General features: G+C 42.9%; 1 protein-coding gene across 3 annotated transcripts; it reads left to right on the top strand.

Annotated features, from left to right (window-relative positions):
* Positions 1 to 30,467: 30,467 nt before the first annotated feature.
* Positions 30,468 to 134,396, top strand: nedd9 (neural precursor cell expressed, developmentally down-regulated 9). Of its 3 annotated transcripts, XM_063069955.1 has the most exons (8): positions 30,468 to 30,632; positions 67,897 to 68,012; positions 82,026 to 82,478; positions 119,950 to 120,042; positions 125,562 to 125,678; positions 128,290 to 129,543; positions 130,272 to 130,361; positions 132,401 to 134,396. In XM_063069955.1, exons 2-8 carry the CDS (start codon positions 67,947 to 67,949, stop codon positions 132,908 to 132,910), a joined length of 2,583 nt encoding a protein of 860 aa, XP_062926025.1. In that variant the 5' UTR covers positions 30,468 to 30,632; positions 67,897 to 67,946; the 3' UTR covers positions 132,911 to 134,396. The 3 variants fall into 3 exon arrangements, with proteins under 3 accessions (XP_062926025.1, XP_062926027.1, XP_062926026.1); XM_063069957.1 differs by lacking the exon at positions 125,562 to 125,678; XM_063069956.1 differs by lacking the exon at positions 67,897 to 68,012 and having other exon boundaries at positions 132,401 to 134,395.
* The last annotated feature ends 9,783 nt before the right edge of the window (positions 134,397 to 144,179 follow it).

Genomic DNA, 144,179 nt, shown 5'->3' with positions numbered 1-144,179 from the left:
ACACATCAAAGTTGCTGGTGAACGCAGCAGGACTGACAAAGGGTCTCGGCCTGAAACGTTGACTGTACCTCTTCCTAGAGATGCTGCCTGGCCTGCTGCGTTCACCAGCAACTTTGACGTGTGTTGCTTGAATTTCCAGCATTTGCAGAATTCCTGGTGTTTTTGTTATTGGGAGAATGGTCAGACTGATTCAAGCTGACAGGAAGGCAACAGTAACTCAAATAACCACACATAACAACAGTGGTGTGCAGAAGAGCATTTCTGAACACACACTTCATACCTAATAATCATATCTTATTAAGAATTATTATAGCTAATAATAATACCCTAATTAGGTATTGGGTACCTAATAATGTGGCCACTGAATGTACATAGATTACAGTACACGTTCCCCAACCCATCTGTCCCTCCCCATATCTAAGTGTACTAACCTGAGCAGGAATATTGTTCTTCTAGAAGCTTTATGGTATAAATTCAATCCAGAATCGTTGGGGGATGGGAGCCGAACTGAAGAGACTGGGGAAGAGGAGGTTGGCTCACAAATAAAGAACGCTTGTAGACAGTGCAAGAGGGAGGATAGGCAGGTGATAGAGAAGGGACGCGCTCAGACCAAAGGTTTGAGATGCGTCTATTTTAATGCAAGGAGTGTTGTGAACAAAACGGATGAGCTTAGAGCGTAGATCAGTACTTGGAGATATGATGTGGTGACCATTACAGAGACTTGGATGGCTCAGGGACAGGAATGGTTACTTCAAGTGCTGGGTTTTAGATGTTTCAGAATGGATAGGGAGGGAGGCAAAAGAGGTGGGGGCATGGCACTTTTGATCAGAGATAGTGTCACGGCTGCAGAAAAGGTGGACGTCATGGAAGGATTGTCTACAGAGTCTCTGTGGGTGGAGATTAGGAACAGGAAGGGGTCAATAACTTTACTGGGTGTTTTTTTATAGGCCGTCCAATAGTAACAGGGATATCGAGGAGCAGATAGGGAAACAGATCCTGGAAAGGTGTAACAAAAACAGAGTTGTCATGATGGGAGATTTTAATTTCCTAAATATCAATTAGCATCTCCCTAGAGCAAGGTGTTTAGATGGAGTAGAGTTTGTTAGGTATGTTCAGGAAGGTTTCTTGACACAATATGAAGATAAGCCTACAACAGGAGAGGCTGTACTTGATTTGGTATTGGGAAATGAACCTGGTCAGGTGTCAGGTCTCTCAGTGGGAGAGCATTTTGGAGATAGTGATCATAATTCTATCTCCTTTAGAATAGTATTGGAGAGAGATAGGAACAGACAAGTTAGAAAAGCGCTTAATTGGAGTAAGGGGAATTATGAGGCTATCAGGCAGGAAATTGGAAGCATAAATTGGAAACAGATTTTCTCAGGAAAAAGTACAGAAGAAATGTGGCAAATGTTCAGGGGATATTTGTGTGGAGTTCTGCATAGGTACGTTCCAATGAGACAGGGAAGTTATGGTAGGGTGCAGGAACTGTGGTGTACAAAGGCTGTAATAAATCTAGTCAAGAAGAAAAAAAAAGCTTACAAAAGGCTCAGAGAGCTCGGTAATGTTAGAGATCTAGGAGATTATAAGGCTAATAGGAAGGAGCTTAAGAAAGAAATTAGGAAAGCCAAAAGGGGCCATGAGAAGCTCTTCATGGGCAGGATTAAGGAAAACCCCAAGTATGTGAAGAGCAAGAGGATAAGACGTGAAAGATTAGGACCTATCAAGTGTGACGGTGGGAAAGTATGTATGGAACCGGAGGAAATAGCAGAGGTACTTAATGAATACTTTACTTCAGTGTTCACTATGGAAAAGGATCTTGGTGATTGCAGTAATGACTTGCAGCAGACTGAAAAGCTTGAGCATGTAGATATTAAGAAAGAGGATGTGCTGGAGCTTTTGGAAAGCATCAAGTTGGATAAGTCACCGGGACCGGATGAGATGTACCCCAGGCTACTGTAGGAGGCAAGGGAGGAGATTGCTGAGCCTCTGGTGATGATCTTTTCATCAACAGTGGGGTTGGGAGAGGTTCTGGAGGATTGGAGGGTTGTGGATGTTGTTCCTTCATTCAAGAAAGGGAGTAGAGATAGCCCAGGAAATTATAGACCAGTGAGTCTTACCTCAGTGGTTGGTAAGTTGATGGAGAAGATCCTGAGAGGCAGGATTTATGAACAGTTGAAGAGATATAATATGATTAGAAATACTCAGCATGGCTTTGTCAAGGGCAGGTCATGCCTTATGAGCCTGATTGAATTTTTTAAGGATATGACTAAACTGATGTGTTTAGGAAGGAAGAGCAGTAGATGTAGTGTATATGAATTTCAGCAAGGTAGTTGATAAGGTACCCCATGCAAGGCTTATTGAGAAAGTAAGGAAGCATGGGATCCAAGGGGACATTGCTTTGTGGATCCAGAACTGGCTTGCCCACAGAAGGCAAAGAGTGGTTGTAGACGGGTCATATTCTGCATGGTAGTCAATCACCAGTGGAGTGCTTCAGGGATCTGTTCTGGAACCCTTGTTCTTCGTGATTTTTATAAATGACCTGGATGTGGAAGTGGAGGGATGAGTTAGTAAGTTTGCTGATGACACAAAGGTTGGAGGTGTTGTGAATAGTGTAGAGGGCTGTCAGAGGTTACAGTGGGACATGGATAGGATGCAAAACTGGGCTGAGAAGTGGCAGATGGAGTTCAACCCAGATAAGTGTGAAGTGGTTCATTTTGGTAGGTCAAATATGATGGCAGAATATAGTATTAATGGTAAGGCTCTTAGCAGTGTGGAGGCTCAGAGGGATCTTGGGATCTGAGTTCATAGGATGCTCAAAGCAGCTGCGCAGGTTGACTCTGTGCTTAAGAAGGCATAGGGTGTATTGACCTTCATCAATCGTGGAATTGAATTTAGGAGCCGAGAGGTAAAGTTGCAGCTATATAGGACCCTGGTCAGACCCCACTTGGAGTACTGTGCTCAGTTCTGGTCACCTCACTACAGGAAGGATGTGGAAGCCATAGAAATTGTGCAGAGGAGATTTACAAGGATGTTGCCTGGATTGGGGAGCATGCCTTATGAGAATAGGTTGAGTGAACTCGGCCTTTTCTCCTTAGAGCGACAGAGGATGAGAGGTGACCTGATAGAGGTGATGAGAGGCATTGAACATGTGGATAGTCGGAGGCTTTTTCCCAGGGCTGAAATGGTTGCCACAAGAGGACACAGGTTTAGGGTGCTGGGGAGTAGGTACAGAGGTGATGTCAGGGGTAAGTATTTTACTCAGAGTGGTGAGTCCGTGGAACGGGCTGCCAGCAACGGTGGTGGAGGCAGGTATGATAGGGTCTTTTAAGAGACTTTTGGATAGGTACATGGAGCTTAGAAAAATAGAGGGCTATAGGTAAGCCTAGTAATTTTTAAGGTAGGGACATGTTCGGCACAACTTCGTGGGCCGAAGGGCCTGTATTGTGCTGTAGGATTTCTATGTTTCTGTTTCTATAAATTCTCTGAACTGACTGTGGCGATCACATCAGCTCCCCATAAGCAGCAGAGCACTATAATAGTGAAATTCTGACAGAAATTTCAAGTATTAACCCCAGTAGTCCAGCTAACCCTTGAAAATTCAATGAAATGTAATGTTTTCCTTTCATAGACATGATGCTGATTGTCAAAGATCACGGCTGAGATCAGTAAAGTGATGATTCCACAGGGAGTCTGAGAGGAACAGTTGTCAGGAACATGATTACAATGGACAAAAGTGAAAGTGAGATGTAGTTTTACTGCTGTAAGGACCCAGAGTAATGCTAGAGAAGGAAATGCCATTCACCAGAGCAGGAAAAGGTTCAGGTTCAAGTACAAGTTTAATTATCATTCGACCATACACGAAAACTCATGAATACAGCCAGCATTCCTCTGGGTTCAAGATGCAAAGCACTGTACCAACAGCCATACACAGCACACGGCACATACAGCACATTTAAGACAGCAGTAAACATACAGTCACACACACAAATATATATATAGCCCAAGTCTCTGAGTGACATATCCTGATATCCTGTAAATTGATGGTGCATGGGTAATGAGAAGAAGACAAATCTTAGACTGGAAAATAAATGAAATAGAAACAGATAGGTCTGGAGCACTCCAAAGACGCTGTTTATGTGATCAGTGGGAAATGGAAGGGGCGCTGATCCCTAGAAAAGGGGCTTACAATTCTCTTTAAGCAATGCATTGCATGGACGAAATCTACATTATACTATCAGTTTCATACATGTACAGAGGTGCATTGTATGAATCACAGTTTGTGTGTGGAATTCTGCATGTGGATTGCGATAATTCTGAAGGTTTCTCGTTATAAGAGGATGATTAAGTAGGTCACAGTAAATATGGAGATGGTGATGGAGATCTTTACCTAAATCTCATCAGTTCCATCAATTATTTGTTTATGGAGAGATAAGAATCAGAATCAGGTTTATTATCACCGGCATGCGCCATAAAATTGTTAACTTAGCAACAGCAGTTCAATGCAATACATAATATAGAAGAATAAAAATTAATGAATGAGTAAATAAATAAATATGCAATGTACGTATGTTGAATGGATTAAGACACCTTGGGTGCTCATGATGCAAGTTCCCAATCTGCCTCTACAGATACCGCCTGACCTGCTGACTTCCTCCAGTAGTTTGTTGTTTGCTGTGAATATTTATGGAAATGGGTGTTTATAGGTTGCAGCTTGTACCTAGATATAGTATAAAGGGACATTTACAGAAGAAAGGACTGTCTGAAGACAGAACTGTTGTAACTTTTGGTAGATAATGCTACATTCAAAGTTAAAGTCAAAGTCAATTTGTGCGTGGAGCTATTTTTATTCATTTTATCCCTGCCTATGGATCAGGGCATGATAAATGTTACACTGGTGTGACATTATGAGAAGGCTCACTATCTACGAAAGTAAAATCTAAAATTTAATCAAAATATTTCATAAAATATGCGAAGTTTATTGTCTTGAACATGGAAACAGGTGAAGAGTAAAACATGGTGAAGGTATTGGCAAAACTATGGCTTCTTGTCATGTTTGAAAGAAGGTCATCTGATGAAGACATTTTTGAAGCATTTTGTGCATATAAAGGCAAGCAGTTGGGATTTATGGACTAGGTGAGTGATGAAACTCCAGTGAATAAAAACTTTTGAGAGCTGAATTAGATGAATGGCTGAAAATTGACAAGGTTGATCTTGTTTCATACTGATGAAGTCATAAGAAATTTGGCCAATAACCAATAACCATGAATAACAAGGAACTGGAGCAAACCTAAAGTTGAAGGAAAGCCAAGGTAAAAGTTTCTTAGAAAATTGCTGCTGAAAGATTTAAACACATCTTGAAACTTGATGAGCAACAAAACTGTGTTTATCATCAAACTAATGCAGTCACACATTCTTCCTTTATGCAGGAGAGAAGGAAAACGTGCAAGCAAATAAACATAAGGGATCTATTCAAGACTGGTAAGCCTAAATCTCCTTGGCTTACAACTTGAACTCACAAAATTCCTTTTGAACCTGATGAAAAGCCATTAGAGTATCCAGCACATAGTGAATGTATTGCACTACAATTCGAGATCATGTGATTTTAGTTTAAGTGGTAGCCTAATCCATGCTGAGTTATGTATAAATGTCTATGCATAGCCTACGTAAAATTGTTTTGTCTAAATGGAAATAAGCTTAAACAGTGAATTTTATTTCAAGTGTAATAAAAAATTAGTATCAAAATAAATTTTAGTTTATTTATGTTCACATAAACACTAGCAGTATCATCCTCTTAGCAGTGAAGGATCAGTAGTGGAAAGGGTGAACAGTTTCAAGTTCCTGAGTGTCAACATCCCTAAAGATCTATTTAGGGCTCAACATATTGATGCAATTACGAAGAAGGCAGGACAGCGACTATATTTCATCAGGAGTTTGAGGAAATTTGGTATGTCACCAGAGATTCCAGCAAATTTCTGCAGATGTACTGTGAAGAGCATTCTAACTGGCTGCATCACTGTGGTGGCACCAGAGATTTTTCTTGCTGGTGCTACAGTGGGGCTGCATTATTCAGTGATGGTGCTGAGGAATGTGCTGTATGGTAATATGTATTCGCAAGGTCAGATGCTTGATGTTCAAAAGTCAGTTTCAAGCATTATGTGCCTACTATAAATGCCTCTGTTGATTCACAAGCAACAGCATTTGATAGATCTAATATAGAAGTAAACTGTGACAGTGTCAACAGCATCGGAGACAACCCGGGCTACACCGAGCATAAACAAACAAACCAACAGAGCATCCGACACACAGCGCACAACGTGAATCACGCACCAATCCCGCAATCAGCGTCAAATGTGTGCTTTCCAACTGAAAAACACAACACTAACCCACAATGTCCACTGCTATTTGCATTACATAGACAGACAATGCCAAAAGATACACTGTTATTAAAGTCAAATAAGGCAAACAACAGATACAAGGTTTTACCAGGAGTTGGACAAATTGTACTCTGACCATGCAATACCTCAATTAATTTGGCTACTGAATTTAAAACAAAAATCAACAGAATCACCACTTGGAAGTCTAAGCAAAACCAGTAGGCTTAATAGCAGTAAATGTAATATTTTAGGATTTGCAGGAAACATAAGAACTATGGGGTAAACAACAGGAATTCTGCAGATGCTGGAAATTCAAGCAACACACATCAAAGTTGCTGGTGAACGCAGCAGGCCAGGCAGCATCTATAGGAAGAGGTGCGGTCGACGTTTCAGGCCGAGACCCTTCGTCAGGACTAACTGAAGGAAGAGTGAGTAAGGGATTTGAAAGTTGGAGGGGGGGGGAGATCCAAAGTGATAGGAGAAGACAGGAGGGGGAGGGATAGAGCCAAGAGCTGGACAGGTGATAGGCAAAAGGGGATACGAGAGGATCATGGGACAGGAGGTCCGGGAAGAAAGACGGTGGGGGGGGGACCCAGAGGATGGGCAAGAGGTATATTCAGAGGGACAGAGGGAGAAAAAGGAGAGTGAGAGAAAGAATGTGTGCATAAAAATAAGTAACAGATGGAGTAAGAGGGGGAGGTGGGGCATTAGTGGAAGTTAGAGAAGTCGATGTTCATGCCATCAGGTTGGAGGTTACCCAGACGGAATATAAGGTGTTGTTCCTCCAACCTGAGTGTGGCTTCATCTTTACAGTAGAGGAGGCCGTGCAGCCTCCGGGTCCAACATATTATTCTCCGTAACTTCCGCCACCTCCAACTGGATCCCACCACTAAGCACATCTTTCCCTCTCCCCCTCTCTCTGCATTCCACAGGGATCGCTCCCTACGCAACTCCCTTGTCCATTCGTCCCCCCCCCATCCCTCTCCACTGATCTCCCTCCTGGCACTTATCCGTGTAAGCGGAACAAGTGCTACACATGCCCTTACACTTCCTCCCTTACCACCATTCAGGGCCCCAAACAGTCCTTCTAGGTGAGGCAACACTTCACCTGTGAGTCGACTGGGGTGATATACTGCGTCCAGTGCTCCCGATGTGGCCTTTTATATATTGGCGAGACCCGACGCAGACTGGGAGACCGCTTTGCTGAACATCTACGCTCTGTCCGCCAGAGAAAGCAGGATCTCCCAGTGGCCACACACTTTAATTCCACATCCCATTCCCATTCTGACATGTCTATCCATGGCCTCCTCTACTGTAAAGATGAAGCCACACTCAGGTTGGAGGAACAACACCTTATATTCCGTCTGGGTAGCCTCCAACCTGATGGCATGAACATCGACTTCTCTAACTTCCACTAATGCCCCACCTCCCCCTCTTACTCCATCTGTTACTTATTTTTATGCACACATTCTTTCTCTCACTCTCCTTTTTCTCCCTCTGTCCCTCTGAATATACCTCTTGCCCATCCTCTGGGTCACCCCCCCCCGTCTTTCTTCCCGGACCTCCTGTCCCATGATCCTCTCGTATCCCCTTTTGCCAATCACCTGTCCAGCTCTTGGCTCTATCCCTCCCCCTCCTGTCTTCTCCTATCATTTTGGATCTCCCCCTCCCCCTCCAACTTTCAAATCCCTTACTCACTCTTCCTTCAGTTAGTCCTGACGAAGGGTCTCGGCCTGAAACGTCGACTGCACCTCTTCCTACAGATGCTGCCTGGCCTGCTGCGTTCACCAGGACTATGGGGTATCCACCACAAAATAATAATAGTGATCAGCATTAGTCTTGGCTCATATTTTTAAAAAACCAACTGCACTCACCATTGATGTTTTCAGAGAAGCACAATCTGTCTGTTGTGATTGGTGGTGAAAGCATCAATGATTTTCTGGATGTCAAGTGCTTTGGTCCTCAAGTGTTGGTTTATGGCCAACAGGGCCAAGTTGCTGTTCCGAGCATCGCCACTGCTATTCCTTAGGTAGTTTTTGAGGCGTCTGAGGCAAGAGAAACTCCGCTCGCATGAGACAGGTGTCACAGGTAGAGTCAGTGCTATGCAGATCTGTTTGTATAAATCTATAAATGCATCACAGTAGGGTCTCATTAGAGCTAGAAATTCCACTGCGTCATTCACTGTCTGTCCTTGCTTTTGTTTTGTTTCCAGCAGACGCTGAACCTGATGTAGCCCTACAGTCAGGTTCACTTCAGTCACTCCATAGTATTGGGCCATTGGCCAAAGACAATTCTTGTCTAGGAAGAACTTGTGTTTGGGATTCAGTGCTGAGACTCCAGTCAGAACACCCCCAGCCTCAGTTGAGAACCATCTTTTCATTTCAGTAAGAAGTCTGTCTATAACCGGATAGAAACAGCGCTTGCGAAGGTCATCAGAGGATGTGACAGGTGTGCGTTCAGTTTGGACTTAACAACAAAATCATGTAGGCGGTGGGGTGGCTGGGCCTGTCTCCTTTCATGTGGTCTGCTCTGTATACCAGCCTTGACACACAGGTCCCTAGCTCTTGCCTGAAGTTCACTCCATGATTCCTCTCCCCATTTTGCTGAGAGTGCATCAATAACAGGCTGAGCCAGGTTCACAGTGGATGGAAGCTCCAAACTGGGAGATTGTAGTTGGTCAGACATGAACTTGGTGACTCGGAATAAATCCTCAAACAGAGTGAGAAGTTATGCAAACTGCTCGTCAATCAGTCCATTTACAGCTCTGGCCTCCGTTTTCCTCCGTGCATTTGTTTGACACATAATATCCTGTAGTGTAGCTAGAATGGCAGGGAGTGATCTCCTTATAGACCACAAAGCTGTATACTGCCATGCCCAGCGTGTATCTCACAATTTCTTTAACTCCACGGGCTGTGCAGTTGATTCCAGTTCTCTCTGTTTCTTCATGGAAAGATCGTGGGCAACAGAGTTTGAAAAGAAATTATAAAGCAGCTGCACAGTTTCAAAAAAACTCACCCGCTTGTTGTACATTGTTCACAACATCCACTAAAACAAGGTTAAGTCTGTGAGCATGGCAGTGTATATATAATGCCTGCGGGACCTCTTTCCTGAACCTCTCTTGTACCCTGTTATTGTACCCGGACATCACTGCCACACTGTCAGAACACTGACCTATACACTCAGCCTTATCAATAACACACTGGGCGAGTGTCTGTTCAATGCTCTTAAGAAGCGACTCTGCATCCAACCCTTCTGCTGGAGTGAAGTACAAGAATTCTTCAAGCTCTGTTTCGTTATTCAAATACCGCACCACCACTGATATTTGCTGCTTTTTACTCAAGTCTTTACTTTCATCCACCATGATGGCAAAATGTCCAGCCTCCTTCATTTCTGCACTTATCTGACATCTGACCATATCTGTGTGACGAAGGCTTGTCACTGATTACAGGCAGCATATGGCACACTTAGTAAAACACTCATCCCCAGCAGTAATAGTGACTGGGTCTGAAACAGAGCTGCTCCATGGAGCTGTCTCATATAGAGGCAGCAGCAACCTGCACAGGTGTGCTGATGGTGGAGGATACCATCTTTAATTGGATAATTGAGTTAATTAGCTTTTGGTTGGTCTAGGGGGAGGGGCTTAGCAGTTATAAGCCTCAGGTTACCAAGGCTTTGGGGTTCTGGATGCCAACTGCTGTAAAACAAGATACAGACAGACAGGCTTTGGGGTTAGTTTTCTTTTGTGTTTAGTCTGAGGGTAGCTATATGTATTGTTTTTTTCCAGTTTTTGTCTTGTTTTGAGATAAATAAAAGCACCTCAATCTAGTTTTGTGACTCAAGCCATCTTGTTATTTTTCTTAAACAATTGACCCACAGTTTTTTGTGACATATGGTGGCAGTGGTGGGATTTGCCTGTTCTGTATGATCTCCTAAGAAGGGGGTAAAAGTTTCTGTAATGCTTGTGAACCTGTGTCAGAACTGAAAATGCATGTCTCAGACAAAAACCCAAGCTCAATCTGGGATACAACCTTTGCCAGACTTGTGTGGTAGTCTGTGCAATGCTGGAACCAAAGGGCCTAAAGAGACACGTGGGCAATGGTGGTTAGAGAAACATTTATCTTGTGAAATGCCTGAAAATGCTGTGTCAGATGTTAAGTGGGAAGTGCCAGAAAACATCATGTTACAACAGTCTGATCCTTTGTTAAAGTCTGTTAACTAAGGTCTTAACCTCTGCTAATTACACCGCCCAGGTAGGTGGTTCAGTGTACGTCCTTCACAATGGCATCCTTTATCAGGGAGAGGAGCCAGGCAACAGGAGGTTAGTGGTGCCAAGTAGTTGCAGGTCACTTGTACTACACCTTGCACATACCATTCCCTGGGCAGGACACTTGGGGCACCATAAGACATATCTCAGGCTGGCCTTCTCGGTTCTTTTAGCCTTCAATGTACACTGATGTGCAGATGTATTGCAAAACTTGCCTAGAGTGTCAAAAAAACAGTACTGTCTGTAAATCAGACCGAGCACCCCACCAATCCATGCCAGTGATTACCACCGCATTTAAGCTGATTGCAATGGACATTGTGGGGCCCCTGGCAAAAAGCTCAGCAGGATATCAGTACATTATTGTTGTATGTGATTATGCCACACGATTCCCTGAAGCTTTTCCTCTCCGGTCGGTAACCACTCCAAAACTGATCAGTCCTCTTGTCCAGCTCTTTTCTCGTGTAGGCATCCCGGAGGAAATCCTGACCGACCAGGGAACCAACTTTACATCTCGCCTGATGAGCCAGCTACATAAGGAGTTGGGCATAACTGCTATCAGGACATCTCCTTATCACCCAAAGACAGATGGCTTGGTGGAGAGGTTTAACCAAACACTCAAGGGGATGCTCAGAAAGTTTGTATCTGATGCAGGGAAGGATTGGGATAAGTGGTTACCCTTTCTGCTCTTTGCCTACAGGGAATTGCCTCAGGTATCTACCAGATTCTCCCCTTTCGAGCTGCTCTATGGTTGGCCAGTCCAGGGGCCCCTGGATCTGCTGAAACAGAACTGGGAGGAGAAGGTGGCAGCTAATCCTGTAGCGGGGCAAGGTGTTGTACAATATGCCCTCCAAATGAGGGACTGGTTGGAGCGGTACCGAGAGGAGACCAGACTCCACTTCCTGGAGGCCCAGAAGACTCGGAAGCGGTGGTATGACCAGCAGGCATGCCAACATGAGTTCAAACCAGATCAAAAGGTCTTGTTGCTCCTGCCCTCCTTATCCAGCAAGCTGCTGGCCAAGTGGCAGGGACCTTTTGAGGTTATAAGGAGAATGGGGCCTACAACATATGAGATCCTGCATCCGGAGAAGGGGAAACAAGCAAACTTACCATGTGAACCTCTTGAAAGCCTGGGAGGAAAGAAGCAGCCCTCTTTCCATCACCTCACTACTGGCACGCTGGGTGATTGAGGAAGATGACTCTGAAGGTGTAGTGGAGGCCTGGAAACAGCCTGCCAAGGTGGATCTCTCTCACCTGGATGCTAAGAAGCCAGTTGAATTGCAAGTCATATTCAACACCTTCCCTCAGTTGTTCACACAGAAACCAGGCCATACAGATGTGTTGCAGCATGCCATTCCAGTCAAACCAGGTCAGTACAGTACGGCAGGCAGGTTACGGAGTAACAGAATGTCTGGTGAAGACGTTGAAGGAGGAGATCCGCTTGAGGTTGGAACTGGGAGTCATCGAACCATCTGAAAGTGAGTGGAATAGCCCTATTGTCATTGTGCTGAAGAAGGATGGAACTCTTTGTATTTGCATTGACTTTAGGAAACTGGATGCCATCTCATTTTTCAATGCCTACCAAATGCCCCAGATTGAGGACCTGCTGGAGAGGATTGGGAGAGCCAACTACATCACCACCTTTGACCTCTGCAAGGGGTATTGGCAGGTCCCCCTGGAGAGCCAGTCCCGGCCCCTCACTGCATTCAGGACCCCTCTAGGCCTCTAAGTTCACGGTGATGCCCTTTGGCTTGCATGGTGCCCCAGCCACATTCCAGAGGCTTATGGACGGAGTGCTGCAAGGTTGTGAGGACTGCGGCGCTGCCTATTTGGATGATGTGGTCATTTTTAGCCTGACTTGGGAGGAACATCTGGAGCACCTTCGTCGAGTCCTAGGTGAAATCAATGTGGCAGGGCTTACACTCAAGCTGCAGAAATGTGAATGGGCCAGGCAGGAAACCCAGTACCTGGGGTATCAGTTGGGGAGAGGAGAAGTCCGGCCTCAGGTGGATAAAGTTGAGGCCATTCTGAACGGCCCTGTACCAAGACCCAGGTCCGGTCTTTTCTTGGCCTAGTGGGCTGGTACCAACGGTTCATCCCTCATTTTTCAACCCTGTCAGCCCCATTGACCAACCTCACCTGCAAGTTGGCCCGTAATCCTGTGGGATGGAGTGAGGAGTGTAAAAGTGCTTTCCAGGGCCTGAAGGAGAAATTATGCTCTTCCCCTGTGTTGCAGAGTCCTGACTTTGAACGCTGCTTCCTGGTGCAGGTGGATGCCTCAGGTGTAGGCATCGGGGCAGTACTGGCTCAGGAAGAGCCAGGTGAGGAACGTCCTGTGTTATATCTCAGCAGGAAACTTCTGCCCTGTGAAATCCGATACTCCACAATCGAGAAGAAGTGTCTAACAATCAAGTGGGTGTCGGACAGCCTCAGGTAATACCTTCTTGGGAGGGAGTTTGACCTCCAGACGGACCACAGAGCCCTGATCTGGATCCAGACAATGAAGGATCAGAATGCCAGGGTGACTAGGTGGTACCTGGAACTTCAACCTTTCAGGTTCTATGTGCGGCACAAAGCAGGCAAGGAGAACATCACAGCGGACTTCCTGTCAAGACTGCCAAACATTGTCACTGCAGGAGAGGAGGGTGGTAATGTGACGAAGGCTCGTCACTGACTACGGATGGCACATGGTGCACTTGGTAAAACACTCATCCCCAGCAGTAATAGTGACTGGGTCTGAACCAGAGCTGCTGCATGGGGCTGTCTCATATAGAGGCAGCAGCAACCTGCACAGGTGTGCTGATGGTGGAGGATACCATCTTTAATTGGATCATTGAGTTAATTAGCTTTTGGTTGGTCTGGGGGGAGGGGCTTAGCAGTTATAAGCCTCAGGTTACCAAGGCTCTGGGGTTTTTTAGCGTTTTTAGGGGGTACAAGGGTTTTTTAGCGTTTTTAGGGGGTACAGGGGTTTTTTATAGAATATGACGAATAAACAGGAATAGGATACTAGGATGATCAAAGATGGGAGGGTGAAGTGTGTGTGTGTGTGTGTGTGCGCGCGCGCACGATTGGGTGAGGAGATTTAGAACGTATCTCTAGTGCACATTCTGGAGCAGAGGGTGACGGTAATGCACCATTAAGCTGGATGCCAACCGCCGTAAAACAAGATACAGACAGACAGGCTCTGGGGTTAGTTTTCTTTTGTGTTTAGTCTGAGGGTAGCTATATATATTGCTTTTTTCCAGTTTTTATCTTGTTTTGAGGTAAATAAAAGCACCTCAATCTAGTTTTGCAACTCAAGCCATCTTGTAATTTTTCTTAAACAATTGACCTACAGTTTTTTTGTGACATTCTGCCATAATACCCATAATTTCACTTTGGATATCGTGATGGGTGTTTTTTGCATTTCCAGGTTTGTCCTCTGTTTTTTTTAGCTACAGTCTTATCAAACTGCCCAATTACACTGAGCAACTCAACAGTTTCCCCTATTGCCAGATCCATCATCCTCCCAGTGTCTCGCTGGGCAATGCCTTGGCACGCAGTAGAGCATAGAGACTCAACCACTGCTCTCATATACTCACGATTTTCTTGGACAATCTTTGCATGTCCTTTATCAAGCATGTCACTTTCAATTAAGACAGGCTCAGGCTGAGACACCACTGATTCCTCTGGGTGAGGTCGTTTTCTGACTAAAAATTGATACATTTTTCATGCCGGCCAAAATAATGCATGTGCCAGGCCCACGTTAGCTTGTAAAAGCACAATGTGTGTGTGTGTGTATGTGGCATCCGTTAGTCTCTCGAGACCATGGATCTGTGCCTGGATGTATACTAATAATCTCTTGCATGAGTGAGAGTGAGTGACATCATCACCTTAGGTGATCTCAGATCAGCTTAACTGATCTGAGGACAGCAACGGCAAGACATTGACAACGAACGAATAAGCAGAAGTTTAGAGTGGATCTGATCTCAGATCAGCAGAGAGTTTATAACTTTATTGCTGCGTGGGTACTATGGTAATTGTGGGTGCTGTTTCACTAGAACAACTGGAGAAACAAGCTGTATTCAAAACTATACAGAGAAAGCAAAGCAGCTGCAATTTGTATGTCAAATTTCAGTTAATTTCTTGGTGGTGCTATTGTAATTTCTGCTGGTGCTATAGCACCAGCAAGCACCACCTCAGCGCTGCTCCTGTTGCATCATCATCTGGTATGGAGGGGCCACTGCACAGGATTGGAAAGAGCTACAGAGGGTTGCAAACTCAGCCAGCTCCATCATGGGCACTAACCTCCCCAGTATCAAGGACGTCTTCAAAAGGCAATGTCTCAGAAAGGTGGTGTCCATCATTAAGGATCCCCATCACTCAGGACTTGACCTCTTGCCATCAAGAAGAAGGTATAAGATGTACAGGAGTCTGAAGACATACATGCAATGTTTCTTCCCCTCCACCATCAGATTCCTGAGCAGACAATGAACTAAGTCATGAACACTACCTCAATATTTTGCTCTCTTTTTTCACCAGTCACTTAATTTATATATTTTTTTCTTATTGTAAGTTATAGCTTTTTTCTCTATTGCAATATAATGCGCCTCAAACAACAAATTTCATAACATACTGTATGCCAATGATATTAAACTTGATTCTGATTGGAACATTTTCATGTGATGGGATGTACAGTCCGTCATTTGATTAATTTTGCTGTTTCTACATTAATATGTTGAACCTTAAAATGTAGGATTGCAATGTAAAATTTGTTATTCAAACAGATGACATATACAGTAGTTTAGCAAATTTTAAAAAGATTTTTGCAAAGAATAATGACATACAGTTGATTTGAGATTCTGTCTGACTGAGTATATTTTATGTAGAAGTTTGCATAGACTTCAAATGGTCCCAAATGGGAGGCTAAGAAATAAAAGGCAAATCAGCAAAATGGATCCAAAATTGGTTGGAAGTAGGAGACAGAGAGTGAGAGTAGAGGGTTACTTTTGAGATTGAAAATCTGCTTCTGATATACATTAATGACTTAGTTGTAAATGTAGGCGGTATCATTAGTAAATTTTTCAAATGACATGAATATTGGTAGTGTTGTTAGAGAGGGGAGATGGTAGTTTTAGGATGCTGAATGATAGTGACCAGCTGGTAAATTGGGTAGGACAGTGGCAGATGGCATTTAATCCTGATAAGTGCAGATGATGCACTCGAGGGGTCTAATCAGGGTTGGACATACACTATGAACGAATGGAAGGGTGTAAAGTGGTATTGAGGGACCAAGGGGCCTTGTTGTATAATTCCAGAGATGCCTGAAGATGGCAGCATAGGTAGATAGGGTACTGAAAAAAGACAGCAAAATACATGCCTTCATTAGTCTGATTTTTAAAATCATAATAGCAGAGAGGCCTACTAGGTACAACTTTAATAGTTCGGTTAAGTCACAGCTGGATTATTATGTGCAGATCTGTTCACCCCACTATAGGAAGGACATGATTGCATTGAAGAGGGTGTAGAGGAGATTTATCAGGATGCTAGCTTAGCTTAGTGCCATGCAGCTCAGAAACCAGCCCATCAGTCCAACATATCCATGTTGACTATCATGTACCTACCTATACTAATCCCACATTGCCTTGGTGATTCAAGTTCTTGTTCAGAAACTTCTTAGATGATGTGGGGTAATTACGTCAAGCATCTTCACAGGGAATGCATTCTACAATTCAACCACATTCTGGGCGAAATAATTCTTCCTCAGATCATTGCGCGCATCTACATGGAGCACTGTCACAAGAAAGCAGCATCCATCATCAAGGACCACCCCACTATTCAGTCCATGCTCTCTTCTTGCTGCTGCCATCAGGAAAGAGGTACAGGAGTTTTAGGACACAAATCACCAGGTTCAGGAACGGTTATTACCCCTCAACTTTCAGGCTCTTGAACCAGAGGGGATAACTTCACTCAACTTCACTCATCTTAACACTGAACTATCCCCACAACCAATTTCAAGGACTCTCCTCCTCATGTTCTCAATATTTATTGTTTATTTATTTATTATAATTATCATTTTTTTCTTTTGTATTTATACAGTTTGTTGTCTTTTGCGCATTGTTTGTTTGTCCATCTTGTTGTGTGGACTAGAAATGGAACCACCAAGATTAGTTTGATGAAAATGACGAGAACATCACCGAGATCTTGTGGGAAAAGCAGAAAGCATTTATTGCATGGCAGAATGACTTGTCCTGTTTTTTGAAATGCGATCAGCTTAAGCACCTCCAGAGACAAGCACAGAGTGCACGATGCATGGAAGAAGTTCAGTGCTACACTGACACAAAAAAACTGGAAGATGTTCTGCAGGGCTATCAAATAATCTATGGACAGCGCAAATCAAATCACATGCCCATCTTATCAACAGATGGTAAAAGCCTGCATAAGGCTAGGAGTAACACCAACGAGAGATGGAGAGAATATTTTAGTAACCTATTCAACAGGTCGGGTACTGTAAATCAAACCGGGCTTGATCAGATCCCCCAGAAGCCTGTTATCAACACCCTTGACCTCCCTCCTACCCTGGATGAATTTACGAAAGCCATTTCTCAGACAAACTCTGGTAAGGCCCCAGGGAGGGATAGAACTCCTAATGAGCTCTTTAAGTCAGAAGACCCCCTAGTAGTCACAGTGTTCCACGACATCCTGACAAGCATATGGGAGGAAGAAGACATGCCTGAGGACTTTAGGTATGCCATGACTGTTCCACTGTTCAAGAGCGAGGGTAGCAGAGCTCACTGCAGCAACTACCTGAGCATATCTCTCCTGTCTGTCAGGGAGGGGGGAGATCTTAGCTCACATTATTCTCTACCACTTAATTGCCAACATATCAAAGGTGAATCTTCCTGAGGCACAATGTGGTTTTCGCCTAGGCTGTAGTACTATGGACATGGTTTTCACCGTTTGTCAGGTTCAAGAGAAGTGTACTGGAAAGAATTTGCAACTCCTTGCCTTCTTCGATACAGTCGACAGGGAGTCCTTATGGCGAGTGCTGCCAAAACTTGGGTGCCTGTGCAGATTCGTCATCCCCGTCCATCTCTTTTACAATAACATGAGTGGCCTTGTTCTGTTGAATGGGGAGACTTCGATGCAATTCAGTATTTTAAGTGGAGTGAAGAGAGGGTCCATACTGATGCATGCACTTTGTCATCTGTTCCTCACATCTGTACTACACCGTGCATTCAGTACCGTACAACGTGGGATATGTATAAGGTACACGATGGACAGATCACTTTTTGATTTGCATTACCTGAGGGCTGTGCAAAAATGTTCAGTAATCTCATTTGAGAAGCCCTTTACGCTGATGATTGTCCCCTTACGGCCCACACAGAAGCCGATCTTCAGCTGCTTGTTAACAGAAGCCACTCATCTATTCAGCCTCACCATCAGCCTACAAAAGACGGAAGTCCTGTTTTAACTCGGTCCAATGTCTGCGGCACCCACCCCGTCCATCTGCGTTGAAGGTGCACAGCTTAGAACAATGGAGGAATTCAGATACCTCAGAAGTGTTACTTCTAGTGATGGCTCCCTAGACAAAGGAATCAGTGCTAGGATTTGCAAGGTCAGTCAAGCCCTCCGGTACTTGCATTCACGTGTACTAAGCCAGCATAACATGCAAAAAGCCACGAAACTCAAGGTGTACAAAGCGGTCGTCCTTAGTCTATTATATCATCCTTAGCCGAGATGGCCTGTTTCCGTGCTGTAATTGTTATATGGTTATATGGCTGTGAAACCTAGACCATATACAGAAGGCACCTTAAAATGCTGGAAGCCTTCCATACACATAGCCTGAAATGAATCCTGGGCATCCATTGGCAGGACCATGTCACTAACCTGGAAGTCCTTGAAAGAGCAGAGAGTAGAAGCATAGAAGCAATGATCCCACAAGACCAGCTTCACTGGACAGGGCATGTTATACACATGGAGGATTTCAGTATTCCCAAACAATTCCTATACAGAGAGGTGGAGACCTCGTAAAAGGTTCAAGGACTGTGTGAAAGCCAGCCTCACGCATACTGACATTGTAACTAAGTACCTTGAGTGGAGTGCTCAGGACCGGACTGGATGGTGTGCCCTCATAGGACAAGTGTCCAACAACTCTGAGAATAGTCACCGTGCAGATTCGATTGCTGCTCGAGGCAGAGGGGAAAAATGGCTACATCTTTGCTCCAAGAGTGGCCGGACGGTTTACCTGCCCTCACTTTCAATGCCTTTCTGGAATCAGACTGCTGAGTCACCTCAGAATGCACACCTGTTGAGCTGCACAGACAAACGTCGGTGTCGGAAACGTTGTGTTTCGTTGTGTTTACTATGAATGCTCACAAGAAAATGAATCCCAGGGTTGTAGATGGTGATTTTGATAAAAGCTTAATTTTTAACTTTGAACTTTAAACCCCTTGCTCCTCACTTTAAACATATGCTTCAGATATTTTGGTCTCAGACACCTCTAACATGGAGAAACATTTCTTACTAACTTCCAACATCAAAGCTTCATATAATTTTGTACTCCACTATCAGACCCCTCTGCTTCCTCTTCAAGAAAGAAAAAACCAGCCTATCCAGTATCTCCTCATAACTAAAAAAATTCCATCCCAGAGGAGATTCTTCCTGATGAATTCTCTCTGCAGCCTCGCCAGTGAAATCATGTTCTTCTTCTTCTAGGAAGCAATCAGAAGTGCATACAATACTCCAGCCTGTGATGAAATGTTTAGGTTATGAGGGGAGACTGCATAAGCAAGCATTCTCACAACATTTAAGAAGCATCAGGACAAGCACTTGAATTGCTATGATGTGGAAAGCTGTGGACCAAGTCCCGGTGAATGGAATCAGTAAAGATCATCTGCAGAGACATTATGAGCTGAAAGCAAAAATCTCAATCAAATTAGTAAGGCAAGATCACCACAGCGCAAAGCCATGTATGACTATACTTATACATACTCCTTCCAAAAGTCCAAATCCTATCCTTTAGGATTCTCTCCAATAATTTCCTGAAGTAAAGCTCACTGACCTGTTGTTACTGAGTTTATCCCTGCTACCCTTCAGTCTTCATCAGCTAACAATGATGCAAAACTCTCCATCAGGGCCCCAGCTTTCTCCTCCCTTGCTTCCTATCGCAAACTGGTAGAAACTATCTGGCTCTTTGGATTTATCAATTCTTGTGCATCTCATGACATCTACACTTCTTCCAACCCCTTTCCTACTACTTAATCACTTCTGGCTCTTCATCATGGCCCCAAACACCCCCTAATGATTACTCAGCCCCCAATCTACCTAATCCAGCCTTTGCCCTAGTTCCATTTCCAATTCCTGGAAACTAATTCTCTGTCGGTATCCAAGAGATGCCAAAGATTGCAGATGTTGTAATACAGAGCAGAAAATAATCTGCGAGAGGAACTCTGCAGATCAAGTAGCATCCATTAGAGACAAGGAATTGTCAATGTTTTATGTAAAAAGACTGCATCAGCACTTATTTGTTTGTTGACTGTTCCCCCAATATCCCCTTGTACCATTCCCTATCAACCAATTCTCATCTTCGATCGAGTATTGACCTTCCAGCCTGACTCTTTCTCTGTCCCTACCTGGTAGCCATTCCTTACTTAACTCACTTGTTAATCTCTAGCAACACATTGCATGTCCATCCATGCCCCAAACCACAACACCACCCCCCAGCCCACCTTCCGTTCCTACAAACATTCTCCCCTCCCCCTGACCTGGCCCTAGACAGGGTCCTACAGTGACTGCATACTAAGAGACGGCCTTCCACTGTGAAAGGTTTATGGTGCATTGCAAACATGTTAGGCCTCAGGAAGGTATTTAAATAAAATCTTCATTGGCCATTAATGTATCATCACAGGAACTACTTAAGTTGTAAGCCAAGCTCCAGTTTCAGAACCACATTCGTAATAAAGCCTGACTCCAGCCTACTGGTTATACTTCCACATCAAATTCAGGGATGCAGGATTTAAACTCTCCACACAGTTGCAGCACTGAATTCTGTATCGGCAGCTGGTAGATTTTATATATTTGATGAGTGTGGGTAAAGGTAAACATCCTAGTTTCTTAACCTGTAAAACTATCCCACCACAAAACAAGAACCAACCCGATACTGAGGTTCTTCTTGCCACAGAGGAGTGTTCACACCTGCCAGACCGAAAACCAAGCACTGAATTCTTCCAATAGCTCACAATATTCTCCAAAGGGAGTTTGCAAAGTTATGAAAACAACAGCTCTGGTATGCCTGTGTGGAGAATGTACACAGGCTCAAGATTCAAAACACTGAGTTTCAATCCCTGAAGAGTTACTACCGTTCATGAAAAGCTGTCAGGCATCAGGCTGTTGTGTGCATTCCTGTGCACTTGCCTCAGCATGCCACAGATTCCTACTGCCATCTGCAATGAACCAGACTGCTGCTTTTAGCCAAGCCTCTTCTTGGCAGACGTATGCATGAGATTTAAGTAAACTTCATTCTGTTCATAATAATCAGTGGTGGTGCAGGCAGAGTTTCAAACAAGGGCATTTTTTTTTTGCCTCCAAGTTTTCTGGATCATGTTGCCTCACATTCATATGCTGTCCAGAAATCCAGGGCATCTTCTTATCTCTCTTTTTAAGATCATTTAATATTTTTGCAAATCAGTCCTTCCTTCTGTTGGAAATTTTTGAGGTGGGACCAGTCTCCTGAAAATTCCTGTGGTAATTAAAAATTAACAGGAGCACGTCATTGTCATTAAGGAATTGTAGCAGTTTGTAACACTAAAAAGGTTGACTGAGGCAGAGAGAGACATTGGGGAAATGATGAGGGGGAGTAGGAAATATTTAAAATGAATCAATCTTCTCTGCCCTAATCACTCACCTTCTCCTTACTCTGACCCCTGCCCATCACATATATAAAGTAATGTAACACCCTGGTATACAGAGAAATCCTTACTACCCTGATCCAAAAGCTGCTGCCTCTATATGTTGTCACATACTGTAAAAACACCTGGAAAATGACAGCAAAAGCCCTGAGGTTTCTCTCTTTCCCTTTAGTTAGACATGCATATTTCCTTTGATCTTGTTGTTGCATTTGTCAAGACATTCAGTGGGAGTGCAGATCTAATGTCAACATACTATTTACCTTCCAAACAATGTCTTCTATTGTATACTCCTGTGTTCCTTGTGCATCATTCGTACTATTTTGTATCAATTTAAAAGTTATTCCACTTATTTGTTATTTTCAGCAAAGCAAATAAGCTCACAGGTTCCCAGCCTTTCTAGTCTTCATATACATCCTTTTTGTACCTCAGGATCCAAGCTATCAGGTCCAATTTATTTTCAAGAGAAAATCTACAGATGCTGGAAATCTGAGCAACCTGTCCTGCCGAAGGGTCTTGGCCCAAAACGTTGACTGTATTCTTTTCCATTGATGCTGCCTGGTCTGCTGAGTTCCATAGAATCATAGAACCATAGAACACTACAGCACAGAAAACAGGCCATTCGGCCCTTCTGGTCTGTGCTGAAACATTATTCCGCTAGTCCCACTGACCTGCACCCAGTCCATAACCCTCCAGACCTCTCCCATCCATGTACCTATTCTTAAAACTTAGGTGTGAGCCCGCATTTATCACGTCAGATGGCAGCTCGTTCCACACTCCCACCACTCTCTGAGTGAAGTTTCCCCTAATGTTCCCCCTAAACCTTTCCCCTTTCACGCTAAAGCCATGTCCTCTCGTATTTATCCTCTTGTTCCTCCAGCATTCTGTGTATGTTGCTCCAAATTATTTTATTAGCTTTCAGTAGTCTTAATTTCTCCAACACATTCTCTTTAAGTTTTTAACTCTCATTAAACTTATGTTTAGTGCACTGTATTTATTGTAGTAAAAAATACTTTACACTTTATACTTTATTGTCGCCAAACAATTGATACTAGAACGTACAGTCATCACAGAGATATTTGATTCTGCGCTTCATACTCCCTGGATTACAAATATTAAATATTAAAGATATTAAAGATAGTTAAAATTAGTAAATACTAAAACTTTAAATTATAAATCATAAATAGAAAATAGAAAAATGGGCAGTAAGGTAGTGCAAAAAAAAACGAGAGGCAGGTCTGGATATTTGGAGGGTATGGCTCAGATCCGGGTCAGGATCCATTCAGCAGTCTTATCACAGTTGGAAAGAAGCTGTTCCCAGATCTGGCCATACGAGTCTTCAAGCTCCTGAACCTTCTTCCAGAGGGAAGAAGGACGAAAAGTCTGTTGGCTGGGTGGGTCGTGACCTTGATTATTCTGGCAGCACTGCTCCGACAGCGTGCGGTGTAAAGTGAGCCCAAGGACGGAAGATTGGTTTGTGTGATGTGCTGCGTCATGTTCACGATCTTCTGCAGCTTCTTTCAGTCTTGGACCGGACAACTTCCATACCAGGTTGTGATGCACCCTAGAAGAATGCTTTCTACGGTGCACCTATAAAAATTAGTGAGGGTTTTAGGGGACAGACCAAATTTCTTTGGTTTTCTCAGGAAGTAAAGGTGCTGGTGGGCCTTCTTGGCAGTGAACTTTGCTTGGTTGTACCAAATCAGGTCATTTGTGATATTGAATATAATGTTTTGATATAAATATGTTTAATAGTTCTGTCATATGGCCTCACCTCTGTATCTAAAGGACCCACATTTCAGTTAGCTACTTTCTTCCTTTGTGTACAGGCATGGAAGCACTTAAAAATAGTTTAAATATTTCTTACTCGTTGACTCTTGAATTCTTCAGTTTCTTTTTTTTTAGTTCAATCCACTTTTAAAACACTCCCATCCTCAGGGTATTGATATAGGGTTATTTTGTGAAAAAAATATGTAAGCAGCTGCTTTTAATCTAATTCTATTATTAACCCTTCAGTTTCCCACATTCAGACCTCTTTTTACAAAACATTTGCATAGTTGCGAAAGGCGAAAATCTCCAGATAGATTTTTACAGGTGGAGATATAATAGATAAAATGTTAGAACATAGAAACATAGAAACATAGAAAATAGGTGCAGGAGAAGGCCATTCGGCCCTTCGAGCCTGCACCGCCATTTATTATGATCATGGCTGATCATCCAACTCAGAACCCCGCCCCAGCCTTCCCTCCATACCCCCTGATCCCTTTAGCCACAAGGGCCATATCTAACTCCCTCTTAAATATAGCCAATGAACTGGCCTCAACTGTTTCCTGTGGCAGAGAATTCCACAGATTCACCACTCTCTGTGTGAAGAAGTTTTTCCTAATCTTGGTCCTAAAAGGCTCCCCCTTGATCCTCAAACTGTGACCCCTCGTTCTGGACTTCCCCAACATCGGGAACAATCTTCCTGCATCTAGCCTGTCCAATCCCTTTAGGATTTTATATGTTTCAATAAGATCCCCCCTCAATCTTCTAAATTCCAGAGAGTACAAGCCTAGTTGATCCAGTCTTTCATCATATGAAAGTCCTGCCATCCCAGGAACCAATCTGGTGAACCTTCCTTGTACTCCCTCTATGGCAAAGATGTCTTTCCTCAGATTAGGGGACCAAAACTGCACACAATACTCCAGGTGTGGTCTCACCAAGGCCTTGTACAACTGCAGTAGTACCTCCCTGCTCCTGTACTCGAATCCTCTCGCTATAAGTGCCAGCATACCATTCGTCTTTTTCACCGCCTACTGTACCTGCATGCCCACTTTCAATGACTGGTGTATAATGACACCCAGGTCTCGTTGCACCTCCCCTTTTCCTAATCGGCCACCATTCAGATAATAATCTGTTTTCCTCTTTTTGCCACCAAAGTGGATAACTTCACATTTATCCACATTAAATTGCATCTGCCATGAATTTGCCCACTCACCCAACCTATCCAAGTCACCCTGCATCCTCTTAGCATCCTCCTCACAGCTAACACTGCCGCCCAGCTTCATGTCATCCGCAAACTTGGAGATGCTGCATTTAATTCCCTCATCCAAGTCATTAATATATATTGTAAACAACTGGGGTCCCAGCACTGAGCCTTGCAGTACCCCACTAGTCACCGCCTGCCATTCTGAAAAGGTCCCGTTTATTCCCACTCTTTGCTTCCTGTCTGCCAACCAATGCTCTATCCACATCAATACCTTACCCCCAATACCGTGTGCTTTAAGTTTGCACACTAATCTCCTGTGTGAGACCTTGTCAAAAGCCTTTTGAAAATCCAAATATACCACATCCACTGGTTCTCCCCTATCCACCCTACTAGTTACATCCTCAAAAAATTCAGTGAGATTCGTCAGACATGATTTTCCTTTCACAAATCCATGCTGACTTTGTCCGATGATTTCACCGCTTTCCAAATGTGCTGTTATCACATCTTTGATAACTGACTCTAGCAGTTTCCCCACCACCGATGTTAGGCTAACCAGTCTATAATTCCCTGGTTTCTCTCTCCCTCCTTTTTTAAAAAGGGGGTTACATTAGCCACCCTCCAATCCTCAGGAACTAGTCCAGAATCTAAAGAGTTTTGAAAAATTATCACTAATGCATCCAGTATTTCTTGGGCTATTTCCTTAAGCACTCTGGGATGCAGACCATCTGGCCCTGGGGATTTATCCGCCTTTAATCCCTTCAATTTACCTAACACCACTTCCCTACTAACATGTATTTCCCTCAGTTCCTCCATCTCACTGGACCCTCTGTCCCCTACTATTTCCGGAAGATTAGTTATGTCCTCCTTAGTGAAGACAGAACCAAAGTCATTATTCAATTGGTCTGCCATGTCCTTGCTCCCCATAATCAATTCACCTGTTTCTGTCTGTAGGGGACCTACATTTGTCTTAACCAATCTTTTTCTTTTCACATATCTATAAAAGATTTTACAGTCAGTTTTTATGTTCCGTGCCAGTTTTCTCTCATAATCTTTTTCCCCCTTCCTAATTAAGCCCTTTGTCCTCCTCTGCTGAACTCTGAATTTCTCCCAGTCCTCAGGTGAGCCACTTTTTCTGGCTAATTTGTATGCATCTTCTTTGGAATTGATACTATCCCTAATTTCCCTTGTCAGCCACGGGTGCACTACCTTCCTTGATTTATTCTTTTGCCAAACTGGGATGAACAATTGTTGTAGTTCATCCATGCGATCTTTAAATGCTTGCCATTGCATATCCACCGTCAACCCTTTAAGTGTCAATTGCCAGTCTGTCTTTGCTAATTCACGTCTCATACCTTCAAAGTTACCCTTCTTTAAGTTCGGAACCTTTGTTTCTGAATTAACTATGTCACTCTCCATCTTAATGAAGAATTCCACCATATTATGGTCACCCTTACCCAAGGGGCCTCTCACAACAAGATTGCTAGTTAACCCTTCCTCATTGCTCAATACTCAGTCTAGAATAGCCTGCTCTCTAGTTGGTTCCTCGACATGTTGGTTCAGAGAACTATCCCGCATACATTCCAAGAAATCCTCTTCCTCAGCACCCTTACCAATTTGGTTCACCCAATCTACATGTAGATTGAAGTCACCCATTATAACTGCAGTTCCTTTATCGCACACATTTCTAATTTCCTGTTTAATACCATCCCCAACCTCACTACTACTGTTAGGTGGCCTGTACACAACTCCCACCAGCGTTTTCTGCCCCTTAGCGTTATGCAGCATACCAACTGTTACTAGATTAACCATAAGAAAAGGTTTAAGTTTAATTTAACCTCACAAACATTCACTAGTGGGTGAATATTGTCTTTTTTGTCATAAGCCATTTTAGCTCATTAATGTTTTAATCCATTAATATTTCAGAACAGAAATATTGGTTGGGACTACAACCACAAGTTAGGGTGAAAAGTGAGTAGTTTAAGGGGAACATGAGGAGAAACTTCTTCAGTTAGAGGGTTGTGAGAGCGTGGAACAAGCTGCCAACACAAGAAGTGGATGTGAGCTTGATTTCAACATTAAAGAGATGGAAAGTAGAGATATGGGGGTGCTGTGGGCCCAGTGCAAGTCGATGGGAGTAGGCATATTAAATGGTTTCGGCATGGCCTAGATAAGCCAAAGGGCCTGTTTCTGTGCTGTACTTCTCTATGACTATATGACTGTAAATCATGAATTACTCCCTAGTTAGGAGATAAGGCATTTAGGAATGAGATGAAAACAAATTTCTCCAGAATGTTGTACCCGTGACATTATCCACTACAGGAAGCTGTAGAGAGCATCATCAAATACATTTAAGGAGGAGGTACATAGATTTCTAGACAAAAAGCATCAAGGTGAGAGAATGGGAATTTGAGCATTGAGACTGAGAAATGCTATTGTATTAAATGGCAGAGCGGCTCAATTGGACAATGGCTACTCTTATTCTCTTGGTTTCTACTTATAATGAGCAATCATTCATCCCACTAGAATTAATCTTGATAGCAGTGTGGGCTAGACAAAAAAAGGCAACAATATTTCACATACTCCTCCAAGCATGGCTCGAAATTGCGAATGTGGGAGAGATTAGTTTAAAGTGTTAAGTTGTAATGATAGTGAATATATTTGTGTTCCATCCCCTCACCTGAGGGGTGATCTAATTCAGGCATTTAAAATGATTAAAGCACTTGATTGCGTGAGTATAGAGGAACCATTTTTTTTTCAGGTGCAGGGACTAAGAATAAAAGAGCAAAAACACTTAGATCACTTAGGAGAAAAATCAGAAGCGCTTCTTCACACAAAGATTAGTATAAGACTGGAATTCACTCCTTAAAAGGCTGTGGATATTAGAGTAACAGATATTTTTAAGATCAAATTTGATAATAAGTTAAGGGCATCTATCCACAGCCATTAGCCATGACTTAAGAATGACTGAACAGATTCACATGAATGAACTGTCTGCTCCTGTTCCCGTGTTGAAATGCTGTTTAAACATTGTGGATATAATTACTCATAATCACCAGTTTAATGGTGCAGGTTCTAAATATCTTGGAATGTCTTGATCAGATAATAAAAGTACAGATATTCATCCATTCATCTGGCTCTGTGTCTTTTCTAAAACTTAGGTTCTGAATGCTATTTGCTTTAGTCTTTGCACAGCTTTTCCCTCTGCACATTAGGTGTTTGACGGTCTTTTTTTGAATGCGTTTTGGGGTTCCTTTGTTTTGTGGCTGCCTGTGAGGAGACAAATCTCAAGACTGTATAATGTATACATGCTTTGATAATAAATGTACTTTGAACCATCATATAAGCACATGCAATTTATTTTGTGGTCAATAAGTTAACACAGTGCTAATGTTTGTGCACTGCTGTCTGTCTGTCTGTTCCAATAGGGGTCTCCTCCACCCCACAGACATAAACACCTCTTTGGACTGGTCCATTTAGATAATTATAGCACAATAGGATTAATAACATAGTAATAAATGAACAACTCTTGTTGCTAACTCTGCCATCTTTGTTGCACAGTATTGTCACACAGTAATATGCTTTTTGGTGTTTGTGACATATTGTTATTGAACTTTGCTTCATAGAAAAAGCATGAGCATTGGGCACTGGAAATCTCATGCTGCAGATAATGTTCTTAAACCCCTTCTGCACCTGAAGAAAATGCTCAGTCTGATTCAAGGAAAATAGGATATATATATCAAGAAAATATGATCCTCTCCCTGTAAGAGGGTAAAATAGGATCTTATATACTTCACGAGACTGAGGGTCACAGAGTCATACAAGACTTTATCTACACGAAAATCTCCAGCACCCACTTACACTAATCCTAAACATGAGAAAATCGACAGATGCTGGAAATCCAAAACAACACACACAAAATGATGGAGGAACTCAGCAAACCAAGCAGCATCTATGGAAAAGAGTAAACTGTTGATGTTTCAAGCCAAGACCCTTCTTCAGGACTTTCAGACTAAGAACCCAATGAAGGGTCTCGACCTGATACACCGACTGTTTACTCTTTTCTATAGTTACTGCCTGGCCTGATGAGCTCCTCCAGCATTTGGTGTGTGTTATATTAATCCTAGTTTGAGGTCACAGTTTGAGGATAAAGGGGAAACCTTTTAGGACCGAGATTAGGAAAAACTTCTTCACACAGAGAGTGGTGAATCTGTGGAATTCTCTGCCACAGGAAACAGTTAAGGCCAGTTCATTGGCTATATTTAAGAGGGAGTTAGATATGGCCCTTGTGGCTAAAGGGATCAGGGGGTATGGAGGGAAGGCTGGTGCAGGGTTCTGAGTTGGATGATCAGCCACGATCATACTGAATTGTAGAGCAGGCTTGAAGGGCCGAATGGCCTACTCCTGCACCTATTTTCTATGTTTCTATGTTTACACTATTTCCAATTCATTCTCCCCATATTCCCATCAATTCACCCCAGATTTGACCACCTTTCTACATACTGTGAGCAGGGGACAATATACAAGCACTAATTAACCTACCCTTTAGGTTGTGGGAAGAAACACAGGTGGTCACAGAGAAAATATGCAACTTTCACTCAGATATCACTGGAGCTGAGAGACAGCAGTTGCCTAGCTGTGCCTCTGTATCACCTCTAGAAGAAGTCTTATTCAGTGAGCAGCATCTCTAGTGAGGACCCCTGTGGTCCACAGGAACTCAACTCAGTGGGTCAACACATGCAATACGGAGAGGGATTTATACTCCTGATCTTTCTACAGTGACCCTCATCCCCATTCATACAAAAGTTAAGTGAAGCCAGTTAACACCTGATTGCCCTTATCTTGCTCAAAAGAGAGACACTGTAATTCAAATTTGTCATTTGGGAGAAGAGCTAGAGAAGGATTGTGTTTTAAGCACTCATAACTGAGGGTGTGAATATCTTCTGAATGATAGAGGGCATAGTGGTGAAGAGGCCAAGAATAATTAAGGTGTATAAAATCCCGAGGAGCATTAATATGGTGAATGCACAATGTTTTTCCCAGGGTTGAGGATTCAAGAATTAAAGGTCGAAGGTGAGAGATTTTAAAGGAACTTGAGGAGCAACTTTTTCACCCCGAGTGTGGTCAGTATGTAGAATGAGCTGCCAGAGGAAGTGGCTTAGGCAATTACATTAACAACATTTAAAAGGTACTTGGACAGGTACATTGACAAGAAAAGTTTCGAGCAACATGGGCCTGACACGATCAAGTGGGATTGACTTAGAGGGCCAGCACAGACCAGTTGGGCCAAAGGACTGGTTTCCATGCTTTCTGAATCTATAATCAGGCTGAGCTGAAGTGTGATGGTCTGTGCATGTGTTTGCAATCTTAGAAAACTATAATGTAACTATAAATTATGATGACGTTGGTTTGTAGAGCCTGGTGTGTGTGTATATGTGAGGGACAGTTTGAGTTGATGTCTGCAAAAGCCCTGTCTTGTCAGAAAACTGCCGCTTATCCCCCTGGTGCCTGGAATCTGAATGTCATATTGCTTTGAATTCACACCGAACAAAAGAAAAACTGAATGAAAGAAGAAGATGTCAGCGGGAGATGTCAATAGAAGAGACTGTAAACAGAAAAGGTTTTGTTTCTTAGCCTATTTCATGTGGGGGGCATGAGGTGAAGGGCTTTGAAATGAATCCATTTTAGAGGAGGGTCTTAATGGTTGCTAGGTCACAGGAATAGGATTTCCAGGACTTGCTTTTGTGATCCTGTATTTTATATTATTATTGATGTCTGTCTAATCTGACAAAGAATTCCTTCACTCCAAGCTTGAAACAGGATGTTTCTTTCACAATGTTCTTGTTAAAAGATTTTTTTCAGTTTGAAGCACCACCTTTTGCCTGTGCAATCTGAGGTTGTATTTACCCATGAGCCAATGAAAAGGCAGTGTGTAAATGGGTTGAGCTTTGTGTCAGTGTAACAGGCGATGAGACAGGGTGAGAGGCGAGCTGTGTAAAAACCACGTCCACAGCAGTTTAGCTGTGCATTGAATAGACTGCCCTCTGATTTACCAATGACCCGGTTGTGATCACAACGCCGAATGTGTCCTGCAATCCAAGTGCTGGTTTGACATCTGGGAAGATCCCAAAATGAAGCGAAAGGTAAGATGGATTTTGTTGTACTTTCTTTGCAGACTTGCTGTTTTTATCGAAAGCTGCAGTGCTTGCAAGGAAACTGGCTGATTGAAAGTTCCAACTGCAGGAGCTTGATGACAGTTCGCCGAGCCACCCGAGAAGGCTTCGCTCAGACCGCTTAAATGCTAGTTCTGTACACTTTGAGATGCGTCTGCCGTTGCCTAATCGTGCGAAGAGTTGATGGGCTCGGAGCCCGTCATTGAATTTTATTTCAGACCCAATGCACAGGGATGCGTAATGTCGACTTTGTGTAACTTCCTCCATTACATATGTATTTAAGGGAAGTCTTGTGTAGAAACTTAGACCAACTAAACCATGCGTGTTCTATGTGGAATAGAGAGTTGTGAGGGTTTAGATTTAGCGGATGCACTTCGGCGTATTTCTTCTCCAGTTGGCTAAATCATTATTTTTTTGTTCTTGCCTTTCCCCGCAGACTGAGCGGGACTCACGCTGTTACTTGGATTTCACCTCGCCGTTGAGGTGCCCCAGAACAGTCTAGTTCTGACGGAACCTCAGATTCGGGCAACCAACCTCCACCCCTCCTCCTCTGCGTTTCTAAAGACCATCTCTCTGGACCTTTTCTGTGCTAAACTCTATCACCGCTTCTTCCTCGCTGGTGGCCCGTCATATATACTTCGTCATCTAACTACAGACTGAGTTTCCCCGCTCACTTTAACCATCATTTCAAATCCACTGGTGCTTATGTTTGGATATTCAGATGATGCGTGCAGTGGCTGCCCCGTCAATATCTCGAGGGCTCTTAGTGCCCTCAGAAGTCATCTACTTGTGTAGTTAACTATATTTTGGGAATTACCCCCTGCAATCCTGTCTCAAATAAAATGTACCCCTCAAAAATAATTTTCATTGCTGTCAAATTCCATTCTACAACAGCTCTCTCGACCAGAATACAGCGGAGCCAGAGACCTTTGAAATGGGTTCAAAGTGTTAAGTTAGTTTGTGCCTAAATGTAAAATAAAATATGTAGAGAATGGATGTGAATTCCATAGGGGTGGTACATTAGCACATTTTCTCTGAGGAACATCCATTTAAAATGTAAATAATCTACGGAAATGTAGAACTGAGGTAGGGAGTGGGAAGAGTTGGTATCAATTGATTGCTGAGTAATGATCTATATGGTGCTTATTCCACCTCATTCCATCCACACTCCCCCTCCTTCACCCTACTCTGTATTTTGGCTGGAGGACAGACCAGACATTACTCAGTCAAGGTCAAGAGCAGATTTAAAAAGTTTAAAGGCTTCCCAGATGTTGCAATTCTGAGCTATGCTGCCCACACAAGTTTAGGTTCTATGCTAAACTGATGTCAGTCTGCATTGAAGCTTGTCATAATATTCTCATGCCAAAGTCCTCACACTAGCTCACAGTGCCTTATTGTCTTTCAATGGAGGTAAAACCAAATATTCATTGTCTCCTTAAATAAGTTTCTAAGTTCTGCTGAAGTTTGAGAAGCTGTGTTGATAAGGCTGGAGAGGGAAATAATTGCAGTAAAGATGCAGAGATAAGAGCAGGGATCAGTGAGTTGAGATATATCCATTCAGCTGAGTTCATGTCAATGGATGTATGCCTATAGTGTAAAAATCTTGTGAATTCAGCACTTTATCCCACTCATCTTTGGCTCTGCCTGAAACCACACACGTGGCAAAAAGTAAAAACATTCTGCCTGTGTGTCTTGCATTAGGAATTTGTTCACAGTATAATGACAGCCATTTAACTCCTCATTTGGGCGCTGGCCAGTTACGGAGGCTATCACACTTAATTTATATTACTCTATTTTTTCAGTTGGCATGTGGGCAGAGAATTTTTTTTCTGTCACTAAATTATGCATAGAAAAGCACCAGCAAACAATCACAGTTTTATCCAAGTTATATTTATTAGAACTAGAAGACAGTCATGTTTAATAAACAACAATTTTATTGATTTTTGAGTGGTTTTTAAAATAGCATTCCAATCTGAAATAAAAAGTGACATATGCTCTTTTATTCCTGAAAGGTTTGGAGTAGATGGAATGCATCTTATTTAAAGTGAGTCTATCTTTTGCATGTGAGCTCATCCAGACTGAACCAAGTTAGTTGTAGAATTGCAGAAAAGTTTGTGCAGCACAGTTAGCAGATGATCTCAATTTCCAGTTGGACAGAAATTTATTCCCCATTGTTTCAGTTCTCTATTTTTTTAAAAACTTGGGTTTTCCTTGTCCCTTCTGCAATCACTTTCAATGGGGATGTTCTGACTGCCCTTCATAAACTTCAGATTCTTGTTGTATGGACACCTGAGCTATCAGAAGAGAGGCTGGAGCTTTCTACACCCCTGCACAGGAAGCTGAGAGGCTTATAAAATCATGAGGAGTATTGATGAAGTGGATGGTCAGGATATTTTTTTCCAGGGTAGGAGCCTCTAAACCTGGAGGGCATAACATGAGAGGGGAAAGATTTAATGGGGGCCTCAGGGAAAACCTTTTCACAGAGAGAGAGGTGGGTATATAGAAAGAACTGCTATAGGAAGCAGTAGAGGGATGGAAAATTTCAATGTCTGACGGACATGGATTGGAAAAGTTAGAGGGATACTGACCAACTGCAGCTGTGAGACTAGCTCAGGTAGACAACTTGGTCGGCATGGATGAGCCATTTGGGCTGAAGGATTTATTTCCATGCTGTATCACTCTATGACTCTGCCCTATCCCATGTAAGATCACACCTACCTATCCCTGAGCAAACTCAGCTATGCCGTGGCACTCTGTGATTACACTGCACTTTGCTGCATTGCCCCCCGCCAACCCCGCAACTTCCATTTGATACTGACCCTGTGTCTGGGTTGTGCTGCACCCCATTAATACAAGCTTGGCATTTTTGCCACTCCAACTGTCCCACCTCCCAGATTCCAAGCAACTTCATCTGTCTTTGGCCATGGCTTAGCAACCACCCCCTAAACTTTTTTAGGTCTTTATTCTTTGGAGCGTAGAAGGTTGAGGGGGGACTTGATAGAGGTGTTTAAAATTATGAGGGGGATAAATAGAGTTCACGTGGATAGGCTTTTTCCATTGAGAGTGGGGAAGATTCAAACAAGAGGACATGAGTTGAGAGTTAAAGGGCAAAATTTTATGGGTAACATGAGGGGGAACTTCGTTACTCAGAGAGTGATGGCTGTGTGGAATGAGCTTCCAGCAGAAGTGGTTGAGGCAGGTTTGATGTTGTCGTTTAAAGTTAAATTGGATAGATATATGGACAGGAAAGGAATGGAAGGTTATGGACCGAGTGCAGGTCAGTGGGACTAGGTGAGAGTAAGAGTTCGGCACGGACTAGAAGGGCCGAGATGGCCTGTTTCCGTGCTGTAATTATTATATGGTTATAAACTCTCTGCTTTTCTGTGTGTCCCAAGTACTTCTTCCTCCTTAACTCCATGTCAAAACCCTCCTGAGAGGTGGGACATAGAGATGTTGTATTAGAGTTAGACCAATCCATGTGAATCGTATTGCCCCTCAGCACTAATCCTATTTGCCCTATTTGAGTTGATGTGGAGGGGATGCTTCCATTATGGTGTTCATCCCAAGGAGGTGGTCTCCTAGGTGCCAAGATTTAACCTCGGCCTCTGTGCATGCAGTAGCAAGTCTTAAACAATACTTTCCTTGTGCCAACTTCCAACAGTCTAAATGACTGATTCCAACCATGAAGTGGAGTTTAGCATTAATTATCAGTTTTGTCAGACCTCCTTGGCCTCAAGGGCAAGTTACAACCTGTGCTTGATCAAACACTGCTATTCCTAGTGCTATATATATTAAACATTATTTTACAATAGACCCTGGTGAACAAACTCCCACCCCTCGGTCTAAATACACCACTGTGCAACTGGATGTTGGACTTCCTAACCAACGGATCTAAGATAATCGGGATGTACAACTGCTTCTCCTTCCCCAGCATCCCCAACACAAGTGCCCACCAGGGCCATGTGCTGAGCCCATCGGTGTACATTCTGTTCATACATGACTGCACAGCCAAATATCTGAGTAATCACATTGTCAAATTGGTGGGACTGATCACCAACAATGATTAGATAGCCTACAGAGAGGAGGTGGAAAACTTGAGGCCTGGTGCCAGGTAAATAACCTCTTCCTCACTATCAATAGACAAAGGAGATGGTTGTTGATTTTAGGAGAACTCACATCACTCACACACGCCTTTATGTTGGCAGCACAGCAGTGGAAACAGCAGGCAGTTTCAAACTCCTAAGAGTACACAACCTCTCAGGGTCTCAAAACACATCCTGCACAGTCTGAAAAACTCACCAATGCCTCCATTTTCTGAAGGGGGGTGCAGGACTATGCACATCCATACTCACATCATTCTACAGAAGCACAGTAGAGAGCATCCTAATAACCTGCATCTCTGCAGGGTACAGAAACTGTGCTGCCCCAGACAGGAAGGCTCTACAGCGAGTTGTCAAAACTGCCCAATGCATCACCGGCACCAGCCTATGCACCATCAAGGACACACAGTATATGCAGAAAGGTGGCAGAAAAGGGCCAGCAACATCATGAAGGATCCCACCCACCCCGTTCATGGACTGTTTGTCCCACTCCCATCCGGGAGGAGGCTATGCAGCATTCATGGCAGGACCTTTCCCCAAGCAGAAAGGCTGATCAACACAACACCTCCAGCTACTAACCCACCCTTCCGTGACCCCACCCACCACTACTTTATCATTTCCTGTCAGTTACCTTATGTGTAGACTCTCCTGTGCCTATCTTCTCTTTATGGATATATAATCAAACTATGTATAAAAGCTATCTTATCTGTTTGTATTTATTGTGTTTTTTAATTATCATTATTATGTTTTTATCTTATTGTGTCTTTTTTGTTCTACATTGGATCCTAAGTAACAGTTATTTTGATCTCCTTTGCGCTTGATTACCAGAAATGACATTAAACAATCTTGAATCTTGACTGTTTTCATTTGTATCTGTTACTGAGTTGGTCAAACATATTCTAAGGCTCAGCATTTGATAATGTAGCTCATATCCTCATCAAAGCACAAATGACAAAATTGCAAGTTTTTGCACGTTTTCCATACCAGACAGTCAAAGGTCAGCTATTCCAAGGCCTTTATCTCTGTATTTGATAACTGAGCCTTGAAAATGTTCTGAACATTTCTTTCCTTGAAAATGTTCTTAATGTTTCTTTTGCAGTCTGGGCCACTTGTCTGTGCTTGCGTGTTCAGTCTTCGTTAGGTTGTCCTGGTTGGGTTTTATGATGCTTTGCTACATTGGCAGATCATCCCAAACCAGAATGTGAAGATCTGTTGGTATCAGTAATGTGAGACATCCATGAATATGCATCGATTCCACTCACCGTTTCATCACTTCCACTTCCCCTCAATCCGTGCTGTCCTCGCAGAGCTGTAGCCACAATAATAGATCAAGACTGAAGTACACATAGTATAGGGAGCTGCTCACAGGGTGAGTGCTCGTTGAGTGGCACCAGTTTTCTCTTGAGGAAGTACCTGCTTCTGCTTCCAGCTTTCATTAATAAGCTCTAGGACTCCCACTATGGGGAAGCTTTTCATGTTCTTCTCAGTGGCCCCATGTGTCAGCATTCTAGCAGGCTACAAACCAATGCCCAGCTGTGCATGAACAGTAACATAATGCTCCTGGTCGAGATGTACTTTTGGCCTTACTAACATTAGATGTGACCGGCTCTAGCAAGTGTGATCACTATTTTGTCTGAGTCAATAACAGACCCTGAATTTTATTACAGGAGTACTTGTGTCCAGTTTGCATTACTACCATCAGGAAGGAGCTACAGGAGCCTGAAGAACTATACTCCGCATTTTAAGAGTTTCTCCTTGCTCTCCACCGTCAGATTTCTGTACGGTCTATGAACACTATCCTGTCATTCATTTTTTGCACTTTTTTGTAACTTTTATACAATTGAATGATCTTTGACTGAAGATGCCTTTGTTTGAAGTGAAAATAGTCACTTATCGTTTTCCTTACTTTCTCCTTGTTCTCCCCAAATACATGCCTTGTTAATAAGCTCCATTTAATTTTGGAATAAATTTATTTGCAAGAGTGAGCAATTTTTGAAAAGTAGTCTTCATCCAAATGCTGTAACTAAGCATGGTTTGAGATTGAAAGTATTGGTTGGTGTTAGTGATATGTCCGAGTTATTGTGTTAGTTCAGGGAGTTGTGCCTCCATCTGAGGTGTGTGCGAGTGACATAAATGGGTTGGGATACTGCAGTCATTACAAGCAACTATAATTACATCTGCCTCAGAGATTACATCTTTGAGCTTGCTTTTATATGGATCCCTCTTAAAGTAACCACAAATTTTAATTCAATTGTGCTAGCCTCCTGAAAATCAAGGTGGGAATATGCCAGACTCCCTAGCAGCAGTGTCAGCAAATACAGGCAAACTAAAACAATGCAGTCATTCACCAGCAATTGACTTATTTCTACAGCTAATGTTATTTAATTTTCAGGTGATGCGCGGTAACTATAGAAAAGCAATTGCTTGTCTGATGCCTTTTGCCATTTGACTTCTTTTTGCCAGCTTCTGAGATAAAATAAGGTAATTGAGGTGTGACCTGGTTCCAGTGAAGAAAATTAAAATGAAGAAATGAGATTGCACTCTATCGCTGTACAATAGTTAGCAGCTGCTTGCCCTCTGTTCAGTAGCCCTGAAGATCTTGTATGAAGGCAATTAGAGCAGATAAACGGTTCCTGCACTATAGAATCAAGGTCACCCCAAGCCTGTGTTTCAAGGTTCAAGTATATTTATTATCAAAGAATGTATAAATTGTGCAACCTTGAGATTTGCTTGCTCACAGGTAGCCACAAAGCAAGAAACCTGAAAGAACCCAATTTAAAAAAAATAAAAATAAAAGACCAACACTAGATGTGCAAGAGAAAGGGAAAAAAAATGCAAGCCATGCAAACAATTGAAGTCAACAACAGCATTCCTAACCAAAAATAAGTCCTCGGATCCAAACGTCTGGAGTAGGCCCAAAGCCTTACTTATCGGTTCATCATATTAGCCTAGACCACTGCCCAGCGACTTGCTTCAGGCCCAGCTCTTAACCGCACTCACTGAGGCATACAGAATGGTGCACCTTGCACTCTGCATCTGCAAGGCAAGGATCCTCTTCCATCCTGCCTCCACTGTATAACCTAATAATAAAAGTTCACAAGCACATCATGGAGAAAGTGAACTCCTTACTTATCTTAAGTGATGTCCCTCATTAAAGATACACACCGATGATGAAATTCACAGTTCATGGTCTACTGAGGAAAAGTGTTTGAAGATTCTTCATTATGCGGTGTATCGTCTGACATGGGCACCAGTGCTGCTTTCCACCATAGTGAACCTATGTTTGTCTTCTTTCCCAGTCCACCTGTATTTAAAAGATACCTGGATAGGTACAAGGATAGGAAGACTTTAGAGGAATATAGACCAAAAGCAGTCAAGTGGGACTAGCTTAGATAGGCATCTTGGTTAGCATAGATATGTTTGGCAGAAGGGCCTGTTTCCATACTGTATGACTCTATAATTCCCGGAAATTAGGTCTTAGATATACTCAGTCAACTACTTTTGGTAGATCACTGACAAGCTGATCACCAAACACCTGAGATAGAACCTGTATTCCAAACTGTGCCATAGGACGTATTCATCACATCAATGGATGGAAAGATCTAAGGAGTTCTCAAAGCATTCCTGGGAGGGTGGGGAGAAGAAAATATGACAACCCCAGTACCCCAGGAAATCCCAGCCCACAGCTGCTCAAGTTGGAGAAGAAGCATTTGGGATGGCATTGAGAATCTCAAGCCCAATGCATTAGGAGCACACTGAAACACTGCTAAAACGGTAGAAGGAGCCCACATCCTCCCAAACTAGTCAACCACTTGCCCAATCAATTACTACTTTGAAAGAGTCTGTATTTTCCCACTAGCTGCATCAGTCACTTCACAACCATGGATTCAGAATGGGAACTCCTTGATCCCAAGGAACTGGCTGTGAAGAAGGGGCAGAGTAATACTTGTAGCACGCATGGTCAAAGGTATACATTTTATTTGCCTTCCCTTTGTACTGCTTATGTTTGGAATTCATTTATGGATAGGGCAACACAGTAGCAGTAGCTTTACAGTACAGGTGACCTGGGTTCAATTCTCGCCAGTGCCTGTAAGGAGTTTGTCTGTTCTCCCTGTGACTGTGTGCGTTTCGTCCAAGCTGCTCTGGTTTCCTCCCACTGTCCAAAGATGTACTGGTTGGGAGTTTGATTGGTCATTATAAATTGTCCTATGATTAGGCTAGGATTAAATTGGGGGATTGCTGTTCCGCATGGCTCAGAGGGTCAGAAGGGCCTGCTCCGCACTGTACCTCAGTAAATAAATAACATAGAAAACGAAGTTTTTCCACTGTGTCTTGGTAGATGTGGCAATAATAAGCCAATCAACAATGTAATAATCTCAGACATATGTAAGCATTAGCCAGCATATTCTAGGAAGGGTTCGCCCGACGTGATATGTAGGGAACTGCATCTGAGCTTATGTTGATTTTAACTGAAACTTCTGTTTTATGTTTGATTATTCTCTCTTTCATTATTCGCAGGCTTTCAAAATTGATTTAAACTATCTACTAATCTATATTTGAAGAAAAAAAAGAATATTTCCACTGTTTGACATTAAAACCTTGTGGCATTTAACACCATACGAAAACAAATTAACCACAGCTCACTTAAGCTGAGTTCAGCCAAGAATCTGCCTATCAGTGTGTGCAGAGGTAGGAGGTAGTGGTGGAGAAGCATCACACAACAAAACAAGAGCAGGAGTAGCCCGCCGGCTCACTCCTCAAACCTGCCCAGTCATTCAGCATGATCATGGGTGATGTATGCTGGCTTAACCTCCTCTTCTGCTTCAGTTTCCTGTAATCCTTGGTTCCTCAATCCTTCAAATACTTATCTACCCTTAACATAAATATATTTATTTACCTGACCTCCCCATCCTCAGGAGCAGAGAATTTCTGCAATTCATTACCCACTACATCAGAGGTTCCCAACCTTTTATATGTCATGGATCATTATCATTAAGCAAGGGGTCCATAGATCCAAGGTTGGGAACCCCTGATGTAAGTGGAGAACACAGTGAATGGGAAGACCATTCTGCACAGAGAATAGCAGATGTCTGGAACTCGCTGCCAGAGGAACTGGTACAAGGAAATGCCTTTGAAAGCATGTTTCAAATGCATTTCAACAGGCATGTGGACAAACAGGGAATGAAGGGGTATGGACCATTTGCAGGCAGGTGTAAATGTGGTCGGCACTGTCAACATGGCCAAAGTGACTGTTCCTCTGCATACTGTTCTATGTTATGGGGTGTGTTATCAAACAACTCGACTTTAAAATGCATAATTCCCTAAAACTGGGCAACATAAGTAGACAGGATGTCGAAAAAGGCGTATTGGTATGCTATGAGACATCATGTTACAATTGTAAAAATCACTGGTTAAACTGCACTTTGAGTATTGCGTGCAGTTCTTGTCATTATGAGAAGTGTCATCTTGTCAACTATGGGAAGAATGTGATTAAACTGGAGAGGGTGCAGAAAAGATGCTGCCAGGACTGGAAGAGTTGAGCTGTAAGGAAAGATTGGACAGGCTGGGACTGTTTTTCTTGGAGCAGTGGAGCTTGTGGGCTGGCCTTGCAGCAGTCTGTACAATTAATTGGAGCATGCTATAGATACAGTAGATAGTCACAGTCTTTTTTCAGCGAGAGGAAATCCCAAGGGCGTAAGTTAAAGGTGAGAGGGGAACAAGTTAAAGGAGATCTGAGGGGCATTTTTTTTCCACTCAGAGAGTGGTGAATGTATGGATCAAACTGCCAGAAGAAGTAGGGTGGGTGCAATTACAATGTTTAAAAGAGATTTGGATAGGAAAGGTTTGCAGTGATGTGGGCCATGTGCAGATTAATGGATTTAGCAAAAATGGACATAGTCAAGTTGGTTAAAATGGTTGTTTACATACTGTACAATTATGAATCTCTCAAAGAAACCTCAACACAACCTCAATTTTGAATGGTCATTCCCTTGTGCATTCATTTTGAAACAGATTATTTATAGATGTTTTTTTTCTTGCATTACGGAAAATCTTGAGTGCTGTTCAGTATTTACTGGAGTGCCTGGGTACTTGTTTAGTGACGTAGGCTGTTGATTTTTCATGAAGTAATTCAATGTAAATTACTATTTCAGTATGTTTGTTAATTCACAATGAGTCAGGATAGAGCCCATCAGAGCAGTGAGCTGGATCAGGAAGATGCTTGCCACATGACTAGTAGTTTTTTAAATGTGTGCTCTTGTGCTTTATCAACCAGGGAAAAATAAAACTGTGGTTATAAATATGCTCCTGCACAGATCATTCAACTCTTGGGTCTTTAGTGCTTCCAAAATAGAGCAATGCAGTCAAGTTCTCTAAACCATAGTATTCCTTTACATCCCTCCTGGTACACCTCTAGTCTTGGTAATCAGACTCCTGTTCACAGGTTGCTTTGACTTATATTTGACCAGGGTTTGGTCTGAAATGAGTGGTGTATTGATAGGGAGGAGATTACTTAACAGGACAACTATCCTTGTGTATAAACATACTGCATCAAGAATTTTTACTAATTAAAAAATAATTAGATGTCTGAGTTCAGCAATGACCTATATCTGATTTTATTCACTAAAGGGCTTTTTGAATTAAAGCTTCAACTGCTTTGTGGAACTAGATATGTTACTGTAGTTTCTCGTTACAAGCACTATTTTTTCAACTAAAGCTTTTGATATAACTTGAGGGTTGGTAACAGCACAGGAAGTGGGTGCAGCAGCTGCAGATGTGCCTGAGTCGAACATGCAATTTCTAACGAGCATAAATGTTTAAAAGGCCTCTCCCATCCTTGGGAGGAAACCACTTATAAATGGTTAGTCTAAATCAGCTGATTGCCAAAATAAAAATAATGCATAGGAAGTTTAAGCCCTTTGTAAATCTTGAAGGGTTAAAATGTTTCTCATGTTTCCATCATCTAGATATTTACATTTTGTCCTCTGTAATCTCATTATCCATCTACGAATTTAGCCTTCTCCTCCTCTACCCTCTACTCTGCCAACAATGACTATCCCTCCAGGGATGCAGGTTGTAATCTTTTTCCCCAAGTCCCTCTGCCTCTCCATGTCCCTCTTCCTTTATCTCCCTTCTGAAAATGGCCCTTTGACTTAGATTAAATTTTGAACAGTAACTTCATGAAGTTTCATACTGTATGAAAAATGAGCATGAATTCTTGCATCACACACAAAATGCTGGAGGAACTCAACAGGCCAGGCCTGCTGAGTTCCTTCAGAATTTTGTGTGTGTTGCTCAGATTTCCAGCATCTGCAGATTGTCTCTTGTTTATGAATTCTTGCATGTGGTCTGGCAAACCTTTGTCAACACAGGGTGAAAGACAATGGTTTGGACAGTTGGGTGAGTTTTTGGCTTCAGTGGATAGAACTGCGTACTCTATAGAGATAATTGTTCCCTACAGTGGCCAGAAGGACTCCACACTTAGAGCTGCACTTATGAATTATAAATCCATGTCCCATTGAGATATTGGTGCTGAAAGATTTGATTTAGAACTATCCCTCCTTTTTGTATCGGTATGTCCTATCCAATTCCCCAGGGTAAAGAATTGTTCTTGGAGCATGAACTGATTAAAAAGAAATTTGAGATGAATTAAAAAGTCAGATAGCCAGAGTAGCCAAGGGTTGTTGTAAGGGTACAAAATTTTCCCAGGTTTCAAACACTCAATGTATGTACTGCCCATATATGCAAACAATCATTTGGGAGATGGACGGGATGGATTTGCTAACTGTTTCAGGGCTGCAGACATCTTCTGCTGTACAGAACTCAGTTTGTGGCCACAGGTTGGATTAGTAAACTGTCCTGGTTACAAATGATTACAGGAGCAGAACCCTGCCATAACCTGGGAGCACCTGCACTTGTGATGCTGATATTCCTTTCTGAAATCAATTCATACAATACGTAGTGAGGGCAGACCAACTAACCTGAATGACAAGAGTCAGAATCAGAATCAAGTTTATTATCACCGGCATGTGACGTGAAATTTGTTAACTTAGCAGCAGCAGTTCAATGCAATACATAATCTAGCAGAGAGAGAAAAAATCCATAATAAATAAAATAAAATATAACAATAAATAAACAAGTAAATTAATTACATATTGAGTAGATTTTTTAAAAATGTGCAAAAACAGAAATACTGTATATTAAAACAAGTGAGGTAGTCCCAAAGCTTCAATGTCCATTTAGGAATCAGATGGCAGAGGGGAAGAAGCCGTTCCTGAATCGCTGAGTGTGTGCCTTCAGGCTTCTGTATCTCCTACCCGATGGTAACAGTGAGAAAAGGGCATGCCCTGGGTGCTGGAGGTCCTTAATAATGGATGCTGCCTTTCTAAGACACCGGTCCCTAAAGATGGCCTGGGTACTTTGTAGACTAGTGCCCAAGATGGAGCTGACTAGATTTACAACCATCTGCAGCTTCTTTCAGTCCTGTGCAGTAGCCCCTCCATACCATACAGTGATGCAGCCTGTCAGAGTGCTGTCCATGGTACAACTATGGAAGCTTTTGAGTGTATTTGTTGACATGCCAAATCTCTTCAAACTCCTAATAAAGTACAACCACTTTTTCTTTGCAGAGAATAGTGAGGCAAATATTTTAGCAGCATATGATGAGGATTGCTGCTCCCCAGCTTACATTGACCTTTGTGCCACGTTTCCTGCTTGATCATTAAACTCCGTGCTCTTTTCTCAGTGGCTACAGTCTGTGCTTCATCAATGTTTCACTTGAGTATGGGTGGTCCAGATGAAGGCTCTCTGCCTGAAACATCGACGGTCCATTTCTCTCCATAGACACTGCCTGACTCACTGAGCTCCTTCAGCTTTTTGTGCTTTGCTGCAGATTCTTGCATCTGCAGTCTCTCGTGTCTCTGCTCTAGAATCAGGAAGAATAAGCGGTGGTCTCGCTGAGACTTTGGGGTTGAAAAGGTGTGCTCTCCCAGCTGAGAACTCTGCTACTCTAGAGCCTCAAAATAAGGAGATCACCATTTAGAATTCTCTACCCTGAAGGCTAAAGAAACTCTGTCCATATGGATATCATTGGATTCTGAATATGAAAGGATTTGAGGGATATGAGAACAGGTCAAAACTAAAGGTGTTTTGACATAAAGATCAAACATGATTTTGTCAGATGGTACAGCAGACTCAGCAAACCAAAGGAACACTCATAGTATTACCAACTGAATCAGCTGTATAACACACCAAAATGTGTTTTTGTATTACAAATTTAATACAGATTTCTGCATTTCTAACTTTTAATGATCTGGTAATTAAAGTTTGCTGTGGTGTGCTGGTCCATGTCCTCTGCCATGGACCAATGCCGTTAGTGCTATTTCCCCTCTTCCTATTGTCCTGAACCCTGAATCCTCACACATGCCTGCTAATTTCCTTTTTGGCTGTTTTTGCCACTAACCTACAATTGGATGGTAATTTACTGTAACTAACGAGCCAACCAGCACATTATTGGAATGTGAGAGAACACTGAGAACCACTACCCCCTGCCCCGGTCACTGAGAAAGAGAGAACAACTCTGTAGAGATGGTGCCTAAGTTGTGTACCTGGAAGCTTTCTCTGGTGAGCCAGCCATGTGGTTGGCCTTACTTCAATACCTTGTCTGATGAAGGATAGGAACAGAAGCATAGAGCAATACCGAATGATTTCAGCCAGGGTGCAGTAGAGGCAGAGTGGGAGTCCTAAGTCCTGCTTTGAACTTCCACCTTGCTGCTGATCACAAGTAAGTACAATTTTAAATTTGGCTCTTCTCTTCGTGGTCCATTAAGGTCTCATTAACTAGATGCCAATATTTAAATAAACTAAAATATAGAGGAACAAAGAAGTTGCTGAAAGAACTCAGCAGGTCAAACAGCATCTATGGAGGGAAATTAACAGTTGACATTTCGGGATCAAACTTTCTCACTGCTCTACTCTGTCTACAGTCCTGACTGTGGCTAAGCACAGCTCAGATGTCACCTATAGACAATTTAGATGACACTACTGTTGGTAAAATCTCAGACAGCAATGTGGAGGCAGACAGGAGTGAGATAGATTGGCTGGTTAAGTGGTATCACATCAACCACCACACACTCAACATCAGCAAGACCAAAAAAATGACTTCAGGAAGGGGTAATCAGGCGAATGCACACCAGTCCTCATTGAGGGGTCAGTGGTGGAAAGGGTGAGTGGCTTCAGGTTCCTGAGTGTCAACATCTTGAAGGAACTATCCTGGGCAACATCCTGATGTAATCACCATGAAGGTATGCCACCTACCCTACTTCGTTGGGAGTGATAATAAACCTGATTCTGATTCAGATGCTGCCTGACTTGCTGAGTTTTTCCAAAATCTCACTTGTTGCTCCCGATTCCTGCCTCTGCAGTTTCTGGGGCTTCTAAAATAAATGAAGCAGTTGGTATTCTATGAGCGCAGAATCTCAGTAACTCACACCTGGCAGTGCTCGTTCTTGGGCAGTAAGGTTTTGTGTCAGTTGTGTGCGCTTGTAATGTTTGTCTATGTTTTGTACTTAAAAGCAAATTAATGCCCCAGCATAGACCTTTGTACAGCCCACTGTCAAGTTCTGTCGATTCCTGACTCCTCTGATTTTCCACGTTAGTGACAATAACCTGAAAATTCCAAGTGAAATTTGTGGTCCAAGAATCCCACTAATTCCACGTTAGAGCTTTTGGATAACCTTGGACTCCTGACAGGCAAATGTGGAAGTTACTAGCATCATCAGACCCGGCATTTTTACAAAGTAAAGTAAACCTTCATTTGCCACAGGCATTTACTTAAAACTACAAACTTCTGCTACTTGTTGCATAGTTTGGGGTGGGGGGTGGAGGGCTTGCACTTTACCCCCCCCCCCCCGCCCCAGGGAACTGGCTGGTTTGAATTTAATTACAAGGAAATGATGTGCACAACTCCATTTCTGAAGTTAGTCAAAATGCTGTCTTTCATGTCATTTCAAAGACATTACTGAATCAGCCCACGCTGAAAATGTCCACTGGAAAATTAGTCATACACAATGAGGTATTTCCGGAAAGGAAAGTGATCCAAGGGGTATTCCAGCATTAGAATGGTCACAGATATTCAGTGTGGGTATAGTCGGCAAAATACACTTACAGCCAGATGTTAAGCAATGAACCCTGGTTCCTGTATCTCAGCACTAGTAGCAACAAACAAAACAAGAATGTTAGCATGTTTATCTCCCCTCCCCCTACTCCTCTTGCTCTCCTTCCTCTTTCCTCTCCCCGCCCCGGTTTGGGGGAGTGGCGATATCTCAAATGGGTTTGAGGATGGAGGAGGATACAGAGATAGATGCATTGTTTTTTTTTAATATAATTTTTATTGAGTTTTCAAAAAGAATACATGAAAAGATAAAATCTACCCTCCCCCCTCCCCTTAACCCTCCCCCCCATATATATAGTCCTACCTAAAAAGAAAGAAAGAGAGAAAAAAGAAAAGAACTGCCTGGGTGTTGGAAGGTTTCCACATGCTCCATGGGATTCAAAATAAATTTGGTATAATTATTCGTTACTTTCCCCAAAGAACCAAGGTCTTTATCGGAGCACTTATCTTTTGTAAATAAGGGCGCCAAATATTCAAATATAGCTGCATTGTTCAACCAAGTCAGGAAGCAGGTGGGTGATAGGGAATGAGCTGTGTTGCAAGGTGCAACAAGGTAGTAAAGTTTGGGATGGTCTCAGTTTTATGAACCATAGACCAAAGGTTAAATAACCAAGAGGCACCACTAGAAAACCTGTTACTTTGCAGCTCCAGTAACACAGCTTCAATCCTGAGGTCCAGGGCTACTGGTGTGGAGTTCGCTGCAGTAGAACATTTGTGAATGCAGTTTTCCTCCAGACGTTGCCATTTTCTCTGGCTGTCCTGTACAGCTGAATGGTTGAATCTGGGGCAGGGGAGCAGAGATGCTGGGAACTTGGGAGAATTAAATGGGAATAGTTTTGATGGTCAGTACAGACTCAATGGGCCAAAAGGTCTGTTTCTGTGCTGTATGGCCCTAAAGGTAAGATGTGAGGAGGCTGTTTTGTTTCAGCAAAGAGCCGTTGCAAGGATAAAAAGGGGCAATGTAACAGAAGAGAGAGCAGATAATTATAATCGTTATCCCTATCTACATGTAACTAAAGCACCCATTATTAGAATGACTTGATATTTCACTATCTCTCACCTCATATGTGATGCTTCCCTTATGGTAGAAACCATCGTGTTACACGTTGATTATTGTGCAACTCGGCTTGAATGTAAACAGCCATGCAGAGAAGCTAAGTGACACACAATTGTCTAGATCAGTATCTACTAAACTAAACCAATTTGATTTGCAGATTGCCTTTTCTCCTGAAACATAGGAGTGATTGCAACACCTGCTAAAGAACAAAAAGCCCCTTTCTCCGCTGTAACTAGGGCAAGCTTAAACTGCACAGTTCTGAGTGAGTGTAAATTTGCAGCGCAGGTTGGGAGGGGTGACACTTGTAGTGGCACGGACTGAGAGGCTGCTGGTGCACCAATTTAAAGTAGAAAGTGCTGAAATGTTTAGCAGGTCAGGCAGCATCTGTGGAAGGAGAAGCAGTTGATGCTTCAGGTCCAGGGCCCTTCACAACTGGGAATGAGCAAGGGAGGGAGAGAAGGTAACCAAGTTAGATTGAGGATTGGGTAGAATGATAGGGTGAGATCAGATTAGCAAGTGTGGCAGTAAGGAGTAGCTGAAATCAGCTTAGACTTCTGAATCTATGTAATGTGTTACCTAAAGTCAGACATGACATGGCTAGCAGGGCAGAATTTATGAAAATAAATAATCTTCTTCGGCCCTTAGCTGCCTGTGGAGCTGAAGCCATCAATGACTTCCTGTCTCCATCATCCGAAGTTGATGGTATGGTTGGAGTTCATCAATGTTTCTGTATCCACCATATAGGGGATTGGTCTATACAGCTTCACTAGAGCCCTGTTGGCATTTCCACCTCCCACCGTGGGGACCTAGGGTTGGACTTTGAGAGGCTTATAAAAGTAAAACTGAACCAAAATAATGATGACAGAAGTAACCATTTCTGGTGTAAGTGGTCCAAAGTTGGACAATTCAGTTTTGAGCCTATATACCCAGAGGCAGGAAAAGGTGCTTTCTTTAAGCTTGTGTTGAGCTCATTGTAACAGTGTAGGAGGCCTCAGAGAGGAATGCCAGAGTGAGATGGTGAATTAAAGTGGTAGGCAACCAGAGCTCAGGGTCACTGCTGTGGACTGTAAGTTAATGCACTTGGGAATTGAATATGATCTTTGCTGCCATATTATGTCATCTAGTCTCATCCTAGCAGAGATATTCCCTTTGCTCTGCCCAACCCACTTCCACTTCCTCTTTCCCTCTCAATCTGAAGGGTCCTAGCCCTGAATCAGCAACTCTGTTTTACTTTCTACAGTTGCTGCCTGATCTGTAGTATGTTTTCAGCACTGTATTTAAAAATTTCAGCATCTCTGCCCACAGTATTCACTTATGGGCAGAGAATTTAATGGCAGATTTTCTGTGTGCAAGGCTTTTGTGTCTAAGTTCCCAGAGTCTTTCACAGACCCACAGTCCTACAGCACAGAAATGGGTCACTGGGTTCAGTTTGACAGTCCGAGCCAGACCTATTTGTCTGTGTTTTACCTATATACCTCTAAACCTTTCCTATCCACTTACCTGTTTGTACATCCTTTGAGCATTGTATTTGTGTCTGCTCCCGCAGCTTGCTCTGGCAGATATGAGGAAGACGTTGCCCCTCAAGACTCTTAACTCTTTTTCCCCTCATCTTAAATCTATACCTTGTTGTTTTAGACTCCCCTACCACGAGAAAAGGTATATGACCATACACCTTATCTCTGCGCATTTTAATGGCTGCCTGGCAGATCATTTTATTAATGGAGATAGCTAAGGAATCAGCCAGATCAACAAGCCAAGGGTTACTGCCAAGTAATGCATGATGTACAAGGATCTACCAATTGAAAGTAGAAGATTGTAAATGGAAAAAGCCATGGTGGGATTTTAGCACAATAAATTCCTCAGAGCAAAGTGGCATGTTATTCATTACAGAATCAGAGTGTATTATCACCGGCAGATGTCATAAAATCTGTTGTTTTGTGGCTGCAGTACACTGCATTACATAATAAAAAATATAAATTAGCATATATAAAAAAGAAAATGAAGTAAGTAGTGCAAAAAGAGAGGAAAACACACTGAAGTTGTGTACATGGGTTCACTGTCCATTCAGAAATCTGATGGCGGAGAGGAAGAAACTGTCCCTGAAACATTGAGTGTGTACCTCTTCTCTGATGGTAGCAATGAGAAGAGGGCGTGTCTTGGGTGAGAGAGGTCCTTAATCAGGGATGCCGCCTTTTGAAGGCATCTCCTTTTGAAGATGTCTTAGCTGTTGGGGAGGCTTTGCTCAATATGGTGTTGGCTGAGTTTACAATGTTTTGCAGTTTTTTCTGATCCTGTGCAGTGGCTACTCCATACCAGGCAGTGATGCAACTAGTTAAAATGCTCTCCATGGTACATCTGTAGAAATTTGCAAGTATCTTTGGTGACAGACCAATTCTCCTCAAACTCCTTATGAAATATAGCCGCTGCTATGCCTTCTTTGTAATTGCATCAATATAGGCCCAGGATAGATCCTCAGAGATGTTGATACCGAAGAACATGAATCTGCTCACCCTTTCCATTTCTGATCCATCAAAGAGGACTGCTGTGTGTCCCTTCGACTTCCACGTCCTGAAGTCCACAATAAATTCCTTCGTCTTACTGATGTTGAGTGCAAGGTTGTTGCTGCGACACCACTCAACCAGCCGTGATCTATCTCACTCCTGTACACCCCGTCATCATCTGAAGCTCTGCCAGAAAAAGTTGTGCCATCGCAAATCTGTAGATGATATTTGAGCTGAGCCTAGCTACACAATCATGGGTGTAGCAAGAGTAGAGCAGTTGGCTAAGCATGCATCCTTGTGGTGTGCCAGTGTTGATTGTCAGTGAAGAGATTTTATTTATGATCGTCACTGTTGTCTGCCGGTGAGGAAGTCAAGGTGCAGAGGTCCAGGTTTTGGAGCTTATCGATTAGAAATGGGGGCATGATTGTGTTGAACGCTGAACTGTAGTCAATATTTAGTCAATAACACAACTTGATGTAGGTATTGCTATTGTCCAGGTGATCCAGTGCACAGTGGAGAGCCAGTGAGATTGCACCCACTGTAAACCTATTGTGACAATAGGCAAATTGCAGCGGGTCCAGGTCCTTGCTTAGGTAGGAGTTGACTCTAGCCATGACCAACCTCTCAAAGCAGTTCATCACAGTGGATGTGAGTGCTCATGGGCAATAGTCATTGAGGCAGCTCACCCTGCTCTTCTCGGGCACTGGTATGATTACTGTCTTTTTGAAGCAAGTGGGAACCTCAGACTACAGCAGTGAGAGATTGAAGATGTCCTTGAACACACGTGCCAGGTACACGAACAGGGCCTGACACCTTCTGAGGGTTCACCCTCTTGAAAGATGTTCTGACATCAGCCCCCGAGATAGAGATGACAGGGTCACCAGCTGCTGCAAGGATTCACACAGGTGTAATTTTATTCTCCCTTTCATCGAGCTTATCTGAGAGTGAAGCATCACATCCATTCATGATGTTAAGATTTGCTTTGTAGGAAATATTGGCCTGCAAACCCTGCCAGAGCTGATGTGCATCTGATTCCACCTCTAAGCTCAATTGAAGGTTTTTTCACCCTTAAAATAGCCTTCTATAGGTCACACCTGGATTTCTAGATCAATGGTCTTGAATGCCACAGATCTAGCCCTCAGCAAACTATGAATCTCCTGGCTCATCCATTAGACACCTGACAGTCAATGGTAATGGTAATATAGTAAAAATCTGTAAATTGAATATTCCTGAATTAAGGAATTAATGTAAATTGTAACTCTAAAATTAGTCCCAGTCATTTAAGGTAGTGTGGTCACGAAGCTTGGACATCAGGATAATTACTCATTCACTCTCCAATCTGAAATGGTGAGGAAGTGATATCATTGGTTTTCAGGTCGATCTTTAGTAAACTGCAGATAAAATAAACAATTTTCCACCTGTCAGGTCAGAATATGTAAGTGTAAGGAATTTTTGTTGAAGTTGTAGGGTTTTACTGAGTCTAAATTTCTGGAGTAGTGTATGTAGTTTTGATCTCTGCATGAAAAGAAAGATGCGTTTGTCTTTGAATCAGTGTTTTGTAGATTCAATTGATCGAGTCCTGGGATTAGCCCATACTCAAGAGGGGATCCTGGTGTGCCATGCAAGATCCTGAGGGGATTCCACTATCTGAAAAGTCTACAATAGGGTGCAAGATGTTAATATTTCAGGAAAGTGATCAGCTATTTAGGGTCATGAAGAGGGGAGGTTTTTTTACAGCTGCATGTCTTTGGAACCCTTTCCTCATAAAGATAGTGGGCATTCACATGTTGAGTAAATTCAGCCATTTCGGATGGTTTAGTGAAGCTGAGGCAGAAGACAGCAGAATTAAAGGCCAAAATGGTTTACTATTTCTCCTGGTTCTTTAGTTTAATTTTAATTGGCATTGAATTAAAAACTGAACAAACCAGTGAAAAGTTGTGAAAGTTATATGGAGCAGATTTGTGAAGCACAGAGCAAATATTCTTACAGATGCTCCGTACTGGCAATCACACACTCAGCGGCTATTTTGTTAAGTGTACCTATTAATGCAAATATCTAATCAGGCAATCATCTGGCAACAATTCAATGCATAAAAGCATGTAGACATGGAAAAAAGGTTCACTTGTTGTTCAGACCAAACAGCAGAATATGATCCAAGTGAATTTGACAATGGAATGATTGTTGGTGCCAGGCTGGGTGGTTTGAGTATCTCAGCAGCTGCTGATTTCCTGGGATTTTCATTCACACCAGTCTCCAGAGTTTACAAAGAATGGTGCAAAAACAAAACAATAAAACATCCAGTGAGCAGCAGTTGTGTGGACAAAAATGTCTTGTTAATGAGAGAGGTCAGAGGAGAATGGCCAGACTGGTTCAAGGTGACAGTAATTCAAATAACCATGCATTACAACAGTGGTGTGCAGAAGAGCATCCTTGAACACACAACACTTTGAACTTTGAAGTGAATGGGCTACAACAGCAGAAGATCACTAGCAACACTCAGTGGATGCTTTACAGTAGGTATTTGATAAAGAATTGAGTCTATAATCTTTATCAGAGTAAAACTGAAAGCTGCATCAAGAATATCACTCCATATTTGGGAATGGGTGTGGATATCTTGCAGTAGAAACTAACTGATAAAATAGTGAGACTGTAAAGTACACTCTATAAATACTGAGAACATGCACTGGGTACGTGTCTTTGGACACAGATTTTACAGTGCAAAGGTATGTGGTATCTGATTATTGCACTCTCTCCAACCAGTATGATGATCTAATCCAGTTACTTTTAAGGATCTCTTGTGTTTGTCTTCAGAGTTTGCAGTAATTTCCAATTTCAATGAGTTGATGGTAAGCATGAGGAGCTTTTTGGTTGCCAGTTCTCCCAGAACACCACAATATGGATTTTCAATTGCCAGGGTCAAATGAGGCTAGAGGCACAATCCACTGGTCTAGAAAGTTTTATAGTTGGTCTGGGCCAGTGGTTCCCAAAGTGGGCAATATCACCCCCCCTTGAGGACTGTGGGAGTTTCTAAGGGGGCAATAAAGATAAAGGGAGCAGTGAGAAGGGTGGCAGCTGAGGGATTACAGGCTTAATTTAAGAAATGAATTACTTACTATAAGCATTTGATCCTCAGTGTCTCATAATTGATTACAATGATCATATTGTCATCTCATCTCTTGCTAGCCCTCTGTTCTCTTAGATTTTGCTTGAAGGACGTTAGTCATTGAAAAGCAATATGACGCTTTTGTATTTGACAAATCATGAATCAGAATCAGGTTTATTTTCACTGGCATGTGACGTAAAATTTGTTCACGAGTAATCTGGACTGGAGACACTGTTATTTCTGGGCTTGGCCCATGCACTATGGCCATTCACTACTGTAGTACAGTGTTAGCTAGTACGATTCACCTACTCTAACCATGCAGTGAGGTAATTCATGTAAATTAGGGTATGGCACTCATTGGGGTAACGTTCAGAATTTCCCCTTTTGAGTGGTCATGACTGCATTTCTCTAGTCCACAGTCCAACCGAGATATTGCCCTTCTTTATGTACATCCAGGCAGAGAGTCAGATTTTACCTAAGCTATGGTGACATCATAAATTTCCCCTTTATTGATTGCAGTGCATGAGGTTGCACTTAAACAAAAGGTGATTGATAGATGTTAAATTATTGAAGATGGCTGAAGTAGACCAAGTGAAAAGGAAGTATAGACAGTTCAGTGTGGCGTATCTGAACCAGCACCAAGCAACCACCAGCAGCCAATGTGTTTGTTATGTGAAAAAGTGAGGCAATAGAACCATCCAGGTTCCTTGAACATTTTAAGAGAATGCACTCTGATAAAGCAAATATGAACTTTGTTTATTTTCAGTTACTTTGCTAAACTTTCAGAAACGGGAAAACACTTCAAAACACGTTTGCCAGCACTTCACAACAAACTGTGATGCTTTGTGTGCTTCATATAACATTTCATTGCTCAATGCTAAGTCTAGAAAGCCCCATACAATTGGAGAAGAACCGATTCTGCCAGCAGTAAGGGAGGTTCTGAGTATGGTTTTGCATAGTCGCCAGAGCAAATAGTTAAAGTGATTCCGTTCAGTGACAACTCTAGTCAAAGACGAATGGAAGAAATGTTTGAAAATGCCAAAGACACATTGTGCAACATTCTCAGGACAACAGAATTTGCTCTGCAGTTGGAAGAGTTAACTTTGCCAGGAAACAAATCTTTGCTTTTTTGGTTATTTTCACTTCATAAAAGATAAAAACATGGTTTAAGAATTGTCATTTGCAAGGAGACTAGAAACAGATATGAATGGGGAGTCAATATTTCAGGTTGTTGCATAGTTTTTCAAAGAGAAGGACATTCCGCACACCAACATTCTTTATTGTGCAACAGACGGGGCACCATCAATGACAGACACCACTGTGGGGTTATTACTTTCTTGGAAAAAGCCGTACCTAATATATTTACCACTCACTGTGTAAGTCACAGACAATATCTTGGCACAAAAACCTCAGTGATCAGCTGCACAAGTTATTAAATACTGTTATCGCAGCAGTAAATAAAATCAAGGTTGTAGGAAAAAATCTCTGAGCGCTATCCTGCACTATGAAAAAAGGTCAAGATGTTCCTTATTGCCTTTCCAATATCATATATAGTGAAGTGCAGTTTCAGTAGTCACCCAACTTCTTTCAAAGCAGTGAAACAGGCTGCAAGTTACTGAACACGGGGATCTGAGACTCCTTCTGAGTGACGTTCAGCCTGAAGTTGAGAAGCTGATGTCACTGCATCAAACCCATCCATCTCACTGAAAGGTGAAAAAGCAATGAAGCAGTGAATAGTTCAACTACTGATATAAGCTCTAAAATGTTGATGTAAATAAAGAAATAATTTTATTCATAGCTTTAAATGGATTTGAATATTTTTTTCAATTATTTGTCACTGCTTTGAATTTGCAGTTCCTATTTTCTTTCACTGTGCATCATTAATCAAAATTTTTATAATTCTGTAATGGCCAGAAAGAGGGGGGTGGGTGCTAGGGATAAGATCTGTGATCTAGTGGAGTAGTAACCCAAAAAGTTTGGGAATACTAGTCTAGATAAATTTATATATTTTAACAGCTGGCCAGTAAAAGATCTGAATTTGAGAGGATTGGGGTCAAAAATGGATAAATGGATAAAATATGGGTTGAATCTTGGCTCAATAGTGTGAAGAGTAATTTTGGGTACTTTTTTTAGTGTCTTAGCGCACAACTAAACATATGATTGCTGATCCTTGGATGGGATTTTTGTGTGTTCTGCCATATTCTTCTTGACATGGAACCCAAATGTAATCATTCTACTGCAACACATGGTATTTGTCCGCAGTAAAAATGTGGAGGTAGGATTGCACCTGCCGTGCTGAAAGCTGGCAACTGGAGGAACGATTAACCCATTGATAGGATCTCTGTACTGAGACCAACACTATCAATCTCAGTGCAGTGTTATGCAGGGAAAAAAGGCAACATTATTCCTTGAAACTCACAGTTGAACTTCCTGATCTTTATGCAACTTTCACAAGCAAATTTGGAGTGACTTACTAAGATATTAAAAATTTATTTTTCTAAGCAACACACACAAAATGCCAAGTAGCTGTATGGATATCAATAAACAGTTGACGTTTTGGGCCTAAATCCTTCTTCAGGACTGGAAAGGAAGGGGGAAGATGCCAGAATTAAAAGGTTGGGGGAGAAGAAGGAGGATTGCTAGAAGGTGAGAGGTGAAGCCAGGTGGGTATGGGAGAGATAAAGGACTGGAGAGGAAGACATCTGATGGGAGAGGAGAGTGAACCAAAGGTGAAAGGGAAAGACGGGGAGGTCCGGGGGAGGTGATAGGCAGGTGAGAAGAGGCCATTGTAGGGAATAAAAGAAGAAGGGTGGGAAAAGAAAAAATATTTTTACCAGAAGGAGAAATCATTATTCATGCCATTAGGTTGAAGACAGAATATAAGATGTTGCCCCTCCACCCTGAGGCTGGCCTCATTTTGGCATCTTGTACCAACATGTTAGAACGGGAATTGGAATTAAAATGCTTGGCCACCAGGAAGTTCCACTTTTGGCAGATGGAGCCGGGGGTACTCGACTAAGCAGTCCCCCAATTACTTTTTCTGAGTAATCAGACCAAAGGAAGGGCTTTGTGACTCTTACAGAGACCTCCAATCCACATAAATTTTGAGAATGCTTTAGTATACAACTTGGACTAATGCCATTCTTGGTTTTGCACTGGAGAAAGGCAGTGCAAAACACTTCATTAACAAGTCATAAAGTAATATTAACTCCTTGACTTTTACCTCATAATAAATCAATACCTGTATCTCCCAGTGCCTTATTGGATATCAGTGCTATGGTAATGTAGTAATAGCATAATTGTGCATATCAATTGGCTTTCCACGAGTCATAGTCTAGTGAGGCTGGAGATCACTTTAGTGGTTTTGCAGATTTTGTAGTTAATGTCTCAGAGGCTTACAGCACAGAAGTAGGCTGTAGGGGCTAACTGGCCCACATCAACTAAGGTACCCATGCAAGCTAGTACCTTTTGCCTACATTTGGCTGACGTCCTTTGAAATCTTTTCTATCCAAGTACATACCTGTCCATCTGCCAAAATCTGATTAGCCCAGATAAACTGTCCCATAAAAAGCTCTGCATTTGAGGGAATCAAGGCCAAGAATGGAAATGATATAGACATTTAAACTTTTTTTCAACAGAAGTGTTCTACTTTTTCCCCAGAGCTTTCTGATGTTGTGTAAAATTAGGCTTTGGTTATAATAAATATCTAGTGAAAGATACCAGGGACACAGTATGCAAATAAATGTTAAAATAGAAAACAGCAGTGAGTGATATTAGAACTTAAAAGCCATTTGTCTATCTCTTTTGCTGCTTACCACTACAGCGAAGACATTTCATTGTATCAAACCGTAAACTGAAAGTGTACCAAAGTTCATATTTCTTGCATAGCTTGGATTTAGTTTTTCTATGAATATAATGTAAGCTGCCCCTAGTTAGTAACAAAAATCAGCTTGGAATTAGAACAAGATACAAACCAAATGATTTTTAAGATACTTAAAGCAGAAACAATGGTGATGTTTAAGTGGCTAGAGATGGATGTACAGTATGAATATGCAAGGCTTGGAAGGATGTAAATCATGTGGAGGTTGAAGAGATTTAATTTAATTAGCATTGTGGGTGGCATAGACGGTGTGGGCCAAAGGGCCTGTACCTATGGGTTCTGTACTGTTCTATGTGCTGTATTTTGAGTTTCAGGCAGCTTTGGCTACAGGACGTGGTGGGCACAACCCAGTCCCATCACAGGCAAAGCCCTCCCCAGCACTGGATACACTTACATGGAGCACTGCAACAAGAAAGCAGCATCATCATCAAAGACTCCCACCGTTCATCGCTGCATTATAATCCGGCTGGAGGTACAGCAGTCTCAGGTTCCACACCACCAGGTTTAGGAACAGTCATTACCTTACAAACATCAGGCTGCTGATGAGTAACTTACAGACTTGCTCTCAATGGCCGTACAACTCATATTCTCAGTATTATTTTTATTTGCACAGTTTGTCTTCTTTTGCACATTAGTCAGTCTTTGTTATGTATGATTTTCCATAAATTGTTTATTTTCCAGTTAATGCCTGCAAGAAAATGAATCTCAATGCAGTATGTTATGTATACTTTGGTAATAAATTTATTTTTAAAATTGATAGTGGTTCAGAGCATGTCACCCCGACATTCCTGCTCTTGGTGATTATAGCTCCATGCACATCTGAAATCCCAGTATTCAGGATGTATGAGCTATTAACAGCAAAGCTGAGAAGATGATTTAGTGTTTCACCAGTGCTGAGCTGTTGAGAAGGAAGGTTTTTCAAGGAATGACATACAAGCAAACTGATAACAGCTTTGTGGTAAACCATGTATATATGTTGTAACTCGGTTACCTGTCTGGACACACACCTCTGCTGACTGCCCCTGTGGCTCCTCCCACAGAGTCCTGTATAAAGGTGTTCGCCTTGTCCCTCCCCCTCAGTCCGGGGGCAGACACTCACTGTGGAGGTCGTATTGTACAGCGAATAAAAGCCTTTCAGTATTTTACCAAACCTCAGTCTTTTGGAGTAATTGAAGGTGCTTCAAGCTTAACTAGGAAGAACAATGAAATTGGGTTGATGCACGCGTTGGAAAAGTGGGATTTAAGGCTGGATCAGAAATGGAGGACAAAAAGGTTTACAGTAGCTTGTGTAGAAAGTGAGGCTGTCAGAGGGCCATGGGGTGGGGAAGTGTGCAAAATTGGAAGTGAATAAAGTACAACTCGAATACTGGAGCACAGGATCTGAACATGGGATTTCAGATGTACGTGGGTAGGAAGGTGCTATCATCATGAACAGGAACATTGGGGTGAAATGCTCTGAACCACTATCAATGTTGAAAACAAATTTATGATCAAAATATGTAAAATGCACTACATTGAGGTTCATTTCTTGCAGGCCTTAACAGGAAAAAGAAACAATTAATTTATAGAAAGCCATACATAACAGACAAAGACTGACAAATAATGTGCAAGAGAAGACAAACTCTGCAAATGTTGCATCATATACTGCATTGAGATTCATTTTGGAAGAGTAACTTCATTAAAAGGAATCATGACTCCATGAATTAGCTGAGTAATTCCCATTGCCCAAGTTGGAAATCATTGCAAGGTACTTTAATTATAACATAATCCTGCAAATTGATGCCTGTTTGTGAATGGAAGGAGGGTGGGTGGTTCTCTCACTGTGGAACCTTTTTGAGTGACAAGCTTTGATCTGTACCCTGAATGCTACCTAGTTACATCCCACCTGACTCCACTATCCCCAACATTTTCCCATCCTCTCCTAATCAGCTCAGTCCTTCTAAATTTGTGTAGTTTTCCCCACCTCCACCCTCCACCCTCCCTCCGTTTACAGCAGCTATGCACACTTGCCAGTCTGAAACATTGTGGCCTGGAATCTCTTAGTTTTTCTCAACTGACTGCCTGACTAACTTCAGATGTACTGTTCGTGAGTGGGGCTTCAGCTGAAGTTGTAACTTTCAATAAGAAAAGCCTATGAAAGATCCTTCCCCTCACAATTCCACTTTTCCATCTGCCCTACTGAGTTAGGCAGCTACATGTTAAACATGAAGTGGGGAAAGCATTTAATGGTATAAATAAAAGGCATTACAGCCAAACAAAAAGATCAGAATCAGGCTTAATATCACTGGCATACGTGGTGAAATTTGTTGATATGCAGCAGCAGTGCATTGCAATACATAACAATAAAAACTGAAGATTACAATGAGTATATATTTTTTAATTTAAATTAAATAAATCGTGCAAAAAGACAAAGGAAAGAGCCCAAGAGATCCCCAGAGATGTTTACACCCAGGAATTTGAAACTGCTCACCCTTTCCACTGCTGATCCCTTGGTCTGGTATGATCACTGGTTTGTGCCCCTCGTCTTACCTTTTCCGAAGACCACAATTAATTCTTTGATCTTACCTGCTCAGTGGTTGAGTGTGAGATTTGTGCTGCAACACCACTCAACCAGCTGATCTCTCTCACTCCTGCAAGCCTTCTCATTTTCTCCTTCCAAGTTTATTTATTATCTTAATTTAGTTAGATTCTGGACTAGTTCCTGAGGATTGGAGGGTGGCTAATGTAACCCCACTTTTTAAAAAAGGAGGGAGAGAGAAACCGGGGAATTATAGACCGGTTAGCCTAACGTCGGTGGTGGGGAAACTGCTAGAATCAGTTATCAAAGATGTGATAACAGCACATTTGGAAAGCGGTGAAATCATCGGACAAAGTCAGCATGGATTTGTGAAAGGAAAATCATGTCTGACGAATCTCATAGAATTTTTTGAGGATGTAACTAGTAGAGTGGATAGGGGAGAACCAGTGGATGTGGTATATTTGGATTTTCAAAAGGCTTTTGTCAAGGTCCCACACAGGAAATTAGTGTGCAAACTTAAAGCACACGGTATTGAGGGTAAGGTATTGATGTGGATGGAGAATTGGTTAGCAGACAGGAAGCAAAGAGTGGGAATAAACGGGACCTTTTCAGAATGGCAGGTGGTGACTAGTGGGGTACTGCAAGGCTCAGTGCTGGGACCCCAGTTGTTTATAATATATATTAATGACTTGGATGAGGGAATTAAATGCAGCATCTCCAAGTTTGCGGATGACAGGAAGCTGGGTGGCAGTGTTAGCTGTGAGGAGGATGCTAAGAGGATGCAGAGTGACTTGGATAGGTTGGGTGAGTGGGCAAATTCATGGCAGATGCAATTTAATGTGGATAAATGTGAAGTTATCCACTTTGGTGGCAAAAATAGGAAAACAGATTATTATCTGAATGGTGGCTGATTAGGAAAAGGGGAGGTGCAACGAGACCTGGGTGTCATTATACACCAGTCATTGAAAGTGGGCATGCAGGTACAGCAGGCGGTGAAAAAGGCGAATGGTATGCTGGCATTTATAGCGAGAGGATTCGAGTACAGGAGCAGGGAGGTACTACTGCAGTTGTACAAGGCCTTGGTAAGACTATACCTGGAGTATTGTGTGCAGTTTTGGTCCCCTAATCTGAGGAAAGACATTCTTGCCATAGAGGGAGTACAAAGAAGGTCCACCAGATTGTCTATCCACGGCCTCCTCTACTGTAAAGATGAAGCCACACTCAGGTTGGAGGAACAACACCTTATATTCCGTCTGGGTAGCCTCCAACCTGATGGCATGAACATTGACTTCTCTAACTTCCGCTAGGCCCCACCTCCCCCTCGTACCCCATCTGTTACTCATTTTTATGCACACATTCTTTCTCTCACTCTCCTCTTTCTCCCTCTGTCCCTCTGAATATACCTCTTGCCCATCCTCTGGGTCACCCCCCCCCGTCTTTCTTCCCGGACCTCCTGTCCCATGATCCTCTCGTATCCCCTTTTGCCTATCACCTGTCCAGCTCTCGGCTCTATCCCTCCCCCTCCTGTCTTCTCCTATCATTTTGCATCTCCCCCTCCCCCTCCAGCTTTCAAATCCCTTACTCACTCTTCCTTCAGTTAGTCCTGACGAAGGGTCTCGGCCTGAAACGTCGACTGCGCCTCTTCCTATAGATGCTGCTTGGCCTGCTGCGTTCACCAGCAACTTTGATGTGTGCCACCAGATTGATTCCTGGGATGGCAGGACTTTCATATGAAGAAAGACTGGATGTACTGGGCTTGTACTCATTGGAATTTAGAAGATTGAGGGGGGATCTGATTGAAACGTATAAAATCCTAAAGGAATTGGACAGGCTAGATGAAGAAAGATTGTTCCCGATTTTGGAGAAGTCCAGAACAAGGGGTCACAGTTTGAGGATAAAGGGGAAGCCTTTTAGGACCGAGATTAGGAAAAACTTCATAATAAATGGTGGTGCAGGCTCGAAGGGCCAAATGGCCTACTCCTGCACCTATTTTCTATGTTTCTATGTATCTTCTTACCGCCATGATTAGCATTAGTTGTGAACTGGCAATAATGAAAAAACACTGTTCTCCCTCAGAAACTCTTTAAAGGTATGTTTTCTTTCCTATACCTCAATTTGTTGGTCCCAGAATCTTCCATGCAAGCTCCTCCTATTGGTTTGCTGGCAATAGCTGAATCTGCTGTTTCCCATTGTGTGGCTATCCTGCTGTTCAATATTCAACATTCAACATTGCATTCAACGTTCTTTGCAAAACAGTTGCAGCAAACAAGGACTCCACTTGATCCAATCCAACTAGTCCATTGTCTTTTCCTCCTCACTGTTCTACAATTTTTTTGTTTACCCACATTCTCTTCTTGAATGCTATGATCATCCTTTACTGCTATCTCTGGCAGTGCATTCCAGACAAGTTTCCCAAAGTTAATTTTGGTCTGATGTATGGTTAGGGTGAAATTGATCAGTATTTTGAACATTCCTTTACATTTCCCTTCTTGGAAATTGGGATATAAACTGATCTCCCTCACCTCTGCTCCTCTGACACTCAACACAGGTGCATCAACCTCTCCCTCAATGTTGCAAAAATAAAGGAGCTGGTTGTGGACTACAGAAGGAATGGAGACAGGCCATCCCCTATTGATATTAATGGATCTGGGGTTGAGAGGGTGAACAGCTTTAAGTTCCTCGCCATACACATCACCGGGGGTCTCACGTAGTCTCTGTGTACTGGCTATGTGGTGAAAAAGGCACAACAGCGCCTCCTTCACCTCAGATGGGCAAAGAAGTTTTTATGGGCCACCAGATCCTAAGAACTTTCTACAGGGACACAATTGAGAGCATCCTGACTGGCTGCATCACTGCCTGGTATGGGAACTGTACTTCTCTCAATCGCAGGACCCTGCAGAGAGTGGTGCGGACAGCCCAGCGCATCTGTAGATGTGAACTTCCCACTATTGAGGACATTTACAAAGACAAGTGTGTAAAAAGGGCCTCAAGGACCTGAGTCACCCCAACCACAAACAGTTCCAGTTGCTACCATCCGGGAAACAGTACCACAGCATAAAAGCCAGAACCAACAGGCTCCAGGACAACTTCTTCCACCAGACCATCAGACTGATTAATTCACGCTGATACAATTCAATTCAATATACAGGAGATCTCACTGTCCCTGTTCCTTTTTATAAGTATGTCCCCAGTTTATATGACCTCTTTATTTCTTCCTGCCTGAATGTAATGCCTCCCATTTCCTCTGCCACTTTTCTGCCCACTTAACCAATCTGTCTGCATCTCACTGAAGCCTGTTTCCATCCCCACACAGTTCACCACATCTCTGAATGTTACAGTGTTCCTCATTCAATGGTTCTCTGATATGACCTTGTAGAATCCAAGCGAACTTGCTAGATTAAGTTTTTAAAAAGTAGAAAATTTGAGAAACACTGTCTTATCTAAAGCTTACCGGTTATTTAATCATAGACAAGGAATCACAACCTATTTTTTCCAGATTTTAAGCTGACTCAAGCCAAAATGTAGTTCTGCATGACAGCATATCAACAGTATCATAACTCCCTGATGACAGGGTTGTCAGCTGATGGTCTTAGACACTAATCTCTTGCTTCGCTGACAGTGTTGCAAATTAATTTCCTGCAATAAGATCCAATTACTTTGATTGATGCAAGGTCCTTTGTATAAACATTGTGAGCCATCATCATTGTGATCATTTCTTCCAATATCTGTGTAAATGCTGTGGATGAATGGCAAAGTAAAAGGAATACAAAACACCCTGATAATTAGAAAACCATTAAAGCAAATACCTGTATATATATTTTGAGGCTCTTAGAACATAGAACATAGAATAGGACAGCACAATGCAGGCCCTTCAGCCCACATTGTTGTGCCAACCCTCAAACCCTGCCTCCCATATAAGCCCCCACCTTAAATTCCTCCATATACCTGTCTAGTAGTCTCTTAAACTTCACTAGTGTATCTGCCTCCACCACTGACTCAGGCAGTGCATTCCACGCATCAACCACTCTCTGAGTAAAAAACCTTCCTCTAATATCCCCCTTGAACTTCCCATGTCCTTAAAGCCATGTCCTCTTGTATTGAGCAGTGGTGCCCTGGGGAAGAGGCGCTGGCTGTCCTCTCTATCTATTCCTCTTATTATCTTGTACACCTCTATCATGTCTCCTCTCATCCTCCTTCTCTCCAAAGAGTAAAGCCCTAGCTCCCTTAATCTCTGATCATAATGCATACTCTCTAAACCAGGCAGCATCCTGGTAAATCTCCTCTGTATCCTTTCCAATGCTTCCACATCCTTCCTATAGTGAGGCGACCAGAACTGGACACAGTACTCCAAGTGTGGCCTAACCAGAGTTTTATAGAGCTGCATCATTACATCGCGACTCTTAAACTCTATCCCTCGACTTATGAAAGCTAACACCCCATAAGCTTTCTTAACTACCCTATCCGCCTGTGAGGCAACTTTCAGGGATCTGTGGACATGTATCCCGAGATCCCTCTGCTCCTCCACACTACCAATTATCCTGCCATTTACTTTGTACTCTGCCTTGGAGTTTGTCCTTCCAAAGTGTACCACCTCATACTTCTCTAGGTTGAACTCTATCTGCCACTTCTCAGCCCACTTCTGCATCCTATCAATGTCTCTCTGCAATCTTTGACAATCCTGTACACTATCTACGACACCACCAACCTTTGTGTCATCTGCAAACTTGCCAACCCACCCTTCTAGGTCACCCCCACATCCAGGTTGTTAATAAAAATCACGAAAAGTAGAGGTCCCAGAACAGATCCTTGTGGGACACCACTAGTCACAATCCTCCAATCTGAATGTACTCCCTCCACCACCACCCTCTGCCTTCTGCAGGCAAGCCAATTCTGAATTCTCTTGTAAATGAATTTTGAAGAGGTTGGCAATGTCAGTTACTCCATTGTTCAGAGTATTTGAGACACATTTTCGTAACATTTCTGACCTGCATCAATTGACCTTCTTAAGTATGAACCACAGAAAGCAGAAGTAAGATTTTATTTTTTTATGAAAAACCACAGCTTCCCTAAAGGGTCAAGGAATAGAATAGCTTTATTGCTCTATGATTTAAAAAAACAGAAACAGCTCTGTAATTATCATAACAGAATAACTCAGAATGTGTAATTATCCTTGTGGCAATTTCTCTCAACTTGTTCAGCCAGTAAGTAGTGTTGGGTCTCAGCGTAGGCTGTGGACACCAGCCACCACCTTGTTGCCCAACAAATTGTTAATGTACAATCCACCTTCAGAGCTTCACATTTACTGCCTGATTTTACTCTCGAGTTCTCTCTTAAGTGATTGGAAAATGCCAACTGTCCATCACTATCATAATTGTCATTAGTGAACCAATCATAAACGTGCAGGGTCCCCTGAATCGACACGTCCATTATTACATAACACAGTGAAAAACCTTTCTCCTACATGGTTTTATTCAAGTGACTTTGGTATATCCTGCTTTGGTATCCATTTCTGCTAAGCCCTCTCTAATAGCATGGACTAAATCCAGTTAGCATGCGATTTTGATCTATTTCCCCAGGGAAAATGTGATCTGACCTTGCTTGGATACTGGGACACAAACTATTGCTTTTAGGGATCTGCTCTGCAAACAAAAACTGTTTAAACATTCAAGTTAAAAATGTATTAACATATTTTGCTTATTTAATTTCATGTCAGTTTAAAATAGCTTTGCCATTATTACCATATATTATTGCATCAGTCCCTTATAGCCCTCAATTCCTTAATTTTTCAAAAAAATGTATCTACCTTTTTAAAAAAAAAAAATCCTGAATGGTCTTACTTGAGGATTTGAGCTAATTTTGTCATTGCATATTACTGAATTAATACCACTGGCATGGTCCTTAACATTTGTTGCTTTGCTGCAGCAGCACAGTACAATACCTAATAAAAAAAAGTTTATAAATTGCGATAAGAAATATATGTATATTTATGTGAATTAAGTAAGAAGTGCAAAAAGAGAAGGGAAACTAGTGAGGTAGTGTTCATGGGTTCATTGTCCATTCAGAAATCTGATGGCAGAGGGCAAGAAGCTATTCCTAAAAAGCTGAGTGTGTCTCTTCAAACTCCTGTACCTCCTCTTTGATGGTGCTGAGGGTCACTATTTATAATCCAAAGTCAAAACCACATTATTTCTGTTTAACCCATTACCCTAAAACAAAATTCAGTTCCACACAGTCTGTTCTTTTTCCTGCAGTTGCAACATCTCCCCCTACTTTTTCCTCTTCCTCTCCCCTTCACCCTCATCTTTCTTCCTTCCCCTCAGGACAGAGGATGACTTGCTGTGTGGTTTTGTGTGTTCTGAGCTGATGAAGACAATGTGAAGCTGGTAGACTGTTTTACAAATGGGGTAGGAGGAGAATGATGTGGTGGGTGAGTGACAACATAGATCACTTTTGTCTGCCACTTATACAGGATTTCTATAAATTCCCAATACATAGGTATGAGGTTCCCAATGCTAACCCAAGTACCCAAGCACATTCGCTCTGTCTGCTGCCAAAGGCAGGATCTCCTGGTAGCTACCCACTTCATTTGACCTCCCATTGTCATTCTGATAATGTCATTCCATGGTCTTCACTACTGCCATGATGATGCCAAACTCAGCAGCACCTCATTTCCTGTCTAGGTAGTCTCCAACTTGACATAAACATTGATTTCTCCAAGTTCTAGTAGTAATTTCTCTCCCCTTCCCCCCTCCTCTCTTTTTCCATTCTGGTTACCCTCTCACCTCTTCTCCTCCACTGCATATCACTTCCCTTTGGCTTCGCTCCTCCTTTTTCTTTCATGATCCACTGTCCTCTCCTATTAGATTTCTTCTTTTTCACCTTCCATTTATCCGCTCTCAGCTTCTCAGTTCATCACCACCCACCTTCCCCCTCACCAGGTCTCACCAATCACCTGCCAGCTTGTACTCCTTTCGCTCCCCCACCTTCTTATTCTGGTTTCTGCCCCCTTCCTTACCAGTCATGATGAAGGGTCTCGGCCTGAGACGTTGACTGCTTATTTGCCTCCATAGATGTTTTGTAACTTGCCGAGCTCCAACAGCATTTTGTATCCCAAAATGCTTTCCCCTCAATATGCAGCATTTTGTAGCCCAAGCATGCTTTCTCCTCTTCGAGTGGTCAAGGGCTAGTGATTCCCTGGAGTCAGTGAAGATGTTGTATTGCCTCATGGAGGTATTGAACACATTCCTGAATCTGTAGTTTTTATCCACTAGATAACCTCTTTATCTGGCAGAACATGGCATGGAGTGTCTTTTTTCTGAGCCTTGACTTTGTGTGTGTGACATGGCTTGTCGAATATAGCCAGCTAATTTAGACTCATCTAGCACGTTGATATAAAACATAGAACGTTAACATCATACTGTAAACACAAAATTCTTTAGACGCTGGAAATCCAGAGCAACATACACAAAATGCTGGAGGAACTCAGCAGGTCAGGCAGCATTTGTGGAAATGAATAAACAGTCGATGTTTATGTGGAGAGAGGAAGAAGAACTAGTTAGAGAGTGATAGGTGAAGCCAGATCGGTGGAAAAGGTCAAGGGCTGGAGAAGAAGGAATCTGATAGGAGGAGAAAGGGAAGAAGGAGGGGCACAAGGGGGAGGTGCTAAGCAGGTGGAAAGAAGAGGTAAGAGGCTTGATGGAGAATAGAAGAAGGTAGAAAGGGGAGGGCAAAAAAAATCATTGGAGTGGAAGGAGAAATGGATGTTCATGCCTTCAGGTTGGAGGCTACTTAGACGGAATATGAGGTGTTGCCCCACCACCTTGAGAGAGGCCTCATCGTGGAAAATAAGGATGCCATGAACTGACGTGTCAGAACAGAAATAGGGATAGGAATTAAAATGCTTAGCTATTGGGAAATTCTGCTTTCGGCAAATGGAGCGGAGGTGCTGAACAAAGCGCACCCCCCCCCCCCCCCATTTACATTGGGTCTCACCATTGGGAGCACTGGATAAAATAGACAACCTCACAGATTCACAGATGAAGTTTTGACTCACCTGAAAGGACTGTTTGCGACCCTGAATGGAGAGGAGAGAGGAGGTGAATGGGCAGGTGTAGCATTTCTGCCACTTGCAGGGATATGTGCCAGGAGAGAAATTAGGACAAGGGAATCGTGGAGGGAGTGATCTCTGTGGAAAATGGAGAGTGAGGTGTGGGGGGGGGGGGAGGTAAAGGTGTGTTTGGTGGTGGAATCCATTGAAGATGGTGGAAGTTGCAGAGAATGATGTGTCAGATGCAGAGGCTCGTGGGATGGTAAGTGTTGAAGCAGCGGAAGACGGATGTGTTGATGTAATAGTGGGAAAACAATTATTAATAAATCAAAAAAAACTGGGAATAAGTCTAGTGGCATTACATGCCTTGTTGCCAGTTCTGGAGGTTTCAGTTTTGTTATGCATATCCTTGACAAATGCGTATTTTAATATGTTGCAAAATTGCAGTTGTGCTTGTATAAAGAAAGTGTAATCTCACTCACTTTCACTTGAGGAGTTTACTTGGTGATTTATTTCACTCATTTGCCTTATTCAGTCGTATCAGACAGATAATGGGTTAATTTCATGTGTAGACTTTGCCAAGTATAGTGTGCAATTACCTGAAGAGGTTTTCTTCCCTGCTTCCAAATGATGCCCAACAATCCAATACAACTGAGAGGAAAAATATGTTTCACTGCTGAGTTCCAGCTGCTTCTGTTGTTTTCCTGCTAGCTCCTCCTCATGTGCCAGAAATGGGTAAGCACATTTACCCACAGAATTAGCTAAAATTCAAAGGCATGCTGAAACCTCCAGAACAGGCAACAAGGCATGTGATGGCCGCTAGCTTTTTGATTCATTAATAACTCTTTTCCCCACAAGCACCAACAAGCACCAAGGGGAGTCTGAGGGGGAGCTACATCACTCAGAGGATGACGCGAATGTGGAAAGAGCTGCTGGCAGAAGTGGTAGATGTGGGTTCAGCTGTGACATTCCAGGTAAGTTCTATGACTCTATTGGTCCGAGTGCAGGTCAATGGGACTAGGCAAATTAATGGTTTGGCACAGACTAGATGGGCTGAAGAGCCTTTTTCTGTGCTGTAGTGTTCTGTGACTGTGACTCTTTCCTAAGTTTGGAGATAGGTGCATAGATGAGAGAGCTATGAGAAGCTATGCTCTAGGTGATGGCATTAGGCTGGCATAGGGGCTAGTATGATCTTGGAAATACAAGGGACGAATTGCAGATGAAATGCCATTGGAATAGTGACAAGATAATCCATTTAGTGATGTTGAATGAGAGCTGGAAACTGAGTGAATGCCTCTGTTCTTTGACAGAGTCCAGTGGGATATCTGTCAATATCCAGGAGAATGATTGTGGTTCTGGTCTTGGTTCAAAAGTTATTTGAAAAATGGCATCTTGAGACTGCCAAAAGCTCTCGTTATATATATTAGAGTGGCTGCCTAAACTTTGTGCTTAAAACTTTGGGTAGTACCTTGTGCCTACAAACTTCTGACTCTTTGATTAGCTACACTAGACGGCAAATTTTTTTGCAAGTGTTGCTTCCTCAGAATTTTTTTTATTTATGATAGACCACTTGAAGCTGAACACAATATAATTTCAGACTATTTGTATCATGTAGGAATTTGGAGAGAAACAAGAAATAAATTGAATTGCATTGAATTCAATTTATTTCTTACATCCTTCACATACATGAGGAGTAAAAATCTTTGTTACATCTCCATCTCAATGTGCAAGATGCAATTTATAGTATTTTGTAATAAATAGTATGTACAACAGGACAGTCAACTTTTGTTGAATATAATGCATTTAATGACATAACGATGCTAATGCTTTACAAAGCTAATAATATTTTGTTGATGATTTTCATTTGTACTCAGTGTCTGAGACTTCTTGCTTAAGTGTCCAACAATAATCAGCCAGCACTGATGAATTCCAGTTGTCCTGATACCATTTCTCCATGACCACAATGCCCTGGTGAAACCTTTCACCATGCTTGTCACTAACAGCGCCAAGATTTGCAGGAAAAAAGTCTAAATGGGAACGCAAAAAATGAATCTTTAGTGACATATTGCTGTAGCTATCATAGAACCAGAGCTAGATCTCTTCACTTGGGTGATTTTCTAAAAGGTTGGCAACATGTCTCTTGTCAGAATATCAGTGTTCAAATCCCACTTCAGCCACTAAACCAACACCCCATTTCCATTCTCTGAGTGTTGGAATGTTTGAGTGGTGGATAAGGTGTTTAACTAAGAGTCCATCTAATCATTCAAGTGAAGTTAAGAGGTCGTGTGGTCCTAGAGAAAGCAAAGTGATCTGAGTGTCTAGTGCTGCAGTTCTTCTCTATTTCACTCCACAGCTTGAGTGTTAAATATGGTTTAAATGAGCTGTTGCATTTTCACCCACACTTATTACTTTTTATTGAATGGTTTTGAAGTATTTTGAGATTTTGAAGTATACTGAGATTCAGAAAGTAAAGAAATAATTCATCTCTCTATAATTAGTGTTGTAGATTTAGTTTAAGTGAATTTACAAGAAAGAAAGGATTTTTTTTTCTCCCATTCCATATGGTAAACAAGTCCTTTCTTCAGCCATGAGTAGAAATCTTTGCCCTCTGCTACTGTATTTATTGTCAGAAATGCTAATGAGGTTTAGGTTAATTTGGAAACCAATTAAAACCTCTTTTGTTAGTGCCAGCATTTTGCACCAATTAAGCTTTATTTTGTTTGGATATGGAAATGAATTTTAAGCCATGAAGGACTAACTTGGTGGTGAGAAAGATTTGGGCTGGGTGCACAATGTCCACTGAGGTCAGCATCTTGTCTTTTTGCACCTGCTTCATGTTGAGGTGGATCTGTCCCTATTCCTGGAGGTGTGGTTAATTCAGAACACTAACTTAGCATTGGTCTTTATGGAGAGAGCTCTCCATGAAATGCCCAGCCATGATGTCCTTCAGAATGAAGCGATGGCAGTAAGTTGTAAGTGATCTTCAACAGTCATATAGAATCCTTGTAGAGCAGAGAGAATACGATGGTATTGTGGAATTAAAGTGGAAAATTTCCTGCAAGGTTAGAAACCTGCCAAGTCTGTGAAGTCTCACAATAAATACAATACTCTGTCTTCCAAGAAGGAGCATGTTTCTCTGCACTGCCACTCTCTAGTTGGTGAATCTACTAGGTCAACTGTTACTTCCAGTAATTTGGTCTTGTATCCTTTATTCAACCTAAATTTGAATTGTGCCAAAAATGCTTCTATAAGCAGATGCTTGTAACTTGACTAATTCAAACAAATGATTGGACTCAACAGGAGTTGGCTGTTAATTACTTCAGATAGAATGATAGCAATTTGTGACCATCGCATTGCAATTGAAGCTCATTACACAGCAAGGGTGTTCTGGAGTGCAGATCCAAAGTTGAGAACCAATTGGACAAGAGAATGAAGATTGTCTTTCCTTAGTTTTTGAAAAAAATAAATGATTATTCATAAAAGTATATACAAGAAATACAAAAGAGTACAATTCATTGTGTTGTCAAGTCTGTACACTCTCAGTGTCCAGCTGAGACAGGACTTTAGACTGCTGTCCTTCCCCACAAAACACTTTTGCACTGGTTGTACCAGGCTTCAGTCCGTCTCTCACCACACCTCTGCAGCCTGGACTGAGCCAGCTGGCAGAATTCCCTTACAGTAATCTCATCCAGGAAACTCAACAAGTTTCAGGCAGATCAAAGTGCATCTGTCACCTGGTTGATTATCTTCTAGTGACAGTTAATGTTTATCTTGGTACACATCCCTTGAAACAACAATCAGAAACTCCTCTCTTAAGCAGCTGCTTGGGGTGAGCAAGGACCTTTGCATCCTTTTCCAGAACTTCTTTGCATGATCCACAGAGTGGGTGATCACCTCATCCTCATGAATATCTTGAGGGAAATGTGCACAGAATGAGATTCTGACCATGCAGGAAGAATTTGAAAGGGAGCCAAGCAATATATGAGAGCTTGTCAGTGAGTTTTTGTGATGAGGCATTCTGCCAAATGTTTTTCACCATCTCAGTGAGTTAAATTCGTCTCGGGGGCATGAAGAGGCATGTTAGTTCCTCTGAGTCAGTGGCTGGCCCAGACTCTCTCATTCACTGTCATCTAAAACCTGTGTGATAAAGGACAGCAAGTTTTTGGAGGGCGCCATCTGACACTTTTCTGTCATACAAATTAGCATAGAAGGATTTAAAGATCCATATGTTGTAAAGTCCCCAGTACCACCTTGTAGGATCTAGTCCCTGTTCCAAATGGAGGCTGCAATCATACTCTGTACTGAAGCTACTTCACAATGTTAACACTCCCTAAGGTTATTTAATTTTTAAGTGGAATAATTTTTTTTAAGTGCAGCAATTTTAACAACTATTTGTACGGGCCATGTTCTGTAGGCATGTTGACGTGTGATGGCAGTCAATAACGTTTTGAAGGGCTGTGTGGAAGTGGATGTTTGCCCCTACTTGTGAGTTTAGTCAAGACTTGCTGTAGTTCTCCTTGACTCTGTTTGTGATTTATCTATTTAGTTTCAAAGTCATGATGAGAGACAGAAAACACAATAGGCAACATTGTTCCATTTCTTTTAGAGAAAACTTCATTTCCTTATTTTTCAAATTATTTTCCCTTGCAAGGATGTACTCCAGCCCAGCAGTTTTAGGGGGCCTCTAGTGAACTTATGAACACCAAGCTCTCTCCCTCCCGAAGACCAGGCACATATCCTCACAAGTGGACTGGGGAATTGCCCTGCTACCTGCACCTGTGAATAACCATCCTGACCAGGCCCAAGAGCAGACCAACAAGTAGTTCCACCATACAACTTGACTCCACTGCACTGTAGCACAGAGTCAGAAATTGAAGGGCAGCCCCTTCAGACAGTCAAATAGGAGCTGCGGCCTCTCACGTTCTGTGTAAATATGGAATACTGACTCCTTTAGGCAGAACAACTTGAAAACATCTCTGTGAGCACTCCACCCCATAACCTACCCCCCCCCCATGTAATGTCTCCCGTATAGAGAGACCTCCAATGGGGACCCTATTGGTGGAACGTACTGTGGTGGCATGTCCAACTGATGGACAAGTGTGAAGACATGGGAGTGTTGGCAATGAAGACAATTATACAGAGATCATTGCTCCATGCGCAGGTACATTGAGGTACAAGTACAGTACAGTGAATAACTTGCAGCAGCCTCACAGCACATAGATTCAGACAACATATGAACAAGAATTATATACAAGAAATACAAGACAATAAGAAGAAAACAATGTGCAAAACAAGACTACCAATAGAAGCACCAATGCCTTTGAGCAGAAAATCCTACAAAAGGTAGTGGATTTGGCCCAGTACATCATGGGTAAAACCTTCCCAACCATTGAGCACATCTACATGAAATGTTGCTGTAGAAAAGCAGCATCCATCATCAGAAATCCCCACTATCCACTCTCTTCTCACTGCTGCCATCAGGTAAAAGGTACAGGTGTCTCAGGCCTCACACCACCAGGTTCAAGAACAATTTCTACTCCTCAACCATCAGGCTCTTGAACAAAAAGGGATAGGTACACTCAATTAAAGCCTCTGTTATCTTGTTATTTCATGCTCATTATTTATTACTATTTACTTATATCTGTATTTGCGCAGTTTGTTTTCGACTTATAGTTCCTGATGTATACAGTTCCTGTATACAGTTATTATTCTATAGATTTGCTAAGTATGCCCACAGAAAAAGAATCTCAGGGTTGTATATGATGACATGTATGTAGTCTGATAAGAAATTTTACTTTGAACTTTGAAGTCTAGTGCAAAAAAAACATCTATGATAGTGCAAGAAGTGGTCTGTAGTGTCCTGTTGCTGAAGAAGAGTTAGGGTTATACAGATTGGTTCAAGAACCTAATATTTGTAGCAAAGTAGCTGTTCCTACAACTACTTGTGGTACAGCAAAAAAAAAAGCCATGACCCAAACATAAGAAAATCTGCAGATGTTGGAAATTCAAAGCAATACATACACACACTCACACTCACACACTCACACTCACACTCACACACACTCACACTCTCTCACACACCCACACACACACACTCACATTCACTCCCACACTCACACTCACACTCACTCACACTCACACTCACTCACACACACACACACACACACACACACACACACACACACACACACACACCACACACACACACACACACACTCACACACTCACACACTCACACACTCACACACTCACACACACACACTCACACTCTCTCACACACACCACACACACACACCACACACACACACTCACACTCTCTCACACACACACACACACACACCACACACACACACTCACACACACACACACTCACACTCTCTCACACACACCACACACACACACCACACACACACACACACACACACACACACACACTCACACTCTCTCACACACCCACACACACACACACACACCACACACACACACACACACACACTCACACTCTCTCACACACCCACACACACACACACACTCACACTCACTCCCACACACACACTCACACTCACTCACACACACACACACTCACACTCTCTCACACACACACACACACACTCTCTCACACACACCACACACACACACCACACACTCACACTCTCTCACACACACACTCACACTGTCTCACACACACACACACACCACACACTCACACACACACACGCACACTCACACTCTCTCACACACACCACACACACACACACACACACACACACACACACACACACACACACACACCTGCTGGGGGAGCTCAGCAGGCTGGGCAGCATCTGTGGAAACAATCAACATTTCAGGCTGAGACCCTTCATCAGTTCTGGAAAGGAAGGGGGACAGAGCCAAGCTAGTGGGGATCCTTGATGATAGATGCCACCTGCTTGAAGTTGTAGTTGCAGTAGAGGGAGAGTGCTCTCTCAAGACTTCAGAGGGACCATGACTGGCTGAGAAGAACAATGCTCAAAGGAGGCATGCTCTTTGTGCAGAGTTCACAGAGAGCCCCCAGGGCTACTTTCAAGCCCTTTTAACAGGGTAATGTCCATCAAGTCTTTCAGAAACAGTGCTTTGGGGAAGACTGCAGTGTTAGGAAATCCCCAAGCTGTCCACCATAGGCTTTGAAGGTGAAAATGACTTGCTTGTTGTGCCATCATATTCATCCATGATTCATCAAGCTTGGAGTTCTCTTAGTGGGTCAGACAGAAGCATGGGCTGCTGTCTATCTGCCTCAGTGGGTTTCAATAGGTACATTTAATGTCAGAGAAACTCTTCTTCTTCACAAACATCCACGAAAACAGAGGAGTGCCCCAAAGAATGAATGACAGTTAAATGTTAGAACACCAAGGACTACCCCCCCATCTCCCCCTCCCACAAGTAAGCAGCATCAAAGCAACGACCTCCCTTCCCCCACCAGCAATAAAGCATCGGCCATTTACAATAAGGGAAAAAGAGGTGTCCCCGTTTCACAATGAGAGGGGAGACATAACAAAAGAACTCGCTAATTTATGGTATCAAAAGTCTGTTGCGTCACTTTTTCCAAGCTCTGTGCCCTAAGAACTCGGGTCTCTGGGCACACAGACAGCAGCAAGCCCACGGCTTATGATCTTCCTTGTACTCCCACGATGCACCAGGTGGTGGCACTGGCCTTGAATCTGCCCGCCTCCAGAGCCATGAAAATCCAGCACCCTGAAGGCATGCTGCCTTCCAGCCCGCATCCTTGGCATATCGAAAAGCGGCCAGTCGTGAGGCCCCAGGAGCGCAATTTCCGCAAAGGACTGAAGTGAGCATGTAACTCCAGATCAGGGTCTTCAAAAGAACCTTGAAAAGGAAAAAAAGTGATTTCAAAGATAGAAATAGAGCTGTCTCTGAAGATGCAAATTCTGCCACGTTGGACCACTTGTTTAGTCCAACACCTCCTGTGTCATTGACCTACCCAAACAATGGCCCTCTGAGGTAACACTAAATTATGGGATTTTCTCAGATCTGGAGCTTTGAGGTTGTTGCAGCGGCCAGCTCAGGCAACAAAGGATGGTGTCTTTCAAAGCCATGGGCCAGTCCTACTCAGAAGGCTGAGGTGTCTATCCCTTTCTGGGATGATTTTTCCAATGGATTTCAAGGTGGTGCTTTTCTTGGAATGCTCTTTGTTGTGTATCAGCTACCCAAACCAAATAACCTTTCCCAGTAGGATAACAAACTGCTTATCTGGAAAAAAGCCCTGTATAGCCTTGCATTGTAAGGTCACATTACTACCAACTTAGCTGAGTGAGGAATTACTTGCTTAACCAAAGGCACTATTCATTAGCTTGACAATGACACAGTGAAGGCATGTGGACTTGATCATAGAAAACAGAGCCTACAAGCTGTGAAGTAATTGTTGATTACATTCTCCTCCCAAAGCTGTTGGCACCCTCTTCCCTCTCTAACCCAAATGTTGAAGCATTTAGACTTTCTGAAGAAGTGATGCAGCCAGTGCATTTGGACAGCCTAACTGCACAGTGGCTCCACTTCCCTCAAGACTTTTCACATTCTTCACCATTTACAAAATTATTGTCTTGACCTTGTGCTACTTGTGCTGCCTGATCAGAAGTAGTAAATAAGTATACTTGAGCACATTGCCTGAGCACTCACTGAGGGGAAACCTCACACCTCTCTCAGATTGTAGAACCTAGAACAGAACAGAACAGCACAGGAACAGGCCCTTTGGCCCGTGATGTTGTGCTGAACTCATCAAGCTAATGACACCTAATCCTCTCTGCCTGCACATGGCCCTTATCACTCCATTCTCAGCATATCTGTTGACTGTGATGGATCACTCTACTGAAAGCAAAGTTGTCTGTCTTTGTCATGACAGCCACAGGTTTGTGGGCAAAGTCTTACTTTCTTGGACCCTTTGCTCCCAGTAGAGTATAGGCCACCAGTGATCTCCCGTCTCCATTGTCCTTTGAAATCAATGGTATGGTTGGATTTCATCAATGCTTCTGCAATCCATTGCATTCACTGTACAAGGGATTGGTCTATACAGCTTCACCAGAACCCTGTTGGCTGGCCTTATCCATTTTCTCCTCTCATGATGGGGATGTAGTGTTGGACTTTGAGAGCCAGTCTACCTACCTGCCTGCTCTAAGTCCCTGGACTGTACTGATTGTGTCACCTTGCTGAGCACGGTATTTGGCACTGTTACTAAGTTACAAAGATATCAAGAGTAAACATCAGTTTGTTCGCTTTTCTTGGAGGTCAATAGAATTTTTGGTACTAAGGGAATCAAGGGAAATGGGGTGAGTGAGGAAGGCAGTCCGACGTAAAAGATTAACTGTGCTCTTGGTGAATGGCAGAGAAGGTGTGAGGGGCTAAATGGCTTCCTGCTTTTTTTTTGCATTACTGAAAGGCTTACAGTGTTAACACTTCATAAGCAGGAGTAAGGCTGACAACCCAGAGGAAGCACTCCAGTGGTGAGGCTGGTGCAAGAAGGATTTCCTTCCACCCCATAAGCTGGGGAGAGGTCACCTTTACTAAAGAGCACCTCCCTTTGCGGAAGCACCATAGGTATGGCCAGGGAGTAATCCAAGCTTCATGTTAATAGGCACATCACAGCAATCGTGCAGCATTATTGCCTTCAATGTCAAATTCCAGGTAGTGGATCTTGCTTCGAATGTCATGGACCTCCCTCCAGCTGCGCATTCCACTGAAGTAGTTGGCCTGGGGTCTACATTTACCACATATTAATACACACAAACTATTGACAAATGAGGTCACCAGAAATTTATTGCATCATCAATGATAATTTGAACTAATCGCCATTTTGTGCTTCCATCCAATATTACTTCCAGCTCTGATTGCTGCACGTGATACTTTAGGCAGACTAGAACATGCTGAAAGTTCAGGCAGCATTTGTGGAAAGAGGAGCAGTTGATGTTTCAGGTCCGCCCCTCTGCTTGGGTTTACACGTTCCCCTTGTGTCTACTGGGATCCTGTTTCCTCCCATGTCCCAAAGACATAGGTTAATTAGACACTGTAAGTTGCTCCCTACTGTGTAGATGAGTGATTGAATAGAGTCATAGAGCACTACAGCACAGAAACAGGCCTTTCAGCCATATAGTCCATGCTGAACTGTTACTCTCCTGGTCCCATTCACCTACATCAGACCAGAGTCCTCCATACCTCCTATCCATGTACTTACCCAGACTTCTCTTAAGTGTTGTAATCAGAACTGCATTGACCACTTCCATTGGCAGCTCATCTCACACTCGCACCACCCTCTGAGTGAAGAACTTCCCCCTCATGTTCCTCTTAAATATTTCACCTTTCACCCTTAATCTATGACCTCTAGTAATAGCCTCACTTAACCTCAATGGAAAAAGATTGTTTGCATTTACTCTATCTACGTCACTCTTTGTCTGTATCTGTGGTGGAGTGACATCTGCACCCAGACTTCAGATCAAGAGGTCCTGGGTTCAAAACTGGCCAGCTCCTTGCATGAGTTCCATCCATGGTGGGTTGAGCATCAAGCGAATATCTCAGCCTTGGCAAGCAATAAAGTTAACAACAAGGTTGCTGCCCGATGTGCCTGACGGCGCAGGGAGGAACTTTATGTCCCTCATAATTTTGTATACAGGGTGGATCAGGGAGTTGATGTGAAAGAGGGGAGATGAAAAATGGGATTAGTCTAGGATGGTTGGTAAGGACTCAGTGGGTCAAGTGGCCTTCATCCAAACTGAATTACTCCATTTGTCCCCGAGGCAGTTCCATAGCTGTGCAGTAAAGCTCTGCAAATGCATGGAATCAAATGATGGGTGCTTCAGATTGCATCATCAGTGGTCTACTGTAGCTCTTGGCATTCTGTGGTATTTTTCATAGTCCTGCAATCTCCAGAAGTGTTTTAGAGTCTGATGTATGAAGAGAGGGTATGGCAAATACTTGTTTCTGTAATGTGGCTCCTTTTGAGCCAGTTTATATGCAGCAACGTTCTGCAGTTGGCAGCATGGTGATAGCTTATACCATAAGACATAGGAGCAGAATTTGGCCCATCGAGTCTGCTACACCGTTCCATCATGGCTGATCTATCCCTCTCAACCCCATTCCCCAGCCTTCTCCCCATAATTTTTGACACCCTGACTAATCAAGAAACTATCAACCTTGGCTATCAAATTTGGATTCTACATTACCTTCTTTGGCAATGAATTCCATAGATTCACCACCCTCTGGCTGAAGAAATTATTCCTCATCTCTGTTCTAAAGGGACATCCCTTTATTCTCGAGCTGTGTCCTCTGGTCATAGACTCCCTAAACATCGTCTCCACATTCACTTTATCCAGGCCTTTCAATATTTGATAAGTTTCAATGAAATCCCCCCTCATTCTTCTAAAGCCCACCAAGCACAGGCCCAGAGCCATCAAATGTTTTCATATGTTAACCCTTCATTTCCAGAATCATTATAATGATTACTTATTTCACTTATACAATAATATAATGATCCAAGGAGTTCCCGATGTACATTGGTGTTTTGCAATTCAAGTTGAAGATTGCTGATTTCAAAGTTAGACAAGTGATACAAGATCACAAATGTCCTCACAACTCTTCATTTTTATGTTAATAACAATAATCTATCGATCTTCAAAATCAACCAACTCTGATAGGCGAAGTTGGATCGCAAGTGCAATTCTCCTTTATGAAAAAGGAAGCGGGGAAGATGAGCTGGAATACAGGTACAAATGAAAGCCAGTCACCTTAGACCCCTCCCCACTACTCCCAATTATCCTACTGGAAATTGTACAGTCTCTGGAAAATAAAACTAATGACCTCAGAGCAAAATAGCAGTACCAGAGGGACATCAGACACTGCTATGTATTTTGCTTCACAGAAACATGGTTAACCTCCATTTCGGACACAGCACTGCAGCCTGCTGGCTTCGCCATTCACTGTAAAGACAGGTAGCTAAGTCTTTTAAAGCTGCAGGAGGGAGAGTATACTTCATGATTAATTCATTGTGGTGCACAGACATGATGATTCTGCCTCAGTCCAGAACATCTAAGTGTTTTATCTGCTGAGGGAGATTTCTGCCAACATCCTGATAGCAGTGTACATTCCACCTTGGGCCAACATCAGGCAGGCACTGGAGGAGTTAAGCACGTGAAGCAGTGCACCCTGATGCTTTCCCTCTCATTACAGGGGAATTTCAATGAGGTTAACTTAAAGAAGTTTCTGAACAACTACCACCAAAATATCACCTGTGAAACTAGAGGAGCCAACATCACCATCAAGATTGCTTACCGTGCCATCCCATACCCGCTGCTCTACTCTCTCTACACCCAAGATTGTGTGGCTAGCATATCTCATATGGCATCTATAAATTTGTTAATGCAAACAACAGGAATTCTGCAGATGCTGGAAATTCAAGCAACACACATCAAAGTAGCTGGTGAACGCAGCAGGCCAGGCAGCGTCTCTAGGAAGAGGTATAGTCGACGTTTCAGGCCAAGACCCTTCGTCAGGACTAACTGACGAAGGGTCTCAGCCTGAAATGTCGACTGTAGCTCTTCCTAGAGATGCTGCCTGGCCTGCTACGTTCACCAGCTACTTTGATGTGTGTTGCTATAAATTTGTTGACAACATTACTATTGTTGACAGACTTTCAGGTGGTGATGAGGAGGCATATAGGAACGAGATAGATCAGCTGGTTGAGTGATGTCTTGCACTCAGTCAACATCAATAAGACTGAGGAGTTAACTGTGGACTTCAGGAAGGGGAAATCGAGGTAACACACCTGTCCTCATCGAAGGATCATAAGTGGAAAGGGTGAGCAGTTTCAAGTTCTTGTGTGTCAGCATTTCTGAGGACCTATCCTGGGCCCAAGTTATTGATGCAATTACAAAGAAGACACATCAGCAGTGATATTTCATTAGGTGTTTGAGGAGAATTGTTACAGTGGGTCACCAAAGACACCCAAAAATTTCTACAGAGGTACCGTGGAGAGCATTCTAAATGGTTGCATCAGTGTTTGGTATGGAAGCGCCACTGCACAGGAAAGGAAAAAGCTGCAGAAAATTGTAAACTTAACCGGCTTCATCATGGACAGTAGCCTCCCCAACACTGAGGGCACATTCAAAAGGTAATGCCTCCAAAAAGGTGGCATCTATTACTAAAGACCCTCATCATCCGACATCCGGTGCTCCCGGTGTGGCCTCTTGTACATCGGTGAGACCCGATGTAGATTGGGAGACCGCTTCACCGAGCATCTACACTCCATCCAACAGAACAAGTGGGGTCTCCCAGTGACCACCCATTCCCATTCCAATATATCCATCCATGGCCTCCTCCACTGTTGTGATGACTCCACACTCAGGTTAGAGGAACAACACCTCCTATTCCATTTGGGTAGCCTTCAACCAAATGGCATGAACATCAATTTCAAACTTCCAGTAATGCCCCCCAACCCCCTGCTCCCTCTCCTCTTCTCCATTTCCCATTCCCTTTTCCCTCTCTCATCTTATCTCCTTCTCTGCTCATCACCTGCCTCTGGTACTCCTTCTTCTTTTTCTTTCTTCCATGGCCTTCTGTCCCTTTCACCAATCAACTTCCCAGCTCTTTACTTCATCCCTCCCCCTCTAGGTTTTACCTATCACCTGGTGGTTACCCCCACTTTTTAAATCTACTCCTCAGCTAGTTTTCTCCAGTCCTGCCGAATGGTTTTGGCCCAAAATGTCAACTGTACTCTTTTCCATAGGTGCTGCCTGGCCTGCAGAGTTCCCACTGCTTTAAGACTGTTGAATGGACCTCTTATATGATAAAGATAAACTCTTGTCCTCTCAAACGACCTCATCATGGCACTTGCATTTTATTTGTTGAGCTGCACTGCATTTGCCCTATAACTGTAACTCTGAATTCTGTTTTTTATTTCCTTTCTACTACCTTGATGTACTTGTGTATGAAATAAGTTCTTTGTCAAGCTGGGTATTGTTTTGCAAATCAAAGCTGAATGCTAGAAAGTACCAACTGATCAGGCAACATCTGTCACAGCTAGGGACGTTAGTTTTAGGTTACAGAAAATATGGAGAGAGAATGGATTAATCAAAGGAATGAAGGGTCTCGGACTGAAATGTCGACTGTTTACTCTTTTCCATAGATGCTGCCTGACCTTCTGAGTTCCTCCAGCATTTAGTGTGCATTACTCTGGATTTGCAGCATCTGCAAAATGTCTTGTTTTAAACAACGGGAGTACAGGTGATTGGATGAGGCCAGAATTGTGAAGAATGGGTTAATGACAGCAGTTAGAGAGTGAAATGCTGTGAAGCACAAGCCCAGCAGATTTTGTTCCATAGGCATGTGTTTCACCTGCTCTAATAAGTGTAGGAAGAACTGGGTAGATGTGGTGGAAGGAGAAAAGAAGCAGAAGATAACATCGTCCATAATGTTTGGCAATAGATGTTTAGAAACCAGCTGCCGCTCTGCCCTGGATTTAAAAAGGCGGCCACTCTGGTCAGAACCCAATGCTGGACAAGTGACCAGGGCAGGTGCCCTTCAAAATATCCAGCCTCCAGTTCTTCTCCAGATGACCTCTGTCACAGTAAACTCTGCATAGTATGAACTTCATGTTGATAATGAGATAAGAATTAAACGAGTATAATAAATGGATAACTGATAGCAGAAATTGTCAGATCTGACATAGAGAGGGAAATAACATAGACAATACTAACATACCATTATTGCTAAAATAACATAACAATGTACCTGAACTTGTTCAGAAACTTTTTGTGTAAGTCTAGAAGACTGCAGCATTCCCAGGCAGAAGATGAGATGCTGATTCTCGAACTTGCATCAGGTCTTGGAGGTAACAAACAAGTGGATTAGAGTGGGATGGAGTATTAAAGTGAGAAATTAAATCGTTAACTTTCCAAGGCTACTTTGATCCCATCACTAATATCCTGCTGTTTTCCTTCTGTCTCTAGAATTATATGGCCAAGGCATTGTATGACAATGCACCTGAATCTCCAGAGGAACTATCTTTCCGCAAGGGTGATATATTGACAGTGATTGAACAGAATACTGGTGGGTTAGAAGGATGGTGGCTTTGTTCATTGCATGGACGACAAGGCATCGCTCCTGGCAACCGGCTCAAGCTCCTAGTTGGACCTGTTTATGAGAGCACTCAAAGTGAGCCATCTGCTGTGGAAACACAAGGTGCATATCAGGTACCCACCAGCCTGCAAGACTCTTCTGGCTTTGGAAGCCCTTTCAGAGATCCTATTTATCAAGTGCCCCCTTCTCATGCTAGTCAGAGCATATACCAGGTGCCTCCCACTGCTTCAGGCTATGCAGCACAAGGACATGAGACTTATCAGGTGCCACCATCTATACAGAGGAGTGCCTGGGGGGCTGAGGGTGCCCCTCCTATAAGTAAGGTAGGTCTTGCTCTATTTTACAGCTTGTGTCTTGGCATGGGATTTCCAATTCTTTTACCTGCTACAAAGAGGCATCAAATCTACTCCAATTTAATCTCTGGCATTGTACATGATGTATGTATATGTATTTAGTATATAGTGTACAGTTTTGGTCACATGACTATAAGAAGGACATCTTTGCTGTAAAGAGTACAATGAAGACTTAAGAAGATGTTGCCAGGTCTCAAGATCCTGTGTTATAGAGGCTAGGACCATATTTCTTGAAATGTAGGAGACTTGAGGGGTGATCTTAGAGGTATAAAAATCATAAAGGGCCTCGGCAGGGTGAATGCACAGTCTTTTTCCCAGAAAGAAAGGAACCAAAAACCAAAAATAGTTCTAAAGTGAGAGGGCGGAACGATTTGAGAAGGACCTGGGAGGCATTTTTTTCACACACAAGGTGGGATGTGGAATGAACTTCCAGATGATGTAGTTGATGTATTGTACAATAACAATATTCTTTAAACAAACATTTGTATAAGTAAATAGATTGGAAAGGTTTAGAGGGATGTGAGACAAACACGGGCAAATGGAACTAACACTTTTGTCAGCACAGATGAGTTGAGTTAAAAGGCTTGTTTCCAAGTTCTGTTATGCTGTGATTCTACAAACCTCAGCCACTGGGACATAACTGCAGGAGGTTTCAGCCAGGGTCTGTTGCAGTCTCAGTGTAGTCATTCAGTGATTGTTGCCAGCATCACCAGAAGAAATCTGGGAAAGTGAGATAAGAATTCTTTCTGGTGTCATGGAATTTTCTAGTGCTCACTCAAGCAGACACACCAGGCTGGACATTATAACATTTCTGCCATTCCTTTGGTGCTGTACTACAGATTTTAGCCTCAAAATTGATGTTTGAGCATAAACCCTCTAAGGCAAGGGTTCTACCATTCTATCATAACAAAACTATAAAATTCTAGGAAATACTCAGGAGATCAGACAGCATCAGTGGGAAGGGAAACTCAGTCAATACTTTAGGTCAAAGAGCCTTTTGTTTAGTACACCATCTTAAGAGTCTGGTTGGCTTCAATGTCGAGACTCCCTGAGCAGATGGTATTCCTGTCAGTTTTAAGCTTGGTGATTCTATTTGTTGTAACGTCTGTGCTTCGTACTTGCACATGGGCTGGTGAATCACTTTCAGAGCTTTTATTTACAGTGAAATGCCGGTGCAATTAAAATGTGGTAAGCAGCTTCACAGCTGTTATTTTTCTTTGGAGCATGCAGGCTCATTTCAGGCAAGTGGAAAAGTCGGGTAACTGATTGCAGTAGTGATTGGGTGTGGGGAATGGTAAGACTGAGTTCTACAGGTGGTAGCACTTAGTGCAGGTCGCAGCGCCTGTGCTTCCAAGTATGAGAAATAGCAGAAGGGCAACCAATTTGCCAGACAGAAGTGCCAAATTAAAATGGTGCTGTGATTTGTACTGAAACCAAGCAGACAGCGAAAGGTCTGATCAGGAAATGCTTGGCTGGAAAGTATCACTTTCCATTTTCATTGCAGTTTATATTGGCAGGAAGATCAGATATTTTCCTTGCAGGGCCAGCCTCTGCTTCTGAATTTATCCCCTAAAATCTGTGCTGATAATTAGAGCGAGCTCCCACTGAAGCTTTGCCAACACCTTCCTTTCTTTGATCTGGTTAGTATCTTGTCAGAGCTTTACCCTCATTTCTAGTCCATAGCTGCAATAAACTGCTCCTATATGAAGATTTTGTTTTTATTCCTTGTGCTTCTGATTAGAAAGCAAAGTCCTGCAATTAGGAGAAACCATTTTAAAGTGAAGTAGTTTCTAATGATTCAATATCCAGCTCTTTACTCCTGGCATAGAACACAGAATGACATGGTGACCTTGCAATCAATGGAAAATGTTGTTTTTTCTGGTGTGGACTCCCACTGGGAGAGGCACCATTCAATAAGAAGTCTGTGGAATTAGCTTGTAAGGGAAAAGGAAAATCATCTTGGAAAAATATTAATTCAAAATCACTTTTCTCTCTGGTGTGGTCCTGCTACAGAGTAGCATTCATTTATCTGACCATTACTCCACAGTTTAAGCTGATAATCTGGTTCAATATTAAGGGAAAGCAGAGCAAAGAAACAAGCCGTTGGAGGACCTCAGCTGGGAAGGGAGATGGAGTGTCAGTGTTTAGGACTAGACACAAAATGTCAATTAACAACAGGAATTCTGCAGATGCTGGAAATTCAAGCAACATACATCAAAGTTGCTGGTGAACGCAGCAGGCCAAGCAGCATCTATAGGAAGAGGCGCAGTCGACGTTTCAGGCCGAGTCCTGACGAAGGGTCTCGGCCTGAAACGTCGACTGCGCCTCTTCCTATAGATGCTGCTTGGCCTGCTGCGTTCACCAGCAACTTTGATGTATGTTGCACAAAATGTCAATTGTTCATTTCCCTCCACAGATGCTGACAGGTCCACTAAGTTCCTTCAACAGTTTTTTTTTGCTCCAGATTTCATATTCTCTAGTTTTTAACCACTCATTTAAGGGAGCATAGGGTGCTTTCTTTCAGATGAGAGGGTAAACCTTTCTGCCCTGCTAGCTGGCAGCAAACATCCAAAGGAATAAAATGCTCTAATGTTTCCCACCACCGGTGCCTGCACCAGAATCGGACTACATAGTCATCAAATTAATTGCTGCATACCCAATTTTGTTGTCAGACGCCACACTCATTCAGAGAATAAAAAGAGGAGCTTTTTTTTGACACTGATCAACAGAAAAAGACTCTTTCATGTCAAAGTGAAAACAGATCTCTACAAAGTGATCTAAATTAATTAAAATATAAAACACAAAACAATTGATTGTATTTGCCCCCTTTAATATGACACACCAAATCATCACTAGTGCAGCCAATTGGTTTGAGAGGTCACATAATTAGTTAAATGGAGATCTCTGTGCACAGTCAAGGTGATTCAATTAATTGTAGTAAAAATATACCTGTACCTGGAAGGTCCAGCTGCTGATGTAGTCAGTCAAAAACTACAGCATGAAGACAAAAGAATACTCCAAGCAACTCTGTGAAAAGGTTATTGAAAAGCACAAGTCAGGAGATGGATACAAGAAAATTTCCAAGTCACTGAATATCCCTGAGGTACAGTTAAGTTCAGTCATCAAAAAATGGAAAGAATATGGTACAGCTGTAAATCTGCGTAGGGCAGACTGTTCTCAAAAACTGAGTGACACTGTAAGAAGGAGACCACGGAAAGAGGCCACGAAGAAACCTATGACAAATCTGGAGGAGTTACAAGCTTCAATGGCTGAGATGGGAGAGACTGCACATACAAAAACTATTGCCTGAGTGCTTCACCAGTCGCAGTTTTATGGGAAGCTGGCAAAGAGAAAGCCAATGTTGAAAACAACTCACATGAAATATCAGCTAGAGTTTGCTAGAAAGCATGTGGGAGACACTGAAGTCAGCTGGAAGAAGGTTCTATGATCTGATGAAACCAAAATTGAGCCTTTTGGCCATCAGATGAAATGTTATATTTCGTGTAAGCCATACACCACTCAACATCAAAGACACGCCATCCCTACCATGAAGCATGGTGGTGGCTGCATCATGCTATGGAGATGCCTCGGAAGGCAGAGGATAAAATGAATGCAGAAAATACAGGGAAATCCTGGAGGAAAAACTGATGCAGTTTGTGAGAGAACTACGACTTGGGAGAAGATTTGTTTTCCAGCAAGTCAATGACCCCAAGCATGAAGTCAAAGCTTAAGAGATGGCTTACAAACAATAAAGTTAATGTCCTGGAGTGCCCAAGTCAGAGTCCAGACCTCAATCCAATAGAGAATTTGGGACTGGACTTGAAATCAGCTGTTCACTCACAATCCCCATGCAATCTGATAGAGCTTGAGCAGTTTTATAAAGAAGAATGGGGAAAATTTGCAGTGTCCAGCAAAGCTGATAGAGACCTATCCACACAGACTCAAGGCTGTAATTGCTGTCAAAGGTGCATCTACTAAATACTAACTTAAAGGGGTGAGTATTTATGCAATCAACATTTTGTGTGTTATATTTGTAATTAATTTAGATCACTTTGTAGAGATCTGTTTTCACTTTGACATAAAGAGTCATTTCTATTGATCAGTGTCAAATAAAGCCAATGTAAATCCACTGTGATTCAATTTTGTAAAACAATAAAATATGAAAACTTCTGCTGGGGAGGTGAACACTTTATAGACACTGTTTATTACAAGAATTATTAAAGACACAATAGCAACATAATTGTGGAACAATATTTGATCAATGCAATAATCCAAATGGTACTACAGCAAGCATTTAAAAAAACTTCACAAATTTGTTGTTAATATTCTGTAAGCTTTGAGGGAAGAGAGGCAATAGTGGCTTCAGGATTCACTCCCATAATGTAGCTACAAGGAGCTAGATTACTGTGAGTTTAGGCACAGACTCAATAATTTGTAAGGGGAGACTGAGTGAATGTATCTAAGTTTGCTGATGGCACTAAATTGAGAGGAAAAGCAAATTGTGCAGAGTCTGCAGAGGTATAGATACAGTAGGTTAAGTAAGTGGGTATAAGTTTGGCAGGTGGAATACAGTGTTGGTGAATGCAAGGTCATCCATTTTGTTAGGAAAAATAGAAAATCAAATTGTCATTTAAATGGTGAAAGTTTGGAGTGTGCTGTTATGTAAAGTGATTTGGGTGTGGTTGTGCATGAATCGCCAGAGTTTGGTTTGCAGGTACAACAGGCTATCAACAAGGCAAGTGGAATGTTGGCATTCATTGCTAAAGCATTTGAATTTAAGAGTAGGGTGGTTATGCTTCAACTGTACAGCGTACTGGTAAGGCCACACCTGGAATACTATGTCCAGTTCATGTACTCTTTACCTGAGAAAAGACATCCTAGCTTTGTGAATCTCCTCTGCATCACCTCCAAAGTTGATTCTGGAGATGATGGAACTATACTCATTGGAATTCAGAAAAATGAGAGGGTATCTTATAGAAACATGAAAAACATTATGAACAGGATAAATAGATAGAGGCAGGATAATTGTTTCCACTGGTAAGTGAGACAAGGACTAGGGTACATAGCCTTAAGGTTTAGGGGAATAGATTCAGGATGGAGAAGAGGAGAAACTACTTTTCCTAGGGAGTAAGAATTCTCTGCCCATGGAAGCAATGGAGGCTACCTCATTAAATATGCTGAAGTCCCAGTTCAATAGGTCTGTGCTTAGCAGGGGAATTGAGAGCTATGGGGAAAAGGCGGACAGATGGATATGAGTCCACAGCCAGATTAGTGATGATCCTATTGAATGGTAGAGCAGACTCGATGGGCCAGATGACCTACTCTTGCTCCTATTTCTTATGTAATACCTCCTATATTATAACAATAAATATAAGAAATGTAGGAACTGAACAGAGAATTAGCAGTGATTGTGACATATCAAAGACCAATCAACTAATCTCTTGACCATTCTATTCTGTGTTACGCTATTGGCTGGTAGCCCCCACTAATTTGAATGCAAATAGGTCATCAAACAAAAATGGGACCCATTAGTAATAGTCACCAGAAGAGGCAGAATCAATGGAATGAGAATGGGAGTTTACTTTTCAGACTGGTGATTAACAAGTTATCTGTCTAAAATGTATTTCTTTTTATCTCCAGAGATGGTAGTGACATTTTCTAGCATTCTTGCCTTCTTTTATCTCAGATTTACAGTATGTGCATTTTTGACCTTTTGAGTTTGAATCAAATAGCTGAGCAGTGACAGCAACTGGTGATGGTTTAAAGATAAGATCAATATTCTTGGTAAGAGACTGGTTCAGAAAGGAAAGTGTTCAGTACAAACTTCCCATGTACCATTGACATAAGGCTCCTTCTTGAAAGTGATACACGTTACAAGTATTAACTCCCCTCTAGAAATCAGGTGGTCTTTTAAAATTTTGAAAAATTGAGCTACATTTACACACTGTGCCTGGCTATTGATTGGGTTTTGGTTTTGCAGACGTCCTAAGTCGATCTCAACTGTTAGTCAGAAATTATACAAAACTCACTTAATATAGTAGATGTTCCCAATCTGAGGTCCACAGACCCTTCAGTTAATGGCATGGATCCATGGCATAAAAAATGTTGGGAATCCCTGCTTTACAGTATTGCAATGAATAGGATCAAAAGCAATTAAGACATTAGAAAGAATAGTTACTAAAAGTAGAGGGGAGAGAGACACACACAGAGAAGAAACTAGTTCTGTTTTTCTTAAGAATAAACATGTCCATACATTGGACTTTTGAATTTAATAACATAATGGGAGCGTTCTCATGTGTATGGATATCCATAAGTCAGGTATTCGTAACCCAGAGGTGGCCTGGATTCTGTATTTCAGTACTGACTAATATTTCATGTTGCCTGATTAGTCATAGAAAAGTACGGCAGAGAAACAGGCCCTTTGGCTCATCTAGCCTGTGCCAAGCTATTTAAGCTGTCTAGCCCCATCGACCTGTGTCCAGACCGTAGCCTCCATACCCTTCCCATCTGTGTACCTACCCAAATTTCTCTTAAACATTGAAACTGAGCTCCCATGCATCACTTGCAGTGGCAGCTCGTTCAACACTCTCACGACCCTCTGAGTGAAGACATTTCCCCTCATGTCCATAAGACCATAAGACAAAGGAGCAGAAGTTGGCCATTTGACCCATCGAGTCTGCTCCGCCATTTTATCATGAGCTGTCCACCTTAAATATTTCAGCTTTTACCTTTAACCCATGACCCATGAAAAGAATTTTTAAATAAAGATGAGCTTTCAAAAAGTCAATTATATGTTTACAACACTACTAAAATTCTGTCAGAGGTAAATATATGGCAAAAGTTGTGTGTATATTAAAAGCCCATTTCTATGTCAGAAAACCTGTTGATTTCTCAGTGAAAATTTCTGCCCACCCAAGTTTGTGTCTGGTTCCTAATCTCACCATTTACTTGGGCCAGTCTCTGAATAAAAACTGATGGAATGTTTCAAAAGTAGAGCATACAGTATTTAAATCAGGGGTTCCCAAGCTGGGGTCCATGGGCCCATGCTTAATGATCCTTGGCATAAAAAAGATTGGGAACCTCTGATGTAGAGGATTTTGAATAGTGTAATTATCATATCAAATTAATGGCTACAGACACTATAATGACAAGGCACCAGACTCCATACAAAGTCTGGGGGCAGGAAACAATGGACAGACTCCTGGAAAATTATGAAGGGTATATAATTATTCCAGTCATCAGTCAAAGGACTATTACTAAACTATGTACTTTGCAGCAAGTTAGAGAAAAGTGAATTTCATAGTATGGTGCACTAATCCAATTACTTTTGTTCTTCATTCTTATTAGCACACATTAAGAATTGACATTATACAGTAAAATTGTTGTTAAATAGAGCCCAACATTTATAAACAATCACTTGCATTCTAAAAGTAATCAGATTTCATTGTGTGTAGATTTGAAAAGCACTGTTCCACATTTACAAAATAAATGTAAGCATTGAAAACTCGGGGTGGATTATTTATCCTGTCGCACAATTTAGGAATATGTTAAAAACACTGAAACCATTTAAGAAAAAGAAAATATTCTTGTCAGGCTGTTCAAATCCTGAGAATGATTTTGGTTTTAACTTCCTGATTATAAGTTACTATAATTGAGGATGATGCCAAAGTGAGGCACAATTTACAGTTCTGGGCAGTGACTTTGCAAGTGTTGCCAGGCATCACAGTTTGTGTGTACAAAGTTCAAAAATAAGTCACACATAAATGCCTTAACATAAGCTTTCCAATAACAGACTGTTTTTGGCCTTTGTTTAATTATCACATCTCCACATAGTTGTGATCTGACTGCTTCACAATTTTAGACTTTTGTCAGATCGTGCAAATATGTATTCAGCAGTCTCAGTGAACATTTAATTCCTGAGCTCCCTGCCATTGACTTTGCCCAAATAAAGCCCTTTGCCCTTTGTCAGAATAAAGATCATTGGCCCAGTCTGCTGCCAGATGAGGGATTTAGTGCGAGAAATAGAGAAATAAATAAATAAAGAAAGAAAGAAAGAAATTTAGTCCATGGATGGTGAATGAGGGTTAGCAGTTTGGTAGGGCAAGGAATAGTTATTGAGACTCTGATGAGGAGTGGTGTTCACTTGGTGGAATTTGTCACTAAATATTAGTGGACTGTGAGTCAGGGCAGTAAATATGGTTGCAAGGAGGGGCAGGTTGATTTAGAGACTGTTGTGAGAGGTGGGATCTGCAGGTTGTTTCTGTGGTCAGGAGCTTTCACAAGAGCCAGGTTAATAATTTAATATATCCAAGATGTTTACAGTGCTCACTTCTAATCTTTTTGAGAAGGAGTCAAAGTCAAGATTATTGTCATAAGCGCAAGTAAATATATGCACAGGTGCAAAGGAAAGCTTACAGCAGCATCACAGACACATAACATCGGATAGAAAACATTCGCATAAAATATAAATCCAACATTTATTCATCATTTATACAAGAAGGAACGCAAGTAAAACAAAATGAGCAAAGTCCATTGTCATCATGTTACTTTACTGAGGGAGTGATTAGGGTTGTGCAGATTTGTTCAAGGACAGAATAGTTGAAGGGAAATAGCAGTTCCCGAACTTGATGGTGTGGAACGTCAGGCTTCTGTATGCCTGCCTGATGGCAACTGTGAGGAGATGACATGACCCAAATGGTAGGGATCTTTGACAGATGTTACTTTCTTGAGGCAGCTCCTCGTGTACATACTATGATAGCAGGGAGGGATGTGATACTATGATAGCAGGGAGGCATGTGCCCATGATGTACTGGGCTGAGCCCACTACTCTCTGCAAATGCTATGTCCAAATTTCCACATCATATCATGATGCAACCTGTTAAGGTACTTCCAACAGTTTGCCTTTGAATTTCAAACAACAGGAATTCTGCAGATGCTGGAAATTCAAGCAACATGCATCAAATTTGCTGGTGAACGCAGCAGGCCAAGCAGCATCTATAGGAAGAGGCGCAGTCGACGTTTCAGGCCGAGACCCTTCATCAGGACTAACTGAAGGAAGTGTGAGTAAGGGATTTCAAAGCTGGAGGGGGAGGGATAGAGCCGAGAGCTGGACAGGTGATAGGCAAAAGGGGATACGAGAGGATCATGGGACAGGAGGTCCGGGAAGAAAGACAAGGTGGGGGGGGTGACCCAGAGGATGGGCAAGAGGTATATTCAGAGGGACAGAGGGAGAAAAAGGAGAGTGAGAGAAAGAATGTGTGCATAAAAATGAGTAACAGATGGGGTACGAGGGGGAGGTGGGGCCTTAGCGGAAGTTAGAGAAGTCGATGTTCATGCCATCAGGTTGGAGGCTACCCAGACGGAATATAAGGTGTTGTTCCTCCAACCTGAGTGTGGCTTCATCTTTACAGTAGAGGAGGCCGTGGATAGACATCGACTTCTCTAACTTCCGCTAAGGCCCCACCTCCCCCTCGTACCCCATCTGTTACTCATTTTTATGCACACATTCTTTCTCTCACTCTCCTTTTTCTCCCTCTGTCCCTCTGAATATACCTCTTGCCCATCCTCTGGGTCACCCCCCCCCCTTGTCTTTCTTCCCGGACCTCCTGTCCCATGATCCTCTCGTATCCCCTTTTGCCTATCACCTGTCCAGCTCTCGGCTCCATCCCTCCCCCTCCTGTCTTCTCCTATCATTTTGCATCTCCCCCTCCCCCTCCAGCTTTCAAATCCCTTACTCACTCTTCCTTCAGTTAGTCCTGGCGAAGGGTCTCAGCCTGAAACGTCGACTGCGCCTCTTCCTATAGATGCTGCTTGGCCTGCTGCGTTCACCAGCAACTTTGATGTATGTTGCCTTTGAATTTCACTAAGTTATGCTGTTGCAGGCTTCATGGACCTGCAGATATTTCACAGAAGTGCACCTTCTGGCATTCTCCTCATCTCTAGGTCTTCTGTTGCCCAGAGAGAAGGACAAAACCCACACAGTTATTGGCGGAATGTGTGAACTCCACGCAGTCAGGATTCAGTTGGGATCAAACCCAAGTTTCTGGAGCTTTGAGGCAGCATTTATGCCAGCTGTGCCACTCCCAACTTGTAGCATCTGTGGAAAGGGTGCCAGGAGGCTTTCACATTTTTGGCCATACTTTCCTTGCGTCTATAACAGTCTAGTGAACACAAGTTACGTGTAACATACCAGCCAAACTCAGTCTTATCCATTTGCAATCAGTCCTTGAACCTTTGCAGGATTCCCTGGATGTCAGTTAATCAGGGAAGTTGTTGGATTCTAGCAAATAGCCCTTTCTTTCCACCAACACCCACTGAACGTAGGTAGCTCACTTGGCAGATTTATTGAGGAATCTTCCTGATAAATATGATGTAGGTGGGTTCCACTAATATACTGAAATACCAGGGCAATGGGCTTTGCAAACATTTGCCATTTGTACTTGAATAACACCTTTTAATTTCTTTAAGCAGTTTCTGGTCATGAAATAAAGCTGCACTTGATAAATTGTCAGTAAACCACACAGAATAAAGACACACAAAGAGTAAGCAAGGCAGCTGACTGAGTGGTGCTTTATGGTTGAGGGAAAAGTCCTCGAAGCTTTGCTCTGCTTTGTGCCCAGTTACTTGTCACTTTCCATGCTGAAACTATTGGCTCTGGTCCATGGTTCCAAGTGACATATTCCAGAATTTCATTTTAATTTCAAAGTTAAAGGTGAAAGTGCTCAGTATCCATGGAGAAAGAAACAAAATTAATGTTTTATATTAAAGGCTATTCGGTGGGATATGGAACTGAAACCAGTTTTAAGTTGGAGAGAAGACGGAAGGAAAGGGCCAAAAAAGGGTGGAGAGCAGGGGAGATGAGTAACCAAAGGGTGGTGGTGATTGCTGAGAAAGTGCTGAGAAGGCGAGTGAATAACAGAAGGGAGTGGTATAAATGAGAGGAGGCGAATGAAATTCTGAAAAGGGAGACGGTGATTGTTGAAGCATAAGCTACAAGGTTGTCTGAAATTGTTGAATAAGAAGTTCAGTACTGAACTTCAGAAAGTTCATCATAAGCCAGTGACTGAGGTCAGAGTGGAGGCAGGAGAGGGAAGTAGAAACAACAGATGTTACCCACATGAAGCATGTTTCTTAAAGCATCAGTACGTCTGGTCTATAGCTCCTTGTGTAATTGATTCCCACTTTAATTGCTGTATGAGTGAAAAAAGCATCCTGAATTTCTCATTGCTGTATTCATAACTTTGTACCCTTACCAGGAGAAATTTAAGCAACTTCCTGCATGTCCCCAATAACCCTCACCAATTTTTACATTTGCACTATAGAAAGCATCACAACTTGGTATAGTAAATGCTCTTCCCAAGATTGGAGAAAGTTGTGACCACAGCCCTGTCCCCTCCATTTATTCTGTCTACACTTCCTGCTGTCCCAGGAAAGTAGCCAATGTAGTTAAGGACCCATCCCATCCCAGTTACTCTCTCTTTACCCCCATCTCATTGGGCAGAAGATGGAAGATTGAGAATGCATACCACCAGGCTCAAGAACAGCATCTGTCTCGCTATGATCAGACTCTTGAACAGATCTCTCATAGGCTAAATGTTCAGGTTTTGCTCTCCCGATCTACCCTGTCACAACATTAGTCTACTTGCACTGAGCTGTCAGTGAAGCTCCAACAAGGCAAGAGATTTCCTTCTTTTTTACAACCTTTATGTACTTATGAATGGAATGATTTTTCTGTGCGACATCCAGACAAAACTACATTGTATTTCGGCAATATTAAACTAAAACTTTTTGCCAATCTCAATATAAATATTGATAGGCCTGGAGCAGTTGTGTCCAGAGGAATGGAGTTAACATTACGGGCAGTGGCTGCACCATTAGAACTAATGGGCCAATGACTATTTTGGTGATCCATGTTGGATTGGGTTCTTGTGCCTGTAATTTTGAGGCAGCAGAATTAACAAAGATTTTAAATGGGTGTGAACATCACCAATAGCTTGTCCTGTTCCAGCAATGTTGATGTCATAGCTAAGAAATCTCACCAACTCCTCTACTTTCTAAAGAAGAGGCTAAAGCGATTTGGCGTGTCCCTGTTGACTCTTGTCTATCTTTACTGATGCATTACGGAAAGCATTCTGTCTGGATGGATAGCGGCTTGGTATGGCAACTGTTCTTCACATAACCACAAGAAACCGCAGAATGTTGAGGACACAACTCAGTATGTTGTAGGAACCAGCCACCTCTCTATGGACTCTGTCAATACTTGCGGCCCAAGTAAAGTAGCTGGCATATTCTAAGACCCACCACCCTAGGCATTTTCTCTTCTCCCCTCTCCCATCAGGCAGAAGATACAAAAACCTGTAAGTGCATACCACCCAGCTCGAGGACAGCTTCTATCCCGCTGTCATCAGACTCTTGAATGGACCTCTTGTGCAATAAGATAGACTGTTGGCCTCACAATCTACCTCATTATTATCTTGCACTTTATACTTCATCGGCACTGCACTTTTACAGCAGCTTTTATACTTTATTCTACATTGTTTTTGTTTGACCTTATTTCAGCTCAATGCACTGTGTAATGATTGTATCTGTATAAACAGTTTGCTAGACAAGCTTTTCAGTGCATCTTGGTACATGTGATAAAAATAAAATGATAGCAAATGGTGTTTTCCAAACCTGAAGGAATTCCATCTGTCTCCATTAAAGTTGTAGAAGATTAAACTCGACTGGCAGAAAATGGAGAATGTAGTTGTGAGGGATTTCCTGTGCTTGGAACAGGTGAATTGGGAATACCCTACTTCCATTTTCTCTTCCTGAAGAATTCACTTCAACCAGTCAGCCTCTCAACCAGATCTTGTGTCATTAACTCTTTCTAGCCCACAGTCACTCATTCGTCCACCATCTTGAATAATGACCAAGTTGTCCATCATGATTGATTGGTTGTGGTCAGGGTAGAACTCCCAAGTTTTCGCCCTGACAGCACTGCAGGAGTACCTGCACTGCGCATACTACAGTGAGCTAAGAAGGTCATTGCCAGCACCTTCCTGAGGGCGACAGAGGAAAGACAGTAAGTACTGGCTTCCCTGCTGACGATGCACACACCCATGTGTGAATAACAAAAATAACAAAAACCATGGTCCTACTGCATATGATTTCTGTGTTGGTGAGGGTCCCAATTAGGTCCTTTAGTTTCTTGCAGTTAAATAGCACTGCTTTATGAATGTATGGGGGAAAGTTATTGGTATATTAAAATGCATGTTTACAGTTTAATGACTTTCACTTGCTAGCTGTGAAAATATTGGAATGAGGGCAACAGTTGATTGGTTGGTTACAGGAAGTAAGAAGTTATTAGTAGATTAGTTTATTATTGTAACATACGCTGAAGTACAGTGCAAAGCTTGTCATGCATGCCATTCGTACTGATCAATTCATTCCAACAGTGCATTTAAGTAGTGCAAGGTAAAACAATGACAGAATATAGAAGGAAGTGTTACAGTTACAGAGAAAATGCAGTGTAGGTAAACAAAGTGCAAGGTCATAATGAGGTAGATTGTGGGGTCAAGAGACTACCTCATCATACAAGGAAATAAGTCTTGTAACAGAAAGATAGAAGATATCCTTAACCCTGGTGATACGAACTTTCAGGCTTTTTCATCTTCTGCCCGGTGGGGGAGGGAAGAGAAAATATATGGGGTTCTTTGATTATGCTTACTGCTTTACTGAGGAAGTAAGAAATGTAGACAGGAACCATAACTGGGTTGGTGGTGGGGCTGGTTTCCATGATGTGCTGAGCTGTGTCCAAACCCCTCTGTAGTTTCTTGCAGTCGTAGTCAGAGCAGTTGCCATACCAAGCCGTGATGTATTGGTGAGGGTCAAAGGGGACATGCAGACAACTGCAGAATCTGTCCACCCAGTCAGGACTATATAGGGAGTAGAGGAGGGAGCTGAGGATGCAGCTGTGTGGGACAGCAGTGTTCAGAATAATCATGGCAGAGGGCTGTCCTTGCTAACTGTAGTCTGTTGGTCAGGATGTCAAAGATCCAGTTACAGAGGAGGTGTTGGATCCCAGGTCTAGGAGTTTGGAGGTGAATTTGGTTGGAAATGTAGTATTGAAGATGCAGCTGTAGTCAATAAACAACAGTGTTAACATAGGTGTCTTTAGAGTCCAGAAGAGTATAGGGCTGGGGAAATGAGATCTGTTGTACACCTGTTCCAGTGGTGGGTGAATTTCAGTCAGTTGAGGTTGTCTGGAAGGCTGGAGTTAATGTGTGTCTTGACCAGCCTCTTGAAGTACTTCATGATGGTGGATGTGAGAGCCTCCAGCCTCTGATATGTGATGCAAATTTGATGCAGGTTTACTGTTAATTGGTCATTGCATCATTTACCCAGTTGTTCAAGACCCAGTTACCCAGTTGTAGTTTTAATTTGAACATAGAACAATTTTGTTCTGGGTGTCGATATCTCTGAGGATCTAACCTGGATCTAACAGCATATCAATGCAAATACTAAGAAGACATGACAGCGGCTATAATTCATTAGGAGTTTGAGGAGATTTGGTATGTCACCAAAGACATACACAAATTTTTACCGATGTACCATGGAGAATATTCTAATTGGGTGCATCACTGTCTGGTATGGGGGGCGGGGAAGGAAGGGGAAGGGGGCTACTGCACAGGATGAAGACAAGTTGCAGTGAGTTGTAAACTTGGCCAGCTCCATTATGAGCACTGGCCTCCATGTATCCAGGTCATGTAGCGTTGTCTCAAAAAGGCAGCGTCCATTGTTAAGGGACCCTCCATCACCCCGGTCCCACCTTGTTCTCATTGCTACCATCAGGATCTGGAAAGCACACACACAATGATTCACTAATGGCTTCTTACCCTCTCCCTCTGCTATTCAATTTCTGAATAGACATTGAACCCATGAACACAACCTCACTACTCTTTTTTTATTTCTGTTATTGCAGTACTTATTTAATTGAACTATTTAATATATAAAAATTTAAGGCAATTCAGTTTTTTTTTGTATTATTATGTATTGCATTGTACTGCTGCTGCAAAGACAACAAATTTCACAACATATGCTGGTGATATTAAACCTGATTCTGGTTCTGAACAGTGCAACACAGGAACAGACCCTTGTTGTACCACACTGATTAAACTAGTAATTAGATGGCTAACTAAACTAATCCCTTCTGCCTACACAGTGACCGTAGTCCTCCATTCTCTGCACATTAATTTGCTATCTAAGAGCCTCTTAAACATGCCTTGTAGCATGAGATATTTTGGCCTTGGGATAAAGACACCAACTTTCTACTCTGTCCATGCCTCTCATCATTTGATAAACATCTCTCAGCTCTCCCCCTCAGCCTCTGCCACCCCTGTGAAAACCTCTCAGGTTTGCCCAACCTTTCGTTATGGCACAAGAGTTCTGATCAATTCCTAGTGTGTGAATGAGTAGTAGGCTCTGGGAAGAGAAAGACAATGGGAAAGTGGGGAGAATAAAATGGAGCTGGGCTTGGGTTTAGTGTAAATGGCTCAGTGTGCACTCAGCTTTAGCTCTATATATCAGACTCTGTGACTGTTGGTGTACAGAATGAATGACAGAAGAAGTAAATGTTTCTTTTATAGCTGTGTTAACTTGCAGTTTCTCTAAGGGTATCACAATCTTCAGCATTCCATTACTGCTTTTTCCTTTCTACAACCTTGATGTACTTGTGTCTTGAAATTCCCTGTATAGATAGCATGCAAAGCTAAGCTTTTCAATGTATAGCAATAGATGTGACAATAATAAACCTATAAGGATGAGCAACACACGGAAAATGCTGGAGGAACTGTGCAAGTCAGGCAGTATTTATGGAGAGGAATAAACAGGTGCTGTTTCAGGCCAATACCATTCATCAGGATTGGAAAGGAAAGGGGCAGAGCCAGAATAAGAAGGTACGGAAAGGGGAAGAAATACAAGCTTCTGGTGATTTCTCCTTCTCTAATTTTCCATTCCTCATTCTGGTTATCCTCTCATTCCTTATCTTATTACCTGGCCATCACCTTCATTTGCTCCCTTCTTCCTTCCCTTTTTTTTTCTCTATAGTCCACTCTCCTCTCCTATTAGATTTCTTCTTCTTCAGCCCTTTACTTCTTTTATCTATTCTCTCCCAGCTTCTTACTTCGTTCTTTCTTCCCCACAAACCCACCTTTCCCTTCATCTGGTCTCATCTATTACCTGCCAATTTGTACTGTTTCCGCTCCCCCCCCCCCCCCCACCATCTTCTTATTTTGGCTTCGCCCCTGCCTGTACACACACAATTACTTTCCAGGCCTTTTTGAGGGGTCTCAGCCCAAAACATCAACTGTTTATTCCCCTCCTTAGACGCTGCTGCGGAATTCTTCCAGCATTTTGTGTGTGTTGCTAAAGATTTCCAGCATCTGCAGAATCTCTTATGTCTATGAATAAGACTGAGCATTCATCTAAACCAGTTGCATACTAGAGTTGAGAGACTGGCCCTCATTACTGGTCTTTTTTTGATGCTCTATCTGAATGTGGTGGGAATGTATTGGCATCCTGTCCCAACAGCCAGAAAGCCTTTAGGTTCTCAAGGCAGTGTGCTAGGTGCAGAAGCCTGAAATGTATGGTTCTACTTCATTACTGCCTCAGAGTGCTGGCTCCCTGCTCACAGAAAAGTAGAAGTTTTCTAACACTTAAAAATATACAGCCTAGAGCAAGACTGTGACTGAAGAGGAATTAGCAAAAAATTCATTCCATCCCATAGCAGCTGCTTTTGAAATCATTGCCCCTGGTTGAGTTACAGTGAACAAGTCAAGTCTTGTGAGACAATCACCGCAGACTCTATGTGGCTGTTCCTGTTTATCCTCTGCCACACTTCTGACACGAGTTTCAACAGTGCTTGTCTCAGCCAGTCTTGACATGTAAACAACAGGAATTCTGCAGATGCTGGAAATTCAAGCAACACACATAAAAGTTGCTGGTGAACGCAGCAGGCCAGGCAGCATCTCCAGGAAGAGGTACAGTCAACGTTTCAGGCCGAGACCCTTTGTCAGGACTAACTGAAGGAAGAGTGAGTAAGGGATTTGAAAGTGGGAGGGGGAGATCCAAAATGATAGGAGAAGACAGGACGGGGAGGGATGGAGCCAAGAGCTGGACAGGTGATAGGCAAAAGGGATACGAGAGGATCATGGGACAGGAGGTCCGGGAAGAAAGACAGCAGGGGGAGGGACCCAGAGGATGGGCAAGGGGTATAGTCAGAGGGACAGAGGGAGAAAAAGGAGAGTGAGAGAAAGAATGTGTGTATAAAAATAAGTAACAGATGGGGTACGAGGGGGAGGTGGGGCCTTAGCGGAAGTTAGAGAAGTCGATGTTCATGCCATCAGGTTGGAGGCTACCCAGACGGAATATAATGTGTTGTTCCTCCAACCTGAGTGTGGTTTCATCTTTACAGTAGAGGAGGCTGTGGATAGACATGTCAGAATGGGAATGGGATGTGGAATTAAAATGTGTGGCCACTGGGAGATCCTGCTTTCTCTAGCGGACAGAGCGTAGGTGTTCAGCAAAGCGGTCTCCCAGTCTGCGTTGGGTCTCGCCAATATATAAAAGGCCACATCGGGAGCACCGGATGCAGTATATCACCCCAACCGACTCACAGGTGAAGTGTTGCCTCACCTGGAAGGACTGTTTGGGGCCCTGAATGGTGGTAAGGGAGGAAGTGTAAGGGCATGTGTAGCACTTGTTCCGCTTACACGGATAAGTGCCGGGAGGGAGATCAGTGGGGAGGGATGGGGGGGACGAATGGACAAGGGAGTTGTGTAGGGAGCGATCCCTGCGGAATGCAGAGAGAGGCGGGGAGGGAAAGATGTGCTTAGTGGTGGGATCCCGTTGGAGGTGGCGGAAGTTACGGAGAATAATATGTTGGACCCGGAGGCTGGTGGGGTGCTAGGTGAGAACCAGGGGAACCCTATTCCTAGTGGGGTGGTGGGAGGATGGAGTGAGAGCAGATGTACGTGAAATGGGGGAGATGCGTTTAAGAGCAGAGTTGATAGTGGAGGAAGGGAAGCCCCTTTCTTTAAAAAATGAAGACATCTCCCTCGTCCTAGAATGAAAAGCCTCATCCTGAGAGCAGATGCGGCGGAGACGGAGGAATTGCGAGAAGGGGATGGCGTTTTTGCAAGAGACAGGGTGAGAAGAGGAATAGTCCAGATAGCTGTGAGAGTCAGTAGGCTTATAGTAGACATCAGTGGATAAGCTGTCTCCAGAGACAGAGACAGAAAGATCTAGAAAGGGGAGGGAGGTGTCGGAAATGGACCAGGTAAACTTGAGGGCAGGGTGAAAGTTGGAGGCAAAGTTAATAAAGTCAACGAGTTCTGCATGCGTGCAGGAAGCACCACCAATGCAGTCGTCGATGTAGCGAAGGAAAAGTGGGGGACAGATACCAGAATAGGCACGGAACATAGATTGTTCCACAAAGCCAACAAAAAGGCAGGCATAGCTAGGACCCATACGGGTGCCCATAGCTACACCTTTAGTTTGGAGGAAGTGGGAGGAGCCAAAGGAGAAATTATTAAGAGTAAGGACTAATTCTGCTAGACGGAGCAGAGTGGTGGTAGAGGGGAACTGATTAGGTCTGGAATCCAAAAAGAAGCATAGAGCTTTGAGACCTTCCTGATGGGGGATGGAAGTATATAGGGACTGGACATCCATGGTGAAAATAAAGCGGTGGGGGCCAGGGAACTTAAAATCATCGAAAAGTTTAAGAGCGTGAGAAGTGTCACGAACATAGGTCGGAAGGGATTGAACAAGGGGTGATAAAACAGTGTCGAGGTATGCAGAAACGAGTTCAGTGGGGCAGGAGCAAGCTGAGATAATAGGTCAGCCAGGGCAGGCAGGTTTGTGGATCTTGGGTAGGAGGTAGAAACGGGAAGTGCAAGGTGTGGGAACTATAAGGTTGGTAGCAGTGGATGGGAGATCCCCTCAGCGGATAAAGTCGGTGATGGTGTGGGAGACAATGGCCTGGTGCTCCTTAGTGGGGCCACGATCGAGGGGTAAATAAGAGGAGGTATTCGCGAGTTGTCGCTGTGCCTCAGCAAGGTAGAGGTCAGTACGCCAGACTACAACAGCACCCCCCTTATAGGCAGGTTTAATAATAAGGTTAGGATTAGTGCGGAGGGAGTGGAGAGCAGAGCGTTCCGAAGGAGTGAGGTTGGAATGGGGACAAGGTGCGGTGAAGTCGAGACGGTTGATGTCCCGTCGGCAGTTAGCAATAAAGAGATCCAGAGCAGGCAGAAGACCAGAGCGGGGTGTCCATGAAGAAGAGGAGGATTGAAGACAGGAGAAGGGGTCATCGGTAGGGGTGGAAGAGTCCTTGCCGAAGAAGTAGGGACGGAGACGGCGGAAGAAAAGTTCCGCATCGTGGCGAACACGGAACTCGCTGAGGTGTGGGCGAAGGGGGACAAAGATGAGGCCCTTACTGAGGACAGAGCGCTCTGCCTCCGACAGTTGAAGGTCGGAGGGGATGGTAAAGACCCGGCACGGCTGAGAGCTGGGATCAGAGGGGGGAGGGGGGAGGCTGGTGGTGTCAATGGAGAGGGGAGGGGTGGGGTGAGAGGAAGATGGAGCCTCTGAGGGCCCAGGAGTTGACGGTGGGATCTGAAGGAGATGGGATTGCAGAGTATTGGTGGGGGAAGGGGAGACGGGAGTCACAATAGCAGCACATAAAGACCCGGCCCAGAGTTCAAGGCTGGAATCTTGAGAGCTGGGATCAGAGGGGGGAGAGGGGAGGCTGGGGGTGTCAGTGGAGAGGGGATGGTTGGGGTGAGAGGAAGATGGAGAATCTGAGGGCCCAGGAGCTGACGGTGGGATCGGAGGGAGACGGGTTTGCAGAGTCGTGGTGGGGGAAGGGGAGATGGGAGTCACAATAGCAGCACATAAAGACCCGGCCTGGAGTTCAAGGCTGGAGTTGCAGTTGGTGGTTGCGTAATCACTTTGAATGTGTCCATGGTCGTTGCTGGAGTCCGGGTTTTGAATATGCCCTGAGGTGTTGGAGCCGGCAAGATCAATGGCAGAGGCAATCTGAAGTTCATGCCTGCTAGCGTCAGGGCCAGCAGGCTCTGGAGTCCGTAGATGTAGGATCTTGCGATCTTTGCCTAACATGACAAAGTCAAAAAACCGGCGATTGCAGGCGTGAATCCGACGGAGGATGAAATAACGGGTAGGACCATTACAGACGGCGAAGAAAGTGTCCCGAAGGTGTGAAAGGGTCTGGGATAGGGACACCAAGTACCTCCTCATGGTGGAGAGAGTCGCCTTCAGAGCTTGACGGGAGAAGCGGCGAGAGGCAGAGTCAATAAAATGTGAGTACCTGGGATCCTCAGAAGGTCCAAACTGAGAGGCTTGGAAACGAATCCTAAAGCCAACTGGAGTAAGTTGGCGACGGAGGCACATTCCAAGAAAGGATATATGGCTGTGATAGCGAGTCTGAGTCAAAGTGTGGTCGAAAAGTTGAAGAGCCGAAGAAATTACAGATGGGGAGCAGTGAGAGATGGTTTCACTGAACTCCCGTCGAAGAGAGGATCTAAACCTCTTCGGTGTAGGCATCACTGGAAGAGGCTTCGCAGTAGTGAATTTAAAAACGCAAACAACAGGAATTCTGCAGATGCTGGAAATTCAAGCAACAAACATAAAAGTTGCTGGTGAATGCAGCAGGCCAGGCAGCATCTCTAGGAAGAGGTACAGTCGACGTTTCAGGCCGAGACCCTTGACATGTGTTTGTTTCTAAGATTTCTGCACCTCGGCTGTGATCTCATATCTTACCACTGTAGCAACAGAGTGTGGCTGGATTAAGACGGTACTGACGTTCAGCATGCACCTTGCAGGTGACTAGACAAGTAAGATTCGTGCCTGCACATGAGTTGTGGCTGAGTCAGCGATGTTCCCGCTACCAATCTCAACCTTTCCTCCCAGCTACATAGTTTTGCCCTAAACATTATTAAAAGCAAATATTTATGATCAGGGTACTATTTTGCCCTCTGATTTTATCAACACAATCACCATATTTAGCCCTCCGGCTTTAACAAGGATCACTCTCAAACATGCTTGAAATTTAATTGTACAGATTTTATTGCCTAAGGATAATAGGGAAAGTGTTTTGCCATAAAGTGCAGCCTGTTCTTGTTTACGCTTAAGATAGGTTCTGTACAGTGGTAATTTTAAAGCTTCTGGATATTTTCAAAGTTGAAAGTACATTTATTATCAAGGTATGTGTACATTCTACAACCTTGAGATTCGTCTCCTTACAAGCAGCACAAAACAAAGAAACCCAAAAGAACCCATAAAAAAGACTGTTAACATCCAATGTGCATAGAAAAAAAACAAATCGTGCAAACAATAAAAGTGAGCAAAATATAATTCAGAACAAGAGTGAGTCTACAGACATGAAGCCTGGAGAAGCCAGAGCTGGCCACAGCCCCTGCTTCAGTTTGGTGCAGAGCTGAGTAAATGTCATGGAACAGCAAGCGGCGGCGCACCTGCGTGTGCGCAGCCCTCTGGTGAAAAATTATATCGTATTTGTTAAATAGGGGCCGTGGACAATTCTGATTTGATGGAGAATGGACTTGAAAGCACAGAGGAACATCTGGAGAAATTTCTGAAATGCCCGTTCGCTGCTGTCGTTACTGTGTGGTCGGGAATCTTTCAGAAGGTAGGCCTCAAAATCCCCGGCCTTGCCTGCTTTTGGCGACTGAGACGGAGGTTGAATCGTTCGGCAGAGATGCTACTCAGTACTCGGTGTCGGAGAGCTGATCAGAGCTCGAGGTTTTCGGATAACTCAGAGTCAAATTGTGGTCGGCATGGCAGGGAGAGTTTTTCTTCCTTCTCCATACCTCGACACTGTTTTATCACCCCTTGTTCAATCCCTTCCGACCTATGTTCGTGACACTTCTCACGCTCTTAAACTTTTCGATGATTTTAAGTTCCCTGGCCCCCACCGCTTTATTTTCACCATGGATGTCCAGTCCCTATATACTTCCATCCCCCATCAGGAAGGTCTCAAAGCTCTACGCTTCTTTTTGGATTCCAGACCTAATCAGTTCCCCTCTACCACCACTCTGCTCCGTCTAGCAGAATTAGTCCTTACTCTTAATAATTTCTCCTTTTGCTCCTCCCATTTCCTCCAAACTAAAGGTGTAGCTATGGGCACCCGTATGGGTCCTAGCTATGCCTGCCTTTTTGTTGGGTTTGTGGAACAATCTATGTTCCGTGCCTATTCTGGTATCTGTCCCCCACTTTTCCTTCGCTACATCGACGACTGCATTGGCGCTGCTTCCTGCACGCATGCAGAACTCGTTGACTTTATTAACTTTGCCTCCAACTTTCACCCTGCCCTCAAGTTTACCTGGTCCATTTCCGACACCTCCCTCGCCTTTCTAGATCTTTCTGTCTCTGTCTCTGGAGACAGCTTATCCACTGATGTCTACTATAAGCCTACTGACTCTCACAGCTATCTGGACTATTCCTCTTCTCACCCTGTCTCTTGCAAAAACGCCATCCCCTTCTCGCAATTCCTCCGTCTCCGCCGCATCTGCTCTCAGGATGAGGCTTTTCATTCTAGGACGAGGGAGATGTCTTCATTTTTTAAAGAAAGGGGCTTCCCTTCCTCCACTATCAACTCTGCTCTTAAACGCATCTCCCCCATTTCACGTACATCTGCTCTCACTCCATCCTCCCACCACCCCACTAGGAATAGGGTTCCCCTGGTTCTCACCTACCACCCCACCAGCCTCCGGGTCCAACATATTATTCTCCGTAACTTCCGCCACCTCCAACGGGATCCCACCACTAAGCATATCTTTCCCTCCCCCCCTCTCTGCATTCCGCAGGGATCGCTCCCTACACAACTCCCTTGTCCATTCGTCCCCCCCATCCCTCCCCACTGATCTCCCTCCTGGCACTTATCCGTGTAAGCGGAACAAGTGCTACACATGCCCTTACACTTCCTCCCTTACCACCATTCAGGGCCCCAAACAGTCCTTCCAGGTGAGGCATCACTTCACCTGTGAGTCGACTGGGGTGATATACTGCGTCCGGTGCTCCCGATGTGGCCTTTTATATATTGGTGAGACCCGACGCAGACTGGGAGACCGCTTTGCTGAACATCTACGCTCTGTCCGCCAGAGAAAGCAGGATCTCCCAGTGGCCACACATTTTAATTCCACATCCCATTCCCATTCTGACATGTCTATCCACGGCCTCCTCTACTGTAAAGATGAAGCCACACTCAGGTTGGAGGAACAACACCTTATATTCCGTCTGGGTAGCCTCCAACCTGATGGCATGAACATTGACTTCTCTAACTTCCGCTAGGCCCCACCTCCCCCTCGTACCCCATCTGTTACTCTTTTTTATGCACACATTCTTTCTCTCACTCTCCTTTTTCTCCCTCTGTCCCTCTTAATATACCCCTTGCCCATCCTCTGGGTCACCCCCCCCCCACCGTCTTTCTTCCCGGACCTCCTGTCCCATGATCCTCTCGTATCCCCTTCTGCCTATCACCTGTCCAGCTCTCGGCTCCATCCCTCCCCCTCCTGTCTTCTCCTATCATTTTGCATCTCCCTCTCCCCCTCCCCCTCCAGCTTTCAAATCCCTTACTCACTCTTCCTTCAGTTAGTCCTGACGAAGGGTCTCGGCCTGAAACGTCGACTGCACCTCTTCCTACAGACGCTGCCTGGCCTGCTGCGTTCACCAGCAACTTTGATGTGTGTTGCTTGAATTTCCAGCATCTGCAGAATTCGTGTTGTTTGCGTGCAAAATAGTGAGATGGTATTCATAAATTCATTGCCCATTCAGAAATCTGATGACAAAGGGGAAGAAGCTGTTCCTGAAACATTGTTTGAGTGAATTCAGGCTCCTGTAACCAAAACTTTGGAGAAGGAAAGAAGAGAGGGTGTGTGCTGGGTGATGAGGGTCCTTAATAATAGATGGCTCATTTTTGAGGCATCACCTTCTGATGGTGTCCTAGATGCTAGGGAGTCTAGTGCCTGTGATGGAGCTGGATGAGTTTGCAATTTTCTGCAGCTTTTTCCAATCCTGCGCAGAGGCCTCTCCGTATCAGACAGTGATGCAACCAGTCACTGTACAGTGGAAAACATTGTACAACTGTAGAAATTTGTGAGTGTCTTTGGTGACATACAAATACTCCTCAAACTCCTAATGAAATATAGCTGCTGCATTCCCTTCTTTGTAAATGCATCAATATGTTGGACTCAGGATAGAGATGTTGACACCCAGGAACTTTAAAGTGCTCACCCTTCCCACTTCTGATCCCTCAATGAGGACTGGTGTGTGTTCCCTCAACATACCCTCCCTTAAGTCCACAATCAATTCCCTGGTCTTACTGACATTGAGTGCAAGTTTGTTGCTGCACTGCCACTCAACCAGCTGACCTTTCTCACTCCTGTATGCCTTCTCATCGCCATCTGAAATTCTGCAAACAATAGTTTTGTCATCTTCAAATTTATAGATTGTGTTTGAGCTATGCCTAGCTACCAATCGTGTGTGTAGAGAGAATAGAGCAGAGGGCTAAGCAGCATCTTTGAGGTGCACCAATACTGATTGATAGCAAGGAAGAAATGTTATTTCTGATCCACAGACTGTCGTTGCCCGATGAGAAAAGTCCAAGGATCCAGTTGCAGAGTGAGGTACAGAAACCAGGTTTTGGACCTTATTGATTGGAATTGGGGGTATGATTGTATTGAGCACTGAGCTGTAATCAATAAACAGCAGCCTGATGTAGGTATTGCTATTGTCCAGGAGATCCAAGGCCGAGTGGAGACCCAGTGAGATTGCATCCACTGTTGACCTATTGTGGTGATCGGCAAATTGCTGCATGTCCAGGTCCTTCCTTTGGCAGGAGTTGATTCTTGCCATAACCAACTTCTCAAAGTGGTAGATGTGAGAGCCACTGAGCGATGGTCATTGAGACAGCCTGCCCTAACCTTCTTGGGCACTGGTATGAATATCGCCCTTTTGAAGCAGGTGGGAACGCCCGACTACAGCAGCGAGAGATTGAACACTCCTTCTAATTGGTTGGCACAGGTTTTCAGAACCATCGGGGCCTGACGCCTTACAGGGGTTCACCCGCCTGAAAGGTGTTTTCACATTGGCCTCCGAGACAGAGATCACAAGGTCACCAGATGCTGCAGGGATTTACACAGGTGTAGTTGTATTCTTCCTTTCCAATTGTGCATGAAAGGCATTGAGCTCGTCTGGAAGTGAAGTTTCACTGCCATTCATGATGTTGGGTTTTGGTTTGTAGGAAACAATGACCCACAAACCCTGCCAGAGCAGATGTGCATCTGATTCCATCTTTAATTATCTTTCACTCTTAAGACAGGTCATACCTGGACTTGTATAGTTCTGGTTCACTGGTCTTGAATGCCACCGATCTCATTGGAGACAGTTCAGAGGAGGTTCATGAGGATGATTCTGGGAATGAAGGGGTTAACATATGAGGAGTGTTTAGCAGCTTAGGCACCTGTACTCACTGGAATTTAGAATCCGTGGGGATCTCATTGAAACCTACCGAATGTTGAAAGGACTAGATAGGGTGGATCTGGAGAGGATGTTTCCGATGGTAGGGGTAGCTAGAGGGCACAGCCTCAAAACTGTGGGACGGCCTTTTAAAACAGAGGTAAGGAGGAATTTTTTTAGCCAGAGAGTAGTAAATCTGTGGAATGCTCTGCCACAGACTGCGGTGGAGGCCAAGTCTGTGCGTATATTTAAGGCGGAGGTTGATAATTTCCTGATTGGTCATGGCTCAAAGGATATGATGAGAAGGCAAGTGTATGGGATTGAGTGGGATCTGGGATCAGCTATGATGGAATGGCAGAGCAGACTCGATGGGCTGAATGGCCTAATTCTGCTCCTATGTCTTATGGTCTTATCTAATCCTCAGCAGACTACGAATCTGAGTTGCGATTATGAACGTTATGAAGTGGTGCAATGTAAACTTACCTGCGGTAACATTACATGCACATAGCATGAGAGACACATTTTAGTGAAAGCTGTGTGGGTTCAATGAATAAGACTTGAACCTACAACATTCTGGTTCAGAAGCAGTTAACAAGCAAATAAAGCAACTGCATGAATGTACTGTGCAACCTCTCTCTTTGTGCTTCTCAAGTGACTTTTTGATTTACAATCAAGCTAGTGATCAGTGACAGGCAGGGGTTTTATGCACGGACCAATACCATTGAGCAAAGGGATCCGTGAACCCCAGACTGCGAACCCCTGCTGAAAGCTCAAAGTAAATTTTATTATCAAAGTACATACTGTAAAATAAAAATACAAGACCAACACTCGATGCACAAGAGAAAGAAAAAAAAATACAAATCATGCAAACAATTGAAGCGAACATGATCTGTATTTTTTTCTTGGGCATCGAGTGTTGGCCTTTTTTTATTCTTTGTTTTTTTTTGCTTTGTGGCTGTCTGTGGCTAGTAAATCTCAAAATTGTATAATTTATACACTCCGCATGGTTTGTTGCCTCCCGGGTGCTGGGGTCCGGAATGTCTCCTGGTACGAGAGGGAAAGCAACCAGAAGTCGTGATACATGTTGGGACCAACGACATAGGCAGGAAGAGGGATGAGGCCCTGAAGTGTGAGTTTCGAGAACTAGGCAGAAGGCTGAAGAACAGGACCTCAAGGCTGGCGTTCTCAGGATTGCTGCCAGTGCTACGTGACAGTGATTGTAAGAATTGGAGGAGATGGCAGTTGAATGCGTGGCTGAGGAGTTGGTTCAGGGAGCAGGGTTTTAGATTTTTAGATCATTGGGATCTCTTCTGGGGAAGGTGCGACCTGTACAGATTGGATGAATTGCACCTGAACTCGAGGGAGAGCAATATCCTTGCAAGTAGGTTTGCTAGCATGGTTCGGGAGGGTTTAAACTAATTTGCGAGGGGGATGGGACCCAGAGCGATAGAGCAGTGAAAGAAGTGCATGGAGTAAAGCCAGATCTGACATACAGAGAGGCTTTGAGGAAAGAGAAGCAGAATAAACGGTGTAAAGACAGTAAGGTAGAAGGGCTGAAATGTGTGTACCTCAATGCAAGAAGCATCAGGAACAAAGGTGATGAACTGAGAGCTTGGATACATACATGGAGTTATGATGTAGTCGCCATTACGGAGACTTGGCTGGCACCAGGGCAGGAATGGATTCTCAATATTCCTGGATTTCAGTGCTTTAAAATGATAGAGAGGGCGGAAAAAGGGGAGGAGGGGTGGCATTACTGGTCAGGGATACTATTACAGCTGCAGAAAGGGTGGGTAATGCAGCTGGATCCTCTTTTGAGTCAATATGGATGGAAGTCAGGAACAGGAAGGGAGCAGTTACTCTATTGGGGGTATTCTATAGACTGCCCGGTAGCAGCAGAGATACAGAGGAGCATATTGGGAGGCAGATTTTGAAAAAGTGCAAAAATATCAGGGTTGTTATCATGGGTGACTTTAACTTCCCTAATGTTGATTGGCACCTGATTAGTTCCAAGGGTTTAGATGGGGCAGAGTTTGTTAAGTGTGTCCAGGACGGATTCCTGTCACAGTATGTGGACAGGCTGACCAGGGGGAATGCCATACTAGATCTAGTACTAGATAATGAACCGGGTCAGGTCACAGATCTCTCAGTGATTGAGCATCTGGGGGACAGTGACCACCGCTCCCTGGCCATGGAAAAGGATAGAATCAGAGAGGACAGGAAAATTTTTAATTGGGGAAAGGCAAATTATGAGGCTGGAACTTGCAGGTGTGAATTGGGATGATGTTTTTGCAGGGAAATGTACTATGGACATGTGGTCGATGTTTAGAGATCTCTTGCGGGATGTCAGGGATAAATTTGTCCCGGTGAGGAAGATAAAGAATGGTAGGGTGAAGGAACCATGGGTGACAAGTGAGGTGGAAAATCTAGTCAGGTGGAAGAAGGCAGCATACATGAGGTTTAGGAAGCAAGGATCAGATGGGTCTATTGAGGAATATAGGGAAGTAAGAAATGAGCTTAAGAAGGGGCTAAGAAGAGCAAGAAGGGGGCATGAGAAGGCCTTGGCGAGTAGGGTAAAGGAAAATCCCAAGGCATTCTTCAATTATGTGAAGAAAAAAAGGATGACAGGAGTGAAGGTAGGACCGATTAGAGATAAAGGTGGGAAGATGTGCCCGGAGGCTGTGGAAGTGAGCGAGGTCCACAATGAATACTTTTCTTCGGTATTCACCAATGAGAGGAACTTGATGATGGTGAGGACAATATGAGTGAGATTGATGTTCTGGAGCATGTTGATATCAAGGGAGAGGAGGTGTTGGAATTGCTAAAATACATTAGGGCAGATAAGTCCCCGGGGCCTGACGGACTATTCCCCAGGCTGCTCCACAAGGCGAGGGAAGAGATTGCTGAGCCTCTGGCTAGGATCTTTATGTCCTCGTTGTCCACGGGAATGATACCGGAGGACTGGAAGGAGGCGACTGTTGTTCCCTTGTTCAAAAAAGGTAGTAGGGATAGTCCAGGTAATTATAAACCAATGAGCCTTAAGTCTGTGGTGGGAAAGTTGTTGGAAAAGATTCTTAGAGATAGGATCTATAGGCATTTAGAGAATTATGGTCTGATCAGGGACAGTCAGCATGGCTTTGTGAAGGGCAGATCATGTCTAACAAGCCTGATAGAGTTCTTTGAGGAGGTGACCAAGCATATAGATGAGGGTAGTGCAGTGGATGTGATCTATATGGATTTTAGTGAGGCATTCGACAAGGTTCCACATGGTAGGCTTATTTAGAAAGTTAGAAGGCATGGGATCCAGGGAAGTTTGGCCAGGTGGATTCAAAATTGGCTTGCCTGCAGAAGGCAGAGGGTGGTGGTGGAGGGAGTACATTCAGATTGGAGGATTGTGACTAGTGGTGTCCCACAAGGATCTGTCCTGGGACCTCTACTTTTCGTGATTTTTATTAACGACCTGGATGTGGGGGTAGAAGGGTGGGTTGGCAAGTTTGCAGATGACACAAAGGTTGGTGGTGTTGTAGATAGTGTAGAGGATTGTCAAAGATTGCAGAGAGACATTGATAGGATGCAGAAGTGGGCTGAGAAATGGCAGATGGAGTTCAACCCGGAGAAGTGTGAGGTGGTACACTTTGGAAGGACAAACACCAAGGCAGAGTACAAAGTAAATGGCAGGATACTTGGTAGTGTGGAGGAGTAGAAGGATCTCGGGGTACATGTCCACAGATCCCTGAAAGTTGCCTCACAGGTGGATAGGGTAGTTAAGAAAGCTTATGGGGTGTTAGCTTTCATAAGTTGAGGGATAGAGTTTAAGAGTCACGATGTAATGATGCAGCTCTATAAAACTCTGGTTAGGCCACACTTGGAGTACTGTGTCCAGTTCTGGTCGGCTCACTATAGGAAGGATGTGGAAGCATTGGAAAGGGTACAGAGGAGATTTACCAGGATGCTGCCTGGTTTAGAGAGTATGCATTATGATCAGAGATTAAGGGAGCTAGGGCTTTACTCTTTGGAGAAAAGGAGGATGAGAGGAGACATGATAGAGGTGTACAAGATAATAAGAGGAATAGATAGAGTGGATAGCGAGTGCCCCTTCCCCAGGGCACCACTGCTCAATACAAGAGGACATGGCTTTAAGGTAAGGGGTGGGAAGTTCAAGGGGGATATTAGAGGAAGGTTTTTTACTCAGAGAGTGATTGGTGCGTGGAATGCACTGCCTGAGTCAGTAGTGGAGGCAGATACACTAGTGAAGTTTAAGAGACTACTAGACAGGTATATGTAGGAATTTAAGGTGGGGGCTTATATGGGAGGCAGGGTTTGAAGGTTGGCACAACATTGTGGGCTGAAGGACCTGTACTGTGCTGTGATAAAAAATGTAGTTGAATCTTGAATCTATATATGTCACCATATACATCCCTGAGACTCATTTTTTTCTATGGATAGACTTAGTAAAGCTATTGTATAGTAACTATAACAGGATCAATGAAAGATCAACTACAGTGCAGAAGACAACAAATTGTGCAAATATAATAAATAGCAATAAATACCAAACTGGAGAACTGGATGGATAAAATCCAATTTTGGCTCTTTCTTTACAGTGAAGTTGGTGACCTACAAAGGGAAGCTTTTCTTCAAATTGTTTTTAAATGTGGAATGTGCTCTATGCCAAGACAACCAATACTTCCATTAACTGCTGAATTTCAGCTTGGCTCTGGGGTCTGGGATTCCTATTTTAATTTTTTTGTTGGTGAGGGGGGTGGAATCACCTGCTTCTGTCTGTAATCGGTGTAGCCTTTGCTGGACCGAAAGGTCAGTGAAGATCTGACTGTTGCTAATGACCCTTGTCCCCCTGTCCTTTAGAAGTATACAAAACAGTGAAGAGCGTAGAAAACTGATTGGTTTCAACAACCCATTCGGATTTTATTCTCTCTTTTTTCCCTCGCCCCATTCCCACATTTTGTGACTATACTTTTAATGCTGTGTGCTTACCACACCAACCCCTATGAAGTTTCTTTTGCTTGTTTTCATGGGTTTGACCTTGTTGCCATACAAACACATATGGATCAAGAAGTACTTACTATTCTTCCTTAATTATACATCGCATGCAAATTAAAATAAAAATTGCAAACATTCCAATGCATTAAATCAGCCAGCTGTCTGTTATTTAGTAAGTCAAAAAAAACATTGTAGACACAGTATTGTTTTCTAGAATTTTTTGAAAAATTTTTTTTAATCAATCCATAAGTTAGTTGAGTGGATCAGTGAAAATTATCAAGCAGTTTGTTTTTTTTTCTTTGAAGGTTATTTTCTTACTCATGGAAGAATTGGCCACAACTTATTTTGCTGGAAATAGACTGAAATCTAGCCAAAGTGTTGTAAAAGCAGCCTGAAGGAAGCTGCCCATCTGCTAAATCAATATTGACTTTTCTGAGAAGGAGATGGCTGCTGCCAGTTCCACCCCATCACCTCAGTTCTCACGTGCAGATGGGCAGCTTTACTGAGATGACATCTTTCTCCGTGCCTCATCTTCTCATTCTGTCTACAGATCATTTTGTTCCCATTGATCTTTTGTGGGAGCTCACGTCCTTCATTGATGTTTCAACCTTTTTTAACCTTTCCTGGTTATGTTGTCTTAAAAAAAATTTTGTGGAATTTGTTGTTATAAATACAGGTGTTTGTGGATGCCGTGAGGCACTTTGCACTTTTCATGCTCTCCAAAATTATTTAGATTTTCTATTTGTGTCTCTTTACATTAGGCAGTGGGGGTGGGTCACTGGATGCGGGCTAACCTGAGGCAAGGTGGTCACTAGGATCTGTGGGTCTACCATCTGTTTCATGCAGATGGCACCAATGAACGGAGAAATAATTTAGCACAGTGAGGAATGTTTCCCCTAACCAGATGGCCGGGGCTGTATGTCAGTCCTAAAAGGATTCATCACCATTTCAGTCATTTGCTCGGAAATCGAATGTCACCACACCCATTTCACAAGAGCAATGTGAGTAGTTTATGTTGTCTGCTTGAACTGTGACTAGCAGATGGATTCTGATAAAGAACAGAGTGTGAGCTGTTGGTAGGGGTTGTGGCTCTAACTTGGCTCTGTGAACACACCAGCCTCCCCTCCACCGAATCCACCTACTCCTCTCACTGCCTCAGGAGAGCAGCCAACATAATCATAGACCACTCCCACCCTGGTTATTCCTTCTTCTCCCCTTTCCTGTCGGACAGAAGATACAAAAGCTTGAAAGATCAGACTGCCAGGCTCTTGGACAACTTCTGTCTAGCAGCTATCAAACACTTGAACGGACGCTTGTACAATAAAGATGAACTTTTGATCTCTCAATCTACCTCATCGTGACCCTTGCACTTTACTAGTCAACCTCCACTGCTGCTGCTCGCTCTCCTCTTTAGATTATCACCCTCTCCATTACAACCTCTTTCACACGTACCTCTGTGGCCGTTTACCCTGACTTCTTTACTTGTTCATGTTCCTGTGAACTGTTGTGAAGGTGCAGAGTTGGCATTGAGCTAGGTACAGAACACGGACCTGAGCAATGGGTTATGGTATAGGGAACGGTCTGAAATATAGATTAGGGTTTAGGGTACAGTGACCAAAATAATTCTGTTGTTTTTATGGAGGGTCTATGAAAATATTACTTGTTCAATATTTATCAATTTGAAGGCATTCCCTTTTTTTGACTACTTGTCAATTAACAACTCAAGCTAAAAGGAGTTGTTCCACATTCAGCAATCAAATGCAGCTGGTGATGAACAATGACTGTGTTTCATTGGTTAAGTCTGAATTCAGAGGGCTTACATTCTACCCTACTCTCACCAACTCTCTTTAGTAGCCACTTTAAAATTATTCTTTTCTAAAGGCAAGTACGTTTGTACAATGAATGAAGCTTGTTTAAGGACATAGGAGGAAAGTCATACTACCTGACTGTCACAGATCATAGTGTCATACAGCATGGAGACAGTCCCTTCACCCCCAGCTCATCCATGGCAACTGTGTTGCCCACGTTGGGCCCATAGCCCTTGAAACCTTTCCTAACCATATACTATCTTGATGTCCTTTAAATGTTACGAATCTGCCTGCTTCAACCACTATTTCTGACTGCTTATTCCAAATACTACTGATGCATAAAGAAGCTGCTCCTGACGTTCCTTTTGAATCTCTCACCTCCAACCGTAACCTTATGTTAGTTGTCTGTTGTTTCCGACAATCACATAACCCGTGTGGGAGGATTTTATAGTGAAAAAGCCGTTGCACTGTCTCAGCCTCAAAAAATCCTGGTCCAATAGTATGAGAAATTGTCACGACTGGAGACTTCCTTGGCTGCAGTGGATAGCCATGACACCTTTGTGCCTTGTCATCTCCTTTGCTCTCCACAAAGCATTGCAGCACTGCCTTCTTGGCCATTGGATCTTGGAGCTGGTCTCACCTGCCAGTCCGCCAGAACTGGCTTCACATGCTGGGGTAGACCTATCTCTATCTCTATCTCACAGGGGTTGGAGGATCCCGGCTACCCTCCTAGTATAGCCCGCCTGTTGAAATGCTGTATCAGGGTTCAAAGGTTCAAAGGTCCAATTTAATAGAAAAATAGAAAACCGAGAGGACAATACAGGCCCTTCGGCCCACAAAGCTGTGCCGAAAATTTTTCTAAGTTCCATATACCTGTCCAGGAGTCTGTTAAAAGACCCTATCGTATCCGCCTCCACCACCGTTGCCGGCAGCCCATTCCATGCACTCACCACTCTCTGTATATATTAAAAAAAAACTTAACCCTGACATCTCCTCTGTACCTACTTCCAAGTACCTTAAACCTGTGCCCTCTCGTGGTAGCCGTTTCAGCCCTGGGAAAAAGCCTCTGACTATCCACGTGATGAATGCCTTTCATTATCTTATACACCTCTATCAGTTCCAAGAGGAGAGGCTGTACTTGATCTGGTATTGGGAAATGATCTAGTCAGGTGCCAGATCTCTCAGTGGGAGATCATTTTGGAGATAGTGATCATAATTCTATCTCCTTTACCATAGCATTGGAGAGGGATAGGAACAGATAAGTTAGGAAAGCGTTTAATTGGAGTAAAGGGAAATATGAGGCTATCAGGCAGGAACTTGGAAGCATAAATTGGGAACAGATGTTCTCAGGGAAATGTACGGAAGAAATGTGGCAAATGTTCAGGGGATATTTGCGTGGAGTTCTGCATAGGAACGGCCCAATGAAACAGGGAAAGGATGGTAGGGTACAAGAACAGTGGTGTACAAAGACTGTTGTAAATCTAGTCAAGAAGAAAAGAAGAGCTTACGAAAGGTTCAAAAAACTAAATAATGATAGAGATCTAGACGATTATAAGGCTAGCAGGAAGGAGCTTAAGAAAGAAATTAGGAGAGCCAGAAGGGGCCATGAGAGAGTAAGACTCACTGGTCTATAATTTCCTGGGCTTTCTCTACTCCCTTTCTTGAATAAAGGAACAACGTCCGCAACCCTCCAATCCTCCAGAACCTCTCCCGAACTCTTTGATGATGCAAAGATCATCCCCACAGGCTCAGCAATCTCCTCCCTTGCCTCCCACAGTAGCCTGGGGTACATCTCGTCCAGTCCCGGTGATGCTTTCCATTTAATGTCAGGGAAATGTATACAATATACATCCTGAAATGCTTTTTCTTTGCAAACATCCACAAAAACAGAGAAGTGCCCAAAGAATGAAGGACAGATAAATGTAAGAACCCCAAAGCCCCCCCAGCTTCCCACCTCCCGTGCAGAAGTGGCAGCGAGCAACAATCCCCCCTCCCCTTGAAAAAAAGAAGCAAGCATCAGCACCATCACTGAGCACTCAAGCATGAGCAAAGAAATAGCAAAGACACAGACTTGCAGTTACCCCAAAGACTTCGCATTACACCTGGCATTCGACATACTGCAGATTCTCTCTCTCTCTCTCTAATAAGAGAGAAAAGGGTATCTCCATTTTCCCAGTGAGTGGAGAGACATAACAAGCAACTTACTGGTTTATGATGTTAAAAAGTCTGTTGCGTCGCTTTTTTTCGAGCTCTGTGCCCGAAGATCGCAAAGATCCCGGGTCTTCGGGTCCACAGCAGATACCCTGACTCCCCCGATGACACACCAACCCTCGATCCGCCTGTCTCCAGAGTCCTGAGATCTCAGGCTTCCGAATTCGAGCCGGACTCTCAAGCCAAACCCTTGGTGTGCCGAACAACGGCCAGTCCTGAAACCACGAGAACGGGTCCCATTCCTGCAAAGAACCAAAGACAGCGTGTAACTCCAGGTCAGGGTGTGGCCACTGTCGCATGCAAACAGTTACTTGGAGCCAAAGGTGAGAACTCGGTGGCAGGTGGGGACCAAAGGTGGATGAGTTACCCCAGGGTGGAGTACAACAAGCCTGCCAGTTAGGTGCGGCTCTTTCCTGGACACCCCATACACCCCAACTTAATCCTATAGCCTCTTATTGTTTTTGGCATACCCTACCTGGGAAAAAGACTGCTTTGACTCTGCCTATGCTGCTCATAATATTAAATACCTCTTTCAGGTCACCCTGAACCTCCTAGGTTACAGGGAATAAATCCTTTGTCTATACAATCTCTCCTTGTAACAGAACCCAACCCCCAACCCCCAAGACCAGGCAACATCCTGGTAAATCTTTTTTGCACTCTTTCTAGATTAATAACACCTTTCCTATAACTGAGTGACCAAAACTATACACAGTTCTCCGTGTGGCCTCCCCAATTTCCTATATATCTACTGCAATAACTTGCCAATGCCAATATTCTTAACACTCTCCACAACACCATTTATTTTAGTATCATGTACAAACTGACTAACTATGCCTTGTATATTCATATCCAAATCATTTATACTGTATAAATTACAAACAACAAAGGTTCCAGCACTAGCCTATGTGTTACATCACTAGATTGAGCCCCTCAGTCTGAGAAACAACCCTTCACCATCACCCTCTGCTTCCTAACACTGAGGCAAACCTGAATCCAATCCACCATCTCCCTGGGATCCCATGCAATCTAACCGTCCAGTCATGAGGGCCCTTGTCAAAGGCCTCACTAAAATACCCACTGCCCTACACTCATCTGTCCCTGGTTCCCTCTTAGAAGAACTCCCAAGGGATTTATCAGACACAAATTCCCATGCACAAAAGCCATGCTGACTGTCCCAAATCAGATCCGACTCTACAAATGTTGCTAGATCGTGTCCCTCAGAATCCTTTCCAGGAATTTTCCCACCGCCAATATCAGACTCACCTGTAGTTTCCTGACTTGCTTTTGCTGCCATTTTTTTAAACAACGATACCACATTAACCACTCTCTAGGTCTCCAAAACCTCAGAATACCTGCTTATTGGAAGGGTAGTGTGTTGCTTCCTAGTGCACCAAAACTGAACAACATATTCTCAGGTGTTGCTTTATTTAAGGGTAACTTGGCCAGGCTGTGACTGGTTTGGAGAACTATAGTTATGAGGAGAGATTGCATAAACTAGCTTTTCCTTGGAGCAAAGGAGACTGGGGAGTGATTTGACAGTGATTATATAAAATTAATGAGTCTGTTGGGAGTAGGGCTCTTAGAAACATAAGGGCATAGGTTTAAGATGAGTGGAAAGAGCTTTAATAGTCTTTTTTGCACATGGGTTGTTTGATTACCAGAACTTGCAACCAGAGGAGGTAGATGAATCAGATATAATCACAACATCTACTAGGCATGTAGACAGACACATATATAAAAAAGGCATAGAAGAATTTGGTCCTAATGCAAGCAAATGGGATTTGTGTAGATAAGCAAAAAAGTCAGCTTGGATGTCTGGGCTGAAGGGTCTGTTTCTGTAATATACAGCTCTATATTGTGATCATTCATGAAGTCAAAGCCATTTGGCCCACCAAGTCCACTCCAATTATAAGCATTCATCCACATTAATCCCATACTATTTTTATTCTCCCCTAACACGGTCAGAGATAAACCTGAGAGAGGAAACTGGAGCATCCAGGAGAAAACCACATGGTCACTAGGGGAACGTGCAAACACCTCACAGACAGCCTGACCTCCAGTGTTTGAATCCTGGTCACTGGAGCTCTGTAGCAGCTTTTTGTTTCATAAACTGTGCAGCCTCCCCATTTGCTCTAAGATGTGCCGGAATGTCATTAACATGTTTAACCATCTGCCAGTGCCAGATCTGTGATTTAAGAGTGGATGAAAGGCTGCAGAGTTGCCCCTGACCCAGCTAGCTTTTGTTTAAATGCTTACCTTTGAAAAAGACTGTTCCATTGTTCTGAAAAGCTTTGTTCAGGTTTGTTTCATCCCCAAGGGGAAAACTATTTTTCTTGCAACTTTTCTTTGTAGATATCTCTTAATGGCTAGCAATTTTCACCCTACTTTGTCTATCCCAGGCTTTCAAAAAAGTTTCACACACTGCACAATGAATCTATACGTGTCCAGAAAATTGCACTTTTCACTGCACCATTTCTTGTTGCCATGCAGTTTAAATCCAAGAGCTCTTTTGGGGTCAATTACCACTGGAAACATAATTGACAAAACAAATGTCAGGCTGAGCACGTACTCTGTAGTGTAACAGTCCACCACAGGTGCCTGAATGTGTAGGTGACCCAGTAATTCTAGCGATAAACAAATATATGCCTCTATTTGCATTGAAGTTCAATGCACTGAAGTCTGAACACAGTTAGCATATTTGGAGAAAGATTATTTAAAATATTTAGACCTAATTTCTAAACAGTAGCATAGGAAAGTACTGAAAATTTAGAATATTGTCCAGCCAAGCTTATAGTTGATTTGAATGGAGATTGATTTTTCTCACAAGTACTGTAAAACTGCTTGCAGAAATTTTTTTTTTCCTTGTATGCTTTAAATTTCCTTTCTTTTTACAGGTTATGACTCCAGTCAGATGTGGACAAGGTTACGTTTATGATTCTCCATTGAGGCATCAAAAGGTTTATGATATCCCAGCGGTCCGTCAAGGGGTATGTATGTAATGCATAAAATGGGGTAGAAGGGACAACACAAATGGGCCCTTCAACTGACTAGTCTCTGCCACTGAAGTCTTAGATGTTACCCTTGCCTGGATTCCATTGTGCCCTGTGCTTCTTGTGTTCCCACACAGTTTCCTTTGACCACAGCCATTCCCTTCACATTTTAGCCCCTATCAAAGGAAAGGATTTTCTCTCCTATTCCATACTTAGTTTATTAGTAACTTTTATTTATGGTAGTTTGTGTTTGATATTGCACAAATGGAAATAATCTTGTATCATTTACACTGTCCAACATAGTTACTATTTTTATAACCAATTCTTAATGTAGGGAAGAAAGCCCCGATCTCTTAATTCTGTCTCAAGGGCTGCAGTTTCTCAGCTTTTTAATTTTATTTAATGAGATACAGCATTGGAAAGACCTTTCAAACTGCACCACCCAGCAACCCCCGATTTAATCCTAGCCTAATCATGGGACAATTTACAGTGAGCGATTAACCTACCAACTGGTATATCTTAGGACTGTTGGAGGAAACCGGAGCACCTGGGGGAAACCCACATGGTCACAGGGAACGTACAATCTCCTCACTGACAACAGTGGGAATTGAACCCAGGTCACCTGTACTGTCAAGCATTGTGCTGACCACTACGCTACCGTGCCCATTCTTATCATATTTTGTATTTCCCTTTCCAAAGTACAGAAACACAATGCTTTTCACTGCAACATGACCATATTCACAATTTTTAGTGTTCAGCATTTTTGTGTCTTTTTAGACTAAATATATTCCAATACATTGGCATTTTTAATTTGTTTACTGATATTCAACCCTGCTTTCAATTATTTGTTCAAGATGATCTCTTGTAAATTCATGAGCCAGTCCTCATCGGGGATCAGAGGTGGAGAGGTGCAACTTTAAATTAGTCATAGTCATACTTTATTGATCCCGGGGGAAATTGGTTTTCATTACAGTTGCACCATAAATAATAAATAGTAATAAAACCATAAATAGTTAAATAGTAATATGTAAATTATGCCAGGAAATAAGACCAGGACCAGCCTATTGGCTCAGGGTGTCTGACCTTCCAAGGGAGGAGTTGTAAAGTTTGATGGCCACAGGCAGGAATGACTTCCTATGACGCTCTGTGTTGCATCTCGGTGGAATGAGTCTCTGGCTGAATGTACTCCTGTGCCCAACCAGTACATTATGTAGTGGATGGGAGACATTGTCCAAGATGGCATGCAACTTGGACAGCATCCTCTTTTCAGACACCACCGTGAGAGAGTCCAGTTCCATCCCCACAACATCACTGGCCTTATGAATGAGTTTGTTGATTCTGTTGGTGTCTGCCACCCTCAGCCTGCTGCCCCAGCACACAACAGCAAACATGATAGCACTGGCCACCACAGACTCGTATAAAATCCTCAGCATCGTCCGGCGGATGTTAAAGGACCTCAGTCTCCTCAAGAAATAGAGACAGCTCTGACCCTTCTTGTAGACAGCCTCAGTGTTCTTTGACCAGTCCAGTTTATTGTCAAGTTGTATCCCCAGGTATTTGTAATCCTCCACATGTCCACCCTGACCCCTTGGATGGAAACAGGGGTCACCGGTACCTTAGTTCTCCTCAGGTCTACCACCAGCTCCTTCGTCTTTTTCACATTAACTTGCAGATAATTCTGCTCACACCATGTGACAAAGTTTCCTACCGTAGCCCTGTACTCAGCCTCATCTTCCTTGCTGATGCATCCAACTATGGCAGAGTCATCAGAAAACTTCTGAAGATGACAAGACTCTGTGCAGTAGTTGAAGTCCAAGGTGTAAATGGTGAAGAGAAGGGGAGACAAGACAGTCCACTGTGGAGCCCCAGTGCTGCTGATCACTCTGTTGGACACACAGTGTTGCAAGCACACCTACTGTGGTCTGCCAGTCAGGTAACCAAGAATCCATGACACCAGGAAAGCATCCACCTGCATCGCTGTCAGCTTCTCCCCCAGAAGAGCAGAGTGGATGGTGTTGAACACACTGGAGAAGTCAAAAAACATGACCCTCACAGTGCTCGCTGGCTTGTCCAGGTGGGCGTAGACATGGTTCAGCAGGTAGATGATGGCATCCTCAACTCCTAGTCGGGGCTGGTAGGCGAACTGGAGGGGATCTAAGTGTGGCCTGACCATAGGCCGGAGCAGCTCCAGAACAAGTCTCTCCAGGGTCTTCATGATGTGGGAGGTCAATGCCACCGGTCTGTAGTCATTGAGGCCGCTGGGGCGCGGCGTCTTCGGCACAGGGACAAGGCAGGACATCTTCCACAGCACAGGAACCCTCCAGAGCCTCAGGCTCAGGTTGAAGACATGGCGAAGTACGCCACATAGTTGAGGGGCACAGGCTTTGAGCACCCTGGTACTGACACCATCCGGTCCTGCAGCCTTGCTTGGGTTGAGACGTTTCAGCTGTCTTCTCACCTATTCAGCTGTGAAGCCCACCATGGTGGTTTCATGTGGGGAAGGGGTATAGTCATGAGAGCAGGGTGGGGAACTGTGAGGAGAGCTAGGAGGGGAGAGTGGAATATGTGTTGGTTGGGGGCCGACAACAGATGACTCATGTGGGGGATGGGCTGGGGCCACAATGTTAAATCTGTTAAAGAACAGGTTAAGTTCGTTGGTCCTGTCCACACTGCCTTCAGCTCCTCTGTTGCTAGTTTGCTGGAACCCAGTGATGGTCCTCATCTCACTCCAGACCTCTCTCATGTTGTTCTGCTGGAGTTTCCACTCAAGCTTCCTCCTGTACCTGTCTTTAGCCTCCTTGATCCTGGCTTTCAGGTCCCTCTGTATTGCCCTCAGCTCCTCCCTATTTCTATCTCTAAACGCCCTCTTTTTAGCGTTCAGGATGTCCTTAATGTCCTTTGTTACCCATGGCTTGTTATTTAAATAACAAAGGACAGTTCTTGTCGGAACATTGCAGTCCACACAGAAGTTGATGTAATCAGTGATGCACTCTGTGAGCCCATCAATATCCTCTCCATGTGGCTCACACAGTGCCTGCCAGTCTGTCACCTCAAAACAACCCTGGAGCGCCCCATGAGCCTCCTCCGACCATTTTCTCACTGTCCTCGAGGTTGCAGGTTTACTCTTCACCAGAGGCACGTAGCAGGGTTTTAGATGCACCAGGTTGTGATCTGACCTTCCCAGTGGTGGGGCGGGGGGGAGAGGAGCTGTGTGCATCCTTAATGTTAGCGTACATCAAATCCAGAGTCCTCTCCCCTCTGGTTGTACAGCTCACATACGGCGTGAAGTTGGGCAGTGTTCTAGCCATGGTAACATGGTTGAAGTCACCTGAGATGGTAATGAGGGCACTCGGGTGCTGGGTTTGTAATCTGGCTATGACGGTGTAAGTGATGTTACACGCCGACATCGGGTTGGCAGAGGGAAGGATGTACACCACAACCACAATTGCATGTGAGATTTCTCTTGGCAAATAATATGGCCGGAGTCCAACAGCAAAAAGTTCAATATCCAGGCTACAAACATGTTCCTTGATCATAATATGTCCAGGATTTCACCATCTGTTGTTTACCAGAACCGCAAGCCCCCCTCCTTTACGCTTACCGCTTTCAGTGCAATTCCGGTCAGCTCGAACAGTCTGGAAGCCCTCTATGGAAACGCTTTGATCGGGTATGTCCTCGTGCAGCCATGTTTCAGTAAAACACATGACATTGCTCTCCCGAAATGTTCTCTGACTCCTGACAAGTGCCGTCAATTTGTCCATTTTATTCCCCAGCGATCTCACATTTCTCATGATGAGAGAGGGGAGACACGGCTTATAACTTCTCTTCTCCATAAGCCTCTGTTGTCTCGACCATTTTATTGGTCGAAACAACAGAGACAAATTTATTGGTAATATCATTTCAGAGGGTCTCTCCTAGATCCAGTATGTAAATGCCATTACAAAGTAGGCATGGCAGCACTTCTACTTTCTTAGAAATTTGTGAAGATTCTGCATATCATCTAAAACTTTGACAAGCTTTTATAGATGCACGTTAGAGAGTGTACTGGCTGGTTGCATAATAGCCTTCTAACGGAAACGTCAATGCCCTTGAACAGTAAATTCACAAAAAGTAGTGGATACATCCCAGTCTATCACAAGTAAAGCCCTTCTCGCCACTGACACAGCTACAAGAGTGTTATTGCAAGAAAGCAGCATCCATCATCAAGGACTCCCACCCTCCAGGTCATTCTCTCTTCTGATGCTGCCATCAGCAAGAAGGTAGAGGAGCCTCAGGTCTCAGACCACCAGGTTCAGGAATAGTTATTACCTCTCAACATTAGGTTCCTGGACCAGAGAGGATACATTCAACTTCATTCTTCCCAGAATGGAACTGTGCCCACAACGTATGGACTGGTTTCAAAGGACTTTTCATCTCGTGTTCTCAATATTTATTGCTTATTTATTTTTTATTATAATTATTTATTTTCATTTTGTATTTGCAGAGTTTGTTTTTGATTGCACATTGGTTGTTTGTCAGTCTTGTTATGTGCAGTTTTTCATTGATTCTGTTATGATTCATTGTACTTACTGAGTATGCCCACAAGAAAATAAATCTCAGGGTTGTATGTGGTGACATGCATGTACTTTGATAATAAGTTTACTTTGAACTTTGAAGTTCAAGAGAATATTTATGTCTTGCCAAACTGGTCCTATCAAAAGTTAATTTAGTTCATTAAAGTTTAATACAAACTGGGCAATTAAGAGGTAAATATTATGATATCTCATGCTATGTTGCATTCTTTTTGGTATTAATTTCCTATCACCCCTCTCTAAATCCCTTCCTCCCAGTTAAGTATAATCTGCAGATTTTGAGACCAGCAAGGTCCTGACGAAGGGTCTCGGCTTGAAACGTCGACTGCACCTCTTCCTAGAGATGCTGCCTGGCCTGCTGCGTTCACCAGCAACTTTTATGTGTGTTGCTTGAATTTCCAGCATCTGCAGAATTCCTGTTGTTTGAGATTTTGAGACCCATTGACTTACTTAATCCAAATCCTGGATATGTCTGATAACAATGGACTTGTGACTGATCCGTGACTTGCCACATTGCTCCAATCGAAATAGTGGCCACCTTTCACCCCATTCCTCCTTTTTCATTTTAACCAAATTTGCTTTCCATAGAGTTATTTGACAGCACTTGCCCTCACTTTTGTTATGAGTCCATTATCCAGAGCCTTAACAAAAACATTCTGAAACATTTTTTAAAAATTGAAAATATGTAAATATCCCTCTGCACATTCACTACACAGACCTAATAGCATTCAACTGGTTGGATGTGGCTGTAGAGATTAAAGTATGAAAGACCATTTTTCTAACTACTATAGTGCAAACTAATCTGTGTAAATACTGTGATCTTGCAGCCACATAATATAAGACCTTGGTAAAAAGGATTCTAAAATCCAGGCAATTTCAAGTTGAATAATGCAACTAGCCTGAGATTGGCTTGAGTTCTGACAAAACTTTACATTCTGTTTACAGCTGTATGATATCCCTCCTTCAGTGCTAAAAGGACCCATGCCTCAGATGCAGTCTGAAGACTTCAGAGCCAGAGGGTTGTATGCTATACCGCCTAGTTTAGGGAAGGAAAATCAAAGTGTGAGTAGTCACTACGTTGCCACAAGTGTCAAGTTCCATCATTTTCTTTTGGATTTAATTTCTCTTTTAAGGTTTCAGCAGTTCAAAAGTTAGTGGCAGGATTTCAGTGATAAGCTGCACAAGGGTCCCAACTGTTAAAAATCAATAATGCTTTTTGAGTCTTTAAGAATAGATTTATAGTCCTTACATCCATGCCATCAGTTAGACAATTGTTTCCATTTCTAATTATCTTTTCTCTATCCCCCGATTATCAATAGCTCCATCTATACTTGGATTGTAGTAACCCCTGACTGGGCCCCTGACTTGCTCTCCTAAAACTTGGGCCATCCACAACTCTGCTGCCAGTATCCTAACTTATACCATTTGCCCTAAACCATCCTTTAACTCCAGCCCTTTGCTCACACCAGAATTTAATGTCTGCTCCGTCAGTCATCGTGCCCTCAGCTAATGCCCCAAACTGCAATTCCCTCTCTAAATCTGAAAGGAATTCATGAAGTGGTAGGCCACTCAGCCCCTCTAGTCATCTATGCTTTTTAACAAGATCATGATTGATCTAACTTTAACCTTTACTCTGTATTTCCACCCCTTTCCTGTAACTATTCATCCACTTCCTTATCCTGGGTCTACCTACTTCTGACCAAGAAAGTTCAGGTTTACTGTTTGCACAGCACTTTCAAGAAGAGGTTTCTAAAGATAGAAGATGCGCTGAGAGGGGAGATAATTACTGCTTTAAGTAGATGACCCTTATATGTTTAAACAGTCGCCTCTTGCTCTAGATTCTCCCACAAGTGTTGAAGTCCCCTCTGCTTCCACCTGTCAAGACATATCTTAGATAGTTTAGTCATGTCCTCCTCAAGCTACAGACTCCAGCAGAGATAACTGTAATTTGTTCAAAGTTTCATCCTGAGTCATTCTAGGGGTCTGTCTAGTAAACGTCTTATGAACTGTTTCCAACACATCAGCAGCCCTCTTTAAATATAGAGACCAGCACTGTATACAGTTCTTCAGGTGTGGTTTCGCCAATGTTCCATACAACTGAAGAATAACTTGCTGATTTTTGCGTACAAATTCATTGGCTATAAAAGATCAAACGGCTGTTTGCTTGTCCAATCACCTCCCATATCTGTTACTAGGCCTTTTGCAAGTCATGATTGGGCATTCAGTTCCCTCTGAATCTCAGAGTTCTGCAGTATTTCACCACCTAGATAATACCCTTTTTTTCAGTATTTCTCCTTTTCAAGTTTTATTTATGCACCCTGTAATAACAATTTAATATTAGATTCAAATATTCTCTTTATGACAGATATTAAGTGAACTCACCTGGTAGTTTCCTGTTTTCTGTTCATCCTCCTGCTTTGAATAAAGGGGATTTCATGTACTGTTTCAGAATCCAAAGGAACCTTTCTAACTTTAGGGAATCTTAGAAGATTAAAATCAATGCTTCAACCATCTCACTCACTACTTTTCTTAAGCCCTCACAAGGATGTCCATCTAGACCCAGGGACTTATCAACCAACAGTTCAAAAAACTTTGCTCAGTCCCAATGCCCAGGTGACTGTAATTTTCCTGAGTTCCTGCTTTCCTTGCAGTTCCCAACTTACAGCTGTTTCTGGGATGTTTCTTGTATCCACTGTCATGAAAACTAATACAAAACATCTGGTTAATTCATTCCCCTTGCCTGTGTTTCCATTATTAATTTTCCAGCTCTTGTTATTTGCTTTTGTTTTTATGGATAACGTTGGTACATGGAGCTTAGAAAAATAGAGGGCTATGGGTAACCCTAGGTAATTTCTAAAATAAGTACATGCTCGGCACAGCATTGTGGGCCGAAGGGCCTGTATTGTGCTGTAGGTTTTCTATGTTTCTATGTTGTCTCACACACCATTATTTGCCTTTTTTCATCCTTGCCTCTTAATGGTCCTGTCCTCAAAGCCATTGTTCAACTGTCACAAGATGTAGCTCAGCATTAAGTTTTGTTGATAAGACTTTTACAAAGTTCCTTCAATGTTCCTAGGACACTCCAAGAATATCACAACCTTGTCCATAAGGTTTGGAGGCTTGTGTGCCTCAATGGGCTGGAGAGCTATGTTGGCTGGAGTCAGGGCTTTGTGCTTTGGCTCTTGGTAGGGTCACCCATACCAAACAGGTTAAAGGGTAGAGGCCAGATGAAGAGTGGTACACCAGTCCTCCAGGTTCGGGGGTTCAGCTCAGGGCTAACAACCATGACTGGTTTTAAAAAAACTGTTACAGAAACAGCAATGAAGAATCCTTCTATATCTATGCACAACAGTATTCCTGAGTCTCCACCTGGGACTTGCATGACTGACAGTAGTGAAAAAAGAGCTACTGACATGATGAAGGAAGTCCAGGACACCGTCAGAGTTGGAGGAGCTTCATTGCTACCCTAAACGCAAGTTAGTCCTCTAGTTACTGTTCCTATCTGGCTCACAACAAAATTTGAGAGATGCTATAATTGGAAAGTAAAATTGAAAATTTAATGAGAATTTTCATTTCAGTTCTGTTGAAGGACAAATAAATATGTTTTATTATTATTGTTAAAGGGTTTTGATTCTGAAAAATATGCTAAAATATTTTTTCAATTTCTTAATAGGTGTATGATATTCCACCATCTTCCTGCAAGGACACATTTGGCAGTCATGACAGAGAAGCTACATATGACTTCCCACCACCAATGAGGCACTGTACAGATTCTCTACTTGGTCACAAGTCTGAGGGATTATATGATATCCCTCCAACTACTGTAAAGCCATCTTTAAAACTGCAAACAGTCCTTCCAGGAACTGGGATCAGTTCTCTAAAACAGTCTATTTATGATGTCCCACCAACGGTGGTTAATTCAGAGTTGGTTTCAAAAAGATTATGCGTTTATGATATTCCACCAACAAATCAGCAAAGCTCGCAGAAGGACACCTACGATATCCCCCGAGGTATGCAAGACTTTGATCGGTCTGCCCCAGTGGTGGAGAGCGTAGTCTATGACATTCCCCCGCAGGTGTCACAAGATGTTAAGGTGGTACAGGATGTGACTGATGGAATAAACCGTTTGTCATTCTCTAGCACGGGGAGTACACGCAGTAACATGTCTACATCTTCAACCACGTCCAAGGAGTCCTCCATCTCAGCTTCGCCACTTCCAGAGAAGAAGGTAGTTCTGGACCCAGACTCTGCCTTTGAGAGACTGACCCAGCTGCAACATAGTGTCGACACATCAATAAAGGGACTACTGACTTTTGTTGTTTCGGACTGGCGATCTTATGAACTAATGGGAAAAAACCTCAACGAAATTCATGCCAGTGTTGACAAGGTCAAACATTCACTTTTCGGCTTTCTTGGGTTTGTGCAAGGAGCCATTGCAAATGCATCACGTTTACCAGATAATAGTCTTCACAACAAGTTGAGAAAGCAATTACAACGCCTGGATGATTCCTATCAGATTCTCGTCCAGACCAGCCAGGCACTGGATAACAACAACTGGTCCTTGAACATCTTGGTGGTAAACAGGTCTCACAACAAATGTGATGACCTAGATCGTTTCATCATGGTGACAAAGATGGTTCCTGATGATGTTAAGCAGCTAGCATCCTCAATAAGCACAAATACAGAACTCTTATTCAAACAAGGAGTTGGCATTACTAACCTGGAGACTGTTCATGAAATAAACCAGGTGACTGTTGATGAAAAAGGTACAGCACCCTGCAATCAGCCCCTCTCACAAGCAGAGAAGACGTTGATTCAGATACAGCCATTGCACAGCCCACCACAGTTGGATCACCAGGACCACATTAAAAATAAGGAGTCATTAGATAAGAGTTGGATGGAAGACTATGATTACGTCCACTTACAGGTTTGCAATATTTCGTGCCTTTTGAATTGAACTTCCATTTTCCCTTTTCCAGAAATGTATTAAGGGTTTAGAATATCATAACTTGTCTGTAACTTATAATAGCATGTTGTACCCTGAAAGTGGCAAACATATCTTGCCAATTAATTGTCACTGTATGTTATTTAGTTTTAATGCTTTGTGTATCTTGAAGACATTCACAGAAATGTGACGGAGTCCGAGAGCGCCATCAAGTCCATTCAATGTATTTAATACACAATTGCACTAATCCTACATTTAATTCCATTCTATTCAGCTTCCACTAACTCCCTACAGATTCTGCCCATTTCACACCTGGGGCAAGTTACAGTGACCAAGTAATCTACCAACCTGCATATCTTTGGATTGTGAGAGAAAACCCACGGGGGTGGGGGGTTGCGGGGAGAGCGTTATAGGGTGAACATGCAAAATCTCCCCCAACAGGTCAGGATTGAACCAGGATGTGAGGCAGTGGCTGTACTCTCTGTGCCCTGTGGTGAGCACTTACCTTTGGGATGCAATACAAGAAACGTTATGGGGATCCGGGAGACTGTAGATCATGAATTTCCACGTAAAACATACAAAAAATCGCAGATTGTTAGGTTCCTCGACAAAATTTTTTGTGGCACCTCTTTCAGCAGTTCCAAGAAATAACTCTGTAAAAGCACATGTGGTTTAGTGATGTTAAAAAAGTTTTCTTGTTAATATTACAGGGGAAAGATGAATTTGAGCGGCAGCAAAGAGAGCTTCTGGAAAAAGAAAATATAATCAAACAGAATAAAGTGCATCTGGAACAACATCAGGTAGGTTTAATGAGGGCAGGTTTTCTTCAGTCAATAATATATTATTGGGGTCAATGTGTATTTTTAACTCTTCCACGCTATTGTAAGGATGATCATGTTTGTAGCAATTACTCTGTCTTATTAACGTGTATGTTCTAAAGTCTTAGTTAAAATACCAAATATGTTAAATTCTGGTAACCAAACTTTGGTCTTCATCATTTCTCTGTTATACATTTATTGATTAGATTAGATTAGATTCAAATTTATTGTCATTGTGCCGAGTACAGATACAAAGCCAATGAAATGCATTTAGCATCTGACCAGAAATGCAAATAATGTTATTTACAAAATAACTGCGAATAAATTAAGTGCTACAGCACACAAATATAAAAGTATTGAGACAGTACAATGCGGATGCAGTACTGCTTAGCGCTGTGATGAGAGGTTCAGCAGTGTCACAGCCTCAAGGAAGAAGCTCTTCCTGTGCCTGCTGGTGCGGGAGCGGAGGCTTCTGTAGCGCCTACCGGATGGGAAGAGAGTAAAAAGTCCGTGGTTAGGGTGAGATGCATCCCTGATAATGCTTTTCGCCCTGCCCAGGAAGCGTTTATGGTAGATGTTCTCAATGGTGGGCAATTGGGTGCCGATAATCCGCTGGGCAGTTTTCACCACACGCTGGAGTGCTTTGCGGTCCGATACGGGACAATTGCCATACCACACTGAGATGCAGTTGGTGAGTTGGTGCAGTTGGTCTATTCAAACAGACGAGTAATTGGGGAAATGATTCCCTCCCAAGTTAAAACCTACCCTCCTCCTTACACCACCCAGCAACCCAAATAGAACATTGTGCAAATGTTGGTTGAAAATGGGATTCAAGTTTGACGCTTCAATTCGATTCCACCCTTTAATTGTCATTCAACCATACATGAATACAGACAGATGAGATAGTGTTACTCCCGGGCTAAGGTGCAAAACATGGTACCAACAGTGACACAAAGCACATGTAAAATAACAGTAAAATACAGCCAAGCAAAAAAATAGTCCAGACCCTGAGTCCATGAATGCCACAGAAGTCTGCAGTCAACCGCAATACAGCTTGTTTGTCGAGTGAACACTGGGGAGCCTGCTGCAGCCTGGACGCTGTGCCACACAGCCCCTGGTGGAGCACACCAGCTTCAGTGCCTCTCCTCTGGTGGTTATAAACAGGTGACACCGTGGCTTGAGGCCTAGTCTTCAGCACGACTGAGGCCACACACCTCCACCATTGTCTGCCCTGATGTCCACCAGTAAATCAGTAAATTGGACTTGCAGCATTCCACATTAACAATGTCCAAAAGGATCCTGCAGTCACAAGAATAGTGACTAAGATGGTCACTAGCTATTGGACTGCACACCTCCTTCACATACAGACTCCTCCGAAGCCTCTCTGATGCAGGCAGCAGCACGATCTGAACCAAGTCCAGCTCCTACAGTTTCTCCACCATCAAGCAACTCGCTGATGGAGTAGGCCTGCAGTATGTTAAGTTCTTGATGTCTAGCAGGATCTTGCAATCATAAAAAATACATTTAAAAAGAACAGAAGCACCTTTTGTTGACTCCGTAGACACTGCTGCAAACAAACGTGCCACCATCTTACCAGAAGCAATCTTCTAGATCTCTCAGCAAATCTTACAATTTAAATTCATTAAAATGGGAACTATTTTATCAAAAATAAGATGTTGGAAGATCTCAGCCAGTCTGGAGGGAAGTGGACTGTCAATGTTTCAGGTCCAGTTCCTTCAACTCGGCTGGGTATTCATTTCCCTCTCCTGACCTGCTGCGTTCCTTCAATAGATTGTTTGTTGCTCTAGATTCCAGCATCTGCAGTCTCAATCTCAGTGCTATATTGCTATGAGAGGTAGTAACACTAATTTATTTTTGAGACATTGGTTCTAGGTGAACAAGTGAAAATTGCACCAATGAAATTTAAACACTACAAGATTCAGGAACATGACATAAGTGCACATTAGTTGTACCTGATTATACATTTATTCGAATTTAATTGTTTCGCTGTTCTGTTTCAGTTAAGTCAGTTCCAAGAATTGGAAAAGGAAGTCACAAAACCCGTGGAAAATGATCTTTCGAAATGGAAAGCACCACAGCACATTCCCCAGAAGAACAGCACTCTCTGCTCTCAGGACAAACAGCTGCTTTTCTTCTACTCTGAACAATGTGAGACTCATTTTGTAACACTTCTGAACGCTATCGATGCCTTCTTCAGCTCCATCAGTGGTGGGCAGCCACCGAGAATCTTTGTGGCCCACAGCAAATTCATCATACTTAGTGCCCACAAACTTGTCTTTATAGGGGACACATTATCACGGCAGGCAATGGCACAAGATATTCGGAATAAGGTACTAAACTATAGTAACCTGCTTTGTGAACTTCTTAAGAGGATTGTCATGGCAACCAAGACAGCTGCTTTGCAATATCCCAGCACAGCAGCAGTGCAGGAAATGGTGGACAAGGTTACAGAACTATCTTATCACTCTCACCAGTTTAAAGTCCTGTTGCAGCATTTGGCATCTTTATGAAGGGACATTGTTTTTCTGCTGCCAAATTCTGATTAATAAAAGCTATTCCTTAATAAAAAAAAATGTATTTTAAGAATGTGGTCACAGTGCACTCGGTCTTTGTGCAGAATGTTTTTATATGACTGTTTTTTATCATATTTTCATGCGTAAAATTTCACTGAAAGGAATTTTCATTTTTTAAATGCTAGTCACATACAATACTAAATTATCTAGATTTTAATGTTATCTAAATTGCTCTGAATTGTCTCTGCATCTAGTATAATCACATTTTAAGATATAAACTTGTTTTGTACTGATTTACAGGTTCTTACCACCACAATACAGTTATGTGTCACCATTTTAGCAGCTTTATATTTCAACATTCCATATTACTCATATGGTGGTTTGTCCTCCTTTAATTTGTGACCGATGGCTGACTAATTCCTAAAGCATAACATCTACAGTATATTTGTTAGGTTCAAAAACTTTGTGATGTTTGTGTAAAAAGGGACATAATTATATATTGATGTGCTTCCATCTGCAATGTAAAGAGCTAGACTCAGAATCCTGCTTCAATAGACTGAGATAACATTACCATTATAGAATTCAACAATCATATAATAGTTATACATATCTTAATCTAAAGATAATTGACTGACGAATAAACTCCTCTTGGGCTTCCAGGGGGTACAAGTATTGATTATAACCGATGTTTCATCATGCATCATCCCTGATGAAGATGGCAGTTTGTCATAAAAATGTTGTTTATAATTGATACCTGTCCCTGGCTGAAAGCCTGAAGAATTTATTCATCAAATACGCCGGGAAAGCACTAGATCCTTTTTCATAATTGACTTATTCTGCCCAAACAACTGTCTTCCATGTCCCTGATAATTTCTTGTCATTATCCTCTGAAGGTGGATGCAACCTGTCGTTCATAATTGCCCCAAATTCCTTAAACCACCACCATCCAGATGGTGAAGTTATAATGCTATCGAATAACAAGTGCCAGGATTTTGAGCCTGTGGAAACAAAAGAATGCCCATGCACCTAATAGCAACAATAATCTATTTTGTCAATAAATTGTGTCACGTTTTTGCATCAAGTTGCATTATGTATTGTGCAGGATATGTGTTTAGCTGACTAGGTGTTGAAGAAATCATGTCAAGATCTACGTATGTGCCATTTAAAGCATTTATTAAAGATTTGTAGAATCATGTGATTTATTCATAACAGGTTGCATTGCTAGCTGATTTATATTTTTATGTGCCTTATGTTTGAGTGGTTGCAGAAGAACGTAAAGTTTAGAGTTTTTGTAATCTGTGCCTAACATTACAGAACTGGAAATTTACTTCAATTAAATTGTTCTGACTGATATGCAGAGTATTGTGTTACATTATTATATTTAATCTTAATTAAATATATTTAAACACATTGAAAACTGAGAAATGTTTTAAGAAATTAACTTTGCTTTTATCAAATATGATACACTATCAGACCAAAAATATTTTCTTGGATAAAAATAAATTGCCATCAGTAAATTCCAAATTCCTTATGTTAAATGTCGTGAGTAATTTTCAAGAAACTTTTTTCTGCTTTTGGTAATGATTCTCAATAGGTTTCATTTGGAGGAGCAGTTAACTCCCCCATGGCTTGGTACTCTTATGTAAATAAAAATTGGAACACTCAGCAAGTCAGACAGAATCTGTGGATAGAGCAATAGAGTTAATGTTTCTGACACAGAAGAACCATTTCTTATCCACCATTTCCAATCCATTCCATGCTAACTCCAAGGAACTGAGCCAGATCTTAGATGAGTTTCCTACCACCTCTGTCCATTTCTACCTTCATCTGACCTCATTCATGCTCTTCCTTACCCCATCAGCTGCTGAAATTCCTCATGAGTGCTTTTATAAATTCCAAATTTGACTATTCCAAAACACCCCTGGCAATCACCCATTTTCCAACCCCACTGAAACTTTACCTAGTCAAAATTTCACCCACATAATTGTCACTTCTTCTTCCCTGTGTTTTCCAACATAATATGGCTCACAATCCAACAAACTTCCTCATCCTAGTTTTCAAATACCACCACGACAGTTTCTTCCCTTTCAATGTACAATGAAGCACAACTAAAAGCCTTTGAACATTTTTTTCCAGTTCTGAGATCTTACACATTCCCAATTTTAACTGCATGTTTGGAAGCTGTGCCTTCAGTTGTCTGGGTCCCAAGCTCTGGAATTGTCTCCCTTAGTTTGTCTGACTCTTAAATTCTCAAAATAAGGCTGCCTAAAATGTATCATTTTGACCTAGTGATGCTCTGCAATATTAGTCCGTGAGCCAGGAATCCAAATTTGGGCCACCAGTACCATCTGGGGGGAATAATTCTCATAGTGATGTTTGGCAAGGTATACATCCCTGGTGCTAGAAAATATGTGATAGCATTGCAGCAGTGGTAGCTTTCTGTGTGAGACCAAGGAAGCTGCTCTTCTTTCCTGCAAGAAGAACCTGGTGTGGACACTTGCAATGCAAACAGATCCAGAGAATCAGACAATCTCAAGCTGGACTGGTTTTAATATCAGCACCAGGGACCAAGAACCAATCTCACAAGATATTGTTGGGTATCTGCCAACCATCAATTCACTAGCCACAGAGTTGACCACAGTATTTGAAATCCCGAACCAATCAGAACTAATCAGGAAGAAACTTCATCTAGAAACAATTTTGGTAATCATGGATCAATCAGTCTATGCAAAAGCCACTGAAATTGCCTGGAAGCACAAAGAGCACTTCTCCAACATTCTTCTCAGGATGGGGACATTGGCCTGTAACTGTCCAAATGTGTGTTGCAAATGGCCTCAGGTGTACTGACATGTGTAGACTGGCAGACTGTGAGAACCAGGCATCCACCTCAGCGAGTGTGGAAAGTTCAGATGAAGATGTGGAAGTCTTGGAAAATTATGATTATTAATAGGTTATGAAAGTATGGAAAGCAGTCTTTGATTAAATATATTCATTTTACAACCAAATGGGGCCTAGGTTATGGCTGTGTGGAGCCCCACATTTGAAAGATTGTGCTGTAATTCTATATGCTATGACAAAAGCTTAAGATTGTTTTGATTTGATACAACAATATGGCAAATATCATGACATTGATAAAACTTCAGAAATCTCTCCAAATGAGGTTTTTTTACCTTTTGAGGGGTGGGGTAACATTTTCTGCTGTACCGATGTTAATATAGAATATATACAAAAAGTGATTACTTATTTGAAGACCACTGGTAAAATTCTATCACATATTTTCTAACTCTAGAGATGTATACCTTGCCAAAAATCACTATAAGCATTATTCCCCTCAGATGGTACCGACCAACCCTACTGGCTCACAGACTATACCTATTTCTATGGCTCTTGCATTCATGACAAACATTTTTCAATGTCCTGGGTCGTTTTATCACATTAAGGGCACTTTTCCAAATGTACATTGTTGTTATTACAGTGACCTGATGATGAAGTAGTATTTTCCCTAAAAGCAGTTGCCCTTTCATGTAATATGAAGAGGTTTTTATTATTTATTTCAAGATGTGAATGAATGTAGGAATATGTCTCATCTCTTGTGTCTTCTGGAAGACCAGTGGGGAGCTACTTGTCCATGAGCACTGGGGAAACTATTGTAGTACAGTATATCCATGTCATTTTGAACAGACAAACAGAGTTTGCATGTTCCTGCCAGGATTAAAGGCAAAGTTAACAGGCATAGGGAACCTTGGTTTTCAATGGATATTGGTGATCTGGATAAGAAAAGGAGAGAGGTGTATAGTAGGTATAGGCAACAAGGAACAAATGAGGTACTTGAAGAGTATAGAAAATGTAAGAAATTACTAAAGAAGGAAATCAGAAAGGCAAAAAGAAGACATGAGGTTGCTTTGGCAGATAATGTGAAGGAAAACCTGACGGGTTTCTACAAGTATATTAAGAGTAAAAGAATAGTAAGGGACAAAATTGGTTCCCTAGAAGATCAAAGTGGTTGTCTATGTGTGGAGCGTCATGAGATGGGGGAGATCTTAAACAGTTTTTTTGCATCAGTATTTCCTCAGGAAACTGGAATGGAAGGAAGGGAAACAAGCAGTAGTGTCATGGAATGTATAGAGGTTAAAGAGGAGGAGGTACTTGCTACCTTACAGTGATTAAAGGTAGATAAATTCCCCGGCCTGACATGATATTTCCTCGGACCTTGAGAGAGACTAGTGTAGAAATTGCAGGGGCCCTGGCAGAAATATTTAAAACGTCCTTAGCCATGAGTGCAGTGCCAGAGGATTGGAGGGTAGCTCATTTTGTTCCGTTGTTTAAAGAAGGCTCCAAAAGTAAACCAGGTAATTACAGGCCGGTGAGCCTGATATCAGTATTAGGTAAATTATTGGAAGGTGTTCTCAGAGATCGGATATACAAGTATTTGGATAGCCAAGGGCTGATTAGGTAGAGTCAGCATGGCTTTGTGTGTGGTAGATCGTGTTTAACGAATCTTGTAGAGTGTTTCGAGGATGTTACCAAGAAAGTAGATGAAGGAAAGGCTAATGTCTACATGGACTTTAGTAAGGCCTTTGACAAGGTCCCACATGGGAGGTTAGTTCAGAAGGTTCAGACGCTAGGTATCCATGGAGAGGTTGTAAACTGGATTCGAAATAGTTTGTGTGGGAGAAGACAGAAAGTGGTAGTGGATGATTGCTTCTCAGACTGGAAACCTGTGACTAGTGGTGTGCCTCAGGGATCTGTGCTGGGACGATTGTTGTTTGTTGTCTAGATGATAATGTGGTAAATTGGATCAGCAAGTTTGCTGATGACACTAAGATTGGAGGCATTGTGGACAGCAAGGAAGGCTTTCAAAGCTTGCAGAGGGATCTGGACCAACTGGAAAAATGGGCCAGAAAATGGAAGATGGAATTTAATGCAGACAAGTGTGATTTGTTGCATTTTGGAAGGACAAATCAAGGTAGGGCATACACAGTAAATGGTAGGGCACTGAAGAATGCAGAGGAACAAAGGGATCTGGGAGTTCAGGTACATAATTCCCTGAAAGTGGCGTCACAGGTAGACAGGGTTGTAAAGAAGGCTTTTAGCATCCTGGCATTCATAAATCAAAGTATTGAGTATAGGAGTTGGGATGTTATAGTGAGGTTGTATAAGACATTGGTGAGGCCAAATTTGGAGTATTATGTGCAGTTCTGGTCACCTAACTTTTTCCATTGAGAGTGGGGGAGATTTAAACAAGAGGACATGAGTTGAGAGTTAAAGGGCAAAAGTTTAGGGGTAACATGAGGGGGAACTTCTTTAGTCGGAGAGTGGTAGCTCTGTGGAACGAGCTTCTGTTGGAAAACATTTTAACTCTGTTTTCTAAGTGTTTAAGTGTTTTTATCGCATATTAGGTGTTTACTCAGATGTTGACCATGCCTTTACTATGCATTAAGTGTCTGTACTGAGTGCGTGGGATTACTGTGGTATTTGGGATGTAACCATTGAATGAAACCTATGTACTTTTCACCCCTCGAGAAAAACGAATGTAGCCAAGTAAGAGAGATAAGAGTGATTGATTTATTAGTTAGAGTAAAAAACTTACAGAGGTGTGCTAACCCAGAAGGGCTATAAAGAATGCTGTGTGAAAATGACAAATGGGCAGTCAGTGACAGACCTACACAGCCTAGTCCACTGTCTGTCTCAGCTTTACTTTGCAAATTAAAGTTTTAAACATTTCTTGAAGAATCTTCGGCGCTTCCTTGTCATTTGTGAAACCACGACAAAACTGGCGTAGTCGGCAGGATCGGGAAGAGACCCATGGAAGAAGGAAACAGCAAATTGAGGGCGCTTCCCGGTCCCTGGGGGACCTCCACAGAGCTAACAGAATTCAGGGTGCACCCAAACAAAGGTAAGCGCTTTTTAGCAACAATTTGGACTAAGAATTCTGTTGGTTTTTAGGGAGACCTCGGGGACTCAGAAGTGTGAAACAACTGCCGAAGGGTCTCTCCGATTCAAAGAATCTGACAGAATTGAGGGTTAAAAGGAGGCTCAGAGGATTAATCAAGAACACTGCAGTGAGGGGGTGAGTATGAATAAAGTAATAAGAAGTTAAGTGAGAAAAATTCCACGTGGTGTTGGTAAGTCCCTGTGGATACCGCTTCGTACGAGACAAAGGGCTGAATGGACAGGGAAAGAAAGAAAAGAGAAAATCCTTGTGAATACCGCCTTAAGAAAAGTTAAGGGTCTGAATAGGTGAGGTGCAAAAAGAAGGTTCTGCGGATACCGCCTGAGAAAGGGGTCTGCACGGGCAGAACAAAATGGAAGATAAGGATTGCTGAAGTAGATAATTTAGATGTGGGTGAGAAGAAACCATAAGGCTAGATAGAAAATAGGTTACAGAAAATAGTATTACTTTGGTGTGAGACGCCAAGAATACCTTAAAAAGGGGGAAGAACAATATGACAGGGAAAGGAACAGCAGTAGAAATATTGAGTAGAATATTCCCGGTGTGTCAAGGTAAGATCGTGGAAATTTCAGAAAAATGGGAAAAAAGAATCAAAAATCTGGTCACGAAAGAAGGAACATTTGATGTAAGTTTATGTGAGGAAATGGAGGCGCTGATTAAAAATTATAAACCAAGAGATAAATCTAAAAAAAGGGAGAAAAAAAGAAAACAGGAGATAGAAGTGTTAAAACTCTTTAGGATGGAGGGAGAAAGATTGAGAAAGAAAGGACGAGTATCAGTAGCAAGGAAAGAAGACACTGAGAAACAAGAAAAGCAGTTTGGTAAATCACAGGAGAAACCGAATAAAGAGCCAACTCTAAACCCAGACCTGAGAAATGTAAAACCCCTCCCCCTTATTACGAGAAGGAGACTCTTAAACAGTGCCCTGTATTAACAGGAGAACTAGAACTGGAAGGAAAATTTAAAGTCTGGGAGAACGAGGAGGAAAGAAGGAAATATGAGGAGGAGAGAGGGGCACTGTGGAAGGAGATGCAGGAAGATAAGAAAAAAGTAGAACAAGAAAGTAAGATATTAAGAGAACGTATCAAAGAGTTGCAGGAATTGAGGCTGAGGAAAAATCAGGAGGAATTCCTGTTACAGGAACACGACACTGAACAGGCTGAAAAAGAAGATGATTTATCAGAAGAGCAAGAGTCTAGTAATGAGTATGAGGGTATAAGAGAGTGTAGACAGGGGATAGAAGAGGAGTTCCTTGAAGGGGAAAAAGAGAGAGTGGAAAGGGAGATAAGAGAAGCGGAGAAAGAGTATAGGAGATTACAGCGGAAATTGGGTTTCCCACTGGGTTTCCAACAACAGTTTGAGGAATTCATGAGGACCTGAGCAAATGCTAGCCTGAATCAGAAAGAGGGGACTCTAAGGAGATGTCAAGAGAAAATAGGAAAACAAGGGAGAGAGCAAACCCCGGAGAGATTTGTGTGGCAGCCAGTAAGAACGAGGTCAGAAGGGGACGAGGAGGTGGATGAGAAGGCAAATCAGAATATGGGGAGAGAAGGAAAGAAGTGATGCCGTTGTTAGTAAAAGGGTCGGGACAAGTACAGTATGTTCCTTGGGGCTCCCAGAACCTGGAAGGGCTGAAAGACACCCTGCCTAGCTTACATGAAGGAGCAGGGAAGTGGATTAGAGCTTTTGAAGAAGAAACTACGGGATGGTTATTGGCTATGGGAGGTTTGAAGGCACTGCTGATAAGGTTGATGGGAACCTCCAAATTAAAAGAGTTGATGGAAATGGCTGGACTACTAAATGCGTTCAGCCCAATGACTGACGGGACCAGCTTTGACCAAGCGAGGCAGAGGGTATGGCAGGCCCTCAGGAAGTTTTATCCACCTAAAGTGGACCCCAAAGCTTTGAAAGGGGATCCACTGGGGGACACTGAGAATCCAGCAGCCTATGTAGAAAATCATTTGAAAAGGTGGAGGCTGGAGACTGAGCAAGAAGAGGAAAACAACTCGTTTATGACCATACTGTTCCGAACCGCCGTTTTGGAAGCAATGCCTCCACAAGTTAAATCTAAATTGGAGGAAGTGGTCGGACTGATGTCAATGAACTCACAAGAACTTAGAGACCACGTAATTCATGCGGTTGAGAAATATCGGAAAGACAAACAGAAACTGATTGAGCAACAGGAAGAGGTGCAAAGAAAGCTAATGCAAATACAGCTTGAAGAACTCAAAAAGAAGGAAAAAGAGAAGGGAAAAAAGATGTTGCCAGTAGCATCCGATTTGAGTGCAACCGTTGAAATGAATGAAACACCACTGTATGGAGGAATCGGTCGCGCTATCAGACAGCGGCCAGAAAACCCCATGCCAATAATAAATGTCTTTGGAGGAGCATTCCCACGAATGCCCTATCAGGAACAGAGTAAATTTAAACAGCAGCCCAGACAGGACTGGAAACCCCAAGGAGGGGGCAGAGAGATTATGGACAAAGAGGGCCAGTGAGGAGACAAGGGAGAGAGAGAGATAGAGAGACTGTGTTGGAGGTGTAACCAGCCAGGACATATGAGAAGACACTGTCCACTCAGGTTATGGCCCGTCACGTACCAACAGGGGCCGATGAGAAGGGAACCGCAGGTTAGCAAAGACCAGCCCCCACGGGCTCAAGTGGACCTGTGAACCCCTATGCAAGATGCTAGGGGTGCCCAGAGAACCCAGGTGGGAAGGGACATTACCCAGTGATAACAGGGGAGGCAGAAGAAGAACCCATTGTTCAGGTTATGTTAGAAGGGCAATTGACACCCATGATAATAGACACTGGAGCCACGTATACCTGTGTACAGCCACAGTATGCCCTCCACCTTCCCATGTCAGGAAAATTTATTGAGACTGTAGGGTTCTTAGGGAAAACACATTTAACACAATATACAGATCCAGTACGGTTGGTGATGAGCAGTAAAAGAATAGTTCTGCCAGTATTAGTGTCCAAAGGAACCCCGATTAATTGGCTAGGCAGAGATGCACTATTAAAACTAGAATTAAAATTAGAATGCACTAGAAATGGGTTGAGTGTGTGCGGAAAGAGCGAATACCCAGTTACTAGTGCGGGAAATCAAGAAAGCTAATGTTTTCTGGATAGGAGACATAGAAGCTCAGATCTGGGAAACCTGGGAAAAATGGAAAGAGGGCATGCAGGCCATATCGCCCAAGGCGGAAGCGCACAGTAATTTATGACAAGACTCAGAGTAAAGAGTTAGAGGAGAGATGGCACGAGAGGCCATGTACCCGGCAGCATCTAAGAGGAGAGGCTATAATAATTGGAAAGCAAGGGGCAGCCCTACAAGTCAGGTGGAATACCTTTTTGGAGAAATGGTATAGAATACCAGAGGCTGTGCCCCACATAACATTGCTGGTGAATGAAGGATACCAGTCTAGAGACCTAGGACCCTTAGTAAAACGCGTTAGAACCGTAATGGTTTGGAGGAAAATTATGCAGGAGGTATGGGCATCGGGAGAAAACAACTACATTAAAATAATGGTAGGTATAGATATGACAGGAACTATAAAGGAGGTCGAAGTAATTCCTCAGCTGCACATGTCACTATTGGAAAAGGAGAAAGGTCAGGGAAAAGATAACAGGCTGGATAGGTTACCATCTATTCTGTGGTCGCAACATGACACGGACGTAGGGAGAATAAAAACAGAAAGTCCAGTAGAAATAAAACTGAAAAAGGGAGCAGTTCCACCTTGGAGACCACAATACCCTCTAAGACCAGAAGCAGAGGAGGGAATAGCGCCCACGATACAGGGGTTGCTCAAAGCAGGCGTACTTAAGAGGATAAGTACGGTTGCCTGTCTTAAAAGCGGACAAATCCAAATGGAGACTGGTACATGATTTACGAGCAGTAAATGAGGTAGTGGAGGACTGGCCAGCCATAGTCCCCAACCCACACACGCTTTTGACTAACGTTCCGCTGAAATCAAGCTACTTTTCAGTGATTGATTTGTGTTCAGCTTTCTTCAGCATTCCCCTGGCCGATCGGTGTCAGTATTTATTTGCATTTAAATACAGAGGTAACAAATATACCTATACAAGAATGCCGCAAGGATTTAAGCACTCACTGCACATTTTTAATCAAGTATTAAAAGCAGACTTAGAGGGTATACCATTGGAAAGTACATTAATACAATATGTGGATGATTTGTTAATTTGCTCCGAAAGTGAGAGGCAGTGTGAACAGGATACCGTAACCCTTTTAGAAAGACTGGCGTGTGGAGGACATAAGGTATCCAAAAAGGAGTTGCAATTCTGTAAGCAACAGGTAGAATACCTAGGTAGGGTAATCTCCGAGGGAATGAAGGCGATAGCACCGAGTCAAATTGAGGCAATAGCTAAAGCTCCTAAACCCCAGACAGTAAAGCAGATGATGGCGTTTTTAGGATTAACAGGATACAGTTCAGATTGGATTGGGAAATATGCTGAAATCGTAATGCCATTAAGGAAAATAATGAAGGAGGCAGGACATACAAGTTTGAAAAGTGGCTTACAGTGGAGCGAGGAGGCAGAAATAGCATTTAATATTATTAAACAGGAATTGCAGTCAGCCCCAGCGTTAGCTTTGCCTGACTATGAAAAGGACTTTCATTTGTATGTATCCAACCGGCAGAAAGGTTATGTCGCAGTGGTTCTAACGCAAGAGACAGGCACAGGAAAAGCAAAACAACCTATAGCATACTATAGTGCGAAATTGGATGAAGTGGCTCAGGGGTACCCACCCTGTTATCAGGGACTAGCAGCATTATTCTATGCCTATGAAAAGGCATCATCCGTGACCATGGGCTACCCTGTGATCCTGTACACACACAAGGTAACAGAATTACTGGAAAGAGGTAAATTTGTGTTGACACCAGCCAGAATAACAGCATATCAGATGTTATTGACATTTCCAGATATAACTATACAGAGATGTACTACCAGTAATATAGCTGATTACGTCCCCTTGGGTCATGAAGGACAACCCCATGACTGTGTAAGGGAGACAATGGCATTTGCCAAATTAAGAGCAGATTTACGATCCGAACCACTAGAAGAGGAAGATAAAAAGGTTTTGTTTGTAGATGGCTCCTGTTATAGGGATTATGATGGAAATCATGCAGATTTCTCAGTAGTGCAGCAGGATCGGACAAGCTTTAAGACTTTTAGAATGGAAGCTTGCCCCCAACCGTGTTCCGGCCAATTAGCGGAAATCAAAGCCCTGACAGCAGCGTGCGAAATGATGGAAGGTGAGAAGGCAGACATTTATACTGATTCGGCATATAC

This window comes from Mobula hypostoma, chromosome 17, assembly GCF_963921235.1.
Source record: "Mobula hypostoma chromosome 17, sMobHyp1.1, whole genome shotgun sequence".
Lineage (NCBI taxonomy): Eukaryota > Metazoa > Chordata > Chondrichthyes > Myliobatiformes > Myliobatidae > Mobula > Mobula hypostoma.
This window is presented reverse-complemented; position numbering and strand designations above follow the sequence as displayed.

What these genes read in the sequence shown, in the direction of transcription:
- nedd9 (XM_063069955.1), top strand. Translation starts at nt 67,947, where the DNA reads ATGACGCGAATGTGGAAAGAGCTGCTGGCAGAAGTGGTAGATGTGGGT. An exon ending in GTTCAGCTGTGACATTCCAG is followed by an intron (nt 68,013 to 82,025) that starts GTAAGTTCTATG and finishes TTCTGTCTCTAG; the next exon opens with AATTATATGGCCAAGGCATT. An exon ending in TCCCAGCGGTCCGTCAAGGG is followed by an intron (nt 120,043 to 125,561) that starts GTATGTATGTAA and finishes TTCTGTTTACAG; the next exon opens with CTGTATGATATCCCTCCTTC.